Source organism: Canis aureus, chromosome 2 (genome assembly GCF_053574225.1).
Source record: "Canis aureus isolate CA01 chromosome 2, VMU_Caureus_v.1.0, whole genome shotgun sequence".
NCBI lineage: Eukaryota > Metazoa > Chordata > Mammalia > Carnivora > Canidae > Canis > Canis aureus.
In genome coordinates, this window is record NC_135612.1 from 60,996,866 (window position 1) to 61,137,692 (window position 140,827).

The 140,827-nt window shown below is 53.4% G+C and overlaps 2 protein-coding genes, 2 long non-coding RNA genes and 2 pseudogenes across 8 annotated transcripts; 4 read left to right on the top strand and 2 right to left on the bottom strand.

Moving 5' to 3' along the window:
* Window positions 1-7,742: 7,742 nt before the first annotated feature.
* On the bottom strand, window positions 7,743-7,827 carry LOC144304174 (U4 spliceosomal RNA; annotated as a pseudogene).
* Window positions 7,828-25,563: 17,736 nt separating this feature from the next.
* ACOX3 (acyl-CoA oxidase 3, pristanoyl) lies at window positions 25,564-79,829 on the bottom strand. Of its 3 annotated transcripts, none has more exons than XM_077875477.1 (18): window positions 79,590-79,829; window positions 66,096-66,253; window positions 65,551-65,784; window positions 64,595-64,669; window positions 64,147-64,236; window positions 61,168-61,311; window positions 57,252-57,340; window positions 53,710-53,806; window positions 51,801-51,983; window positions 49,819-49,941; window positions 48,147-48,267; window positions 45,745-45,867; window positions 45,497-45,610; window positions 39,898-40,013; window positions 35,482-35,656; window positions 33,653-33,720; window positions 31,609-31,695; window positions 25,564-28,687 (listed from the first exon to the last, which is right to left on the bottom strand). In XM_077875477.1, the coding sequence occupies exons 2-18, from the start codon at window positions 66,237-66,239 to the stop codon at window positions 28,568-28,570; spliced, it is 2,103 nt and encodes a 700-aa protein (XP_077731603.1). In that variant the 5' UTR covers window positions 66,240-66,253; window positions 79,590-79,829; the 3' UTR covers window positions 25,564-28,567. The 3 variants fall into 3 exon arrangements, with proteins under 3 accessions (XP_077731603.1, XP_077731613.1, XP_077731621.1); XM_077875487.1 differs by lacking the exon at window positions 79,590-79,829 and adding an exon at window positions 77,469-77,650; XM_077875495.1 differs by lacking the exon at window positions 79,590-79,829 and adding an exon at window positions 66,487-66,627.
* Window positions 51,421-54,188, top strand: LOC144299811 (uncharacterized). The gene is made up of 2 exons (XR_013366490.1): window positions 51,421-52,003; window positions 52,925-54,188. It is a non-coding gene; the product is annotated as an uncharacterized LOC144299811 (long non-coding RNA).
* LOC144299789 (putative ATP-dependent RNA helicase DDX6 pseudogene) lies at window positions 67,956-70,767 on the top strand (annotated as a pseudogene).
* On the top strand, window positions 78,137-80,219 carry LOC144299808 (uncharacterized). Its single transcript, XR_013366489.1, has 2 exons — window positions 78,137-78,260; window positions 78,961-80,219. It is a non-coding gene; the product is annotated as an uncharacterized LOC144299808 (long non-coding RNA).
* Window positions 80,220-85,787: 5,568 nt separating this feature from the next.
* On the top strand, window positions 85,788-110,335 carry TRMT44 (tRNA methyltransferase 44 homolog). 3 transcript variants are annotated; one of them, XM_077875523.1, is made up of 11 exons: window positions 85,788-86,465; window positions 88,040-88,154; window positions 90,700-90,919; window positions 92,639-92,707; window positions 93,468-93,575; window positions 94,847-94,918; window positions 97,594-97,700; window positions 98,571-98,754; window positions 100,877-101,288; window positions 103,747-103,863; window positions 109,361-110,335. In XM_077875523.1, exons 1-11 carry the CDS (start codon window positions 85,811-85,813, stop codon window positions 109,591-109,593), a joined length of 2,292 nt encoding a protein of 763 aa, XP_077731649.1. In that variant the 5' UTR covers window positions 85,788-85,810; the 3' UTR covers window positions 109,594-110,335. The 3 variants fall into 3 exon arrangements, with proteins under 3 accessions (XP_077731649.1, XP_077731660.1, XP_077731668.1); XM_077875534.1 differs by having other exon boundaries at window positions 103,765-103,863; XM_077875542.1 differs by having other exon boundaries at window positions 85,788-86,408.
* The last annotated feature ends 30,492 nt before the right edge of the window (window positions 110,336-140,827 follow it).

The following is a 140,827-nucleotide window of genomic DNA, read 5'->3' on the forward strand; positions in this document are numbered from 1 at the left end:
TACCCTGGCCATAACGGCCTCTCCCGACTCAAGTGTGTTGCAGTGTCTTGCCCATAGAGCATCCCAGAATAGTCAATGGCTTCCATATGTTTGTTCTTCAGTGTTACATAGAATATGTATCCAACCCCATGCTAGCACCTCATCAAATTTTTCCAGAAAAAGCTGAGCTTGGAGATTTTTAAGAACTTATTTTGGTGGCACAGGCCAGAGGTAGTGGTTCCCAGAGGGAGGCATATGCCGGGCATGGGCCCACCACAGATGGCCAGTTATTATGTTGTCAGTGCTGCTAGCTCAGTGGCACCAGCGTAAGACCTGGAACTGGCTGTGTGGCCTTGGGTGAGGGATATCCTCTGAGCCTGTTTCAAAATACCTATAAAATGGAGATATCTGTCCCTGACTCTCAGAGGCCCATGTGGCGTCCACTCTGGAAGGTGGGCACTTTACCCACCACACTCCGCAAGGTCCAGTGCTCCCAACCCTGCTCCCTGTGCCAGGGCCAGCACTGAGCTGTGTGCTCTGCCTCTCTGCAAGCAAGCCAAGTGGGTCTGTCCAGCCTCTTACCTGGCTTGTGGGCTGCACACACCCCTCCCCTTGAGGGTAGAGACTTCAGGTCTGGCCAGCCTCTCCTGAGCAACCACCCTCCACTCTCCATCATATTCACCTGAAGCAGGGGATGGCTAAGGTCGGTATATCTAGCACCCTGAAGCACCCCTTCAGAGAGGGTCGGGCTCCTTATTTAGAAGAGGTGGGACTGTAGCACCCTTTGCTCTTAGATGCACGTTCTGGGCAGGAAGAGCCCCATCTAGGTGCCCATTACCACAGTGACATTGTATCGACCACTCACCATGAGGAAGGCACCTGAGGGCCTGAGGTATAAGATGTCATCTCGAGACATTGTAAACGAGTTGTTTCCTACTTTTTACAGACAAGGAGACATGCTCAGAGAAGATAAGGGGGTGCCCTGGCCACATAGCACAAAGGTGGCAGGGCTGAATGTGGACCGGAATCTATTCGATTCTTAAGTCAAACCATGGGCTCCGTGCACACTGCTCACAAAGCTGCCACCCAATCCCACCGTCGCCTGGTTTATAGGGACTGAGGGTCCTGCTTTGGAGTCTGGGTCTCTGAGCCACTGCCAGCTTCTGTGACAGGCTCAGGTTCAGGGCTAGGCAGACATAGGGCTGACAAATATTTGTGGAATGAATGGTTTGTGGCCTTAGAGGACCAGGTCAGAACTGGCACGGACCCTCCTCGCTCTGTTTCCTTCATCAGACCTCCCCGCGTGCTTGCTCTAGGCCCAGGGCAAGAGAGGCTCAGGGAAGAGGCAGGCCCCATCCCGGGGTCCCTGGCACATGCAGCTCACCAGATACCCTTCTGGGTAGGACTTGGGGTGCAGCCTCAGAGGTCCTGGTGACCATACTCACAAGTTGGCCGGCTCACCTACAGACCATCCCGTCTCTCCAGCCGAGGTCTGCCTCTGGTGATCTCAGGTCAAAGGACCAGCCTGGGAGTGTGCAAGCCACGTGCCAGAGAAGCAACACTCAGGAGCAACCCCAGCCAGAAGCGGACAGCTGTGTGGATAACCAGCTTCCTCGTGCCTCAGTGGGACCACTCCAGATGTGCCTCCTCCCTTCCCTGCTTCTCTGCCAGGGCTGGCTGGGGTTGTCCGGGCTCCCGCACAAGGGTGAAAGAGCTTGGAGACCCAGGACAGGGTAGGTGAAGCGTGTGAGGACTGCAGGTGAGAGAGTGAGCGCTGTAGGAAATTGGGCCCTTTCCACAGCGGGCTCTGAGGATGGGACTTGACCGTGAAGAGCTGCCCCCATCATCTCTTTTAAAGGCCTTTTCCAAGAAAGGACTGCAGCTGGAGAAATCATCCACTCTCGGCCCATCCAGACGTAGAAAACGGGCTGCTTCCCAGGCGTCCCCCGCTGCCCATGTCAGCGGCGGAGGGGCCCATACCCCAGGCCAGGCCGAGTCAAATTTCACTGTGGGCCTATCTCCCGTCAGGCCCGCGGGCCGGGGCTGCCAGACGCCGGCCGGAGACGTGTGACAGCTGGCCCCAGTGACACTGCTGGGCCCCGTCCAGCCCGCTCCAAAAGCTCTGCTGCTAAACTCATCTGCATGGGCCCCTGTCTGCTGGTTCCTTCTCTCCGCGTCTCTTCCTTCAAAAAAATTAATAAGCTGACTGCCCTTTCCTCACGGTAAAGGGAACACGGTTCAGAGCAGAAAATCTGAAAAACACGATGAAAACGTTCCTAACGGCAGCCCGCAGGCCCGGTGCAAGCACTTCCACCGCAGACCGTGCTGGCCTGGACGGGGCTGCCCTGAACCCGCAGGGCAAGCTGGGGAACCCGCATCTTGACAATACTGAGGCTCCCGGCTCCACTTTCTTCCTCGGGTGGCCTGCCTGCCTCCCTCCGCCAGGCTCACCCCCTGAGGCTGTGCCCCGAAGACCCGCAGGCGCCGTCCCGCGATCCCTGGGCCTGCAGACCCTCCGGCCGCCCCCAACTGCTGCTTCAGGCTCGCTGTTCACTCCAGCAGCCTTAGCTTTTGTTCTGGAAAGTGTAGGAGCCATTCAGCAAAGGACCAGTGACACCTGCTCCTGGCGCACATTCCCTTGGCTGCCCTTGTCACTGTGCCAGCTGCGGCCACTCAGGGGCGTCCCTGAGACCCACCGTGTGAGGGAGTGGAGGGGGGTGGGAGGACTCAGAGCACAGGGATCGCCCCCCCAGTGTGAGGCCGGGACAGGAGCCCTCGCCAGCCTGAGTGCCTGGGGCTGACCTTGATGTACATCCTCGCGGCCAAAGCAGCCTCGGGGCGGTTCCTTCAGGGGATCCCTGAGGCTCTATCTCACTCTGACCCCTCAGAGCCTGCTCTTGACCAAGACCCTGAAGTCCTGAGGCACAAGCTCTGTCCTGCTTTCCCGGGATTCCTTTCTCATTAGAGACAGAGAGACAGAGAGACAGAGAGAGAGGCAGAAGGATAAGCAGGCTCCGCACAAGGAACCCAACGTGGGACTCAATCCGGGGTCTCCAGGATCATGCCCTGGGCCGAAGGTGGCGCTAAACCACTGAGCCACCCAGGCTGCCCAGGATTCCTTTCTCTCAATGGGCTCCGTGCTGCCCGTGATGTAGCTCGGCACAGGGCTCCGATGACAGGGGGCAGCTTGCTGAACCCCCACAGCATGAGCATGCCACATGGAAAATACCAGCTCCTCAGGGTGCTGCTGGCCCCAGGTGGGAGCCTCCTCCCATGCACAGGATGCCCCTCACTACACCATTCTCCCGCCCCGAATGTCCATGTCAGAAGTTGGGGTCCCTACTCTAGTCTGTGCTGACTTGTTAATGGCATCGACTGCTCCGCCTGTCATTTAGGCCAACAACCGAACCCGGCTGCACTTGGTCTTTCTAGGCTCATTTTACCCCCCACCCCAAAACCCCTCTTTGTCCTCCCTGATCAGTGAGCCTGATTCTCATCCCAACCCACCCGACTTAGGGTCAAGCCTGGACTCATGATGCATGAGCGATGCCACCCCCTGTTCAAAGCCTGTCACACCAGGGTGACGCTCCCTGGCTGATGGGGCAGGTCACCAGCGCCTGATGTTTGTACGGGGCCTGGGGCCTCTTGGGAAACAGGGGAAGGTTTTCTGCTAGTGGTGCCATGCCGGCCCCCAAGTTGGGGTTGTAGAGGAGAAGGAAGACAAAGTGTCCCAGCCTTCTGGGACAGAATAGTGACGACCCCAAGAAAGGAGCATGGAAGTGCATCCCAGGCAGTAGCTCTAGGCCTAGGGGACCCCAGATGGACCCGGGTTGCCTCTGCCCTCTCAGGAGCCCCTGCACTGAGACTGACTAGAAAACAAGACAGCTATAAGACGTTGGGGCTGACATGTGTGGCCAGGGGCTGGGGGGCAGCAGGTGGACAGAGAGACAGGCAGAGGGTCAGCCTGGGTGGAAGCCAGCAGAACTGGGGAGGCCAGGAGGAATTGGGAGGGGGCATGTCCCATGCCTGAGCACTCCGGGTGTGACTTCTCAGAAAAGCAGGAGGTTGGACCTCACCTTGGGAGGAGGAGATGCATGAAGCCTTGGCAGGTGGGTGAATGGAACAGGGGCCCCAGCAACCACATGGCGTCTGGGTGAGGGGAAAAATCCTGGAAGCTGCCCCGAGTCCAGGTGCCCACGGCTGGGTGTCCCCACTGGCCGGTGAACACCACACACACTCATGGCAGACTGGAGGCCGGGCAGAGGAATCAGACCACGAGGACGCCCAGCCACCCAGGCCAGGTGGCTCTGCCCTCTCTGGGCCCTGCATCCCCTGGGGCGCGCAGCTGCTGAGACAGTCTCTGGGGGATGGGCATCGGACTGCACCTGTGACACCCAGTCAGTGTCTGCTTGGAAACCAGAAGGGAGCAGGTGGCCTGCCAACCAGGGGTGGAGGTGGGGAGAGGGTGTGGGTTTCTAATCCACCAGGGGTCTTAGAACAGAACACCAGGGGCTGGGGGCAATGGACATCCATTCCTCAGGGTTCGAAGGCTGGAAGGCCGAGATCGAGCTGCCAGCGGATGGGTTCCTCTCTACTCCTGGTGTGCAGACGGCCACCTGCTTGCTCTGTCCTCTCGTGGCCTAGAGACATCACCTCTCTCCGTCTCTTCCTGTAAAGACACTAATCTCATCACGGAGTCCCACTCTCATGACCTGATCACCTCTCGAGGGTGACCCCTCACCTCCTAACACCCCCACGTGGGGGGATGGGGCTTCGACATATATATTTTAGGAGATGCAAACCTTCAGTCAGTAGCACTCCCACCAAAACAAACAAAAGGACTACATTGGATTCTGCAACTCTGAACCTTGGGATCTTGGAATGTCAAAGCGCAGAATAGTAGAAGGGCACCCCCTCGCCCTGCGGCCTCATACACACCTGTGCACCACTGGGGACATCGAGGTACACCTACTGGTGCACCCAGGCTTCCAGGGATCCACTGTGTCTAAGAAGAATATGCTACTTTTACAATGGGAAGAAATAAATTGTATTTAACTACAAATAACAATGTGTCAACAGTGCGGCCTGCTAGGGAGAACCACTCCTAGAACCACAGGTCCAGGCTCTTGCGCTCTGAGCAGGCCCTTATTTCCCCAATCTTGTCCCCTGCCACTCCCCCCAGCTCCCTGACTCCTGCCCCCACTGCTGACAATAGGGGCTGATCAGGGCCAGGACAGGGACACAGCATTTAGGGAAGCACCTGTTTGCAGGGTCGCGCAAGCGCAGCCACTGCTGAGAAGGAACACCACCCCCCCGCCACCCCATGCCATGCTCTGTACCTCCTTTCCCTGCCAGCCCTGTCCTGAGTGCAAGCCTCACCTTGGGCTTCTGGACCCCAGGAGACAGCCGGCCCTAGGGTCACTTCTGAACCTCCTCACCACACGAGGCTCTGCTAGGCTCGTGGGTGGTATTTCAGGAGACCATCAGGTCTCCCAGGCCTTAGAAAGTCCATGTGATGTGGGGACATTGCTTTGGAGCCCCATGAGCGTGGCCTGGCAGCCTGGCCCCCTGGAGCTGTGAGACCCCGAGTCAGGCAGCTCACCTCTGGGGCCTCGTCTGTCAAGTGGGTCCCTGAGTCTCCACATCACAGAGTCGGTGTGGAGATCTCCGAGGGGGCCTGGGTCAAGCGGCCAAGTGCTGTGCCCAGTGCCCACCTCTCAGCAGGAGCCCCGCCCCCTCTCTGCCCAGAGGCAGCTAGCCCTTCTAGAAGGTCTGAGCTGGGAAGGGCATGCACTCACCCATCCCATGGCCGGCTTGAGGCAGACTTAGGATCTCCTGTCCCCTCTCCTGGACCGGCCGGCCGGCCATGGCCATGGTCCCACGGCTGGCAGACCCGGGTGAGTGAGGTAGTGTCTGTGTCCGGCCCTGGTCTGGTGCCTGGGCAGTGAGGGCACAGGAGTGGGGAGCCAGGAGGTGCCGAGCTCAGGCCTGTGGGGAGACGCTCTGCACAGCCAGCAGGGTGGAGGGCACGGGCAGCCCTGCCCAGCCCCATTCCCCCGCCCAGGCCCACAGCCCCCGCCTGTGTACTGGGAGAGAACCCCAGGCCAGCCTCCTGACCCGGGCCTGAAGGAAGCGGGTGGAAGGTCCTCAGGCCCCGATGGTGCTCCCAGGGCCCTGCCAGTAGGACAGTTTGGGGGGAGCCAAGGAAAGACAAGGTCATGGGGACAGAGGGCGTCACTTGTTTACAAACACCTACAGCCAGAGACACCACATGGAGGGTGACACGTAGCCCGTGGAGACAGAGAGGGCCACCCAGCAGCCCCAGGAGGCCCTAAGGCCCAGGCAGGTCAGAAGACTATGGCAAGGAGTCCTCGGCCTCAAGCTGGCAAGTCTGCAGAAGGCTCTAGAGAGCAAGGACGTGACACTGTCACATGTGGGCAGCTGAGCACTGTCGAGGGCTTGAGCCATGTGGCCCCAAGCAAGCTGGGTGCAGGAGTCACTGGGGCTGTGGCCCACAGGCAGGGGTGGGGGGTGCAGAGGGAGGTGACTTGCATAGGGATGGACAGAAGCAAAGGCCAGCCAGAGCTGCCTCCACCCACAGACGGGGAGACCCCGAAGACAAGAGGGTGGGCCCAGGGCCTCAGTTTCCCAGTGGGGAGCAAGGAGACCAGGTCACAGAGGCATCAGCCCCTCCTGTTTTAAAGGTGCCACTAACTCACATCCAGAGGGAGAAAGGAGTGGCTGGCAATGTGATTCCCACAGCCTGGGCTCACCTGCAGCCCCAGGAGGAGGGTTGGGGGGAAAGGGCAGACAGGAGTTCATCTGTGCATGTGACCGCATACACACACACACATCAGACCAAACTCACACTTGCACACTCATCAGCCCAAGCCCGCAGAAGATGTGGGCAGCTGAACACAAGTGGTTCCCTGTCGGCTCAGCAAGGAGGCTTCTCCTGCTGCCACCTTGCACCACGTCCCACACGGGCACATCCAAGCTTCTGACACCCAGAGGAACACCATGTCCATTTGACTAGGACACCAGAACCTGTCTTGGTGGCCTAAGACATTCAAAGCCACCTCCCACCTGGAAACTTGTCAGAGCTCAGGAGGCTGCGCTGGGAAGGCCCCCAAGGCTCCCCTGGGGTTGACACGACACAGAGAGGAGAGAAGCAGGCTGACTGGCTCTCAGTGAGACCAACGTGTGGCACCCCAGGAGCACTGCTGCAGTGCCACTTATGCACAAGGTACAGGGCTGTGACCATGAGGTCATTGGGGACAGAGGCTCTGGCTTGCTGCTAACCCACCAGGAGCTCCTGGGGGCCATGGAGGGACGTTCTTTACCACTGAGGCAGCTGAGCGGGCACCAGGGGGCTGCAGAGAGAGGAGAGAGCCTGTCTCAGAGCCCAGGGGGGCAGGGGGTCCTGGGCCCTGACATCACCGTCTGGAATGATACAGGACCACACTTAGCCTTACCAACCACTGAGTCCGTCACCCGCTGTCTGGATGAAGCTGGTATGAGTCGGGTCTTGATATCTTGTCACAAGAGGGTCCAAATGAACCCAGTAAGGGTCTATGGCATCTGAAAGTCCTAACCTGAAGGCCGGCATCCTGAGGACACACGGAGAGCCACAGCATCATTACCAGGAAAATAGCCGAGTCCCACTTGGCCCGATGCCTATTTTGCCTGTGTGACCCAAGGCCGGAGGTGACTTCCGTGGGCTCACGGTGTGGTGTTTCATGGACCACTCCTCTGTTTAAAACAGATTTCGGGGGAAAAGTTTTCAATTAGTAATAATCGCACCTTGGATAAACCTCACTGGCAACAATACGGCCACCGTACAAGGCTTAAAACAAAACTTTTAAATTATATTTTACAGCTGTGTTGGTACAAACGTGAACGTGCTCCAGGCTGGACTCATCGTAGATTCTTTATTCTCTTCCCTTTTCCATCTGGTTTTTAAAGAACTTAAAGCCAAACATTCGTAGGGCCCTCAAGGCCTGTGTGTGCCCTTGCCTACTGGAGGTGCCAGCCCCCAGCAGCCAGCTAGAGCCCCGGGCACGGCCCCCACCTACAGTGCGCCCCAAATGCTGGGCCAACCGGTCACTTGGAAAAGCGTGTTCAGGGAGAGGGCAGAAGTTGCTGGAAACCTACTCGAATTTCCCACAAAGGTGTGACCAAGCTCTGGTCTAGGACAGGGACCAGTTGACAGCCCAGGACAGGGACCCGTTGACAGCCCAGGACAGGGACCACAGGGGTGATGATCCAAGACCTGTGACCCAGGAAAGAATGACTGGAGCACCTCAGAGAGCCCTCTCCCCAGCACCTGGCCAGGTGCCTAGTGACCTCCTGGATACCCCCACCCATCAGCCCCACCTGCCCCACCCTATTCCCCCAGAAGTCCTAGTACCACAGGCTCCTTCAATACCCTTTGGTGTCCCCTAGAGCCTCAGGTTAGGACAGGTTCCTGATTTAGCATCCCAGTCTCTACCTCTGTCTCGGGGTCAGCCTGGCCCAGCCATGCTCAGCTGCCTGCCAGGAAGAACCCTGACCCCATCCTCACTCAGGTCGAAGGCCTGCAGCCCCCTGGTCCAGCATCCACCGCCCACCTGGGCCTGGCTCACGGGCCTGCAGCCTGCAGTCTGGCTTTGTTCTTCCTCCTTTCTGGAAGGTTCACGTCTCCGGGCTTGGCCCTGGCAAGCTTATGGGACTTGGGCCGTGAGGGTCCCAAGGGGACTGTGAGGAGGGTTGCTGCCCAGCAGGGGAGGGGGAGGCGAGAAGTCCTAACAAGAACCAGAGGGGGCTGGCAGCCCAGCCCTTCCTGGCGGGAGTCCCTCAAATCCCAGAATGCTGCAGTTCCGGGGCCGCGGCCAAGGGGGCTGCAGTTTGCATCAGAAAAGCCTGGGTCCTCTCCAGGCAGAGCCTCTGGGGGTCTGTCTGTCACGAGCATTTGGGCCAAACAAGGACCCCCAGCTTCCTGGCAGACAGTTCTACAGCAAATATGAGCACCTACTGCATGCTCGGTTTTTGTCAAACCACATGTTGTCATTGTTTTAATTTTCAAAGCAGCCCTCTCCTCCCCATTTTACAGATGAGGAAACTGAGCCCCAGAGGACCAGCCCCCAACCTCGGTTTACCCAACTGTGAAGGCAGCCCTGTGATGTTATCCTTCTAACCTGTGCTTATAGCCGAGATAATCCCACTTCAACCCAAGGTAGGTGGGAGGAGGGGGTGGCCTGCTCCCCCCAAAGGATCACCCACAGCATGAGGGGCCTCTGGGGCCTGAGTGTCCCCACTCCACCCCAAGTTGGGAAGAAGCGTACAGTCAGCTCTCACCAGCAGGGAAGGCCACGGAGACCAGGGAGGGGCTGATGCCTACAGCCAGGGCAGGTGTGTGCTAGGAAGAGCCCCAGCCCCAATGGGAAGCTGCAGGTGCCCTGTGTGGGGATGATGGTGCTGGAAGCTCCCCATCCCAGGCCCCACTGGTGTCAGACACACTCCCCGCTGTTCCACAGCCAGTTCCCACAGCACACAGACACAATAGGCAAGATTCGTGACAACAACGAGCTGATGGTATTTTTCATCATGTTCTCATGACTCCACACTTGATGAGTTTGAAGAGAAAACAAAGCCATGATTTACTCCTTAGATTATTTTGGGATTTGCAGCCCAGCTTCCGTGACCATAAGAAAAACGAAGATGGGCTTTTTTTTTTTTTTCCGATTTGAAAGACACAGGAATGAGGGCCAAATGAAACTGTTCAACAATTAACTTTATTTTTATTCTTCAATAAAAATAAAGAATTAGAAATTAGGATAGCTTTGGACTTGACAATGGTTATACTGACAACAAGAAGATAGAGCAATTCTTGCACAGTTGGCTTCTGCCCACCTTTTTCTGTAGGAAAATGATTTCCAAATGAGAATTCTACCCACTGCTAGAGTGCATGTTTGTGCCTCCACACTCAGACTTGCATGTTGAAACCCTAACCCCCAATGTGACAGCATTAGGAGGTGGGGTCTCTGGGAGGTGCTTAGGTCATGAGGGTGGAGCCCCATGAATGGGATTAGTGCCCGTATGAAAGAGACCCCAGAGAGCTCCCTCACTCCCTCTACCTTATGAGAAACAGGGAGAAGACACCATCTATGAACCAGGAAGCAGGTCCTCACTAGACATCGAATCTGCCAGCACCTTGATCTGGATTTCCAGCCTTCAGAACCATGAGAAATCACTTTCTATTGTCTCTAAGCCCCCCATTCTGTGGGAATGAGATAGTCAGCCAAACTATTAATCAAGGGTGAGGATAGGATGGGGCATTTTCAGACAGTTGAGATCACAATATGTTCGCTTCCCCTGCACCCTTATTAGAAAGCCAACAGAGTGTGAGCTCCACCAAACAGGGCAGTCAATTCAGACCAAGCAAGATAAGCAAAACTAGTGTGTTCGAAGGCCTAGAGATTTAGACAAGAGGCAGAGTCTAGTGTTGAATTAGAAATAAGCACATTAAAAAAAAAAGAAATAAGCACATTAATTTTTTAAAAAATAACATAGCGAATGATAACTATAGGGGAAAAAAGGTAAGGCAGGTAAAGTTGATCATAGTATATGATCTGGCTTTGCTGTGAGTTATATTTACATGATCGTGTGACTCTAACTCAAACTACATTTTCTGTGATGGGGTGGGGAGAATGATGGGAAGGAGACATGTGGGGTGGGGGCAAGGATGAGAGAAAGCTAGCACCTCTTCCATAAAGAAGTCAGTGGTATTAACTCAGCTGAAAAAGCTAGAATCAGCAACACAAGAAGACTATTTAGGAATACAGCATAAATACCAAAAGAATTAGTTTTAAAAAAAAGAAAGGAAGCAGTTGCCTCTGGGGAAGAACAAATGGAGTGGGTGGGTGGAGGGCAGGGGACTGCTGGTTTTTATAACAAGCTTGGGAATGATTTAATTCCTTAGATCACAAGCGCATACAACTTTGATTTAAAATGAGGCTGAAAAAAATAAAAAATAAATAAAATGAGGCTGAAAGAAAGTTTTCCTGTGAGCCATGGAAAAAGGATAGCTCGGACAGCGGCCCAAGGGGAGTGTGCATGAGGGGAGGGGCATGGAGACCCGTCCCAGCCAGAGAGGAAGGGAGGAGGGGGAGGCAAGAGATCTCAGGATCACAGGGTCCTGGCAGAGGGCACAGACCAGAGTCCAGCAGGTGAGTCTGGGGGTCCCCAATGTGTGGGCCTGTGTCGACCTTTCCATTGTTGCACGTTGCACAGGAGGAAGGCGCTTGGCCTCATGTCCTGAGGTGCATGGGAAAGTCACAGCAGCAGAGGCCATGTGGATGTGGAGCATCTTCTAGCACCTTAACTCTTGCCTCCTCTTAGATCTTAACTGAATCCCTTGAGGGCAGAGGCCATGGACCCAGGCCTGGGGACTAGCTAGTGCTCGATGCTGTGAGTCCACGTGGTCAGCCTTCTTGCCATACTAGAGTTTGTCCTCCTGCTTCTGCCACCAGATGGAGAGCCAAGATGAATTTGTTTCCCATTTGAGGGATGAGGAGTGAGGCCAAGGCTCATTTACATTCTAGGAAAAATACAATGTCTGGTCCCTCTGCCCCCAGTGTGGGAACAAGCAACTCCTCGCTCAAGGGAGAGGAGATACAGATCCATGCTCACAGGCCTCATCTGCCCTTTGCACTTTGGGCCAGTTCTCTACAAATCACTGGAAAATTCTGCAGTTCTGACAGCAGCCATGCACACTTTGCTTCCTCCCTGTGAGCCCTACACAAAGGGCTCAGTTTGCTCATCTCTAAATCTTCCCTGAGCTGTGGTGCCCATGTGCCCAGGCAGTGACATGGGTGGGCGGCTGGCTCAGGTGGCCCCGTGGACTCTGTCCTGTGCTGGTCCTTGCTGCTCAGAGCGTGGGCCGCAGGTGGGCAGCTGCGGTGTCACCATAGACCTGCTGGAATGGTGAGTCTCACTGGGATCACCGGGGTCTACATCCAGCTGCTACTCTATGGGGCACTAAAGGACTGAATTTCCACCCCAATCACACAAGGTTAGGATGTCAACTGCCAGTGAGGAAGGTGGGGTTCAGCGAGGTTGAGACTGGCCCAGGGCAGGTGAGCCCAGGCGGGAATAAACGCTCTGGCCTCAAACCCGGGGCTGGGCCAGCTGGGGCTCAGGAAGGCTGACAGCTCCAGTCTGGATGCAGCCTCTAAGGACACACAAGGGACACGCTAATCGTCGGCTTCAGTTTCCTCACCTGGGAAGTGGAAAGAATCATATCTAATTTTGCACAGTGTGAGGAGCCCCCACTCTGTTGTGGGCAGACTGAACTGGAGCCTCTGGGGAGTCAGACAGAGGGGAAGACAGGTGGTGGGCAGGTGAGGGCAAAAGGCAGTGCAGATGCCAGAGCCTGGCACCCGGCTGAATCCTAACTCCATCCCTGCTGACTGTGTGACCTTGGGCAAGCCACCTGCCTTCTCCATGCTTCGGGTTTCCTCTTCCGGGACTGAGAGAGTAGCTGGGGATGACGTTCGTCACTCTCTGCTGGAGGTCTACAATGGAACCTGCTACAGTGGGAGCTCTCTAGATTTGTCTGTTGAACAGACATCAGAGAAAAGAGAATGCCAGGCCGGGTTCAGCTGGAGGGAGAAGGAGCAGGGGTGGGGCAGGGGGCCATGGGGAGGCTTCCTGGAGGACACCCCAGGCCGAGACTACCGGGGAAAGGAGGAGCCGGGCTGAGGTTCTGGCGGGGAGAAAGGAGACCGGGGAACCCTCAGGTTGGGAACACAGCACATGGCTGGTCCCCAGTGGGTAGGTGAGGGGATGAGGAAGGCAGGGCCTGCTGATTACCCCACCCCTGCCTGCTCCACCTGCTGGACGAGATGCCAGCTCCTCAAAGTCTGAAATGATGCCAGAACCTTTAGATGTTTCCAACCAGCTTATTTTGTCTTCTAGAAAGATCCACAGGAAGAACGTTACAGAGAAAGGAAGCCAGGCTTTTTGGCCACTGAAGGCTGCATCCTCAGGCTCAGCTCATGGGTAGGGTCCCAGGCCGCCACGGGCATAGAACACTCCTTCCAGCCTGCCCTCTGTGTAGGGAGCACCCCTCCTTACAGAGCAGCTCCTTCTCCAGGGTACCCCATCCTCAGGGGTCAGCCCCTCTCAGGCCCACCCTTACAGACATCTATGTGGACATGTCCCCAGATTTGAGGACAAAGGGCTGGGGCTGCTGCCTGTGAAGCCACAGGTGGAGAGGATGCACGGGAGCAGGTGCAGCTGATGGTGCCTGAGCTGTGACCCCAAATGACCCGCAGGGGCTCTGGGAAGCAGGTGCCCAGGAGCAGAGATGGACATGCTTGCCACACTGGACCCATTGGCGGAAGGCTTCCTCCGTGCAGCCCAGGCTGCCCTCCCACGGCTGCCCAGTGGGGCTGTGTCTGCCTTCCACAGCTAGGAAGCAGGACTCAGGGACCTGTCACTTGTCCCAGGTCATGATGTTTACATAGGACAGAGTGAGACTCCGGGTGAGGCCCAGCTAGGCCGTGCCTCCCACCATCTTCAAAGTCAAATCTGCCCCAGGGGTCTCCATCCTGGGGACTGTCCCCCACCCATCCACTTGACTGGGCCACAGCTGGTACTCTTTCCTCCGACATGTGGTGCAACCCACCAGCAAGTCCTAAAGATGCCACCACATCTGGAACGTTCTCACCATCAGTGCTTACTGCAGTCTGGCATTTCCTGTATGAACTCATTAATTGTTTCTCATTGTTGCCTATTGTTTGAACCTTCCTCTCCCCACCGGGATGTCAGTGCCGTGCAGCACCATAGGCACGCAGCCACATCCCAGAACAGCCAACAGAGAGAGGACAGACACGGGGCAAGGGGGCCAGCCCTAGGGGTGCTCTGATGGAGGGAAGCGTGGAGCAGGGGTGCTGACATAGGGCCTCCAGAGGGCTCTCTCGAAAAGGTGTGACTGGGTTGGGTCGATATGGCGGTGCACATTCATTAACCATATGTTGCAATGACTCGCATCTGCATGGGCTCCATAAGGACGTCTTACCTCCCTGCTAATTGGGATGAAGCAGAGGGCAGGGCCCTGGCGACCCACTGCTGTGCCCCAGGAACCAGCAGGTCCCCAGAACATTAAGGCTGTCATGTAGCAGGTAATAACTGGATACCTGTCATGTGCATGCAAGGCTTTGGAGACCCAGAGGGGAACCACAGAGCCGTGGCCCAGCCCACGTCACAGGAGAGCACGTCCGTGGAACAGAAGCAGGTGAACCGCATCGATGGGTGAGAAGCAGGCAGTGAGGGTTGTTTGGGAACAGCCCCACAAGGGGAGCTGCAGGGAGGACAATGAGGGAACAGTGTTGGAGGTAGGGGGAACAGCAGGTGCAAAGCCTCTGAGCAGGAGGCTCCAGCTGCCCCTCTGATTCTCTGAGGGGCCTAATGGGATCGTGGGCAGATAGCACCCAACCCTTCACACAACGACTCCAGCCAGATGGGCCAGGGCTCCTTTAAGCTGAAATCGGCCAGCACAGCTGCCCGTGTTGTTCACATACCCGACAGCAGCCTGGCAAAAGCGTGCCACTGAAATCCCACCTCGTTGTTTTGGTTTTGATTTGTTTTTCTTTTTAAGGAAAAACAGCTGTGAGGCCAAGAGAGAATGGGTATTTTGGAGAAACTTCTAATACCACAAGCTCAGCTTAGAAACTTGGGACCAGGTCCCAAAACAACCCCTTCTGGCAGGGCTGGCTACAGAGATCCCACGCACAGGCTGAACTGAGCTGACCCACTCAGGGGTCACAACCAGGATGGCAACCCTGCCCTAGGGGCCCCAGATTCAGGCCAGCTCAGCATCTACCCTCCTCCATCCTCCTGACAGGAGCACTCCCTGCACATGGAGTACTCAGACTGCCTCGCTCAGTGTCCCCACACACTCTGGGACCCTGCTCAAGGGCCGGCCTGAGCCTGGGGCCTGCAGGGCACAGCCCACAGCTGTCCCACCTGAGCGTGTGCCAGGCATGGGGCTGTCCTCGGTGCTCCCAGGCCCCTGGACAGCACTGTCGTCCTCCTGTGAGCTCCAACAAGAGCAGCAGCCGTGACAGTTAGCATCCACTGATTATCCAACACCAGCAGGTTGCTATCTCCTCGGATCCTGAAGGAGTCCCGCCACGTAGATGATGCTGATCCACTTCACAGATGAGAGAACTGAGGTGCCTCAAGCTTGCATCACTGGCCTGAGCCCCAGAGCAGGGGACCAGGAGCTCTGGACCCCAGCACATGGGTTCTTTTCATGCCCGGTACCTATGTCTCGCTTAGCAAAAAGCCAAGGGACTAGAGGCTTGAGGATAGAATTCCAGGCCGGGCTCTGAGTCAGGGCAGCCTGGGGAGGCCTGTGATGGACAGGCCAGTCCCCTGCTCCTCACCTGGGCTCCCCGGGCAGGGTCTAGGATCCCCACGTGCTTCTGACTAAGGTGTAGCAGAGGCGAGGCAAATCCTAGAGAGAGGGCTCCTCCTGAGGCCGGCCGCAGGCAGTGGGCCGTGGGGGGACAGTGGGGTGCCTGGTACTAGACCCGGGAGGGAACACAGGGAGTTTCCTGGAGATCGGCAGGTGACAAGCTCTGAAGGCCAGTCTGAGGAGCTGCCACTAGCCCCCAGAGCAGTGGGGAGCACAGGTCCTGAAGCAGGTGCCACTGGCCTGGATGCTAGCGTGGAGGGGAACAACGGGGGCACAGAGAGGAGGGCTCCAGGTGGAGGGAGTATCCGAGCCTCGACAGGACCAGGCATCGGGGGGCCGAGAGTCCCCCTGGGAGTCCGGCTGGGGATCACAAGGATGTGCCCTTCCCTGGGGAGGTGGGGCCAGGATGAGCTACAGTTTTCGGGACCTGGTCTGGGTGAGACGGAAACCCAGGGCCTGGCACCTGCCCAGTGCTCTTGTGCAGCGGACGGCCCTTCCCTCTGAGGGTCAGACGTGAGGAGCGGAGAATAAACCCGCCTTTGAGCGGGGCTCCTCTGAGAGGAGAGCTGTCCCCGCTGCCAGGAAACACACACGTGCACACGCATAAGCATCTGAACCCGCGGGGGGTGGGGTCTCTTTCCAGCCATGAAATTAAAACAGAGCCTGGCGTGGGGGGGAGTTGGCAGCAGTGTGCCTGATCCTTGCTGTGGGCTTGATGAACTGGGATAATGAGTTTGAAAAGAAAACTTCTATTAGCCATTAAACAACATCAAAAAAATGTTCATGGACCGGAACCCAGAAATTCTGTTTCTGGGAGCATATCCTAAAGAAATAATCCCTACTTCGTGGAGGGAGGGCCACGCACACAGTCGCTCGTGCACCCTTGCTGTGCTGTTGGCCAGGAGTCGGGGAGCTGGCTCTGCGTGGGGCCGCAGGGGAGAGCAAGCGACGGGAGAGTCCGCAGCCCTCCCAGGGTCGCCAGGAACACCAAAGCTGAATGGAAACTGAAGAAACAAGAGAATATCCTCTAAGCCCTGGAGCGCAGCTCTGTCTGGAGGACCTGCCGAGGAAGGGGGTCCGCAGCAGGACACCCCCGGCCCAGGCACTTGTCTGGGCCGTGTGGGTGGGGCTGTGCCGATTCCTACCTCTGATTTTAGAATTGGGTAGAATCTGTTTCTATTATTTTTATGGTTTTCACCAAGGGAAATGCTCTCAGCTGGAAAGCGTATGACGGAGCTTTGTGCTCAAACCGCTTGTTTGGGGAGGAGGGGAAACTGAGGCTCAACTGGGATGGGAGCCGGAGGCTCCATGGCACAAGGGAAGGCTGAGGCCTCCTAACGCACGGGGCACAGTCTGACTGGGGCCCCGAAGCTGGGGGGTGGGCAGTTCCCAGAAGGACACAACACTACCCCAGGCGGGACCCCACAGCAGGGACGGGAGTACTCATGCGCCCCAGGGGTGCGCTCAGTGGTGGGGGGTGCTCAACCCAGTGTGATTCTCCAGGAACTGGATTCCTGATGGCTCAGTGCTGCCCAGGCCCTCCATGGCCCCCACCCGGGGCTGCAAGCTTGGAAATCGCTAGGTAAGGGGAATACTGATGGGTGCAGAGGTGTCGTCAGCTGTGGGAGGAAAAGGCGCCGTGGGGTGGGGTGATGGGTCCGCGGGGTCACCTCCCGGGAGTAACCATGAAAGCTGCCACCAGGGAACACAGCCCCAAACCTTGGGGAGACATTTCTCTGTCCATCAGAGGGGATGAAGTGTCAGGAGGAGGCCAAGGTGCAGGTGCGTGTGGTCATGGGGGTGCAGTTGGTGCAGCCGCTCTGAGACCCCCGGGGCAGGTTCCACTCAGCACCCGCAGCCACTGCAACCCCGTCAACCACTCCATGTGAGGACCTCACACACGCTCCGGGTTCACCCAGAGACCTGGGGTGGCTTCAGAGCAGCTGTGCCAGCAGCGCCCATGTACACATGGCTGGACACCCCTCATGGGGCACAGGGGATGAGACAAGGCTTGAAACCAGCTTGAGGGGATCCCTGGGTGGTTTAGCGCCTGCCTTTGGCCCAGGGCATGATCTGGTCCCGGAAACGAGTCCTGTGTTAGGCTCCCTGCGTGGAGCCTGCTTCTCCCTCTGCCTGTGTCTCTGCCTCTCTCTCTCTCTGTGTCTCTCATGAGCAAATAAAATCTTTAAAAAAAAAATCAATTTACATTAACATAATGTTAAAAAAAGGAAGCCAGCTTGAGATTAAACAGTTAACCTGGAATGATTCTCAACACCTGAAAGCCAAGGTCATGAATGCACCCCTGGTGCTCATCTTGGTCACAGGAGGCTCTCCAAGGCCTATGACAGTAGGGACACATCAACCTTCCGCCCCTGGACCCACTGCGACCACTCACTCCCACCCTGGGTGTCTATGTGAAACGGGCCTTGGAAAACCTCCTGGATCTCCTGCCATTTGCAGACGGGGGACACTGAGGCAGGACCTTGTGTTGGACTACACAGCAAGGAGCTGGGCCCAATGTCCTTCTGCTAATACAGAGGTTCCAATAGCAAGCGTTCGAGGCCATGTGTCCCCCAGCCAAGAATGGGGTGGGCAGGGACCGGGCAGCATGAACGTCACAGCCCAGACACCTGGTCAGGTTGGCTTGGCCAGGAGCGACTGCTGACAACCTGCAAGAAGTAAGAGAGTCCTCTGGATTTGGCTGCTGTGGTGCCCTTGGGTCTGCAGGGCTGTGCCACGAATGGAGGGACGCTCGAGTGTGGGCCTGGAGAAGGAGCGACCCCTTACAAGGGAGGCCGGAGAGGCAGGAGAGGCCGGGGTCGGTGCTGGCCAGCGTGGAATGCTGCCAGGACAGAAAACCCGCCACGTAGTGGCTCCACCTGGGGGTCTGCCCCGGCACTCCCAGTCCGGGACTCAGAGCCACTCCAGGCCCCTCGCTGTTGCTGGTCCTCTCATCACCCTCCCCGGCATCCACACGGTCTCCCAGGCAGGCAGGGAGGGGCCAGCACAGGGCCCCCCAGAATCTATCACTTCCTTAAAGCCTTCCCGGAAAGCCCACCCCCACCTCTCACACCCACTGCCCAGACCTAGGAGGCGTAGGCATACGCGTTTCCTGGCACCGCACGGTGTGAGATCCAGGTGTGCGCAGGGCCAGTTCTGGGGCCTCCCTCCTTGGGAGGTAGCTGTCCTCTCCCTGTGTCCCCACATGGTCACCCCCTGCACCTGTCTGTGTCCTCATCTCCCCTTTTATAGGGACGCTGGTGGGACCGGATCAGGTGGGACTTGTTTTATCTTAGTCACCTCTTTAAAGACCCCACCTCCATATACCCCTGGGGGCTGGGGGGACACAACTCAGCCATCGTGCATGACCACCCGCAGCCAGTTCGGTGCCCACTGCGTGGTGCAGACACACACGAGTGTGTGCGCCAGCCAGAGGCTGTTCAAACGGCACCTGCAGGAGCCCACTGTTCCCGATGCTTCTTACTTACTGTTTAGCCTCAGAGGTCAGGTGTCTACTGCAGTGTGGTGACCTCATCTGGAAAATACACTGGTCTGCTTCTGCCCTGGTGGAGAGTCTGTGCAAAGGTCCTGAAATTCCCTGTCTCCCCTCACTAGGGAGGGGGCCTGAGCCAGCTGGGCATCTGAACTCCACCAGGCTTACTGAGCACCCACCGCGTGCCCAGCAGGGCGACAGGTACTTGGCTCACGGAGCAAGGGTCAGTGGCTTTCCAGGGGATCCTGGATGATGAGTGGACATCATGCACTCTGGGAGGACGGCCGGAAGGGTGTTCCAGGTGAGGGAGCAGCTGTGCCAAGGCCTGGCCGTCTGCAGGGGGGCTGCAGGCTGCGGACCGCAGTCGCAGGGAAGCAGGAAGTTCAGGCTCTTGCCCTAGGGCAGGGGGCACCCAGGGAAGACTCTAGGGTGGGGCTGGGCTTAGGTTGTGTGGACCAGAGCCCAGGGAAACAGAGGAGGGGTGAGCTCCGAACAGAGGGACAGTGGGGAGTTGAGGTGGGGAGCTGGGACAGAGAGGGCTCCATAGGAATTGAGAGCAGCTGAGACAGCAGGGAGGCAGGAAGGACTCCCCCTCCCCCTACATCTGGCATCAGGGGAGACAGTCATCCTTGCTGGGTGGATGTGGGGGTGCTGGGTACATACATGGGATGAGAGGGTGCAGGGTGGGTGTGGGAGGGGCTGAATGAAGGTGGGGGAGGGGTGGGGTGGAGTTGGGGAGGCCCTGGTGTGTGTGTGAGGGGCTGGTGTATGGAGGGAGCTGATGGCTGTGGGAGGGGCTGGCGGATGTGGGGGGGCTGGCGGATGCGGGAGGGGCGGTGGGTGTGGGCACTGATGGGTGTCGGCTGCCCCAGCCCCTGGCCTCCTGGAGCGCACATCCACCGGGTAGTTTTCACAGCGGTCTCAAGAAGCCTGGTACCTGGTGGGAGACTGGCATCTGTGGAAACCACTGTGGTCCTGGAGCACAGGAGGGAAAGGAAATAATCCCTCCCTGGCAGCCGGTGAAGGGGGCACTTCTCCAGCCTGGCTGCGGGAAGACTGGGAGCAAACACAGACCAGACGCCTGTCTGATGCCAGCAGGTGGGCAGGATGCCCGCCCTGCTTCCCTCCTGTCCCCACAAAGGGCTATGTGTCCCCCTGGCTGGGTTGGTGTCACAGCTTTCTGAGCAAAGTGATGTCTCAGCTGCCCTGGCCTCATGGGCCAGCCAGGCAGGGGTGGGGACCGGGCACCATCCACAGAGCTGTCATCCCCATCATCACCGTCACTGTGGCTGCAGACAGGAAGTAGGAGGGGATGCAGAGGTGAGGGCTCTGTGGCCTCCTGTCCCCAAGTGCCCTGTCCCAGGACTGCCTGCCCTCTCTGGGAGGACGGTTTGCCTGGCTGTAAACTGAGTTCCTCCTGCCCCCAGCAGCTCACCTGACTGCAGGTGAGCACACCTGGGGGCTGCCAACTGGACGCCCACGCTCTTCCTGGGTCCTATGAGGACCAAATATCCCAAACACTCATGCTTTCTATTCTGTAACAGAGTCTTCTATAAATCTTTACCACCTCTTGTCCACCCCCAAACACTCCAGAAAGAACCACCAACTCATGTTCTGTGGCCTCTGGTATGTCCCAGTGTCTCCACGGACTTCAGAAATGTGGCTGGAAGGGCCGGAGGAGAGGGCTGAGGGAAGTTTCTAGAAGGAAGAGCTTCCTTCCAAACACCCAGACAAACAGAAGGCAGCAAGGCTCCTTTTGCTCTTTTTGGCACACGGGGGTCCCGGCGCCACCTCTGGACTAGCAGAGCGTCTGCCCTGAGGGGCTCCTGGCCCATAGGAGCCCTCCCAAGGTGGCCGTGGGGGCACCTGGGGCTGCAGGCTGGTCACCTGGAGAATAGGGACAATCCACTGCGTTGGGTGACGTGTGGATGGTAAGCAGCCGGTAGCCAGTGCACTCTAGAGCAGGGGCCCCGAGTTTGCTTCCTGCTCCTGGCCGAGGACTGTTGCGGGTCCGCAGGGCCCACTCCCTCGCCCTGAAGCCCGCTGCACGGGCTGATTCTCCAACAGCCCCTTCCGCGTGGACATCCCCACTGTCCCGTGTCCACAGGCTGCGTGGTTTCCCCGCACACACATCCCCCTTTATTTCCCTAGCCTTTTCCCTTGGGGCAGCCAAACCAGAAGCTAGAATCCCCCTACCTGCATGTGCCCCAAGGTCAGAGGGACACTGGGCCAGCCACCAAGCCACTCACTGCCTCAGTTTCCTTATCTGAAATGGGCGGAATCGTCTGGCCCTTGGCTGGGCCCACAGAGATCACACAAGGAATGAATCCTCGTGCCCTGGATTGCTCGGGCTGCCATACCCCCAGAACAGAACCCGAACAGCAGAAACTTCTTTCCTCATGCTTCTGGAAGCTGTTAGTCCGAGCTCCAGGCGTGGGCAGGTTGGTTTCCCCCGAGGCCTCTCTGCCTGGCGTGTGGACGGCCGCCTTCTCCTGGTGTCCTCTCCCGTGGTCGTCCCTCGGCATGTCTGTCCCAACCACCTCTTCTTACAGGGACACCTGTTACTCTGGATCAGGACCCCCTCTGCCCCACGCCCCACCCCCAGCTGGCAAGGACCTCATTTTATTGTCATCGCCTCTATAAAGGCCCCACCTCCAAATACCTTCTGAGGTGCTGAGATGAGGGCTTCGCATGTGGATTTGGGGGTTCGTGGTGCAACCATAACATCTTACGTGGCTGCTACTTCAGGAAGGACATAAACGCAGAGATTAGAAGCACTGTAGCCACAAGGGAAGACCTGGGCCTTTTTGGGGTGCTTCTTGCTGAGCTCCCCTCCTCCACCCCTTCCTGGGGCCGCTCTCCCCACAGACATCTCTCTTCTGGATGAGCCAGGAGGAGCGACCTGCACTTCCACCGGTCCCTTGCTGCTCGTGTCACCACGGAAGGCCAGCACCCTGCGCGCCCAGGGACAAAGGCCGAGCATGAGCCACTGCAGCTTCCCAGGCAATTTTGGAGTTTGTGCTCACGAAGCCTTTATCCTGTGTTTGGTCATATTGTACGTGATATTCTATACGGGAGCAGACACATGCCTTCAAACAACCTCAGTCACTGTAACTGGCAAGGGAGCCTCTCTGGAAACATTTGTTCACGTAACGGGGCTGCAGGGGAACAGCAGCTCATGCTTTTTTTTTCCTTGTGATGATTTTTAAAGAATTTCAACCTCAACGATATTGCAAGATGAAAAATGGATTTCCCACTGGCTCTCGAGCTTGGTCTAGTCTTACTGCTCTGCATTAATTTTGAGGCTGTCCACATGGTGTGCCTGCTGGAGACGGGACTCCATCCATCTCCAGGAAAAGGAGGCGTCTGCCCCTCTGCTCACCGCTCCCTCCACCCAGCACTGCACAGGCAGGGGGCTCAACATGACTCCCGCCGCCCCAGGGTGGGGGCTAGCCAGGAGCTGCAGCCGGCACTGGAGCTAGAGAGGTGACAGGGGTGGAGAGGGGCCCAGTGTGGGGGCTGAGGCAATAGCACAAGCCCAGGGTGGTGACAGGAAAGATAATGTCTCATATGGTGAGCAGCCCCACTTAATGGAGTGATGAGACCACAGCTCTCAATGCTGTCACTAAGAAGCTTGGGGCCAAAGTGGTTCTTCTTCCCTCTGCAATAATCAGACCCACCCAAACCTTTTCTTTACTCATTCATCAATTCATTTCTTCACATTTATTTGCTCATTTATCTTTTTCATTTAAATCATTCATCTGTCCATGCATCCATGCATCCATCCATCCATCCACCCACCCACTCACTCACCCATCCATCCATCCATCCATCCATCTATAAATCCACCCACCCATCCATCCATACCTCCCTCCAGTGCTTGCCAAGCACTTCCCATGAATGGCGTTGTGCTGAGTGCTGAAGACAACAGAGGATTCAGACCCAATCCTTGACTTCAATGAGGTTCCAGACTGGTGGGAAGACTGACCACAAACCAGTCAGTGCTGTCCAGGGAATGTGGGCTATGACGTGATGAAGGAGGAATGTCATGAAATTCCTTCTGGCAAAAGAGTGATAGTTGGGCAGGGAAAGTGATGGGCCACTGTAGCTGTGACGCCAAGTGGGAAGCGTGTCTCCTGCCAACACTACACCCACGTCCACACAAAAGCACCAAGGAATGACACAGAGAGATCCAGACTTGGGTGTGGTTCCCAGTGGCTATCCTGGGGTTGGAAAGCTATGTGGGCAGCCAGCAACGGGCAGCACCCAGGGATACAGTGAACTGTCCAGCAGGCCCCTGGCCCTTGATGGCAGGGTGTTGAGGGGCACCCACACAGAGACAAAGACCATGTAACCAGGGCTCCCCCAAGGGGTGGCCCTCTGTGCAGGCCGGATTCACAGAGGGCCAGGCTAGAGCCACATGAAGCTCTTGCTGTGGCCTCCCTGGTCCCTGGAAAAGACTCTCTATTGAGGTAGGAAGCCTGGTGGGCCCACACACGGTCATTCCCTGCCTTGGCATCCTTTCAAGGGCTCTGGGATGGCTCCTCCCTTGTCCTCAGGGCCACTGATCCACCTCCGTTCTCCTCGTGGGTCCGAATGGACCTACCTCCATTCAGGCCCATTAACAGGGGTGCTGGTCCTCAGACTCTGCACATCACAACTGCCCATGGTGCTGGAAGGAGTGCAGACTCCCAGGCCCAGCCACACGAGTCAGGGTCAGTGAGCCGTGGGCCCTTCCACACACTTGGAACTCCAGGATATATTACCTCAGTCAGCCCCTGCAGCTCTGCAAACAGGTATCTCGGCTTATGAAGGAGCAGACACCTTTGGGGAAGCTAAGAAATGTGCTCAAGGCTTCAGACAGTAACCAACCCCATACAACTTGAACCTGGACCTAACTCCAAAGCTGGTCCTTTTCAGATGCTGCCACCAACCCCTCCAGGCCACCAGAAGGAACATCTGGTCAGGGTTTTTAAGTATGATGACCTAAGAAAACATTCCTAAAAACGTATTTTGTTTTTACAAGCCTTGATCTGAGTGACGACGAAGAATTTCAAGAGATGTCAGAAATGTTTGCAAACCACATTTGTGCACCTGGAACAGACACCCAGGAGCTTTTTTCATATCTGGTCTTTGCACCCCAAGCCTCTGGCCTTTGTAAGACCAAAGTCGAGTTTTCTCTTGCGGGCCTCCTTGCTCAAGAGACTGGCAGGCCTACCTCTGAGCAAGCGTGTAAAGGGAGTAACCATGCTCACATGCCATTGCACGCGACCAGCACTTCCTTCCTCTGGGCATCACAAAGCTGAGCCACCTCCCTGGGTCACTGGACAGTCTGGCGGGACAGGAACCAGCTGAGGTCAGTCCTTGTGCTGGAAAGGAAACGGGGCGGGGGAGCTCTCCTGGCAGCTGCCAGGAGCCCTGGGTCCTCCAGAGCCTTAGTGACCTGGACTCAGGACCAATGCCCCCAGCCCATGAAAGTCTCTGGATAGAATTTTCAGTGACACCAAGTGGCTGTGAGGAAAGGATGAAAGCAAACCTGGGACTGAGTGGCATCGCCGTGTCCCCAGTCTGGAGGCGGAGGGTATCTTTCTGTTCCCCGTGGAGAGTGGACCTCCCACATGCACGTGTGGCCGAGCCACCCAGCTGAGCTGTTCTGCAGGTGCCTGGGGGGCCGGCCTGGCACTGGGGCTCCCTGTGGAGCGTCTATCGGCCCCACTCGTCTGTCATGAGCAGTTAGGCAGCCAGTGGCTCATGCACCCGGAGGCCATTGTCTGAAGCTGTGTGGCCACCCATCATCTTCTGACAGGCCCGCCATCTGGTGTGTAGGACATGCTCCATGTAGAGTCTGGAGTATGCCCAAACAGCCACATGAGCCATGTCCCATAGAGGGGAATCTTGTAAATAGGATGCACACCCTTGCATGGTGCCAGGTGTGGCTGGGTGCTGGGCAAACGCTGACCTTGTGGGAGGAGTGGTTCCAGGGACAAGACCACCTTCAAGAGTCAAACACTTAATGGACTGAGCCCCCCAGGGTTAGTCTCATAACTAAGATTTTCAAAAAGTGACTAAGTTACAAAGCAAATATACTAAAGTGAGATAGCTTTTTATTAAAAACAATATGAATAAATGGTCTTAGATGGGAAGACTACTCACCATAAAGATATAAATCCTCCTAAGAGTAATCTGTCGATTGAACAAAACCCCCAAATTCCAAAGAATCTTTCATTAATTTGGGGAAGGGAGAGCACTAAATTTGACAAAATAATACCAAAGTTTGCACGCCTAAGACATTTTTCTCAAAAGATGAGAGAGGCCTTGACTGCTCCAAAGGATACTGAAAAGTATGAAAGCCACAATAATGGAAACCATAGGAGCTGATGTAAGAAAAGACAGTAAGATAGAAAAGGGCAGAAATAGGCCTGGAAACGTCCATGATTCTGGCATTTGACGCAAGTGGCAGTGCTGAGGGGCCAGCCATCCGGGATCCCTATCTCACACCATATCTCAAGGCAAATTCCTGGTCAACCAAGAACTGTGATGCATGCTGAGAAAAACAGATGAAAGTAGAAACAATCTCAGAAAATGTTCCAAACATGACCTCAAAGGCTGAAGCAGAAAAGAGTCTTAGTTTTATATATGTAAGATTCCAAATTTTATTTTAAACTTCATGTTAAATAAAAATGAAGAAAATACAATCAAAAAGCAAATGATAAATGAGGAAAGGTAATAGGTAATACATGTGTCCCAGGTTTATTGTTCTTAATATGTAAAAGATATTTTTAAAGTCAACAAAATACGGTAAAAACTGAAAGCTCCATTAGACAAAAAGCAAGAAGGGGCAATCATCAGAGAGCATGTAAAGATAACCTACAAATAGCTGGGAAGACACGCCCAGCCTCCGTAGGGAGCATCTGCCCAGGAGGCACCAGTATTCCTTACCTCCCAGACTGGAACCAGGAGGACACCGCTGGTAGGGGCGACAGAGCAGGAAAGGCAGGTGCCTTCCCGGGAATGGCGTGATAATGGGGAGAGCTCTCAAGAGCCAGATGTGGTTTCTTACATGTTAGCCCACTTCAATGCTGACAAGCAAGGGACGAGGCTGATTCTGTCATTCATGCTGTTTGAGTGGGGGTGCCCCGGGGATCTGCCCAGGCCATCTGGCCCTGCCAGGCTCTCACCCTGTGCTTGTCCTCCCTGGCTCTCCAACCTCTGACTCGGCGGCAGTAGTATTACCAGTACTCGCTGGTCCCAGAGAGCCGGCTTCCAGGAGCTGACCCAGGCACAGAGCTGCTCCGAGCAGACACTCTCTACATTCCGCAGGAGCCTTGTTAATCTTGAACATTTGTGCTGCTTGACAGGAGAAATGCCTGAGAAATGCCCTTCAGCAGGAAAAAGAGTCCAGCCAGAGGATGGCCCCATGTCTGTTAGGGAGATCACAAGCACACACACGAGTGATGAGCACACAGAAGGGCCTCAGGAAAGGGGTGCACCACGATGCTACCAGAAGGCGGACGGACTGTCCACTGGGCCCCAGGCAGAGCGGACAAGACAGTCAATGTTCAGGCCTCAGGCCTCAGAGTGGCATGAGGCAGACCCGCACGAATCCAGGACAACACTGAACCCAATGCTGTGCCCTCTGGCCCCAAAGGAAATGATGTATGAGCAGTGGTTCTTACTGAGAGTGGAGTTGTGAGTCAGATCTTCCTTGACACTTTCTACATCCTGAAATCGTGCCTGAGGTTGGTTTCACCGCTGGCTTCTGTAGGCTCTAGGGCATGCCAGCTGCCGGCTGTTGTTCTTGCAGGATGGATGAGACCCCGTAAACCAAAACGTGGGTTCAGTCAAGTGAGCTGCATCCTTGGACGCTAGACCCTGGACTGCTTCTTGGAGCTGCTGGTAGAAGCCACCCACTCAGAGGTGGGCTACATTCAGGTGGACTGCTCCCCAGTTAAACTATGACATGGATACTAGCAACTGCTCACTCCGTGCTGCACTGAGCATGTCAGGATGGTTGCACAGGTGCTCTGGGCTGGACCACTTCCTGGCCGTTTGGCCCACGGCGGTGACTGAGGCTTTCAGGGTCAGTTTTCTCACCTGTAAGATGGATGTGCTCATAACTCCCCTCACATGGCTGTCTGATGGTCCAGGAGATGGAGATGACAAAGCCCTGCATGCAGTAAGTGTTCATTAAAAGCAGCTCCTCTCACCCACTCATTGCTGCTGGCCGTCCTGCGGTGTCCAGGGTGGGGTCGGGCTCTCCCTTTCTAGTCAACCACTATGGTAATTCCCAAAGCTGGAAATTCAGTCTTGAGAAACAGGTCCTGCCCTGGCCTTCACATGCTCAGAGGCACTTGGGGCTATTGGGAAACAGAACGCCATCCTCGTTCACCTGGCAACACCTGTGCTCTGTGGGTGCCCGGGTCACGTCTGCCCACTGTGCTGCTGAGTGGTTGTGCTGAGTGGGGGACACACGAGCAACCGTGTGTCCCTCCGACCTGGCCTCCACCGGAAGGCAGGCGTGCTCGCTGGTGCACAGGGCGGGGAGCTGCCGAGCAGCACGGGGCATGCTGCTGACAGCAGAACAGCCGGATCCGAGCTGCAAACTGGAATGAAGGAATCTGTGGACACAGCCGGCAGGTCAAGACTGTGAACTGACCAGACCAACGTTAATGCATTTATTTTCTTTGGAAACATTTCCTTGATGGAAACTTCTATTTCCATATAAAATGGGTTTTCTTCTCCTTAAAAATCTTAAACTACATCATTCAGGTAAGCTTAAAATAGGATTTAATTATATGATAAAGTCACACTAGTTGACAAAGAACCAGATTGGCATCATTAAGCACTTAGTGAAGCAGAGCTTTGTAAAAAAATAATAATAAAATCCCAGAATGCAAAAGATCATCTGACCAGAAAACCTCCGATTATGAGCAGCTGGCCTCCTCTTTGGCACACACAGCACATGCAAAGTCCTAATTATCCAAAACAAAAAGCAAAATCAAAACAAAAAAAACCCAGTCCATCAGGAAGAAGTGATCCCAGCAAATCTGGTTGGAAAGGCTGGCGCAGGACGAGCAGAAGTGCGTTCAGAAAGCAGCAGCAATATCCAGCATTGTCTTAACCAGAGGTCAACATCTTCATTAGCTTGATCAGTTTACTTAGACTGAGCTGTCATGGTGCTGTGATTACAAGCTTTGATTTCTTTTTTTTTGTTTTTCCAAGTCCCACTTGTTTATTTTTTGTTTTTATTTTTTTATTGGAGTTCAATTTGCCAACATATAGCATAACACCCAGTTCTCATCCCATCAAGTGCCCCCCTCAGTGCCCGTCACCCAGTCACCCCCTGCCCACCTCCCCTTCCACCACCCCTTGTTCATTTCCCAGAGTTAGAGGTCTCTCATGTTTTGTCTCCCTCTCTGATATTTCCCACTCATTTTCCCTCCTTTCCCCTTTATTCCCTTTCACTATTTCTTATATTCCCCGAATGAATGAGACCATATGTTTGTCCTTCTCTGACTGACTTACTTCCTTCAGCATAATACCCTCCAGTTCCATCCTCATCAAAGCAAATGGTGGGTATTCGTTACTTCTAATGGCTGAGTAACATCCCGTTGTATATATAGACCACATCTTTACAGCTTTGATTTCAAACTTCCTACACGGGGCTTATTTACAGTAAACTCCAACCACCACGATGGCCTCTTCAGCACTTCGCTCTCCTGAAGGACAGCGGTCCAGAGGTTCTTATAGAGCTACAAAAAACAAGCACATACATCAATAATAAACAAGATTCCTTAGACAGCCAAGGAGACAGACGCAGATGCCCTCATAAGCTTTTGTTGAAAACACAGTGAATTCTATGTCGCTTTTTAGAAAAGTTTAAAATGGTTTCATTTATATAATCTTTTTTTCTAATAGAAAACAACTGGGAAAGTGTAATACTTTAAAACATGTTTATGGTGACAGCTTCACATGCGTCCTCTTCTCTGGGAACTCCCGTAGGGGGCGGCCCGCACGGCTCCCGCAGGTGGGTGCCAGCTGTCTGCTCTGACACTTGCCTTCTCCCCTGGTGGCTGCCGGCTGGGTGGGTACCCGCACACGGACCCTCTCCACCTGCCCCTTCTGGGCCAGCGGGCCGCCTCCTCCAGCACACTCACACTGAACCCCTCCCGCCAGGCTGCCCCCTGGGAAAAGCAGAACAGCTTTTATTCCGGAGGAAAGCTGTGAACCTTGTAGAAGCAGGTGACTGGTGCTTCATCTGCCCCAGACACAGTGCCCAGGAGGACAGGTCTCCAGTCCACGGAGACACGGACGGAGCCTCTTGTGTACCTGGCTGGCTTCAACAAATTTTACTTCTTAATTTTACTTCTTCTTCTTCTTTTCTTTTTCTTTCTTCTTCTTCCTTCTTCTTCCTTCTTCTTTCTTTTCTTCTTCTTCTTCTTCTTCTTCTTCTTCTTCTTCTTCTTCTTCTTCTTCTTCTTCCTTCTTCTTCTTCTTCTTCTTCTTCTTTTTTTTTTTTTTAAGTATAAGGCTCCACACCCAATGTAGGGCTTGAACTCACAACCTGAGATCAAGGGTCGTGTGCTCCACCACTGAGCCAGCCGGGTGCCCCTTACTTTGAAGAATCCACTGTCCCTGCACCTGCTGAGTGCACTTGCTGGTCCCCTTCAGCCCTCTGCTCTGCTTGCTCTCACAGAGACACGGACTCAGGCTTGCTTTCTCTGCACAGGTGACATATCACAGTTTGGAGCACGATACTCCATTTAATGATCATTTTAAATAACCTCTGGCAGCCATATTTGTTCACTTAAAATGATCTTCCCGCCTAGCAGTACCTGTTTTAAACGTGTGCCATATAAACCTTCCTGTCAGGTGAGGTTTGGGGATTCCACCGTGGAATCCAGAGCCACAAAGAGCCTGCACCACAGGGATGCCCTCCTGCCCGTGAGCCAGGCTGCGCCTCTGCAGGGCAGGCACACAGGCAAAGGGCTCCAGTCCGCCAGCCGCTCTGGCTCCTTCCACACCAGCTAACACTCCCATGTGCTCGGGGCCTCCTATGATGCCATGTCCGGGTGCTCCGTGACGGGCACCACTCACATGTCTCTTCCTCAAGTGCCAGCCAGCCTGGTGCCTCATAAGCGCCCCCACAGGCATAGGCTAGCCCCTCTCCTGTGGCCTTATTGGCACATCCTCCTGCCTGTGCCCATTCGGGCCCTGGCCACACCAAGGGCTGAGGCCTGATCTCCTGTCTTCTCTCCAGGCAGTAGATCTCTACCCACATCCTGGCTCTGCTGCTTCCTGGCTGGGCAGCTGTGGGCAGGCCACCTGGCTTCTCTGCATGTTGGGTTTCTCCCTGGCAAAGTGGTTTTTTCATAGGCCGTGTGGGAGAGAGCCAGATGCTCAGGCCTGCAGTCAGGGGACCGCAGGCCTCCATGGATGTTACTGTCTCCATGCCGGCCCGGGGACTTCTATCCTGCCCACCCCAGGGCCCAGTACCATCCCAACCCCAGGTGTGGCCTGGGCCGAGGTCAGGGTGCCTGCCTCCCTGCCGGGATAAGTCTGTTCCCCTGAGCACACATGGAGGGCTTCTGTTCCCTTACATTTAATCTCCACTGAGACACAGCAGAGTGGCAGCAGGTGTCTCGGCATGAAGGACATGGCCGTGGGGGTGGGGGGTCAGGTGGGTCAATCCTGTTGCACTGCTCATAGTTGTAAGACCCCAGGCAAGTGGTAACACAGGGACAACACTCTAGCAGATGCTGAGCAGACCTCAGTGTTCATCACACTGAACATCACATAGCTCACAGGGATATGAGCTGGCTCAGTACTGAGCACCATAAGGGTCACACAGCAGGACAAAGTAGGGGCACCTGCCTGGAGTGCCAGAAAAGAGCTGAGAGGCAGTGTTCTGCTTAGACGTAATGAATGGAAGTGCTCCAGGCAGCAGCGAGAGCAGGTGCAAAGGCCCTGAGGCAGGAAAGCCTAGCATCATAGAAATGAATGGGGATGGTGAGGGTGGAGTCCTGAGGGCAGGAGGGGCATAGCATAAAATGACCTTGGAGAACCAGACAGCCAGAGGGCAGGCTGCCTGGGCTTGGGGTGCAGGAATGGGTGTGATGTGCATGTGGTTACGGGTATGAGGGCTGTTGCTGGAGGCCTCAGCAGAGGAGCAGCCTGACAGGATCACTCTAAGAGATCCTTCTGGAGCATGGCGGGGCAGGAGAGATCGGGGAGCTGAGCCGGGGCTGCTGGGAAGCGAAACTACCAGGGGTGAGTGGTCATTGATGGAAAGCCAGCATTGTGAGACATCAGGAGGACCCAGCTCTGGAAAGGGCTCCCGGGGGTGTGAGAACAGGGAACAGCCTTAGGGCCTGGCACTGGGCAGGGCTTGGGCTGACCCTGGTACCCCGGCCCAGTTAGGGTGTTGCTGCCACCGCACATCTCGGAGGCAGGCAGGCAGGCTGGGGTATGGCTAACTTGCCCCAGGCCACCCCGACCTCTCCTGGCCACCCCTCCAGTGCTGCCCAAACGTGACAACTTCCTGGGAGGCGCCAGGGCCCTCCTGGCCCATGCCACCATCTCAGACGCCGGAATGACCACCAGCAGCCCCCAGAGCAGCCCCCACACATGCTCGGATGCCTGGCATTTCCCACCCGGCCACCGGGGGACTCACCTCGCCGTCGGCTCTGCCAATCGGTGAGTCCAGGACAAAGTCGGGAGGGGCGATCACGTCCACCAGGGCAACCGCATCGTCTTTCAGCTGTTGGAAAACAAAGTCCATTCGCTTGGCAACCCCCAGAAATCTCCATGGTGACCACTGAGAAACAGAGCACTGGCCGTTTGTTGCTACAGCCCGCTAGCAACGGTAACCCTAGCAGGCGCGTGCGTGGCTTGATTACTAACGCATTATCTTTTCGTTGGCCTGCAACACAGATTCCCTCGGTGTGTGTCTGAATATTTTCACCATGTTGCTAATCACTCAAGACTTCCAATGCGTTAACCGTTTTTCAATAAGGTAGGAGCTGCTCGTAAAAGTGGCTCTGCAGCCCACTCACCGGCAAGCGTCCTCAGATTTGTGTCTGAATCCTCCCTGATCTGGGCAGCTGCTGCTGTAGCAGGGGAAAATGTGTCCGGAAAAAATGTGCCGGAGAAGGTGTTTATAGGCACCTGGGAAAGTCGACCTGTGAAGGCTGTCTGGTGCGCAGTGGTTTTAGGACTCCCCATCCCCTCCTGCAAGTGATTCTTCAACATGACACATGGAATTTATATGAGACTCCCAAGAACATTCTTGAAATGCAGAAACATTTTTTTCTTGAAATAATTGTGAAGTGTCCTGGTGGCACCAACCAGAGCTCTGGCGTGGGACAGTTTCGGCGACGCAGAGAGCAACGGGCCATCCCGGAATAACAAAGTCCACACGACAGAGGTGAGCAGGACACCTTCATGGTTCAGATGCTGCTCGTTAGTGCACCTGCTCCCTCACTCCACGGCCATGTGCCCTCTGCCCGCGCGTCACAGATGAATGAGCCCGCCCACTTCAGATGGAACCGTTGGCAGAGCCAGGCCCCTTGTCTACATGGGGGTCAGCACACATGCCACGTAACAGCCCAAAATGGTCGGCTCAGTGGCCACCTCTGCCGAGGCCGCAGCAACACACCCACAGATGATGCATAAGTGAACTGCCGGACGGGGCTGGCACCCCCTCCACCTGTCTGACCCATGACCCAGGCCTCCCTGGTAGCAGATAGGGACAAGGCGTCAGCTGCCTGCCTGTCTGCCTGGGCCACAGCCGCCAGACGCGGGTTCCGGGGGACATGGCTATTTGGGAGCAAGGTGAACATCTGCTGCATTTTTTGTAAACAGCAAACCCCCCCCCCACCCCGGAACACACAAAGGAAACCCTTCTAGTCACTGGCTTTACTGGAAAGAACCTACACGTGGCCACACCCCGGTACAGTGCAGTCACAGTCACACACTGATCCAGAACCCCAGAGATTGGGGGCTGGCTGCTGGTGAACTGAGTCAGGGAGGGGCTGAAAACCAGTGGCAGAGGTGTCACCTGGAACCGCACTGACTCTGAGTGCCAAGGAGAAATGAAGTGTCAGGTCGCCAGTCCTTTGAGACTTCTAATAAAATTATATCCCATCAAGAGGAGAGAGGACTCTGCCAGCTACCGTCACCCAATCTGGCAGCACCAGCACGCGCGGCCCTTTCACTGTAAGTTAGTCAAAATCAAAGATAAACAGCCTCGGTCACACAGGCTTGTGTCCACGGCCAACAGCCGTGGGGCTGCAGTGAGCGATGGGACGGCACCGCTCCAGGCCATGTCCGCCCCTGCAGAAAGGCCCCCTGGACCGAGTGCCACTACAAAATAAAGTGGGGGCTCAGTCCATGTGACTCTTCTGGGTGACAAAGGTCAAAGAATACAATACACAAGAAAACTACCCTGAAATGAAGTTAGTCGGCGGCTGAGTCCCTTGGAATGCTTGAGAGAATTGCCAAGGCGGCTGTACGAGGTGCGTTCCAGACTACGGATTCTAAGACGTTCCCTAAAAGCTACTCTTTCCTAACATTTCTGACAGAGCCATATTTTCTTAAATCTTCCTGCTCTTGTTTGATGTTTTACACGCTCGAATGTGTGGGAAGCAAAGGCGGGTGTGTGTCAGTGGTTACACGTAACATGGGAATTGTGATGACCAAGAGTGACTGCAGCTCACCTGTGAACACAGGGTCAGGATGGCGTTCTGGATCATTTTTCCTGCTTCCTCACCAGAAAAGTAGCCACCTGTAAGCACAGGACTGGTTACACCAGGGTCTGGTACCCGAAGCCCACGTTACCCCACCAGGTGCCCCCTTTGTGTGAGAAGGTCTCCCCTCTGCAGGAATACGCTGGCTGGGGCCAGGGTTCCCATGTCCCCTTCCCATCACCGTGCAAGTGCCAGGAGGTCACAGCCAGGCTAGGAGACCTCCTCGACCATTATCACTATCACTCTCACCTCCACCTCTACCACTACCATCACCTCTATTACCATCACCTCCACCACCATCACCCCAACTCCACCATCATCACCTCCACCTCTACCACCATCACCCCCACCTCCATCACCATCATCCCCACTACCTCTACCATCACCTCCACCACCATCACCCCCACCTCCATCACCCCATCCCCCACTACCTCTACCATCACCTCCACCACCATCACCCCCACCTCCATCACCATCATCCCCACTAACTCTACCATCACCTCCACCACCATCACCCCCACCTCCACCACCATCACCCCTACCTCCATTACCCCATCCCCCACTACCTGTACCATCACCTCTACCACCATCACCCCCACCTCTATCACCCATACCCCCACCACCGTTACCCCCACTTCCACCACCACCCCACCACCACTACCATCACCTCTACCACCATCACCCCCACCTCTAGCACCACCATCACCTCTACAGCCACCATCATCATTACCCTACCTCCATCACCCTCACCTCCACCACCACCATCACCTCCATCACCACCATCATCATCATCCCCAGTGCCATTAACTGCACCACCTCCACCTCTACAACCACCACAGTGGGCTTGCGGTGGCATCCATTGGGCTCAAGGCCACAGCCTGTGCATTTGAGTGCACAATCTTCTCTTTGATTTTTGTGAAGAAAACTGTCCATACATCAGAGTTGTCAAGTCTTAGTGCATGGTCTCCTGCCCTACACCCTGCCACTCCCTGGGTTCAAAGCCCACTCTCCCCTTTGTAAACCTAGCCACATGCTCTCACCGCCTCCTCAGAGCAACACCAGCCCTGAGCAGGAAGACCTTGTTCTTGGTGAGGGGAGTAGGACAAAGAGTCTTACTCTTCAGGAAGTCCACATATATGCACAAGACATGAACAGATATATAGTCTGACTGTAGCATTAACATGTCCCAGGAGATATTAGGGAAAAATGGTCTGAAAATGTTCCTTAGAAGGATAATAATGGAGAAAGATGGAGGAATTCAGGCTTACACCATTTTCACCAATCTCCAATTTCACTCCACGGCCATGTGCCCTCTGCCCACGCGTCACAGTGGAATGAGCCCGCACATTGGTATGTGGAATCAGTCCACATACCACCTCCTCCAGGAAGCCCCCCTGGATCCACAGGCTGGCATTCCTGAGGAGGTCTCCCAGCAGCCTGGGCTTGTGTCTATCTGGGCCTCATGGTCCTGAAGGTGTGGGTTTCAGCTCTCTATAGACCAGCTCCCTGCCTGGCTAGTACGGGTCTTCTGGGAATATTCTCTGAACTGAACTGGAAACAGACTTCAAACTCTGAATGAAAGGGAAACGTTGTCCTGTCCTGATGTTGCTTTTTTTAACATGGAATCCAGGCTCACCTGCCCTCGGTCTCCCCCAGCCTGTGATGAATGCTTAGTACACACACATGGAAGGTAACATCTCACGGGGGAGGCAAAGTTCCTGGACAGGACGTGGCTGGATTCCAGGTAGGACAGGGCGGGGATAGGGCGGATGGACAGGTGTCCACTGCCCAGGTCTTACCTTGGTAGAGCAGGGCCATGTGCTGGCTCAGGGTCCACAGGGCGTAGAGGGCACTGAGCCGCCCCAGTATGGCCCGCAGCGGGGGCGGCACGCTGGGCTGGTGTGTGTACTCGTGGAACCTCCGCACCACCGTGAGCTCCAGGAACGCCAGAGCCAAGGGACGGCAGTAGTACACCTTAAAATAAAACACAACAGAGCCGTCGACCCCTGTGAGCAGGCGGCTGGGGCCCCAGTTACAGTGTGCTGGGGGCGGAAGAAGGAAGCCTTAGGAACACAGACCCAGACCAGAGTGCCAGTGCATGCCCTGGAGGGACACTGACACCAAGTGACGCTGCGCCTGGAAGGGGGCACAGCATGAGAATCACCCACATGCGAACAGCACGGGAAGGCCAGCGCCCAGAGGCAGCCTGGGCTGAGGCCGGCGCTCATGTGCTCCTCGACCTGGGGAAGCCCAGTGACCGCTCTCTGCTTGGCCCCACCTGGAACGCACAGGGACAACCGTGCCTGGCCCTGCAGCACAGGGGCACCCCCGGGAGGTGTGAGGGCACACAATGGGTCCTCCCTGGCACAGAAGGCACTCAGCAGGCCACCCCAGCTGCTCTGGCCCCACAGAGGAAACTGTCTCCCGTCCCGCTCATGAATCCGTCCAGAAGCAAGCAGTGCTAACTGCAGCTGAGACGCGGGACCGCTCCCAGCTGGGTTGCATTTGCAGAAGGAGCTCTGATGCCCGCTGTGTCTGTGAGCAGAGGCCACTGCAGATCCTCTGGTCCCAGTGTTTGTCTTCACCTATCAGCCCCAGAGCCCGCTGATCATCAGCTTCATTAGCTTTTCTTTTCCCCTCTTCACTGTGTCATCATACCAGATTTGTTCTATTTAGAACAATAACACTGGTCATGATGAGCACATGTTGCCTTCATGTGGCAGGCACAGGAGCCGTGTCTACACAGGACCCTGGCTGGTTGGGCCGAAGGGCTGCATGACGGCTCTGCCAACCAGGTGTCAGCCCACCCTGCATGTCATCTGAGAATCTGAAATGACACCTGTGGAGCCCAGGGTTTGAGAGCTGCGTGTGCTGGGTCCAGAAGGCTACGTGGGCCCCAGAGTGACAGCCACGCTGGGCCGGGGACGCAGGAGGCCTGAGAGAGACGTGGCACTGCAGCAAAGGCCAGTGGCCCTGAGACGCCATGAGCCTGAGAGCAGGTCCGCTTCTGCTGGCTCTAGCTCCAGACCCCACAAGGCCTGCGACACTTGACGCCAGGGGCTCTTTGCTCAGGTAAGTTTGTCCCCAGGGACATCTACCACCATCAGATGCATCCTCGGTTGTCAAAACTCAGGGGTGCTGTTGACATCATTGTGGGGGGAGGTGAGGTGCTGCTGAGCATCGCACAGTGCACAGGACAGGCCTCCCAAGAACTGTCCGTGGATGGGACTGGATGGAGCCTCTGCTCCCCAGGCTCCACTAGGCGGGGACGTGTGGTAAGGCCACAGTTCTGCCTTGGCTCCTGCACCATCCATTGACCCTCCAGTGCTGGGCTGTTTAAGTGTCCCCTCTGGGAGTCTGATGAGACTCTTCCTGGACTCCAGGAGGCGGGGGGTCAGCTGTCGCTCTGCAGCCCCGAACCTGGGGCTAGTGCTCGCAGAGAGGAGCACTCAAGGGCAGGGCCGGTCACCCGTGAAGACTCTGGAGGGGCAGCCCTGCCCCCAGCCCTGTCACGAGGGCAGCCCCTCCCACAAGCCCCTGTCCCCATGAAGCCATAAACCAGCCAGATCAAGCTATCTGTTTCTGCTGTGCTCCAATTCCTGAGGATATTTGCACATTAGCAAATAATGAACGATTCAGGCAAAAAATGAATTCCTAATTGTCCAGGTTCAGACATCAGTTCAGGGCAAAGACCCAGGCCCTGGGTTTGGCGCTGGGTTCCCTGCCGGCCCCTCGCACAGCTGAGCTGGATGACCTAGGGCATCTCTCTTGGCCTCGACTGCTTCATCCATGAGAGAAGACAGCAGGAAATGACATGTGTCAGGAGCCCCATGTGCAGCTGGGGATGGGTGGGCGAGGGAGGGGGCGTGCTCAGCTGCCTTCTGAGGCAGACAGCTCTGGACAGGGGCTGGCTCCAGGAACTGGGGAAACCCGTGACCCACTTTTTTTACATTTTCTCACTTTGAACATGGGAGGGTATTACTCGGCCAAAAAAGGCAATAAATGCATCTTTTTCACTGCCAGTCTGCGTAGGTGCACAGCAAGGGGCAGCTGTTTCTGAGGGGAGGCGAGAGAGGAATGCGCTCCCCCACTCCGAATCTGAGTCAGCACACTCTGGATTTTTTTCTTTAAAGATTTTAAATATTTACTCGTGAGATGCACAGAGAAGCAGAGACACAGGCAGAGGGAGAAGGAGGCTCCCTGTGGGGAGCCCGATGTGGGACTTGATCCCAGGACCCTGGAATCAGGCCCTGAGCTGAAGGCAGACACTCAACCACTGAGCCACCCAGTGTCCTAGCACATTCTGGATTTTAAGGGAAGCAGGGAGTAGCTGCCCCAGAGAACACAGCAGCCCACCTCGCCATGCCCATGGGACACCGTCCTTCACCTGCACAGCCCCAGTTCGTGCTCTGGAACCCCTGTGCCTGCTACCTTGTACCAGCAGCCGGTTCCCCGCCAGGAACCCTTCCCCACCAGGACATTCTGCGGTCATGCCACATGAGCTTCCCTGGCCTGCAGTCTGTCTCCTGACTTTATTTACAGAAATGGTGAGCATTTATATAGTCAGATCTGAATACTTTCTCTCTTTTACGGTTTCTAGTTTCCTGTCTTAAGAAGGCGCGTCCCATACCAAGGCCATGTAAACGTTCTCCGCAATTTTCCTCTCACACCCTGTGGCTGCTCAGGTCACTGTATGGGAAGGGGCTACATCCCCCTTGGAACCCATGAATGTCCAGCCCAAGCTGTGAGAGCTGACCCAGTGCTCTTAGCACGCTCTGTGATCCAGACCAGCGGTGGAAAATGCAAGACTGCACTTGGGTCATTACCTCCCTCCAGGCCTCATGCTGCTCCATGCACCTGCACTCCAGCCAATGAGTGCCGATCAGCCCAGCAGTCCTCCCTGGGGACCCAGAGCCCAGGCTGGCCTCGCCCTCTCCTGTTCTCTTCTCTGCGAGACTCACTGAAACGCTGCTACGAAGTCCCTTAATGAAGGTCTAAAGGTGAATTGTTTCTAAAATGGCTGAGCCCCTGCTTGGGTTCCATTGTCAGGGAGCCAGACATGGGGTGGCTGGTAGGGGTGCAGAGGGACAGGCACCTCTAGGCAGTGTTCCAGGATTCAGGTGGCATGGGAATGAGGGCCTCTTGCGCCCGCCATATCTTTGAGGCCTTGGCTTGTGAGTCAGGGGGAGGACCTCCACTTTCACTCCAATAGTGACAGCCTGACAGGCGGGGAAAGGGGTGATGTGGGACAAGCTAATGCACTCCTGTCAGTGTCCAAAAGACTAAGCTTGCTGGGGCCCCAGCCATTCCAGAAGGATCATTTCCATGCCCCCTATTTTTGTGGCACTGAAGTCAAGTTTACTGACTGGGGCCACCCACGAAACTTATTTACTGTACAACCTACGTTCGAGCTGCTTTTATCAATCCAGGCCTTTGCAAGAAAGATGCCATCCTGTTCCCTCACCTCCGCACCTGGTGCAGGTGCTCCTGGCTGCATCTGACCAAGCGCTCAAGCTGCCCATCATGATGTAACAGAAGGGGTCAGGAGCCTTTGGAGGAGATGGCCAGATGTGGACACGGAGTTCCCAAAGGACATGAAAAGAGCCTCATGAAACAAGACCAAGGAGAAGGAATGGCCCCAGTTCTAGAAACTTCTCATGTTTCCTTTATCTGTGGCCTCCCAAATGACACCGATCACTCCAGATATACTGGCTGTATGGGTCACAACAGGCCAGATCCAGATGCAAGCAGGCGTTTTAGAGAGGGCTGCTTTGACGCTATAGATTGCGGAATGTGGGAGCCAGCCCCGTCCAAGTACAAAATCCAAAGCCACCCTGGACCATTCCCACCAAGGCTCCCTGAGAAGGGTAGCAATGACCTGAGAGAAACCCGGTGTGACCTCACATGAGTCACCAAGCTGTTGCTGGCCAGCCAGGAGGGACCAGGACTGGTGTCTGGCCCCACATCCCAGCGTCCCCGCTGTGACAGTGACAGTTCTGGGTGCTGCCAGATGCTGCCAGGCACCTTGAATACAACACCCACAGTCCAGGGAGTTCTCTGTAGCAAACCAAGGTGCAGAGACCTGCCCATGCGCCCGAGGTCCCAGGGGCCGAAGGGCTTGGCTTGCCACCCCCAGGACATTCAGTTTCCCAAGGCCACGGCAGCACAGGAACTTAGGGCAAAATAAAAAAGCAAATTTTAAAACAAATATGTACCTGACTGTTGTTTCTTGCTTCAAAGTCATTCCTTCCTGATCTTTTCTCTTCATTTAATTTTTGGTAACTCTCAAGGAGAAGGTAACAAACCAACCACTCGTATGCCGCCAGAGGGACTTCAAAACAAGAAACAGAAAAAAAAAAAAGTGACAATAAAGTATCTACTGTCTGCAGAGCACTTACCAGGGAAAGGTGCTGCCGAGAGCAGCTCGGGCAGATGGAGTGATCTTCAGGACGAGTGCGAGAGCCGGGCTAGCTCCCAGACAGGGACACTGAGGCACAGGGAGGGCCCAGCTCTAGGTTGGGACAGGCCCAGGGGAGGGCATCCCCTGGCTCTAAGGCCACCCCGGTTTCTACACTAGTCCAGCAACCAGAGGCCAGGGAGCCCCAGAGCCACCTTTGGGGTGAGCATTGTTTTGGGACGGCTGCAAATTCTGGCTGGTGCTCACGTGCTTAGTCTGACGGGACAGAACACATCCCCCGTGTCACTAGGGATTTGCATGGACACCAAGGACAACTTTGTGGCAGATGGCGGGTGAGCAGCAGGAGGAAGGGGTGCCCGTTCACTGGCCAGCCTGGCCATCAGCCTCTGTGGGGCTGGTGGGCAACTGAGCTGGGAGTTCCTATTGGTCCTCCTGGGGCCCCAGCCCAGGCATGTCCCTCCCAAGGAGCACTAAGGGAGGAGAAGTGCCCTAGACTGTAGACAGGCACGCACTGGATGGGGTGGAAGAAAGACCCATGGGAAAAACCTCAGGGCATCCCTGCCCTGCCCTCTCCCTGCCCCCAGTGCTGTGCCACATCTGTGGACGCCTCGCCTCCTCGTCACATCTCAGCCAGAGATGACGCAGACGCTGACACAGCACATCCTATGTACCAGGCAGGTTCCAATCTCCTCGGAACACCCAGCCAAACAGAGCTGCTACCTGCCCGATAAGGACACAGGGCAGGAGGAGGTGCCCAGGGTACAGAGGGGGAGGGTATGAGTCATCTGACCTAGTCATGTGGCCCCGATCCACACCGTCACCAGCCCCTACCCTCCAGCCCTGGCACAGGGAAGCCCTTTTGCTCCGCAGCTGTTCTGGACTCAGACCCCCAGGAGGGGCCATGGGGACCAGGCCACACTGGATTTGGGCCCAAAACCTGGGCAAGTGGTCCTCGGGATTCCTCCTGCATCACACAGCCCGGTCCCAGGAAGAAGACAGGCAACCCTCAACGGGGACCCGTTGCAAACAAGCTGGTGCCTCTGAGGCCTCCTCTGCACAGCTATCTTCAGGCCGTGCCAGAGTCCTGCCAGGTATGGTCACTCCAACAGAAGCCTCCAAAGGACATGCCCACATCCTGATCCCAAACCTACAAACATCTTTCTTGGGAAAAGATAGACAGAATCAGTTAAGGATCTCAAGAGAAGATTCCCCAGGAGTGGTGGGCCCCAAACCCAACAATAGTGTTCTATTGGGATCAGAGGGGAGATACACGCATGGGGTAGGCCATCGGGGTAGAGGAGCGATGGAGCCATGTGGGCATGAGCCCAGGAGCAGCCGGGGTCCTGGAAGCTGGAAGAGGCAGGAAGGACCCCACCCCCCCCAGCCCTGAGCCTCTGGAGGGAGCGCAGCCCTGCCCACGCCTTTTGTCCAGAGCTGCCAGAGAGAAAAATGTCTGTTGTTTCCGGGTCCTCCCGCACTCCCCACGCTGGTCACTGCTACTGCATTCCAGCTGTCCCTTCTCCTAGCCCCAGGGCTCCTACACATGTCTGCTGGGCACTCAACTCCTCGAGTGACACCTGAGCTAACAGCAGCATCACACCTCTTCTCCCCAACTCCCGGGCCTTCATTCTCACCCAGCCATCTATCCAGTGAGCCCCTCAAGACCAGCCAGACACCTGCCAACCACCTCCCTGCCCTCCCACCCTGCTTCCATCCCTCCCCCATGTTGCCCTTGTCTGGGTCCCCACTTCTTAGCCATGTCCCCTTCTGAAGCAGGGCTCTGACCGCCACGTGCCCACAAGGCAAGGCGTAGATGACTGGCCCCAGCTCACTGGCTGGCACAGGCCCGGTCTGGGTGTTGCCTGCCATCTGACCATGTTCCCATACCCTGAGCTCCTGTATGGCTGTCCGTTCCCACACAACCTCCTCTCAAGGTGCAAGACCCGCCACAGAGCTGGCTGCCAGGGCAACAGTGCTCTCCCTACATCTGGTGTGCCCAAGGGGGTTTTCAGATGGTGGCCCCCAGCATGTGGCAGCCAGCCCCAGCAAGAGTGAACCACATAGCCCCGGCCCTACCAGGCTCAGCATGGGGATGACCACATCCCCCCAGTGTACCACAGGGGACACTGGGGCTCGGAGAGGTTAAGTATCCAGCCCTAGGTCATGCTGACGTCAGAGCCTGAGGTCCCATGACTGCACCATGGAACCCCAGTGAACAGATACAATGTGAGCCCACTGCCCTGTATGTACACATGGCTGTCAGAAGCACACATGCTGAAACACAATTACTTAATATTTTTGCAAATTAGCCAATTTGACCAGAACAAACGGGCCTCATACTGTCAGGGGACAGCGCAAATCCTCAGATGCACAGGATGGTCCTCAGCACACATGCCTGTGTGTGAATCGAAGGAAGCAGAGACAACAGGCCATGCCCACCCCTCCCTCTCCAAATAAACAACTCATCCCCCGAAGGGAAATCTCTCCGACCTTCCTGACAGGCAACGCTCGGTACAGAGGGGTCTGACGTCTCCAGTCCTACAGAGCACGAGGCTCATAAAGATTTCACGTAATCTTCACCACAGATCCCGCCAGCACATGCCAGGGCCGACACGCGGGATGGGCTGACCATGGGTCCCAGAGATGAGGGGCCGGCCACGTGCCACATGCTCCCTCCTCTGCGTGGACAGTGACGGCAGCACTCAGTGTCACTTTCACCAAATGAATTTTAGTTCCGTTTTTTTCCTCTAGAAAATGTTTTTACTTTGTTGGATCTTGCAAAAACCAGGGCACTCACAGGAAAAACAGATGACGCGGCCTGGCACATTTCCTGCTGTAGATACGCAGGAGGGGCCCCTGGTTGCACGGTGTCTGTGAGGGAGGGACTGGACTGAGTGCTGGGCACGTCCAGAAGCTGGCAGACCACTTGTTTACTATTGGGTTTTACAACGGGTGATGGTTTTAGAGGAAATAATGCTGGTTGGGTTGATGTTATAAGAAGCATAAGCTCATTTTCTAGTGTTCTCTGTAGCAACACTTGGCTGAGGAGCTCTGTAACCATCTGAAATAGATCTTTAAGTGCGTCCTGCTTCCTACGGTTACTTTACAAAGGCAGGTGAAGACCTGTTAGGTTGGTTATCATCAGGAAAACCATGACAACATGTGGCAACCAATAAGAAAGAAAACACTTATGAGCAGGAGCTTTCTAGAGGATGGTGATGATGATGATGGTGGAGGAAGTGGCTGGGACATCAGCCCAGCCTGGATTACACTCTTGCTCCGGCCGCTGACTTGGATTGGGGCGGCCCAGTCTCCTCTCGGGAAGACGGGCGCAGTGCGTGCAGCCCTGCGGGGCCGAGTGGAGAGTGAGGTGGGTGTCCTCGGTGCCCACAGCTGCTGATGCTGTGAAGCCACAGGCTCTCGGCCTCTGATAAGCAGGCGGGTGGTGGCCCCCAGGCCCGGGGGATGCTCACTCTGAGGTCTCCTGATACAGGGCCAGGTGCCCTCCTCCCATGACAAAGGTGCTCTGCTAACAGTGCTCGGTGGAACAAAGGGCGTCTTCGTGATGACTTCTGTGATGGAGAGTAGAGTCCGCGTGGTTGTATTTACAACAGTGACCGGTGGTTCCTGAGCATGTACATGGTACCAAGCACGGTGCTGAGCGCTGCAATCAGCTCCCGCGACCCAAGAGCCTGACGGAGCAATTACAGCTCTTCCCAGGGTGCGGCCAGCAGGCCTGAGGCGGGAAGGGGTCGCCCCCTTGCTCTTCTGGCAGTGGGGCTGCGCTTCCAGGTCCCCGGGGGGCTCAGCAGAAGGGCAGCTCCCGCCTGGCCAGGACACAAGCCCCACAGTTCATCACCATCCCACAGGAGCAGTCTCCAAGGGGCGTGTAAACCAGTGTTTCGGGTAGCAGCATGAGGCACTTGCCCTTGGTGCTCATAGGTCAGATGAAGGTGAGGTTCATGACGTTTCTGCTGTGGCTTCAAGTGTTGTGTTTGGCAGGGGATGTGACAGAAAAAGGAGTGGGACCCCGTGGGAGGCATTCCCTTCCTTTAGTGACATTCCCGTTTGGGGGAAGCGGGGGCGCAGGCTCAGGGCAGGAGTTCCACCACCGTTCCTTCTGCAGGTCTCATCCCACACTCATTAGGAGGCTTCCAGGAGCTGCTGGGGGGACGCTGAGCTTCGGAGCACAGCAGGCTCGGCTGGACCCGGGCTCCTCGCTTGCACTGTGGATGTGCTGCTGGACCTCCCAGAGCCCGGGGGCCGGAGCAGGAGCAGAAGGAGGTGACCCCAGGATGGGACCAGAGCCTTAGCAAACTCCCTCCAGCAGAGAAGCTCCCCCTGAGCCCTGGCACTCTGGTTCACACCCACTGCTGCCATGGTCACTGCCCTGTCCAGGACACCCTCCTATCTCATGTCCCTCTGTTCCTACAGTGGCCAGAACGGACTTTTCTCCAGAGTAACATTTTAGAGTGAATCATTACAACGAACACCCAGACCCAAGTCAGTGAGCAGCTCTCTTGCTCAGAATTGAGTGTTTCCCACAGCCCTAGTGCACTCCACCGAGCACATCCTTCCCACGGTGCCCCTGTGGCCACCACGTCCCTGTCACTGAGACCTCAGGCTGCCCTGGCCAGCCAAGCCCCAGTGCACGGGCCACCGCCACACAGAGCGCCTGTTCCTGTGACCAGGCCTGTCCCCCATGGACTGCAAAGCCGCGCAGAAGGCACCTGCGTCTCAGCCAGCTCTGTCTTCCAGCCAAGCAGTACGCAAATGCTTGGAGATTGAAGGAACGACCAGCGTAAGAGCACATGCCGTCTGTAGGTTGCATATGTTCTGTGTTGAAATATGAGTGTGCTTGCTATGCTGCTGCCTACAGCACAGCGTTCATTCCTCTCTCTGAGGATAGAGCCTGGGGTAGGGGGAGAAGCGGGGCCTCCACCGCTCCCCACTGCGCACAGCAGCGTACAGTATCCCAGGTTAGGGTCAGGCACTCAACAATCACAGCCAAGTGCGAAGAGCAGGGAGCCCAGTGCCGAAGGCAGCTGAGCCTATTCGGGGCTGAGAAGAGTGAGTGTACTGCAGGATGGGGGCCACAGAAGTGAGGCCAGCAAGGGTGGCATGTGCAAAGGCCCTGAGCTAGGGAGACTCCGGCTTCCTGTGAAGATGGCTCAGTCACAGGGGCAGCCAGTGAGCAGGAGCCCAGCCACCCAGCAAGGCAGGAACAAGACCCAGGGCCTCTCCCTCTTCACCCTTAGGGAGAGAGCACCTGACTCAGAGTCAGGCCCACAGAGGGGCTGGATGAATCCAGGAACCACAGCCTACCCCTACTGAACACATGCCCCCAGGGATCACGACATGCCCCAGGGAGGGAAACAGGGAGATGGTGTGCTCACCTGAGGAGTCCAAGCAGCTGTTGATGCTGGGGCATGAAAACCTCTGACCAAGGATCTCAGGATAGGCTTCCAGAAAGTCCACAGTCTTCAGAGGGCTCTCTAGGCGCACACCACCTGCAAGCACACCCAGGATCTGGAGTGACCACCCCACCCCACCTCGCTGAGCACCTTGGAAACTGGAGGGTCATGGTGAGCAACACGTTTCCTTCCTAGGGATGCAGGGTGTGCCTTGGTGGGACGTCTCTTACGTTTAATGCGGGATGCCAACAGGCTGAGGAGGTAGCTGCTGGTCTGCTGCAGGAGGATGTTGTTGTCACCTTCATACGTGCAGTTTGGGTCATTGTCATTCCTCAGGTCACCCAGGCGGTTCACTGCAATGAAGCCACGCACTTCGTCACTTAAAGTGCTCACGAGAGGCAGGAACCCGACTGTCCTGGCTGGCCCGACCAAGACAGCACTCCCAGGCTGCCCAGGCCCCCACCACGCCTCCTCCTGGGCTGTGTCCTCCCAACCTCCCAACCAGATGCTCGTTTTTAAGGAGACATGAGTAGCCACAGTTAGTGTGACTACTGACTTTGATGCCCCAGTGCAGTGCAGATGAGCAGGAGTGCTCGAGAAATGCCCAGCATCGCCGGCTTCTCCCTCTGTCCAGCTGACACTGAGCCTCAAGTGGTCAGCTGGCAGGGCCCCAGCGTGCGGGTCACGACAGACACAGGCTGCTGCAGGGGAGCTGCCTACCTCGTGGGGGGCAGGCATCATTTTACACAAGAAATTTCAAATGTCCCAGGGCGCCGTCAGTTAAGCGTCAGACCCTTGATTTCAGCTTAGGTCAAGATCTCAGGGTTATGAGATCAAGTTCTGCCTCAGGCTCCACACTCAGCACAGAGTCTGCTTGGGATCCTCTCTCCTTCTCCCTCTGCCTCTCCCAATTGTGCATACACTTGCTCTCTCATTCTTTCTCTCTCTCTCTCAAAGTAAATAAATCAATCTTGAAAAAGAAAAAAGAAATTTTGGATATTCCAAGACATCTCTGTTTTCTTTTGCTGTCTCTCCTGTCTGTTAAGGGACCAGATTCCTTCACATATTTTATAAGGTACGCTTTCTAGACGCCGTTGTCTGGGTCTCCATCCTCACCACATGCGAGGCTGGTGGGACAGGATGAGTGGAGGGAAGAGGAGTGGGACTCCCATGCTCACATGCTGCTGGGAACAGAGCCTGAGAGGGTGTAAGATGTTCTGCAGCAGACATGGGGCTTGTGGTCCCCTGGAACACCTGATCGTTTCCCCCCCAACTCCCTACAGACCACTCTACAGAAACAGCTGGGCATGACCACAAAGAAACAATTTGAAACAATTCACAATTGATATTAAACCTAGGCAGAGCCCCATTACACGTACCCCACTGAGCTGGGTTTTGCTAGTTTCAGCCCAGCATTTGTACCCTGACACCTGACTCAGTTGTTTATGTTGTCTGAGGGGCTACAGATTCCCTTTCATTATTCTATTTCAAGCCCAACAAAGCAAACTATTTATGGTGTCTCTAGGAGCTGTGACAACAAACAGAAACTATAGAGCACTGCCCAGAGGACAAGATGTGTAAGTGACGTGGGCGCCACCGCAGTCACCCGTTCGTCAACGGGTAACGGGGAGGCAGAGTGTGGTGGGAGCCCAGCAACCACTGCTGGCCGCCTGCGTGACAAGTAACTGGAGCAGATCCTCACTGAAAGCACGTAATGAGCCACAGACCATCACTGTAATGATTTAGGCAAGAGCCTAAAATGCTTTTGCAGAGGTTATCAGCTTGAAAACAAGGTTGTTGCCGATTCTGTTGTTCGGAATGCGTGTGGAGCCTTCTCTGGATAACTACGTTTTACCAATCACTTACTGAACACCAGCACACGGGACGTGTCCTGAACACTGAACACTCTGACAATTACCACAAATGAGAGGCCACTGGCCACGTGCCACATGCCCTACACGGTGCTGGCCGAGGCAGGACCCTGTGTTGTGGTATACTGCCATCGTCCTCGTTTTACAGGTAAGGAAACCGAGGCACAGCGAGGTTAGCTGGCCCAGGTGCAGCTAGTGAGTGGCAGAGCAGGAGTTGGTCCCCGGCTGTTGGCGGCCCACTCTCTTCACCACAAACCAGCTGCCCAAATAAGAGCCAATGCCAATAAAAACTAACTCTTTTTCTAAGTTTTTTTTTCACCCAAATAAGACCTGGTGCCAGTTTACTGCCAAGTTGTTCACCAAACGGTTACAATTCAAATGAACAGAGTATCTACTGTCTGCTCTGGTTTCTGGGGGGCTCCTTCACATAGTCTCCCCACTGTTCCTTATCCCCAGACGGAGGCCAAGGAACGTGAGCCAGACGCGGGGGCATCTGTCTAGGGCAGTGGGCTGGCAAACCTGCTTTGGGAAAAGCCCAGACAGTGAACATTTTAGGCTTGATGGAGATGACTCGACCCTGGTTGTCATGCAAACATGGCCACAGAAGATTCATGAACGAGCGGGTGCAGCCACATTCTAATAAAACTTTATTCGCAAAAACCAGTGGTGGCTGACTTTGGCCTACAGGCAGTCGCCTACTGACCCCTTGAGTCAAAAGTAGAGCTATAGACAGAAAACCCAAGAAATGCTTCAAAACCTACCAGCCAGATAGCCATGTCCTCCACACGCCTCCCGGCATTCCTGAATTCCCTTCTGGGCAGTCCATGAGGCCAGGGGCTTGCTGGCCGACACCAAGGCATGGATCTCACGTCCGAGCTCTGCCTTAAGAGAGGAAGTCCAACAAAAACAGGTGAAAAGAGGCTCTGACACCAGAGGTCAAAGGTCAATTCACCCCTAGGGTCAAAGGCTCGTGTCCCCTCTAGTCTTATCCAGGACACCTGACAACTGCAGGAGAAAAAAAAAAAAACAATTTTAGCTTAAAAAGCAAGGATTCATCTCAGAGTGGAGACATTGTGCCATAAGCAGTTTCACAGCCACAAAAACGGATGGACCAGAGAGTTCTGTGCAGCAAACAAACGCCAGGGCGTAAGGACGATCGCAAACGCAGAGCATAGAAGCAGAGAGTACACGTTATACGGTTTATGCGAAGCTCATGAAACTGAAACCAAGCAGTGGGAGAAAGAAAAGCAAGAAACCAGACAGGAGGTGGAGGTAGGGCTCCCCTCCGAGGAGAGGTGAGGGTGGGGACCATGTCCCAAGAGACTGCGCAGGTGATGCGATTTCTAGTTGACGCTGCAAGGCTATCCCTGGCCAGCGGCCCCGGGCCTCACATGTCTCATGATATCCTTTTGCTTCTACTTAACATTTAACAGGTACAATAAAGAAAAAGAGACGTGCACACCTGCTGAATAAGATGATCCCTGTTACTGGTGTTTTTGGTGTGAAATAAGGACCATGTCTAGGTCCCACTGTGCCTCAGTTAAGCACTGAGTTTCAGAAAGAATATAGCATGCTTACTACACTTTATTACATTATTAATAGGAGAACGATTCCAATGTCAGCTGGCAAAAGTCTCAGTGACTCACGCTGGGGAAAAACATGTTTAATCCCCGTGTTCCCGTGGACCTGTGTGCTGCTGAGCAGTGCACCCTGCTGGCGGCCTCCACACCACCCACCACCCACCCACCCCCACCCCCGGATGTTTGCGCTGAGTATTCCAAAACGTGCTAATTCAATACAGGCCTTTTAGGGTGTTGTACATAACACCGATCTGCAGTATTTCTGATTTGTTTTCAGACACATTCCTTGTGATTCATTTTACTCATGCCCAGGAGGCAACATGCAGGGCCATGGAAAGGCGGTTGTAAGCCGTTTACACAGGGATCAGCCAAGGATGAGTCTACATAGCTGCCGAGCTCAGTGCACACTCATTTCTGGCATAAATCCTTGACTGTCAATTCAAATCCAGTCAGCTGGATTCAGACCTTTAGAGGGTTGTTTACGAAAGGATCAGAACCGTGAAATCTACTGAGGAGCCGGTAATGTGCAATCTGCCAAATCATCATGTTCTCAAAAGGAGGAGGACAGCTGAGCTCACAGCCTGGAGTCGGAGTCACGTCAGCACATCCCTGAGAGCTGGGAACATGGACACATGCCCGCGCTGTCCAGATCAGTGAGGGTTCCACGAGGCCCGGGTGGGCAGACACAGCTCAGGAAGTGGCCCGGCAACCCCACAAAGCCACCACGGACGACGGGCGTTATTTTGAAAGACAGGCTGAGTCTGTGCCGATCAACATCAGTGAGAGTCAATGATGATGAACACTGCGGGAGGGCGGGGGGGGGGGGCGGAGGGCAATAAGGGCGTCATCTCACCTGCCTGGCACTCTGGTCTTTCCCCATGAGGCCCTGCTGAAGGTCCACCAAGTCCAGGAAGAGTGATTTAGAAAAGTGGTCTAAGGCATAGACGGCCGCCAGATAGGGGAGCAAGCGCCATTGCTACAATCAAGAAGACCCTCACATTACCACACCACACATCCTCGTGGGGAGCCCACCCCCTCCCCCGCGGGGAGCCCACCCTGCCTTGCAGAGAACATGCTCCCCCTCCCCGCAGAGAACCAGCCCCTCCGGATGGCCGACGGCAATGATGACCAGGGCAGAGTCCAGGGGCAACAGGTCAGCAACAGCAGGATCTTGCTGCCACAGCCAGGAGGCCCTCTGCCCTGATGCGCTTCCAACCCAGCCGGTCCCTCCCATCACCCCACAGTCTTGCCCACAGGTGCTGCTTCCTGTATACCATGTTATTGGAACAGTGATGATCAGCCACCTACAACTGAGGAAGCCAGCCGACTGCACTGGCACGCAGGGCTAGACACTTTATAGCTTGTGCTCTGTGTGCCTACCAAGGATCAAGCAACCACCCCTCTGCCACATGGGGAAACTGAGGCTCACAGGGAACTAGAAGTCCCCCCAAGGCAGGGACGAGGTCTCTTGCACATCCACTGCTACATGGATGGAAGGGGGGGGTGTTGAGGAAAAAGCAGGAAAGGAAGTTGTCACCACCACCATCAACACCACCGCCATCCATCGCTTACTGAGTGCCGGGTGCCAGATGCCCTGCCGACTGGTTTCCATGGATTGGTGTATTTAATCCTCACAACCGCCCCACAAAGAGGTATTATCATCAGCTCTAATTTATTAACGAGCTAGTCAGAACGCAGAGAGGTTAAGTGCCTTGCCCAAGGGCACACAGACAGCACAGTGGAGCTGGGGCAGGAGCCTAAGCGCTGCGTCCAGGCAGTCAGGTGCACTGACCTCACGAAGGATGTGGGATTCATGGTGGAGGGGACAATATGCGCCACAGTCACGAACCAGATATTCTGCTTCTTCTCATTTATTTGTTATTAAAACAGGCTCCCAGCCATGATAAAAAATGTTAAAAGAAACTGGGATTCTGTTATGGTTCCTTCCAGCTCTCACTCGGACACGCCTGTGCTTACACAGAGCTTGGGCCAAGACCAGGTCAGACTTGCTATTGAACTCAGAAGGAGCCCCCTGTTTGACCCGTGATGCCCCCCGCTGTGACCTGGGAACTGCAACCCTAGCCCACCAGGTGAAAGACAAGTGTGTGAGGAAGGGGTGAGGCCAGGTGTGTGAGGAAGTCCCGAAGCTTCCATGTGTGAGGAAGACCCAGGTGAGGCCAGGTGTGTGAAGAAGTCAGGAAGGCGAAGGGAATGAGGAAGTGGGAAGGCCAAGCATGTGAAGAAGGAGTGTCAGGAAGTCATAAAGTCCAGGCGTGTGAGGAAGGGCTGATAGCATACAAGCACCATGAGTATTCTCCAGGATAAAATTTATCTCCCTTTGCCAGGAACTAAGGAGCTTATTATTGGTGTTGCCACCTGGGATCCCCTTTTGCCATCCCAGGGTACCTCTCTCCCGAGGAACAGCAGGACGAGTGTCCCTCCTGATGGGGGGTTTTCTCACAATGAACAGCTTGAATGCCCAGCTGCTGTGGCTGATTATTCCCATAGGGGGTCATGTCTGAGGGACGTTGTGAACCATCAGAGCATGCATGGCCCTGGACATGCGGAGCCTGCAGTGCCCTCAGATACAAATGGAGTGAGCCCCTCACCAGAACGTGCTTCCTCCAAGGCCCTTATTTTGGCTCCTGTACACACTCCTTTTCAGGAGGACCCACTGACAAGAAGTCTGCTGCCCAGCTGCTAAGCTCCCCTTTCAGCTGGTCCATGAGCAGCCTGAGGTCTGACCTGCCCCCGGGAAGCAAAAGGCAGCACCCAGCAGAGCATGTGCACATCCTCACAGGCGGGACTGGTGGCTGGACTTGGCCAAACCAGTACCTGCATCTGATACTCCAGCACCGGGACTTCCTCCTCATCTGATGGCCCAAACTGACACCGAGTGGCCGAGAAACGAAGTGCTATAGAGACAGCCAGCTTTAAGTTCACGGTGGACATGCCCACAATGGCGACCCGGCCCATGGACAAGGTGCCCAGGGATGCTCCGAAGCGCTGCCGGTCATCCTATGGAAGAAAAGCACATGGTGAGCATGAGCAGGGCAGCTGGGCCACCTCGGGGACACTCCTGCAATGACCACAGGGCCCGGCTGCCAGGCCCACCCCTAAGGGCGCCCCCGACCCAGACTTCCAGGCCAGGGCTACAGTGTCTGAGTTGTAGATGGCAATAGCAGGGGACATTCAGGGGATGCTCTGCTATGGAGGCAGCAGGCAGGAGGGATAGGGCCACACGAATCCACACCCTGTGTGGGAACCACAGGCTCCTGGCCTCTCAAGTAGGACAGAGTCTGGCTGTGCTAGTGCCAACATTCTGTTCCCATGACCCCCATTCCTCTGGAATTCCTCCTTCCGCACAGAAGACAACCTTCCTGAGGGCTGTGACGGTCACTGGCTGTGTTCTTTTATGATAGATGGTAGCCTCACATGCATTTGTGTTAATCTCCTGTCGCCAACCTCAGGGCCTTGGGCACGATTTTCTACAGCAGTGGTGCCCTGGGAGCACCCAGCTTCCAGCCTTAACTGATCTTGCCATCCCGGCCTCCCTCACCTCCCACTGCCTCTCCTGCCTTCATTTCTTTTACTATTTGGACTTCTCTTCCAAAGTCCTATCCCCTGTGGTATTTGTGTGGCAACCCTGCAAACCCCAGTGAGCCGGAGAACGTTTACAACACCCTGACACAAAAATGACAGTTGGATGGATCATCGCTGGGGAAATCTGAAGGCTCAGAGAGTTCTACTCTGTGGGAGTCAAGCCCGCACCCTCTTTCTGGAGGATCTCATCTGTTTTTCTGTGAAATGTTTTCATTTCTCTACAGTGTGTTTGCAGCGAGCACTCACCCGACTTCTCCCCAGGGCTTCACGGGCCGTCCATTGGGTCTTCTTCCCTTCCTTCACGTGGACATTCCTCTTCCTTACCGCTCCCTTCCCCTCCTCTCACTCTGCTGCAGCCTCTCCTATGTGCTGAGGACCCCTCTCTCGGGCCTTCCAGCCTCCAGCCTCCAGCCCGTCCCCCGTGACGCTCATCCCCTCTGTTGTATGCCTTCTGCTCCTTCATTTTCCTACTGGCTTCTGATGAATGGCTGACACTACTATTCCCATTGGTAAGAGACTCTGGCTCCATGTTGCCGACTTTTCTCCTCGTCCCTAGCATCTCTATCATGCTTGCTTCCAACTGAGCTGTTCCAACTCTGATCAGGTGGGTGTATGTTGTGGGACAGAGTCCTCTGAGGCTCATGTGCTCCTGGGGATGCAGCCACCTCAGCTGTGAGCTCAGGACCTAGGAGGTGACCAGCTGCTCCAACATGGGCCATTGCCATCGTGCGTCTAACCCTCCAAAGAATTTAGGGATGTGATGAGCCCCGGACACCAGACAACATTGTCGCCCCATTTGGATATTTCATCACACAACCGATGCCCTCAAGCTCTTTAGGGGAAACAGCAGCAATAGGGCCAGCCTCCCTAACTAACCCGGGAGAGCTGGGTGGGGGGGTGAGGTGGGCAGAGGAGTGGACATCCATGGGCAGCTGTTGGCCAGCATCTGTCATCATGCCCAGGCACCAGAGGGTGCAGCTGACCTAAGTGACACCTTCCTTGTTGGGGGTACTGGAACATGAACTAGAAGAAATTTGCTGCCAGCCAGCCCAGCAAGGGTGGTGGGACTCCTTGGAGGCCTGGGGAGTGTCCTATGCAGCACTTTCCACCTGTAAACTTCTCCACCTGGAGATACCTGTACCTTAAAGGGGGTGACGTAGGTACCCTCGAGGGTGACCTCTCCATTCCGGTTCAGAAGGTCTTGGCGAGGAATTCTAACCTTGTGGAACATGGCAAATCTGTGCAGAGACACAGCAGGACTTCTGGTTAAACTGGGCTCTGGCCCTGGGGCTTATCTACTCTCCCTGCAGAAACCTGACAGATAAAAAGCAAAGGAAAGCTAAAAGGGTGACAATCTCCCTTCCCAAAAGAGAAAACAAGAAAAGTCACTAAGGGCAGGAAATTTCAACACATTTTTCTATTTAAAAAGTAGATTCAGAGGGTGACTGGGTGGCTCAGAGGGCTAAGTGTCTGCCTTCTGCTCAGGACATGGTCTCAGGGTCCTGAGATCGAGTCCCCGTGTCGGGCTCCCTGCTCAGTGGGGAGTTTGCTTCTCCCTCTCCCTCTGCCCTCCCTTACTTGTGCTCTCTCAATCTTGCTATCTCAAATAAATAAATAAAATATTTTTTTTTAAAAGTAGTAAAAAAAAAAAAATAAAACAAAAAAAACCCGTGATCTGTATGCGGTGGGGCTCTGTGCGGAAGCAAATGGCCATCTACTGGTAATCACGAGGCCAGGTGCCCTCATGCTGCTGGGACAAAGCTGGTTAGTCAGAAAAGGAGGGAAATGACTTTTTAAAAGATTAGAATCTCTGGTTCTTACCCTTCAGTCTTATACCAGGATCCACAATATGATATGAAAAACCAGCAAACTAAGATTTTAAAACTCTCATGTTAAGCAACAGAACCGTGTTATTGTACCCATGCTCAGAAAGCATGTGAATTCATTTCTTTTAGAAAGCTAAGAAGAATAGAGGCCCACACATGTCATTATAGATCACTTACGCATTAGCAATAGAAGGTATCCTTTAGAGCTGTCAGGTTGAGAAAACCTACTTCATAATAGTCTAAGGGACCAGGTTATACAAAGGTATGGATGTTACATACACTGAGCAAAAACCCCAAACCGCCTTAGAAATCTCAACAGATCACACAGCAACTTATCTGATTACCAAGCGCATTTTCAGTGTCATCCAGAAAGCTCTTTTGACCCATAAGAGGCCATGGTGGGGAGCACAGCGTCACCAAGCCTGAGTGGGGAGCCATCCCTCTTTACTTACCCTAACTCCAGCCAGAACTGTGGGCACCCCCAAGATGGGGCCAGGCACCCCATCAAAGCCGGGCACCAGCTCTGCCCAAACGGGGTCCTGACCCCCACCCTGCTCCACCTGTGTTCACTCAGCCGCCACTCCCTCTGGTCCAGTTCACTGCAATAATCGTCCCCGGGCTCTGTGCAGACCACATCCCTTGCAGAGAAGCACAGGCCTTTCCAACTGCTGATCAGAATGATGAGAACCTGAGCACATCCCTTCGACCCATCCGCCCTCCAGCCCCAGAATGATGTGGGAAGCTCTCAGATGGGGCCTGGCCTACTGTTCCAGCAGCCCCACCTGCCTCTCAGCCTCCAACCAGGTAGCACCTGCCAGGACCCTCCAATGGGCCAGGCTGTCCCATGATCTGAGGCATGTCTCTCAGAGTGCCACTACATCCTCCAGAGGCCTGTCACAATTCTCCTCTCACTCTGCCCTGCAGCAGGTAACTGGTGGTCCCCTGGCACCACTACCATGTGAACCCATTCTGTGGTGACTGCTCACTGTCCACAATCTCACTGAGCCACCTCCTTCTGGTTGGCAGTTTCTATGGGCCTTACTGACCCTTTGTTATAGAGCCATTGGGCCTGACACTTGAAAGATGCTTGCTAAGAGCCGTGTAGTGGGTTGCAGCAGGCAAGACATCGTGCCCTGGGTACCACGGGTCTCTCCACCACCCCTGCATGCAGGCCAGCCTTGGGGGAAAGACGCAGCACACTGTCCAGGTCTCCCAGGGAAGAGCAGAGACCCAGGGCTGGGTGCAGGGCCGCTGGCAACAGCCCCGTCCCACATTCCTTGGGGAACATCTAGGGGATCTGCCGGGCAAGAAGGCACAGCCGGCCACCAGGCCCCCGCCAGCATCCAGGCGAGAGGCCAACCTCTGCAGGTCGCCCTCCCAAGTATGAAACCAGGGTCGGCTGCAGACCAGCTCCTCCACAGGTCTGGCTGGGAGCAGCTGAGGCACTGCCCAGGAGCGGCTGCAGCACCTTAACCTCCATGGGGCCGCTCTGACTGGCCGCAGTGGAGGCCCCCCAGGCCGTGAGCCCACACAGCCACTTTCAAGAATACACTGGATGCCAGTACCCCCAGAGTGTTCGAGACTATTACTTGGAAGCTGAGGAATGCTTCTCCAAGCACAACTCAGCAAACTCAAAGTGCCTTTTTTAAGGAATGGAAAATCTTCCCTCGTTCTTGCGGCATGGAGACAGAACAGGTCTCAAGGGGTTTATACCCATGAAAGGATTCACCAAGCTTAACTGAGAGCAAACCCCCACATATTCTCTTTTGAGCACATGCAAACTACAAATGCCGTCCTAGAAACAGTCAGATGGCAGCGAGGCCAGTGTGTGTGTGTGTGTGTGTGTGTGTGTGTGTGTGTGTGAGAGAGAGAGACATGGAGGCATAACATGGGGTGTGTGTGACAAGATGTGTATGCATGACATGTATGTGTGAAACAATGTATGTGAAACACAGTGTGTATAACACATGTATGTGTGATGTGGGGTGTGTGTGACACACGGGTGTGACACGGTGTGTGACAGTGTGACACAGGGTATGTGTGTGACACACGGGTGTGTGGGGTGTGGAGTATGTGACATGGGTGTGTGACAAGGTATATGTGATGCAGGGTGTGACACAGGATAGGGTGTATGTGGTGTGAGGTGTGTGGGGTGTGTGTGGTGTGGGGTATGTGTGGTGCAGGGGTGTGATACAGGTGTGTGTTATGAGGGTGTGTGACACACGGTATGTGTGATGCAGGGTATGACACAGATGTGTGACACAGGGTAGGGTGTATGTGGTGGTGTGTGTGGCACGGGGTGTGTGTGTGGTGTGGGGTGTATGACACAGGTATGTGTTATAAGAGTGTGTGATGATGCAGGGTATGTGTGATGCGGGGTGTGTATGTACAGGGTATGACATGGAGTGTATATGACATCGGTATGTGTGACATGGGGTATGTATGACAATGGTGTGTGTGTGACACAGGGTGTGTGTATGACAAGGGGTTTGTGAGATGGGGGATGTGAGACAGGGTGTGTGTGACATAGGGTGTATGTGCACAGGGTGTGACATGGAACATATGAGACACAGGGTGTGTGTGTGACATGGGGTGTGTGACAGGTGTGTGTGCACAGGGAGTGACATGGAGTGTGTGTGACAGGGGGTGTGCATGTGACGCGGCTCTCAAGTGGCAGATGAGGCGTGTGTCCCTGTCACGTGTTCCCTGCCCCACAGGCGTCTAGGAGGGGACAGCACTAAGGGACTCGGAGGGCTCATGGGCTGGCATCAGCAGGGCCCCAGGACCTGAGTGAGTGGCCCCGAGTGGCAACCCCGCAGAGAACACGGGACCCGTTGAGGTCAGGGCACACACTCACCCGTTGTCTATACCATTCAGTCCCACCTTCTTCCCCATGTCGCCAATCATCACCCCCGGCATAGGAAGAAGGGTCTTGGGGTTCCGAATCTGTACAAAACATGGAAGACAACGAGTGGCAGCCATTAGCACCTCACAGAAATGAAAAAGAACACAATAAAAAACCCCCATGACTGAGCCCCAGGCTCCCTTCCTGTATCTGTGAGGGGAAAGAGGGTAAACTGTGTCCCTCGAAAACGGGACCTTAAAGAGCCAGGGTTTTTGCAACTATAATTAAGCCAAGGATCTGCAGACAAGGTCCTCCCAGATCACCACAGTGGGCTCCAAATCCAATGACAAGTGTCCTCTAAGAGACAGGATGTAGCCCCAGCCCAGGGACCCGGCAGCCACCAGGGCTGGACAAGTGGACTGTCCCCTGGAGCCTGGGGGCGGGGAGCTGGCCACACTGATGTCAGAGATCCAACCTCCCACTCTGTGGTGCTGTCTCACTGTGGCAGTGCCCGGTGACCAGCATGAGAGCCGAGGAGTCCTGCAGCCTCGAGGCCAGCAGGAAGGTCACCTTCAGGTTGTCGCTGGACCAGGGCCATGACCACACACCCGTGCACATGCATGCTGGAGGAGACATGGCCTGACATTAGCCCCACAGATCTCTGCTCCCAAAGTGGGGAAGGAGCACTTACTCAGGCACTAGACGTAGCTAGCAAATGGTTCCTCACCATGGGAGCTCCACGCCAGGGATACAGGGCTGCACCCGAGAACACCAGTAGAGTCGTGACTCCCAACCGGGTGTGAGCCTGCACCGTCCCCTCCCGCTGGGGACAGGTGTCATGTCTGAGAGCATCCGGCTGTTCTGGCTGGAGGGCACCCTGGGCATGAGTGGGTGGAGCGCATCCCACTACATGGGGCTTGGCCCCATCACAAGAGGCTGACCCAGCCCAAACGTCCACTGCCCTGGCAAGAAACTCTGCTTTAAGGAAATATACTGAGTTCATGCTATTCGGAGTTTAGCTAACTGTGGAATCGCTTGCTTTTGTTGATTTTGGTGGAACAACCATCTGATTGGATTGAATGCCATGATAACAGTATTTCAGATAAAACAAAGGCTGAAAGTCCACATGTAAATGCTCTTTCCCCTTCCTTGTCTATTTCGGAAAGGCCTGGTGAAGATTCAGATGCTAACTATTCATAATGGTTTGAAATTGAAAAAAGTCGGAAAGAAAGTACACACGGAGAGAAGACGCACTAAAAGAAAACTAGTTGGGGACGCCGGGGTGGCTCAGCCGTTAAGCGTCTACCTTTGGCTCAGGTTGTGATCCCAGGGTCTGGGATCAAGTCCCACATCAGGCGCCCTGCATGGAGCCTGCTTCTCCTTCTGCCCACGTCTCTGCCTCTCTCTGTGTGTCTCTCATGAATAAAAAAATAAAATCTTTAAAAAATATAAAAGAAAAGAAAAGAAAAAGAAAAGAAGTTGGTGCTTTTTGAGGAGCTGCACAGAAAAACAGCGCAGGGGCAAGGCCCAGTTCACATGGGAATCAATGGCCACACAGTCACCACAAATTCCACACTAACCTCCCCATCAAGGAAAGGGAGCAGACTAATGCCCAGAATGGAATTAGTTAAGGTCATATGATCTCAAATTTGACCGTGTACATTTACAGTTTGTGAGGCCTGCCGACTGGACATGAGAAAACAAACTTGAGAAAAATCACACCCCTCCACCAGATGGCTACACCCTGTTGCATGCATCATAACTCTGAGTAGCTTAGTGATTCCCTGTTTCAGGCCCTCTTCCTTGATGGTGACAGGGAAGCACGGCACCCACAAGACCTCGCTAGGTGCACACGAGGCACACAGAAATGCTCCGCTGGATGGAGGGGTGACATGGTCCCGCCAGAGAGTCAGCAACAGCACGGCTCTCTGAAGTGAGGGCCGGGAAGCCTGAATGAAGCTGAATCCTAGCCCAATCCCCACAAGAGGCCCATCCAGGTACAAGTCTGTACTCAGAGCAGCATCACATGGAAGCCTGACATAATGACAAGTGATTTCTGGTCTGCATGCGGGGACTCGAATGTGAATCGAAAATAAGCACATGAGCAATGAGGAGAAAGGGACCCACTGGTCATCACTGAAATTAAAACCCTTTGTGTCTCAAAGGACACAAATGAGAAAATGCAAAGAAGACCTCTGGGACGAGAGAAAAATCATCTCTCGGATGAGGGGTGAGTCTCCAGGATGCACAAAGAGCTCTCAGAACTCAACAACCAGAAGACGAGCCACCCAATGCAGAGAGGCACTGGACCAGCCACATGACGGGAGAACTGTGACTGTGACCGTGCCCTGCAATGCAAGAAGCCAAGCAAGAACCGGGGCCACAGGCCAGGGCTTGATCTATAACTGCCGGCTTCCCTCGCATGTGTCCTGCTGCCAGCCCAGGACCAACCTCTCAGAGCCAGCCCGCTCCCCTGAACAGGCTCGGTGACTGCCCCAGCCTCCCCAGGGACTGCGGCCAGCTCTGAGCAAACAACTTTGCCTTTCCCTTAGAAGGGGGGGAGCGGGACTATTTCCACAGGGCAAGGGACTTGAACAGGTGTTTCTCCAAAGAAAATACATACATGGCCAACTGGCACACGAAGAGCTCAACACCATTTGGGTTCTACGAAAATGCAAATCAAGACAGAACAAATACTAACACTGCCCATGTGGGTGCTTGTTTAAAGAAAAAAAAAAAAAAAGGAAAATATATATTGGTGAGGGTCCAGAAGAACCCAGAGAATACAGAGTGGCGGGAACTGTGGGAAGTGGTACGGTGGTTCCTCAAAAAGTTAAACACAGCATGACCAGAGGACTCCACAAGTCCAGGCCTGGGCCGATGCCCCAAAGACCGAAACAGTGTTTTAGCAGACACCTGCTCGTGAGCGTTCAGAGCACTGTTCACCACAGCCCAGAGATGAAAACAACCCGAACGTCCACCGACAGGCAAGTGGATATGCACATCGGGGTCCATCCATGCAATGGATTGATTATTCAGCCTCGGAAAGCAAGGAAGTTCTGGCAGCTGCTCTAGTACGAGTGGACCTCAAACCCACACTACAGAAAGAAGCCAGATGGGAGAGGTCATGCTGTTGGATCCCTTCCACATGAAATGTCAACAGGCAAACCTGTAGCCAGGGGCTGGGGAGGGGAACAGGGAGCCAATGGGGGCATGCGGTGTTCTCCTCAACAGGAAAATGTTCTGGAACTCAGGACAGCCCTGGGGACACACCAGATGCCACTGAATTGTTCACTTCAAAGTGGTTAATTGTATGTTATATGGATATCACCTCAATCAGGGAAAAAAAAAAAAAAAAAAAAGACGTGGCTGACTTCCTTCTCTCCTGAGAGCCTCTCACCAAAAAGGTCTTAACAGAAATGCCAGAATAGGGTCTGGGTATGGGGAAGCGGGGCTCCCATTCAGTATCCAGTCGCCAAGACAGAAAGGCCTTAGACAAACTTCCGGAAGCTCGGCTTCAGGGACACCGCAGCCGCCCTGGGCAGGCGGGACACGGGCCCCAGCAGGAAGGCAGGAAGCCCTGGCCCAGCCATTGGTACCAGGTGTCCTCTTGGTGGTAGCTTCCTGCTCATGACCGGGGAACAGGCTACCTCAAGGCCCCCAAGATGGACTTCATGTCTTAGACCTGCCAGCTCAGAACCATAGGAGGGTGTGGCTGGGAAGCCCAGGATTGTGACAAGTGTCTGAAAACTTGGCGCCATGGTCACCAGAGGGATGGAAAGACTATCCCTCAAGTGATGGTGGGTCTAGACCAGGGTTGATTGACCCCAGCATCCCTGACTCCTGGGGCTGGATGATGCCCTCTTGGGGGCAGGCGGGTGGGGTGTCCTGCGCTCAGAGGATGCTGCCCAGCCGAGAGCCACCTCACCTGTACCACAAAGGGGTGCAGGCCATGGCACTGGCCCTCCGGTGTGTACAGCTGAGCGAACACCACAGCGTGGGTAGCAGTCTTGCCCATATTGCCCACCCAGAATTTGGCAGCTTCAAAATCAGGGGAGTGTAAGATGAATTCCTGCACAAGAGAGAAAAAAATTAAAGTTATAATCAAAGTTATAATTAACAACTGAAACACATGCATAATTCCTTTCCCTTTTGGATCTATCCAACATTTTCTGTTGAAAATTCCCGTGGAAGACTAAGTGGATGAACGGCTGGCTCCTGTCTGTTGCAGGGAGCCCTGGTTTTAAACACAGCATACCCTTGTGTCCCATGACTTAACAAAGACACATCCATGGAAAACTAGGACTCATGTCAGACAATAAAATATACACCCTGGGGTGCCTGGGTGGCTCAGTCGACGCAGCATCTGCCTTCAGCTCAGATCGTGATCTCGGGGTCCTGGGATCAAGCCCTGCTCAATGGGGAGCCTGCTTCTCTCCCTCTCCCTCTGCCCCTGCTCATGCTTGCATGTGCTTGCTCTCTCTCTCTGAAATAAATAAAATCTAAAAAAAAAAAAAAATCACCAACTATTCTAGCAGCTGGCCAGTGCCCAGGTACTGCTTACTGTGATGCCTCACCTCCTTGGGGTGCCATCCCTGGCCACAGCCCTTGAGTGGAGCCCCTCCTCTGTGCTCCTACTGTTTCTCTTTCCATGGCCTCCCCCCAACTACAAACTCCATAAGGGCCACATGCCCAGGAGCACAATGTAGACACTTGACACGTTGAGGTGAACGAACGTGGGTTAAGGGATGGGCCAGGAGGCTGGTTCAGTGAGGCAGGAGATGAGCAGAAGAGCAATGAGGGGGTGGGCCAGGGGCCTTGGAGGGCCTAGGGATAAGGTGGAGTGGTGGTGGGGCGCTTGGTAACCAGACAGAGCCACCGTCTGACCATGAGTCACCTGCTGCGTACACTGCAGGCCAGTGCGGGCAAATGCTGTGCAGGTTTCCTTCTCCCTGAAGGAGGTAATGTCCTCACGCAGCCTGGGGGTGTGTACAGGGTTACCAGCTCCAGGTGCCCCGGTGACTACCTAACAGATGCTGAGACCCCACAAAAGAAAAGTAGGGGCAGGGGTAGGCCTACCGGTCTACCTGTGGCACCGATGCCTACCGCAGCCCTCACCCAGCTGCCGCACAGGGCAGCGACTCCTCCACCAGACACCTGTTCTCGGCAGGAGTCGCTGAGCAGCAGGCTGCCTCACAGCCATGGCACTGCCACTCTCTGTGCCCATGTCTGCCCACAGCCTTCACGCGGTCTCAGCCTGTCACACCTGCAGATGTCCTCCCTGCGTGTGGCACACTGAGCCCACTCCCTTGACGTCTCCACAGTCCCCGGTGCACCTGACTTCTCCTTGCTAGTGTCCGTTCATGTCTTCCCCAAGCACATGTGAGTCCCTAGAGCAGAGATCTCTCTGTTGCACTCACTGCTAGGTGCCCGGTCTCCAACAGCAGGGCCAGGCACATACGAGGTGCTCAACAATAGCTGTCGTCTACACGGATGCCTAACCTGTGGCCCACAAAGGGCTCTGGGCTGCCAATCCCTCCAGCTCTGACGTTACGCTCTGATCTTCACTGAGGTGCAGATGCCAACAAGCAGCGGATCAGAACCAGGCTGCTCCATGGATGCCACACTTCACCCTGCCTCCCCACTTAGCACTGGGAGCCCACAGTGCCAGCGTGCAGAGCACAGAGACAAGGCCAGGCCAGGCCAGAAAAACCAGGGTTCAGATAAAGGCATCTGGTTGCTGGAAAGCCAAATAAAACCCCAAGAGGGCCATGGGCGATCTCTCCACTCTATTCTGGTGTGGAGAGCTATTGGCACTGTGCCATGACCACCGCTCCCTTGGCCCTGCCCTGCCCTGCTGGGGGCTCCCCTTAGGTCTATGGCTCTGTGCACCTGCAGGCAGCACCGACGTACGCGGTGCACACTCAGCCCACATTGCTGAAGAATGAATGAGTTATGAGTGAATACACAGCACAGGGCTTATACTTTCTGTTACAGACTCTTCCAAACACGCTACCAACAAGAGGAAGGCAGAGGGTTCCTAAGACACCAGACCAGGTGTAGAAAGAGCAGTGGAGGGTGTGGTCTTCAGAGAAGTGGAGTGGCCCGGCACAGGCACAGAGGGCATGGAGAGAGGAGGCTGCCCTGACCTGTGCACCTCATCCTCTCCCAGCCCTGCCTTCCCCTGCAGCATTGACCACCCAATAAATCATGACTCCACTAGCTGACATCTGTGTACCCCTACTGGAGCCTAGAATGTCTTCTCCCCAAGAGCAAGGACACAGCCCTGAGTGCCCATGGCTAAGACCATCACCCTCATGGGGCAGCACTCCACAGATGTGCTGGCGCAATGCACAAGGCACAAGGCAGCAGCCATCAGTGCACACCAGTGTGTGCCATGGGGTGCAGCAAGGCGGTGCACTCTGAGGGGCCAGATGTCAGGGCAGGAGAAGACAGAGCAGGCCCCTGGCTGGCAGAGCCTGGCCTCAGATGGGGACCAGGCAGCTAGAAGGGACCAGGGTCAAGGGTCAATCTTCGACAGAGCAAGAGTGCATGTGTGTGAGCACAGGCAGGGGGAGGGGCCTAGGGAAAGGGGAAGCAGACTCCCCAACACGGGGCTCAATCCCAGGACCCTGAGATCATGACCTGAGCCAAAAGCAGATGCTTAACTCACTGAGCCACCCAGGTGCCCCGCACTGAGCAGCTTGAACCGTTTACAAACCCAACACCAACAGGCTGCCTGGTGAACCAAGAAATAAACCCTTTATGTCCCAAGCTGCCACTTTGCAGGGTGATGATCTCAGTGTGCATGTGAAAAGCACACGTGCACAAGGACGGGTTTCTGAGCATTGGGACAGCAACTTACACATCCTTGAAGCCCAGAGGACAATGGGAACATAACAAGTACCTGGGTAGTGGGGTCATAGTGGGCCGTTGTTCGGATGGCCTTGGCATTACTCCCATGGCTGAGTTCGGTCACAGCAAAACATCCAAAAATCTAATATGGAAGCACAAAATGGGGTAAGGCAAGAAAGCTCTTTCTGCGCACCCCTGGAGGGGCCCCACCACCATCCTTCTGGAAGGACTAAACTATAGGCCAAAGCATCAACTCCCCCCACACACAACCAGCTGGGGTCTTACGGGGTCATGGGGCCATGCTGGACGCCACGGCCCTGGCCTCTGGGAACAGTGAAAACTGAAGGCTTCGCTTTGAGAGCCACAAGCTAAACCCACCAAGTGCTGAGGATTCGGGACAGCATGCTGGGGAATACACGGCCCCCAGGAGCCCCCTTCTGCTCCCCGAGGTGCATGGGGAGAGAGCGCAGGCACACAGGTCACTGTAGCTCTCGTCTCACCTCCATGTTGAAGATCTTTGGAAGGTACTTTAAATGTCTTTCAGAACCCAAGTTGTATATTGCTAATCCAAAAGTCTGAAAATACAAAATCAGCATGCAAACAGGTGAAGTTAAAAGAGTCCTGCTCTTCTGCACTCTGGGAGTGGGAGTGGCAAGTACTGTAACGTCCACAGGGGGCTGAGACCCGGGTCCCTGGGCTCAAGCAGCTCGTGTAAGTCAAGGGCAAGCACCTCCCGCTAAAGATGCCCCAGGGAAGTCCCAACCAGCCAGATGGGCAGAGACGGGAGCAGAGGGGGAGCAGAGGGAACGAGGGTGCAGGACAGGGGGCAAGCTCTGCTTTCCATCAGAGCCCCATGGTGGGCCACAGGTGTGCCAAGGCCACAGACACGTCCTCACCTCTGCCCGTGTACCAGCAATGGGAGCCCTGGCATCTCCTCTGACCTGCTTTCCCTTCCCTGCTAGTTTTTGCTTTTTTTGCCAGGTTTTTTGGGGGCATTGGGGGGATGGGGGTTGGTATAAAGAAGTCCTAAGCTCCTCTTCTTATAGGGCTTTAACTTGCACTGTATTCTCATCAAGGCCTCATGTGCACAAACTTGCATGTACAGCTGAGAAAGGCAGGACCTCTCCCTAAAGCATCATGGGATCTGCCCACACATTCTAATCTCCATTCTGGCTTCCCACACAATTTTTTAGAAATCTCTTAAGATATGTGCTGCCAAAGTGAGCGCTAGAAATCTCTTAAAAGAAACATTTCCCCAAATGCTCGCGTCCCCACGAACCTCCACAAGCCAGCAAACACTGGCGCGCCAGCAACCACCACACCCCGTGGGCACCGTCTACATCTCATGAGGACCTGCTCTCTCAGTGCTCTTCCTCCTGCTTGGGCCTGGGGCGGCTTTGCATGAGGCAGAAAAGGCATGCTCTCCACCCCCCACCCCTCCTCGCCACCCACTTACCATCATATTCAGCAAGAGCCTGATAGCCAGGGACCAGTCATACATGCCCAGGCAGTCGGTGAACACCTGAAACCACAGAGGGTTCGCTACCATGTCCTCCAAGGGGAGGAGGTTGTACTCCATGATTCGCTTGCAGCGGAGGAAGCTCAGCTCCCGGTACCTATCCAAGGAGATATCTTCCTCGTGGGAACGAGCGAAGAGCGGGTCATTCTCCAAAGTCGAGAAGATGGTTTTCTGGAAATGCAGGAGACAGGGAGTGGGCCACTCAGAGGCCAGTGACAGATGCTCACTAGGCTCTTACTATGGTTTTCTCAAGGCTGCTGGCTGTGTGGGACACGGTCTGACCCAGAACCCAGGGGCAGATGAAAGTCCTCCTATGCTCCTTCTTGGAGCTGCAATGAGGCTCGCTTGGCGGGCTCATGGGACACAGGCCATGCCGGGGACTAGCTGGGGTCTTCAGAGGCCAGATGGCCCACCTGTGCCCGTGAGCTGGATGCCCAGCACACCCTCGGGGGTCAGCCTGGCCCACTGCCCACACGTCTCACCTTCAGGCGGAGCACGTCTTCGCCTTCCAAGAACAGCACCAGCTCCTTCCAGCAGAAGGAGGCTCGGGCGCGGTAGGCCTGTAGGGGCCCCCTGGGGAGATCCAGCAGCAAGGCATCTGCACCGCCTTCCAATGGGGACGCCATCACTGGGTGTCAGCCTGCAGGACACAGATGACCTGAGCCAGTGAGCGAGTGCACCGTGTGACAAGTAGGAGAAAAGCAGACTCCCAAAGTGCCGGCCAAAGAGAATTGTCATACAAGACCTCACGTCTACCTTCCCTAAAGACAAGGTAAGGAGACATCTGAGAGCAGAGGCTCCATGCTTCCATCTGGCCCAACAACACCTCACCCTCTCCGGACCACCAGACCACTCCCCAAGGCCCAGCCAAACCTTATGGCCCAGGAAGCCTCCCTCTGGAGTCCAGTCAATGCTGGCTGGTCCACTCTGACAACACAGGACAGGACCAAAAGTCCCCTTCCAGCCTGCCTGGGCATCAGACAGGAGCCTCTGAACATGGACTTTTGTCCTGAACTCTCTTGACAAACAGACATCTGGCTTCCCACCAATAAGCCAGGCCTCCTGAGGCCCAGCCTTCTTGACCAAAGAATGATTCTGGAAATTTCTGAAAGGAATGGTTCCTGTCCACACTGCCCTGGCTCTCAAGGCACAGGATAGGAGGGGCCTGTGAACCTAGACCTAGGGGAGTGGCAAGAAGGAGAGTAGGGTCCCAGGCGTGGACCTCCAGCTGAGTCTTCAAGGCCTCTGGGCACCTGAGTATGGTTGCTCAATACTGCTAATAAGTAATAGGGACTTGATCTCTTGACAAAAAAACTTCTATGCTTCTGGGGGTGGGGGGAGGTGCAGAGGCACCTGTGTGAGCACCCACATGGTTATGGCAGGGACTGTGCCCTCTGACCCCATCTCTTCTAGAACCAAAGGCATCCTGAGAAAGTGAGGCTACAGACCTACATCCCATATGAACACAGGTGCACAAGTCCTCAATGAGTCCTGCAGACCAAATCCAGTCACCCCCCATGACAAGGGACGTGGGCCCCAGGAAACTATGGGCAGCTCAACATGTAAAAGTCAGTTAGGGGCACCTACATGGTGCCGTCAGTTGAGCGACTCTTGATTTCAGCTCAGGTCATGATCTCAGGGTCGTGGGACTAAGCCCCACGTTGGGCTCCAGGCTGGGCACAGATTCTGCTTGGGATTCTCTCCCTCTACTCCTCCCTACCTTTCTCTCTCTCTCTCCCCCTCTCTCTCTCCCCATCCCAGAAAAATAGAAAGAAAGAAAGAAGAAAGAAAGAAAGAAAGAAAGAAAGAAAGAAAGAAAGGTCAATGTAATATGCCATGCCAACAGAATGAAAGACAAAAATACATGATTGTGTCAATGGATGCAGAAAAAGCACCCAAAACAAAATCCCATGCCCTTTCATGAAAGAAATTCTGAACAAACTGGGAGCAGGAGGGAACACCCTGCACCTGATAAAGGGTGTTCCCCTATGAGATGTCCACAGCTATCTTCGTCCATTAATATGGAAGACTCAATGCCTTCCCCTGAACATCAGGAATAAGACAAGTGTGTCTACTCGGCCTCTTCTCATCAACATGCTCCTGGATGCTCCAGCCAATGCAGTTATGCGAGAATATGAATCAATGCATCCTGATTAGAAACCTATCCCTTATCTGCTGGTGATGTGATTAAGTATATAGAAAATCCTAAGGAATTCACTAAAAATATAAGTTCACTAAATTTACTAAAAGAATAAGTTAGTTTGGCCAGTTCTTTGGGTACAAAATCAATATGCAAAACTCTACCGAATTTCGTTTTTTTAAAAAAAGGATTTTAGGAGTCAACAGTAAAGGACCGAGGGTGCCGAGCAGGAGTGGCCTCGGCGATTGAAGTGAGTGAATTCAGCTATATAATTCAACCTTGTTAGAGGGCTTTTTAAAAAATAAAAAGTTGATTCGGTGCATGAGAGCAAGTTACTGCTGCATACCGTTCAGAGACTTACAGGTGCTTGCCTGCATTGCAATAAAGGACTCATATATTGAGCAAGACTTATATTTATCTCTTCGTTTTGGAGAGCCTAATAAACTGTTATTACAGTTTCTCTACTGACTTTCAAAAGTTTTGAAGTTTGAAAGAGACATCTTTACAATTAATACAGCATGAGCACGGCCAGAACAGAGAACCCTGTTATAATGGGTCTTTCCAGTCAAAATGGTCAGCTGAGGGGCCCTGTGAAGCCCAGTGGTGGCCCCGGAGGACGGGGGCACACAGACACAGCAACAGATGAACCAGCTGAAAAATACCAACACAATCAATAATGGCACTCAGCAGCAAGCACAGAGTATGACCACCACTATTAAACCTGGTGATGACTGGAAAAAGACTTTAAAACTCCCTCCAAAGGATCTAAGAATCAAAACTTCGGATGTGACCTCCACAAAAGGAAATGAGTTTGAAGATTACTGTTTGAAATGGGAGTTACTGATGGGAATTTTTGAAATGGGCTGGGAAAAGCCATCTCCTATTCAGGAGGAGAGCATTCCCATTGCTTTATCTGGTAGGGATATCTTAGCTAGAGCAAAAAATGGAACAGGCAAGAGCGGTGCCTACCTCATTCCCTTACTTGAACGGCTAGACCTGAAGAAGGACAATATACAAGCAATGGTGATTGTTCCCACTAGAGAACTTGCTCTACAGGTCAGTCAAATTTGCATCCAGGTCAGCAAGCACATGGGAGGGGCCAAAGTGATGGCAACCACAGGAGGAACCAATTTACGGGATGACATAATGAGGCTTGATGACACAGTGCACGTGGTGATAGCTACCCCTGGAAGAATCCTGGATGTTATCAAGAAAGGAGCAGCAAAAGTTGATCATGTCCAGATGATAGTATTGGATGAGGCAGATAAGTTGCTGTCACAGGATTTTGTGCAGATAATGGAGGATATTATTCTCACGCTACCTAAAAACAGACAGATTTTATTATATTCTGCTACTTTCCCTCTTAGTGTACAGAAGTTCATGAATTCCCATTTGCGGAAACCCTGTGAGATTAACCTGATGGAGGAACTAACTTTGAAGGGAGTAACCCAGTACTACGCCTATGTAACTGAGCGCCAAAAAGTACTCCGCCTCAACACACTTTTTTCCAGGCTTCAGATAAACCAGTCGATCATTTTCTGTAACTCCTCTCAGCGAGTTGAATTGCTAGCCAAGATTTCTCTACTGGGTTATTCTTGCTTCTATATCCATGCTAAAATGAGGCAGGAACATCGAAATCGTGTATTTCATGATTTCCGAAATGGCTTATGCCGCAATCTTGTTTGCACTGATTTGTTTCCCCGAGGTATTGATATACAAGCTGTGAATGTGGTAATAAACTTTGACTTCCCAAAGCTGGCAGAGACCTATCTCTATCGTATTGGAAGATCAGGTCGCTTTGGTCATCTTGGCTTAGCCATCAACTTGATCACATATGATGATCGCTTCAACCTGAAAAATATTGAGGAGCAGCTGGGAACAGAAATTAAACCGATCCCAAGCAACATCGACAAGAGCCTGTATGAGGCAGAATACCACAGCGAGCCCGTGGAGGACGAGAAGCCCTAACAAGCATGCTTTCACAAACTACAGAGGGCTCGTTTGGATCTGTGACACATCGTTTGGGGGGGATGCTCTTCTCTTTGTGGCTTTTTCATCTTCTTTTATTTTGGAACTATGAAGACTTAAAAGAGCTCAGACATTTTTTTCTTTTTTTTAACTGGTGAAGAGAAAAAGCTGAAAAGAAGGAATTTACCTTTTTTGTTCCACTTGTTTGCACTGTGTGCTGACTGAACATTAGTTGCACTAACTGCTGGTTTTAAAAAAATGTTTTCTGGGGAAGGGGGACAAGGAAGGAGGAGAAAGAAGAGAAGGGGAGAAACCCTAAAAAGAGAAGAATCTTGATGAACACACAAGCTTGTCTACAATTTCAGAATTCTCCAACAGCTGACTCTTGAGTGCATTTCAACTTCTCCCTAATTACTCATCCGTTTTTTAAGCCTGAAGAGCTTATTACTTATTTGTGCGAAGTGCCTTATGCTATGAGACCATTCAGAATATCATCTTTTAGACGCAGCCCAAGAAATCAACAATAGTTCTTTCCTTTTTTAATTTTTTTCCTTCCTATCTTTTTTAAAATTTTTGTCTTTTCATTTTGATTTCAAGTTGGAGTCTCTCTCTTCCCTTTATACCCGATACTCAAGCCCAGGGCTGGAAGATGACACGTATTAGTAATGTTAAACACCATTCTCTTTTTCTTTATGTGGAGGAGTTGATATGCAACTGCAGTTCATCCGCACTGTAAATACATGTATTTAAAAAAACAAAACAAAACAAAACAAAACAAAACACAATCCCAAGTAAAAATATCTTCCGGGCTGAGTAGATTACAACATCATCGCTCCCAAAGGAAAGAGCAGTCTATCATTGCAGGAGCCATATGACAAGCCTTTGTGCTCTATAGCAGAACACTAAAGACTGGTTTACATACGCTTCCATTAGCAGTTATGGCACTTGATGTGTAGACATGTCAGAGCCTTGACCCTCTTTCCTCTGTGGCAAAGCGTGTCCCATAGAAAATTGGGTGTGTATACTTGTATAAACTTTGTAAATAAGTTTTTTTCTGGGTTTTATATATATATATATATATATATATATATATATATATATATATATATCTTTTTTTTGGATGAAGGTTGCTGGGATTAAGGGGATTAGAATGATTATGGGAGCAGCTAAAGATGAGAGGGGCTCAGTTTTCCGCAACACTAAATTCTAAAAAGTACTTTGGCCTCTTTAGTAGAGAGAGCAGACCTCTGTGGTGACCCTGTGTTGGAAGAGGGACCTGGAAGTCTGGGATTTATTGTTTGCTGCCACACTGTATCATCTAATACCTTTGGAGAACACCTGCCAGAGAGAGCAAAGAAACTTCAGAAACCTATAACTCAAGATGTTATTTTTGAGAAGCTCTCTCTGATTTTGCTTCTCCCTCCCCTTTTAAAGAAAGTTTGAGGAACTTTTCAAGCTCAGCAAAAGGGGACAAAGATTAATCTCCCTTGCAGTGTGGAAATTCAGTTGTGTGGCAGTGTCTGAGCAGTATATGTACGAAGCATGGATTTTGCATTTCAGAACATTAGCCAGTACCAGCTTTGGTAATGTTAGCAGTTCTGGAGCTTACTTTCTGTGGATCACTTCCTGTACTGTGTAAGTGTGTTGCCCTCTGCCCACCTTGATACATAAACTTGCAGGAATGGGCAACTCCTGAGAGCTGTTAACTTTCATGCTAAAGAAAGCTGCTTGCCATCCTCTTGCTTTGTGACAAGAATTATCTGTCATTTTGCATTGTAAATTGCTGGCAAATGCTTTACAGTCAATAGTGTTGCTTTAAATTGTGCCCCTCCCAACATGCTTGATGTTTGGCCTGATCTCCAGGCAAAAGGAGTGAGATGAATCAAAACCAGTGAACTTTTTTTTTTTTTAATGTTTTTAATTCCCTTTTAACCCAGTGTACTAGGTCAATCAGGAGGCATCTAGGGTTTAAAAAAAAAAAAAGCAAAAAATAAAATGAAAAAAATTTGTTTCCTATATTCCATTTTTTCGAAACCCTAAAATATTACAAGTCCTGCATATGCTTTCGTGCTTAATTCGTGGCTAAAAAAATCAATTATTCAAAGTTGCTTTTTTTTTTTGACTCTTGCATAGTTCTAAGCAAAACTATTTTGTGACTCACCCAAAACTCCTTAGGATCAAAATCCTACAGATGCCTCCTGATCAGACATAGCCCTAACTCCTTAAAAAATCTGTAGCAAGAGCTGCACAGTACAAACCCAAAAAGAATAAGCTCATTTATTTAGTATCCAAGCTATGTTCTATCCAGCCAATGTTGGTTACTAAATACAAGCCCTAATTAAGAAAATAACTCTTTTCCAGGGAGGGGTGGGGGGGAGGGAATTTAGAAGGCATCAACTTTTGACCAAAAATATCTTGCCCTTGTACTGATGCAGCTCTTTCTTCCCCACCTCTGGCGAGATAAGAGGGATCATTCATTATAGAAGAAAAGCAAGAAAGGCTTGTAAATGCAATTTGATATCTCGCTAGAGAGTGTAGGTGACAAAAACAGCGCAGTCTCGTTTGCTATCCTCAGACTGTGCCCGGTGCCACATGCCTGTGGGTCCCTCTTAAAGCACAGACTTAATTGAAAGTATTACTGAAGTATAGCCTCTGGTGAGGAGTGGCACTTAAACTATCTGGGACACCACTATTGGACACAGTTCTGTAGAGGCAGCTGTCCAGTTTTGGTGCTGGACTCTTGAATAGGAATTATTAAATGGAAAGATGCTCTAAGGACTAGGTCAAGGCCTAGTCTTTTTTTTTTTTTCTTTTTTTTAAGTCCCCCCTCACTACAAGAAGCATTGTTATTAGAAATTGTTTTTGTCTTCTTTCCACTATTGGGTGTCTGTTTTCAGTAATGGTAATATTTTTTCCGGTGATTCATTTGGATGAAACTGTTCCCTATTTTTAATATTTAAATTATGTCCAACTCACAGGTTTTGCCTGTGGTTGTAGTTGTGTAATGGGTTATGGACTGTTACACACCTTGCTGCCTCTGGGCCTGTGTTTTGTTTTTCTCTTCCCATACATTCCAACGGAGAAACTTCTTGTCTTTCCCTTGGGAACAGAATAATCTAAGGGAGAAGCAAATCTAAATATATTTCTCAATTATTTTCACGTTGGCCCCACCATCATAATATGGGTGGGCCCCAATGGCTAGGGGGCGGGGGGAGGAATTGGTTATCAGTATTTGTTTTCAGAATGAGATGGAAGCATCTTTCCTTTGCTGTGTGCTTTGTGTTTGATACCATCATGCTTGAGTTAGAACCAGACAACTCAACACAAAGCCTTGAGTGTAAATTTGTTGGAATCAAAACATCTCATTCGGATCACTTGGTTTCATTTGGTTTTTTTTTCTTTTCTTTTTTAATAGGGGTGGGAGGGAGGTTACTATGCCCCAAAAGGGAGGGTGTCTGCACTAAGGATTTAGAAACACTTTGGAAACTCATAACCTCATCAGAAATGGCCTTTAGCCACACTCCTGACCTTCTAGATGAGTACAAAAAGATGAAATGATTTTTGGGAATTAAGCCATTTATTTTAATTTGCTACTTTTTTCAGTGTTCTGTGTATCTTAAAAATTGTTACTGTGGAATCATTTTCTGACAAAATACTTTTGTCAAGCAAAATTTTTGGCTTCATGGGAGCTGAAGTCCGTCAATGTTTTGGTGAAATTAAGTGGACTTTGGTGAGCTTATAGTTCTACTTTATATCCTTAAAGATATGTTTTTTAAAACTCCTCCCAAAAATCTCTGGTCTAAAAACTCATCTTTGGGGTAAAGAGTTAAGTGTCCAAAGGTTACAACAGTTCATGAGGTTAGAGGGAGCTAGCCCGGCACCTGGACTCTGCCCCTCCACAGCTGACAGATTCCAGCATAAGTGTGTTTAAATTCTCCAGTAGACAGTACTGGGCAGGGCAAGGGAGGGGGTAGGGCTGGGTTATTAAGATACAGGCTTCTGTATTTTAACCAATGGTTGTGGGGGAGGGGTGCCTGGAGAAAACAAAGTCACTTCCCTTTTTTGAAACAAAACTAAAACTTGAAAAAAATTATTTTTGTTTAGTAAAAATGGGGTAGAATTCCAATGTCCCTAGCCACAAGGGACCAGTTCCACTGAGAAATGAACAGTGGGGACTCAAAATTTTGAAAACATTTGGGGAAAGGGAAAATTGGCTTTCTGTTAATTGGCAAATGTTCCAGTGGGACTCTGTTTTTGTTGGGATGTGTTATGTTGTATGTACACATATATATGGACCAGAGTCTGCTGAGTTTATAAGGTTCAGGAAAAAATGGTTGATAAAATCTTGGTTTTTGTTAATTTATCTCAATAAAAGCCCACTGGAACTCCAAAAAAATAAAAAATAAAAAAATAAAAAAAGGATTTATTTATTTATTCATGAGAGACACAGAGAGAGAGGCAGAGACATAGGCAGAGGGAGAAGCAGGCTCCCTGCAGGGAGTCCAATGTAGGACTCGATCCCAGGACCCTGGGATCACACCCTGAGCCGAAGGCAGACACTCAACCACTGAGCCACCCAGGTCCCCTATACTGAATATCTATACACTAGCAATAAACAACTCAAAAATGAAATGAAGAAAAAAAATAAATTTACAACAGCATCAAAAATAACAAAATACTGAGAAATAAATTCAGAAGAAGTGTAGAACTTATACTCTGAAAACTACAAAGTGTTTTTGAAAGAAACCTGAGACCTCAATAAATGGAGAAATATCCCTCGTTCCTGAGTCAGAAGGACCCAGTATTGTGAAAATATCAATATTCGCCAACTCATCTACAGAGCCAATGTGGTTTCATCAAAAGCTCAGCCGCCCCCCCCCCTTTTTTTTTTTGGACAGGAATTAAAAAGCTGATCCTAAAATTCATATGCAAATTTAAGGAACCCAGAAGAGACAAAACCAGCTTGAAAAAGAACAAAGCTGGAGAATCCATTCTGCTTGATTTCAAAACTTGCCACAAAGGGACGGTAATGAAGACATATGGTGCCACATGAAGACAGGTGTGTAGATTGACAGCAGAGGGCCGAGAGTCCAGCAGTAAACCCTAATATGGAAGGTCAACTGCCTTTGGACAGGCTGTCCAGACAAGGTCACGGGGAAGAAACTGTCTTCCCAAGTGGGGCTGGGCACCCGGATGTCCGTGTGCAAAGTAATGAGGGTCCACTCTTCCCACACACACATGACACTTACCAGATATAAGTGTTAACACTAAAGCTTCACAAAGAAAAGGTAGAAGTGACCTTCACAACCTTAGGTGAGGCCAATCCTTCCTGGACACGGCATCACAAACACATGCAATAAAAGTAAATCAAACATCATCGAAATAAAAAACTTTTGCTCCAAAGAATGCCAATGGGTGAGTGAAAAGGCAAACCAGAGAATGGAAGATATTTGCAAATCACATATTGATAAAGGACTTGGACCTGGACTATATGAAGAATCTCAATAATAAAGCCAAATAACCTGATCTAAAGGCCTCAAATAGGTACTTCTGCAAAGATATGCAGGTGGCCAACGAGCATGCGAAGAGATGTGCCACATCAACAGCCATCAGGGAGTGCGAATCCAAACCACATGAGATACCACCCCATGGTGCACATCAAATCGGCCGGCAATAACACGTATTGATGAGAATGTGCAGAGTGGAGTCCTCATGCCTTGTTGGTGGGAATGCACAATAGCAGTCATTCGGGGAAAGTCTGACGGATCTTCAGAAGTTTAAGTAAATAGTCACCACGGGACCTGACAATTCCACTCCCAGGTACACACCCAAGAGAAATGGAAATAAATATGTATGCAAAAATTTGTGCATGGATATTCACAGTGGCATTATTTTTAACACCCCAAAATGGAAACAATCCACATATCCATCAACTGATGAATGCGTAAACAAGATGTAGGCTATCCATACAATGAAATAGTATTGGATGAACCTCTAAAGTGTTGCATTAAGTGAGAGAAGTCAGACACAAAAGATTACATATTGTATGATCTTACCTACATGAAATGTTCAGCATGGGCAAATATGTAGAGGTTAAAGTGGACTAGTGGCTGCCAGCAGCTGGAGAATGATTCCTAACAGGGCCAAGATTCCTTCTGGAGTGATGAAAACATTCTAGGAATAAACAGCGCTGCCGATTGCCCCACTCTGGACCATGCACTTCATTTTTTTAAAAATAATTTATTTATATATTTGACGGGAGAGAGAGAGAGAGAGAGGGCAAGCGTACGAGCAGGGGGAGGGGCAGAGGGAGAGAGAACCAGACTCCCCACTGTGTAGGGAGCCCAATTCGAGGCCTCCATCCAGGACCCCCGGATCGTGGCCTGAGCCATCCAGATGCCCTGAGTGGTGCACTTCAGATGGATGAATCGTATGGTGAGTTACATCTCAATAAAACAAGAATTTTTTTTTTTTTAAGGTAAGCCACAGCTCTTGGCAGAGTCCAAGTGCTTCAAAGTGCAAGCTATAGGGCAGCTCTTGGCTTTCTGGATTTCCATGCCCTGACTGCAGTCCTGTCACTCCTCACACCGCCTCCCTGCAGTCCAGGGCACCACCCTGTGAGTCCCTTCCTGCTCCCCTCCAGCTGCTTGCAGACTCTCAGCCCCAGCCACTCTCACTCTTCATCACCTGCTGAAACTGTCCTGATGGATGGAGGGCTCCCAGACCTGACTCTGAAGAGCCGCATGCTCATCCGGCAGTTTTCTTGACACTCCTCCGTTTTCATGATCTAGAGGTCCTCAAGCTCTGAATGTTCAAACCCCGGGCTCCTTGGCCCAGCCTTTCCTCCTGCAGACCCAGGTCCATACTGCCAGTCCCCATGGTTCCCGTGTGCCAAGCTGGAATTCCCTTCTCTGACTCCAAACCTGGATGGTCACCAACCACCCCCACCCCCCGCACTGCACCTCGTTAACACCTATGGAATCCTTTCTTAACTCTGCAACTATTAAATCAATCACAATACTGTGCAACCATCGAGCAACCGCTGAGGGTAGGTGGCCGCTAAGCAGCTACACCATGTCAATGGTGCTTGCAACCCCAGGTGTTATCAGCACTCTTATGTTCCAGGTGAGCAAACTGGAAGCTTGTTAGAGTGAAGTAAGTTGCCGGAGATCTACAGCCGTCAGCTCACCAACCTCAAACCCCATGATCCTAAGCAGCCAGGAGGATCCCCAGGGCCCCATGCTGCCTGGCGGCACCCACATTACTGCAGATGGTGCAGCTGCTGCCACCAAGGGGCCTGACGTGAGCACTGACGAGCTGGGTGAACTTGGCCTGTCTCTTCACCTCTTCGGGTGTCATGTGGTCACAGGTAATGCTAGCCTAGTGCCTGGTGTCTAGGCTGCTGCAACTCACGGCGGGCCTTGGAGCTGCCCCCGCAGGACATCGTTACAGTAGCAACAGCCCTGACTCTAAATGCAGACTGATCGTTCTCCCTTTAGGTGACAGCTGAGTGGGCGACCTCTTGGGACAATGTCTGAAATCCTCCAACGGTCTCTCCTGTTGACCTACCTGTCCTTGGCACCCGCACTCTTGCCCCGGGCAACTATTAAATCAACCACAATACGCGCAACCATTGAGCAATCACCGAGGGCAGGTGTGCCCCCGGGCCTTTGCACAACCGCTCCCTCCACCCCGGCCAGGCACTTCGTCCCCGCGCCGCCCGCGCTCCCAGCCCCACGGCCCCGACCTTGGATCCCGCCAGGCCTTCCCGGTCGCCGGGTCCCCACACCGCCCGGCGCATACAGGTGGCGCCCAGCAAATGTCCTTCGGGGCTCGGCAGACGTCCCAAGGCGAGCGCCGCGCCTCCGGAAAGCTTAGAGCCGGGCTGGCAGCCGCGCACCACCTCCCGGCCTCCGTCCGCCCTGACGTCATCACCCCGCGCCGCCGCCAGTCGCCGGGGAGACGGCCGGGGGCGCTCCGAGGGGTGGGGCGCGCGCGCGTGCGTGTCGGCATCCGGGAGGTGGAGAACACGCGGCCCCCGCCGCTCCGCCCTGCGCCCCAGAGCAGCTGCGCCCGGGCGCGCCCCCCACCGCGCCCCGGGAGGCACGCCCCGGCCAGACCCCCGGCCAGACCCCCAGACCCCGGCAGCCACTCACGCCCCGTCCAGACCCCGCCCCCCCAGACCCCCCTCCAGACCCCGGTCCAGACCCCCAGACCCCGGCAGCCACCCACGCCCCGTCCAGACCCCGCCCCCCCAGACCCCCCTCCAGACCCCCGGCCCCAGACCCCCGTCCAGACCCCCAGACCCCGGCAGTCACCCACCCCCCCTCCAGACCCCCGCCCCCCCCTCCAGACCCCGCCCCCCCAGACCCCCCTCCAGACCCCCGGCCAGACCCCCAGACCCCGGCAGCCACCCGCCTCCTCGGGCCGCTCTCCCTTCCCGTGAGTTAAGCTTGGTCAGTTGCGAATTCCAGGGTCCATAACAAACGGGCGTCTCCTTGAGCAGAAAGGACCATCTGTTAGAGCAGCAAAGGGGTAAGTTTGTTTAGAGCCCCAGAAAACTCACAAAGCACACGGCTACATAAGGATTACAGATTATTGTAAGACTTAGAATTTGAGTATTTATTTAACCAACAGGGCAATGAGAGACTTCACAGGCTAATATATTGTATTACACGGTTGGTAGCAGACTTAGCTTCTCTGATGTTGAGGAGTTTTAGTTAAGTAACCAAAGACCTGATAAAGACAAAACACAAACCTTGGCTTTCTGGGCAGACAGAAGAGAATAAAAAAAACAACTTCGTTTACATGTTCTAATCGGAGCCGACCAACAATCCAAGAAAACTTTGTCTTTTTAACAGAGAAAAGTAGAGTTTCAGTCTGAACACCAGTGTACTTCTAAAATCCATTCGTTTTGACCTTAGTTGACCACACATAAAATTCCATTGCCAAAATTTCCCTTCATAAGCCTTCTGCAACTCTTTTATTTATTCAGATTTTGAGCTACGGTCTTTTTTTTAAAACTCAGTCTTAATTACATTTATCAGAATTTTGACTCTCAGACGCCTTATTCCCCCGTGAAAACTAAGTAGTAAGCAATTGTGAACTGTTACACCATAATTTTTAGATCAGAATGTATGAATATAAATATATTTTGTAATTTAAAAACATGTTTTTTCATAATACAATTTTTAAAATGTTTTTTTTTAATTATTTATGATAGTCACACACACAAAGAGAGAGAGAGAGAGAGGCAGAGACACAGGCGGAGGGAGAAGCAGGCTCCATGCACGGGGAGCCCGACGTGGGATTCGGTCCCGGGTCTCCAGGATCGCGCCCTGGGCCAAAGGCAGGCCCTAAACCGCTGCACCACCCAGGGATCCCATAATACAATCTTTAAAGCACAAAGCATATTTACTAACAGACTCAAGTACCCTCAGCTTCTCTGCAATAAGAAGCCAAAGGCACAAACCTACATCCAGTAATTAATGCTCCGTCCTATTTGGAAAAGACCTAGATGTCCAACAAATTCAATCTCATTTATCATCCAAGCAAAACTTTAAAGTCTCCAGTTAACAAAGACTTTGAAAGCTATCTTGGCAATTACCCATGAAACTTTTGCGACAGACAAAATTAACCATCATTTTTAGTCCTCTTTTTGCTAACAAATTGCAACGGAGATCACATGAGTTTATTTGACCTTTAGTAAATTTTGGTAGGATAAAAGTTTCCTATTTAAAGCTGATAACTCTGAAGATATGCCTATCCTAATTAAACCAGCAAACTTAAATCAGTTTAAATACTGAATCATGTTCCACCTGGGACCACTTAAAGGCCAATCAATTTTTCCCCCATTGTCAGTTTTTACCTGAGGCACCAATGAAGAAATCTGAAGCAGACAGTGTTAAATCCAAGGTGTTACTCTTCACTCCTTGCTCCTGAGGGAACGAGGAGGAGCCAGTGGTGCTGGAGGTACTCACTTGGTATAGGAATCAGTTATGCAGGCCACACCCAAGGTGGTGGAGCAACAGGAGGAGTATGGAGGGGGGCAGTGCAGAAGAGGTAAGACAGAGGATCCTCATTCTAAACGTCCTGAGCTCGGACAGAGGAGCAGACGCCGTGGTTTTTTTCCACCAAAGTAGAAATATGCGGTTAATCATTCTCTGAGTTTTGTCCTAGGTCCCCAAATACCTGATAACATTTAAGAGCTGGATCCCAAACATGTTGCAGGATGTTAGCTTCAAGCAAATGTCTACTGATGCTGGCATCAATACTCCAACCTTTGATAATTTACAGAATAACATCTGTTGTTCACCTGACACCTTTGACTGGACTCTTCCCTGGATTCTGGAGGAACAAGTACCCTAGACCCTTTGCCAAATAAGCCCCTAACTCAAAGCGAGGAAGAGACTCATTTTCATTTCCCCTCTGAGTCTCCCAGACACTCTGTCTGCTATTCATTGTCACCCACATTATTCAATAAACTGTTTTCACTTTCTCTGGCTTGTATTTTATTTCTGTCCTGCGTGAAGCCAAGGACCCTCTTGGCTGGTTCTGTAGGACCTTCCCCTGTGTTCTCGGACTCAGTCTGCCCACATCAGGAGAACCTTCCCGTTGCAAAAGCAGAAGGAAGAATCTGAATGCTGAGCCATGCAAATTAATTCTCCATCCAGGCAATGTTTCCAGCCATGGGTCTGTGACATCATTACAAGGGGCCCCAAGAGTGCCTGCAAATCTAATCATGGTCTAATAAAGGGGCGCCTGGGTGGTGCAGTTGGTTGAGCAACTGACTCTTGGATTTGGCTCAGGTTGTCATCTCAGGGTCATGAGATTGAGCCCCACATCTGGCTTTAAGCTCAGTGCAGAGTCTGCTTGAGATTTTTCTCTCTCTCTATCCTCATGCTGATGCTCTATCTTCCTCTCTCAATAAATGCATCTTTATAAAAACTAATGGTCTGGGACGCCTGGGTGGCTCAGCGAGTAAGCATCTGCCTTTGGCCCAGGGCGTGATCCCAGAGTCCGGGGATCCTGTCCCACATCGGGCTCCCTGCATGGAGCCTGCTTCTCCCTCTGCCTATGTCTCTGCTCTCTCTCTCTCTCTCTCTCTCTCTCTCTCTCTCTCTCTCTGTGTGTGCCTTTCATGAATAAATAAACGAATAAATACAATCTTCAAGGAAAAGAAAACTAAACTAATGGTCTAATCAAAACAGATGCCACCGTTTTTCTAATGGATATACTTTTGAGAGTAAGAAAAAAAATCTAGAACAATAACTTACACCTTTAGATCAGTTCCTTCCAAAATTAACTACTACAAAGTAAGTTAGGTTCACATGTTTCATTGATATCAGATAAACATCTTTCCACTTGGGAATCATTTGAGCCTAGTGCCAAGTGACAGAGAGGGAGCAAGAACTGGCAGGCAGGCTTGCAGTGAAGCTGGAGGAACAGGCGGACTGGTACAGGGGAGAGGCGGGAAGGGCAGGGCAGCTGGCGAAAGGGTGGGGGGATGACTTTGAACTATTGATTCTCTATCTCATGGGGTGGCGAGAGCACACAAAGCAGAGACTCCCAGGCTTATCTCCCTCCTTTCCCTCCCTCCCTCTCTCTTCCTATGCTTTCTCAAATCACTGCACCTGTACCCCGCCCCAGCCCCCGGCCGCCACCAGCTGCTCAGGGCTGACTCATAGCCAGCTTTGGTCTCATTACTTCATCTCTCCACTTAGATTCCTGCAGGGGTTGCTGGGTTTAGGAGTACCATTCCCAACTCTGACCCTGGCTTTTCTTTATACCCCATCTTCTGGTCTCTGCTTGCCAGCCCTCCAGTACCCCATACTGGATCTGCACCCCAGCCTTAGGACACTGCTTGACCTGTGTCTGACAGGGAGTGTGCTTTGAACATCCCTGGACCAGGTGGACCCTGAAACATCTTGGATGGTGGTGAGGTAGGGAGAGAGGAAGGGATCGCACTCAAGTCTGGTTGTCCTGCCAGGACAGGACCTGGGTGGATGGAGACACCTTTGAGGCCAGTCTAGGGGGAAGAGCCTTCAGGAAAAGAAAGGAATCCTGGTTTCGAATAGGTTTTGTTAGCTACTTGCCGTAAAACTGCCAGGAGTGGCCATGGAGCTGGTACAAACAGTAGGGGAGCAAAGACCTCTTGCAGTGACGCAGCTGATGATGAGCTGGGCGTCCTCTGTCGGGTCCCCACCTGCCCACTCTTGATCATTTTGACATCTTCCCACTCCACCCCATTTGGCCCACCCATTCCTTTCTCATCTTCAGCCATTTGCTTTACTGGGCATCATTGGTAAGTGCAATCATTTGAACATGTCATGAATACTAAAGTTTCCTCCCAGACTCTGGCCCTTTGTCTCTATCTACATCCTCCTTTCTCACCTGCCACCATCTGCGTCACTTCTTCAGGACCTACAGAAGAGCAGGGCCAGCTACAAAGTACCTCCACCCCATTCCCTTCTCTCACAGACCTTTACCCTCAGTAATGAATAACTGGGTAGCTCCTGTGTGCCAAAAACTAAGCCAGGACTCTGGTGATAAATAAGTCAGAGAGATTTCCTGACCTAAGGACACTTGTGTCCTCAAGGGAGGAGACAACACACAACAGTTGGCAATGAGACACAAATTTGTGGGGGCCATTTGGTTGGGAGGTCAGGGAAGTTCTAAGGAGAGGACATATAATCTCATTCTTTTCTTTCCTTTTTTTAAAGACTTAATTTATTTATTTATATGAGAGAGAAAGAGCATGAGCAGGGATGGGACAGAGGAAGATGGAGAAGCAGGCTCCTCACTGAGCAGGGAGCCCAACGTGGGGCGTGATTCCAGGACCCCAAGGTCATGTCCCGAGCTGATGGCAGACGCTTCACCGACATAGCCACCCAGGTGCCCCTAACCTCATTTCTTAATTGGGAGAAGAGGCAAAGGCTCTCTTGGCAGAGGGAACACCCAGAGAAAAGGCTAGCCTGGGAATGAGGAGAATGAGCAGACCCCTTGGCAGGAGCTTAGTGGGAGGAGTGGAGTGTGTGTGTGTGGGGTTACAGCCTGGAAGAAGCAGCAAGTGGGCTTATGTGGAACTCTGCAGGTAGGAGCCAAGAGGCTGGTAAACCTTGTTCTTCGTTCCAGCAAAGAGCTGGCATGGTCTTATACAGGGATTCCTGCCCACTAAATATGGGCTTCTGGATTTATGACCTTTCTCTGCTGCACTCCTGTGACACCCAGCAGGGCAGCAGGGACAGGTCAGTCAGTGCCAGGACATGGTAAAGCCTCAGAGACCAAGAAGGGTCTGGACACATAGGAACACAGAGCCTGAAAGGCAAGAGAGGTTGAGGAATTGGGCTGCATTTAAATGAAATAACACGCTAGATGTACTTACAAAACCTAAGTGGACACCTTGCCTCGCTTTTGCCTGAAGGACTTCACATACCAAGCTGAACAAAGAGCCAACAGCACTTTGAATCCTGAGATCAACTTGAATCAACAAGCACACCCCTCTATTACCAGTCCCTGAGTTAGCAAAGCCTTTCCTAGGACCCCCAAGCTCCCCGGTAAGAAAATTGCCCTTGGCTGTGCTAATATCTACCACTGTACACATGTGAGATGAGCTTCTTGGAAGAAAAATTTTTTTGTTTTTGTTTTTCCTACAGTGAACAAAGGATTATACCCTTGGGAACTGCTCTGTTTTGCTCTGTGCCCTTTATTTGGACAGCCAAGTCTTTTGAAGTGAGAGCTCCCTTGTAGAATTTTTCTTTTTTCTTTCTTTCTTTTATTTTTTTTTTCCAGTGGAGCCTTCCTTTCACAGAATCCTCCCCCCAAGACAGGAGGAGCCTTGGAGCAGAGAAAACTTTCTTCTTTCTTTTCTTTTTCTTTCTTTTTTTTTTTTTAAAGTAGATTCCATGCCCAACATGGGGCTTGAACTTAAAACCCTGAGACCAAGAGTCATATGCTCTTCTGACCGAGCCAGCCAGGTGGCCCCAAAACTCCCCTCTCTCCATAGCCTTTGAACCCTGTGCCTGTGTTAAATGCTGTACTTTCATGTTTCATAACCATCATTATGGCCTGAAGCTTGCTCAAGTGCAGGATCGTATTTAGCTCTTCATTGTACATGCTTGGCCCAGCCCCACCCCCATGTTAGCAATTGGTGAGATTTGTAATGACTCATCTTTTGGCTGTTCCAACTAGACTATGCCCCTGAGGACAGAGCTGGGGGTTGAATTCTGTTCCCCCCCTCCTCAGAAAGCAGGTCAAAACCCTAACCCACTGTACCTGTGGCCTTATTTGGAAATAGGGTCTTTGGAGAAGAGACATGGAGAAAGTGGAGGAGCAGGCTGTGTGACCACGGAGGCAGAGTTACATGGCTGCAGTCCAGGAATGCTAGCAATTGCTGGCAACCAGCAGAAATTGCGGGAGAGGCAAGAAGTGTTCTCTTTCAGAGCCTCCAGAAGTGTGAGAGAATGAATTTCTGTTGTTTTAAGCCTCCCAGTTTGTGGTGATTTGTTATAGCAGCCCCCAGGAAAGAAAGGAAGAAAGCAAGCCTCAGGGGGAGGAGCAGAGCGCCTGGGCGGCTCAGTCCATGAAGCATACGACTTGATTTCAGCTCAGGTTGTGAGATTGATCCCCGGAACCAGTTCCCTGGGATTGTCTCCCTCTGCCCCTCCATCTCTGTCTGTCAAATACATAAATAAGAGTTGGGGGCAGCCCGGGTGGCTCAGCGGTTTAGCGCCGCCTTCAGCCCAGGGCGTGATCCTGGAGACCCGGGACTGAGTCCCAGGTCGGGCTCCCTGGATGGAGCCTGCTTCTCCCTCTGCCTATGTCTCTGCCTCTGCCTCTGCATCTCTGTGTGTCTGTCATGGATAAATAAATTAAAAAAAAAAAAAAAAGCACAGGCTTCCCTTGGGAAGCCCTGAAGGGAGAGAGTACTTAAATCACCAGCAGAAAGAATTATTTGGGACAAGAGAGGACGTTTTTTCACATAGTAATTCCATCTCTTACTCTTTTTTATCATTTTTTTTTTTTTAATTTACGATAGTCACACACAGAGAGAGAGAGAGGGGCAGAGACACAGGCAGAGGGAGAAGCAGGCTCCATGCCGGGAGCCCAACGCGGGACTCGATCCCGGGTCTCCAGGATCGCACCCTGGGCCAAAGGCAGGCAGCGGCTTTTAAGAAACAGAAGGACGATCCCTCTCTCCCCGCCCCAGCAACAGTGCCCTAAGGGGGCTTGCAGCCAATGAGAGACTGGCTAACCTCAAACTTCTATTCTTCTCCCCCGAACTTCTGTTTAAGTTAAAACACCCCTCTCCAATTTCCTCCTAAAAACCTGATATAAGCTGACCTTTCCTTCATCTCTCCAACTTGCCTTACACTGTAGCTTGCACCTCCGAACTGCTATTTCTCGGTCATCCCCGAATAAACTCAATTTGCTAGTAAAATCACTGGCTATTTACTGTTTGTGTTTGACAGCGCAGACCCATAAACCCACGAGGTCCAAGGCCGAGGGAGGGCGTGAACATCACTCGGTGGGGTCTCCCCGGAGACCGGCGCGTGCCCTTCTCTCCAGCAGATCGCTCGCTTCGCGCTAGGGCTTGCCTCCTCCGGACTCCGCAGAGACCCTCCGGCGAGCGATTAAAGCCCCCCACGGAGCGACCCGGGCACCTAGAGGAGGAGTCCCCGGGGTTTTGGGCCTAGCACAGACTCTGCGGACTGTGCTGGAGGCGGGGCCCCCACCTGGAGGGGACGCGCAGGCGGCCCGGAGGGCTCAGACGGCAGGCGCACGGGCAGCGGGGAGGAGCCAGACCTCCGCCGGCCACCCGCACCCGCGCCCGCCACAGGACCCCGGGGCCGGGGGAGCCCAACGCAGCGTGCACAGGCCACCGCCAGCGCTGTCCTCCGAGCGCAGCGGGAACTCGCCCCGGCGGGCAGCACCGCCGCGGGACGCCCCGGAGAGCAAGCGAGCTCCCCGTCTGCCCCGCCCCCGCCCCTTCGCCCCGCCCCTTCGCCCCGCCCCCTTACGTCACGAGCCGCGCCGCCCCGTGCGTCATCACAGCGCGCGTAGCCGCGGAGCGCCGGGAGCCGGCCGGCCATGGCGGAGGTGGGCCGCGCGGCCGTGCGGGACCCGGGTGCGCTGCTCCCCGGGGGCTTCTGGGCGGCGGTGGCCGTGTGGCTGGAGAGGCCGCAGGTGGCCAACAAGCGGCTGTGTGGCGTCCGCCTGGAGGCCCGGCGGAGTGTTGCTGAGCCCCGGGCGGAGGACTGCGGCCAGCGGCCCAACGCCGGCCGGGAGCAGGAGGAGCGGGCCGCGGCCGCCCCGGGTCTGCGCCCCCCGGATGGGGCCCTGGGTCCCCGGCCGAGCTCGGGCCCCGACCTGGGCACGGCGGGGCGCGGCCCCGAGGGGGCCCGGCGCCGGCGAGGGGAGGAGCGCGGGGACGGGGGCCCCGGGCAGCCCCGCGAGCCGGGGGTCGGGGACGCCGGTTTCCCGGCCTCGGATCTGGAGTCCGCCTGGGACGCTTGCTCTCGAAGCCAAGCCGGCGGCGGCCCGGAGGTGCTGGCCTTCCTCGCCGGGCCCCCGGTGGGACCGCAGCCAGGGGCGCCCCGCCAGCTGGACCTCGTTCTCAGAACCGTCATCCCGAAGACGGGCCCGCGCTGCCCGCTTGCCGTTCCGAGGAGGGAAATGGTCGTGCGAGGTAGGAGCGATCTCACGGCCCCGGGCGTCGGGGACGGCCGCGAGGACAGAGTTTTAAGTACGAATACGTTATTGCGATAGGGAGAAGAGTCTCCGCTTGGATTTGTGCAGAGGAGACGGCGCGGCCGAAAGGCAGAGGGAGGGGGAGAGAAGTGGGGCGGGCTCGGTAGAGCGGGGGAGGCCAGAATCAACCAAACGGGGGTGTGCGGCCCTGGTGACCCCCTGCGGCTTCCTGCTCGCGCTCCTGGAAGTCGGGCTGCCCCCCACCCCCCACAGGGGCCCACCCTAGGGTTAGGGCAGGGCTGGGACTGCCCCCGCAGCCTTGAGGGGCCCGGTCATTCTAGGGATGCAGCCTGAGCTCTTAGAGACTGTCAGTGTTTGAGTCTTTGCTCAAACACCAGCCAAGTTTGCGACAGGGCCCAGAGAGCCTGGCCGGAGTTTGGTTAGGGAGAGAATCTTGTGCACAAGATGCAGTTTGATTAAAAACTGTCCTTTGAACCTCAGAGCAGTGAAAAGGCACTAACCATACTCACTATGTCAATACCTTTGTAAAGTCCTAGGGAGGTTTAGTTGTTTTTTAGTTGTTTTTTTTTGCTGGTTTTTGAGGGGCCATGTAGAAATGTGCATTTCTAGTACAGAGAATGGGGTCATCGTTGGGGGGGAGTGTCTGGAATGCCTGAGGGAGGAGGTGAAGAAGCACCAGATGTCGAATGATGGATAAGAGTTTAGCAGGTGAAGAGACTAGTGGAAGGCCCGCTCCTGGAGGACCTGGTGGAAGGCTCCCTCGGGCTCTTGAGTCCCAGAGCCAGCTGTGATGTCCAGTCCTTCTCACACCTACAGCTTCCTCTGCTGCCTCCAGCTGGAGCAAGTTGTCAGCTGTTCAGGGCCCCTGTGCCTGGCCTGAGCCCACCTGCCTAATCCAGAGCACCCCCTTTCCTGAGGCCTGTGGCCCCCTCACATCTGCAAAGTCCATTTTTGCCTTGTCACACAGCATACTCTTGGGTTGTGGGTATTAGGGCATGAACACCTTGGGGAGGCTGCTGCAGCACATGAGGCAATGTCAAGTCACTGGTAGGTGTGTTCCCTCCCATCCCCACTTCCCAGTACTGTCTGCCTCTGTGTCCCCTGCAAGACTCTTCCCAGGTGTCCCCTCTGCCGGGAGGCCCTCCCTGATCCCGTCGTCGTCCAGACTACTTTAGGAGCTCCTCCAGCTTTTGTCTGGGTTTGGTCACCTTTTACATCTCCCCTCTGCCAGACAGAGGTTGGTGAGTCAGGTTCCCCGAGGCCTTCAGATGTAGACATCTGCATTCCCAGATTGGCTTCTCTGGCGAGGAGAGACAGTGCTCCTCCCTCTATAAGGAGTGCTGGTTTTAGGACTGCTTTCTCCCCTCGGCTCCTGCTGGCTCCTGCTGAACGTGTCTGCCGCGTGCCTGGCACCCCGTGAGCTCGGTTCGCAGCAGTGGATAGGATGTAAAAGCATATCTATCTTCCTGGATGCCGTGGTAAAGAGAACGGGGAAAGCCTTGGGAGAGCAAAGTCAGGCTGAGTCTTTACTATCTTTAACATTGGGTCTGATAAAATGCTGAACTAAGTAAGCAGTTTTCATTGATTATCCCTGTCTTTGTTCCCCAGATGTCCTCAATGGAACAGTAACATTTTTACCTTTGGAAGAAGACGACAGAGGGAATTTAAAGGTTGAGACAAGCAACGTGTATCAAATCCGGCTCAGTCAGAGCAGAGAAGAATGGTAAGAGCTAAAGACTGGACTCCTCCTCCAGTGCTGTGTGGTATCAGTCGCTCATCTAGGTAGCTGCAAGAATCAGGGTCGTTGAAGAACAAAGGCGCCCTTCGGCAGCTGAGGTGTGTGAGAATGTGTTTCCTGTTTCTAGTTGATGTCTCCATGACGTGTCTTTGTTCCTGTGGGCACCCGGCCTGTGTGTGGGTGATCCCAGGCTGGCCGGAGTCTGTATTCTTTACATTCCACGCAGCTATGATGAATAGCACCTAGATGTAGCTGAATTTAAGTAATTGCAAATCTTTTTATTATATTCTTTCTTACAGCTTGGGAATGGGGAGCAGGAATAGCTTCCTTTTTTATTTCCTGTTGAGGCTCATGTGGTTTCGGATATTGTGGGTATTCAGTGGTGCTTATCATGAAAGTGGCAGATCAGTAGGCCCCTTAGTTCATGTGGCTTTTGGGCCTGTACAGCAAGTGTGAAATTTGGTTTACTTCCATTTGGTATTTTTTAAATGGAAAAGTCAGAGGAAGGGTAAAATCACTTATCACTTTGCTGCTGATGTTTTTCTGAGAGCCATATCTGGTCTGTACTTTCCAGAACAGGCTTGGGGATTGTGTCTGTGTAAGCAGGCTGGGCTTGTTGGCACATGGGTTTGTATAAAGCAGAGGAGTACAGTGGAAAGAGCCTGATTTGCCCACTAACACTGTGACCTTGGGTATGTCATCTTTGTGACCCTCAGTCTCCCCATCCCTGCAATGGGTTTAATAATTCTTGAACCTCTGAGGAGGAGCCTAGGCTTTGTAGGGACCTGTTGCAGGCATAGAAGCTTGATGGGAATACTTAGGGCCTGGGTGAATCCTCTTAGAATTGTCAAGAGACTGCCCAAGAGATCCGGCCCAAGGCTCTTTCCTTGGTGTGTTGTTGGAAACTGGGGACTGGGAGCAGGCACCTTGGGGAAAGTGTGTCTCCTGTGGTGGTCACCTGGGGGCGCTGATCATAGAACTGGTAAGTGGGCACTGAAGGCATCTGTTGGGTTCGCTGTGAGAGCTCCCAGTGTGGCACGGCCGTAGCAGTGTGCAGTACATTCCACGCGTGGTGGTCACATTCTTTGCTGATTTCCTGAGGGCTTGAACTCCGGTGCCTGCTCCTCATCTTTCCAGGTTGGTGTTTCCTGTCTTTGCCTACCAGGCAGTCGTCCCTTTGGGCACTCGGGCCAGATGCTAAGCACAAGTTTAATGGGGTTGGCCAGGCCACTGCTGTAGCGCATAGTGCTCCTGGTCGGCTCCTGTCGTCCGCGGCAGTGGTGGTGTGCGCCCACCCTACCATGTTCTTGGCACTGGGCAGAGTGGCGTGATACATAAGTATACACTCTACCACCAGGTGGTACAAAGTACAACAGGTAAGACGTGTCTCTGTTCCCACGTCTCCTTGTTAGCTAAGGCAGTGTTGTGTCAGGTACATGCAGAGTGCTGGGAAATGCCTCTGAGGAGGGGGCATCCTGGATGAGCCCAGAGTGGATGAGGAAGGAGGCTGTGGGGACTCTGGGAACACCTGGGAGAAGGGCACAAGGCCCGGGGAGAGCACAGGAAGGGCCTGACAGGGGTGCCAGCCCTGGCTGGAGAGCTTCCCAGGTGAAGGGACTGGGAAGGGGAGCAGTCCGAGTCCTTCCTGGACTCTTCCCACATCATGACCCGCCTGGGTGCGCCTCTCAGTGGAGAGTCAGTGCCTGTTACTCAGGGGGAGCTATGTGCCTCTGATGTACAGGGCAACAAAAAGCCTGACTGTCCTAGCTCTTGCCAGAGTGCATGACCCCTTACCCTGCCCCCTCACCCAGCTGCTGTGCTTCCACTTGCTCTTAGGGCCGATGATGAATGCCACCTTTTTGTAGCCTCTTTTCTCCACCTGACAGTCTGGATCCTCTCCGCTTATTGGGCCACCTGAATTGTGTCCTCAGATAGTGTGTTGTGATCTGGGCCTGTGGGGTGAGCTTTTATTTGCGTGTTCATCACACAGACTGTGAGGGCCTGCTGTGCATCTGGTGCTGAGCAGGTGACAGCGGACAGGAGCTGTGGGGGCAGGAGATACACACAGAACTGAACCTGTGAGCTGCACAGGGATTTTGTGTGTCCTTAGCTTTGAGGCCAAGTGCTCCACTTTCTGCCTGGGGAGTATTTGGTGAGCCGGTATAGTCACATTTGAGTTGCACGTGTGAAAATATATGAAAACAGAATTTAGAGAAATCCTTAGATGTTCAGAAGCTGGCTAGTCAGTGCGTGAAGCAGACAGTAAGAGCAGCTTTGTTATTTGTCCATCCTCCTAATGGGCTTCATAGGATGGGTAAGTGTGTTTTTAACAGTGTTTGTAAGAGAATTCTTTCTGCTTTTAAAAAATGTGTTTTTCTTTATTTGATGAAAGTTCTAAAGCTAGTTGTTGGGCTTCAGGTCAAATATTTTGTAATTATAGCTGTCTTAACACGTGCTCTCTTCTCTTGGTAAATGTTAAAATAAGAATTGAAACTAGCTCTGCTTATTCATATTTCTCTTATTTTTAAAGGTTTATATCTATTTTAATTTTCTGTCCAGAAAGATGGCATTCAGATGGCATTGTTTATCCCAGACCCAGCTGGCTGGGAGAAGAGCTGCTGGCCAGGCTGGCCAGGTGGTCTGTGGACAGCAAGAAGAGCGAATTTAAAAGCACCCTGTCCCTCATTTCCATCATCAAATACAGCAAGACTTACCAGATGCTCAAGGAGAAGTATAAAGACATGGTCAAGGTAACCCTGGGGAAGACATTTGTAATTCCCCTCATTTAGATGAGGTGACATTGGCCAAACTATACCAGGTGAAGTCATTTTTCCAGTAAACATCCTGGTTTCTGCAGACGCAGACACCAAGTTGACGTATAGCTACTGAGGGCCTGTGTTGTAGGTTGTATTTCAACATAGGGATACAGACAGCAAAAATGTCAACAGATGTGTTACAGAAAAGGAATTTTTTTTTTTTTTTTGCACATTGCTAATTTTTTTCCAAGCAAATAAAGGGAAATATTTAATTGAAAGTAGTTGGATATTAGTTACAAAATTGTCACATTTCCTTATATAAACTTAAGGACGCTTAAAGAAAATATATGAAAAATTAAATACAAAAGCGTGTACTTCCAGAAAGAAGATAAATTTCATATGTCCTTAACTATGTTTAGGATGTAGAGACAGTAACAGCAAACCTCTATGCTCACAACCAGAGTAAGAAATAAAGCTTTCCTAATGTGACTGAACTTCATTTGTACTCTTCCAAGTGTATAGCCCTCTTTCTAGAGGGAACTATGATTTGTCATTTCTTCGTGTATGTGTGTGTGTGTGTGTGTGTGTGTGTGTGTGTGTGTGTGTGTTTGTTTGTTTTTGGAGGGAGGGAGAGAATCTTAAGCAGGCTCTGTGCTCCGCATGGAGCCCAATGCAGGGCTTGATCCTAGGATCCTGAGATCATGACCCGAGCTGAAATCAAGAGTCAGATGCTCAATTGACTGAGATCCCAAGGTACCCATATGTGTTTTTTTGTTTGTTTGTTTTTTAAGTCACTTACCTATCATTCTGTAACAGAGCACCTCAAAGTTCATAGTCTGGAGACAGTGGCCTTTCACTCTTGCTGAAGTGTGTGGCTCCTAGCCCTGGCTGACCTAAGCTGGGGGCCCCTTCCCTTCCAGATCCTGGCCTGAGAGGCCTTCATTATCTTATTAACTATTCAGTTCCTTCAGGAAGGGACTTCATCTATTATTTCAGCCTTTGAAATTGGCCTAGTGAGACCATCTGACCTGTCTAATCCCTTGTGACTAGAAATGGGAATCTGAACGTGTCACCTTGTCATGGATTTGTCCTCTGTTGCCAGATTCCGTCGTGCATGTCAGTGATGTAGATAGTGAGCTGTCACACTTGGCAGCCCATGTTGTGCAGCTTTCAGGGTACCTGCTGTTGTCCTGTGTGGCAGCTAAGGCTTTCTCCCTTTACACATAGGGAGATGGGGACCACCTGCTGAGTGCTGCTCCTGACAGGTGACAGCCAGGCACCAACAGACCAGAGGGCTGGTGCACTGGCCTTGTGACCCTTTTGGTCTCCTCGTCCAGGTTTTCTTGTTCATTTCCCTCATCTGGATAAGTGATGGGGACAGGAGAGCTGAGCATTTTCCTATGATGGTACAGTTGTTTCATCTAAATATCTTACATGTCATTTTTGTTGCAAAATCTTGCTTTGGACAGCATTGTTTTTGATGTGTCCTATGCCATCTATAGGCATAGATGGTAAAAGTTTTGTGTGTCTTTATGCCACTTATCTATTGTATGAAAGTGATCATAAATGTCTGCCTTTGGAATGAGCTTATTTTTAAAATTTTCCCGCCTGAGAAGTCTCATGTGCTGTATGGCTACTGGGGATACTCTAAGTGTAGTGACATTAGGCAGAGTGATGGAGTTATAATTACATGCACTCTGGAACACTTTCTAGGTATGGCCTGAAGTAACTGATCCGGAAAAGTTTGTGTACGAAGATGTGGCTCTTGCTGCCTACCTGCTGGTAAGAGTATGTCCGGTCATCTAAGCTCCTCTGCAGTGGGGGAAGGTTGCTACCCTCAGCTGCTACCAGTGGGGAACAACATTTATCAAATCCATCACTTAGCATGTTTCTGGTTCTGTTGCTAGTTTGGTAACACGTATAGTAGTTGGGCTTGGTGTGAGTGAGGAATAAACCTGTGTCATGAAGCTCCAGCTTAGCTGGGGCTTCCCTGCCTCATCATAACCACGGAGGCGCTGGGTGGCTCACGCTGCTGACGGGACCCCTCCAGTCCTGGTTCCTTCCTTAGCTAGTTTGCCAGCCTCGAAATTTGGGTGTGCCTTGACTTAATAGTCTTGACTTTCTTATCTAAAAAAATGTTTAGACCAGATAATTTCTAATTTCTTTTCATCTGTGATTCTCATAGCCTTTTTAGAAATAGCATACTTTGCTTTGGTTATTAAAGTATATGTCCTTGAAGAACAGAGAGAAGCCATGAGGAAACCAGCAGTCATCTGTAGAGCTCTTGCCCAGAGAGGATCACTTTCATGTAGACTGTCAATGGGAGGAGGAAGCTTCGATGCCCCTGCAGCAGCAGGCAAGGGCAGCTCCCTCTGCTCACCTATAGGTCGGCTCTGCAGACCCAGGGCCACAGATGAAGCCTGTCCTACCTTTTCTGGAAATGTTATTTGTAACCCGTGTAGAATTTGTATCTGAATTATTCTTGGAAGGAGTGAATCAGGACTGATTTTATTTTATTTTATTTTATTTTTTTTTAACCTAGGTTTTGTGGGAAGAGGAGCGAGAGGAGCGGGGCTTGACAGCCAAGCAGTCCTTTGTTGACTTAGGATGTGGTAACGGTCTCCTGGTCCACATCCTGAGCACTGAGGGGGTAAATGTACATCTGTGGCCATTTCTAATTCCTTTTCCAGAGTGTCTTCCAGTCCAGCACAAGGGCCCTTGAGGTGGTTTTCTGATATGAGCTGGATCCAGAGTCTGCCTGGGTGTTGGACTGGTGACCAAGGAGCACAGGCAGCCCATGTGGCTGGGAGAGAGGAGATAGAACAGGGCTCTTGGGCTTGCAGGGGCTGCGCCTGTGGATGACAGACTTTACCCAGTACAGCCGTGGTTGCTGTAAGGTGCTTCTCTGGGGAATGCGGCATGTCAGGGCACGGGAAGGGGAATAAGAGGCAGTAGGTTCTGCCCTCCAGAAGCTGGATGCCCAGCTCAGAGGATACTTACACTATGATATAAGCTTATGACACTGGTTTGTGCACCATTTTCAGATCCGTGAAGTCAAGGCAGGATGTGCTGAAAATAGCCACTGCTGCTCAGGGCAGTTTAGTGTAAGCAGGAGCTCCGAGCTCCCTGGGCCGATGCTTTGGGCCCGTGTCCAGCCTTCCTGCGGAGGATGCCATCATTGTCACCTGGCTGAGCTAGCTGGAGCTTAGTAGCTTCGTGCTCCATCATGGTGACCCCGGCTGATTTCTTCCTGTAGCATTCTGCCCTGTGGGAGAGATGTCCCGTCCACAGCTATAGGAACTTGAAATGGGATCATCAGAATGTACTTTTTAATTGCTTTATTAAAAAATGAGTTTATGACAGTAATACCTGTAAATAAGTTGTCTCTGGGGCATCAGCACATCAGGTGGTGGCCTGTAGGCTGGTAGGTAAGGAGGACCGGGTACCTTGTCCACCCCTCCTCTCCTCCCAACTTGGAAATGAGCCTGGCTGCCCTGTGAGAGCCCACGGATACGGGCACAGCGTACTGGCTGAGACGCAGCCACAGCGGATGGGCCTTGTCTGTTTCAAGTTGGAGGGGCAGATGTGCTGGGGTCTGGACTGGACTCCGGGCCGTGAGACAGGCTCTGTTTCCATGTGCATCTCCTGGGCCACTGTCCTCGGACATGTTCTCATACCTTGACTCCATTTTCCCATCGTGAAGGCTCCTGGTGGGTGACCTTTGCGGACTGCAGGTTCTTACCCATGCCTTGCAGGGGCATGAATGTCTGTTTCCAGCCCTGAGATACCATGAGTGCCATCCGTGAGTGTAAAAGGTCTCTTGCACTTCACACTGGTGGCAATCTCTGCAGAGTTTAATTTGTTCTTGCTAATTTATTATACTGTACCAGCGTTAACCTTCAGTTTCTGAAATTATTTTAGCATCCAGGCAGAGGGATTGATGTACGAAGAAGAAAAATCTGGGACATGTATGGACCACAGACTTGCTTAGAGGTACTGGCCTTGTTTTTTTGTTTGATCTCAGCATGGTTGTCTCATAGTGGCAGTTCTAACGAGTGTGCCAGGTGCCTCGTGTATTCACTGGTCCTGACACAGTGCCAGGTTGGTATCCTGTCACGCCCATGGCCCCTAAGAGGGCAGGGCACACACATACAGCACACGATGACAGTGAGGTTATCCTCTTGGCTCGCCTCATGTTCCTGACTGTGTTCAGATGACAAGTTCATTACATAAATCTTTGTGTGTCAGTCTTAGTCCACTTAAAAAAAATCTGTCATAGGCCAAACTTTAGAAGTTTTTGATGATATTGTCATAATGGTTTTCAGAAAGGTTTTACTTCAAATACACTTTCAGGAAGAGTTTTGAATGCTTTAAGAGATGCATCCAAAATACAGGAGAAAAAGTAGAGATTTACATATTTACCAAATTTTTGAGTGCCTTCAACTTGCCAGGTGTTTTCAGGTGCTGGCAGTTCAACAGTAATGAAAGGCTCCTGCCTTCATGGGGGTGGGGGACACCCCCAGAAAGAGTGGATGCGGGGTGTCAGGTGTGGTACTTGCTGAGAGGGATGAACACCTGAGCAGGGCAGGGGAGGGTGAGGGGGCTGCTGGGGCACCAGGTCTTGCTATGTATGTTGAGTAGCCAGGAGGGCCTCCTAGCAAGAAGGCAGGTGCTACAGAGTCCAGGGAAGGAAGGTAAAATGCACCTGGGCTGGGGCTGGGTCTCAGGTGTGCCGATGCCCTGTGGAGCTAGACTGCACATTTGTCTCTGGAGCCTATGACTGTGGAGCCACAGTGAACCCAGGTCCCTACAGTCTTGCTCAGAAGGAGCTCACTTGTCCTGGTCCCAGTCAGAGAGGAGTGTCTCCCTAAGGGAGAAGGTGACCGGCCACCTGAGCAGCATTCCCCATCAGGTCTGGTGTCCATTGTTGCTGTGTCGGTGTCTGGTCGGGGCCTCTGAGCTGGCCAGCAGAGGGCTCCATAGGAGGGTCTCCACACTAGGTCCCTCCCACTGCCCAGCTGTGCTCCACCGCCCTGGTTACCTCAAGACCTTGGTCCTGGAGTTAAATGCAGGATGTGACTGGGACACAGATTCTCATCCCCAGTGGCCAGAGAGCTGATGAGACTTCTCACGCATTCACTCGTCACTGTGGAGGGTGCACAGAAATCAGAAGAGCGTGATGTGCCCAGAAGCTTGCAGCTGTCCACACTTGCTCTTTTGCCCCGCGCTTGGCCTGCCGCTCCTGTGAAATAATGCTCAGCTGTGCCATTTCATCTTTAAATAGAACTTTGAGACCATTTGCATATTTTCTGCCTCATTTTTTTTGAAGGTAGAGAATGACATTGTAAAAAATAAAAAAGATTAGTGGAAGGGAGTGGCAAACTCTTTGGGCTCGTTTTCTTTATCCACACGGTCAAAAGCCGAGGACAAGTTTACAGCTTCTTTCAAATCGTCATTTGATTATAAGACTGCTAAATCACAGCAGCTGTAAATTACATTTCTATTCATGCAGGCCATGTAAAGGAAAATAGGCAACTTTAAATCTAGACTGGGTGGAGATAGAGAACAATAAGGTCTGTTTTTTCCTGCTGTTAAATTCTATCCATACCAGTTGAACAGTACTGTTTTCACTGTTTTAATGTGCATAAGTAGAAGCCCAGATGCTTATTTAAGAACCGGAAAGATTAAAAAAAAAAAAAAAAAAAACGGAAAGATGGTAGAGTTCAAATTCCACTTTGTATATATCATGCCTGTGAAAGACTCAGTTTTGTTCTAAGGAAGGGCCTTGAAAGTGAGTGTTGTCAGACTGTCTTCCTGGTGTGTTTTGAGCTAGGAAAGCAGCTGTGCTCGCTTCCCTTGGGTGTTGGCTCTTCAGCTTTAAAGTTTGGAGGGTCTTGAGCGGCTGTATAGTATCTTTTCTCTGTCTTCCCAGTTCTCACTGACAGTGTTGGGGTCCGACTGCAATCGTGTGATGGTCTGCTGCTTAGCAGGAAGAGTAGGGTGTCATGTAGGAGTAGGGTCGATGTAAAGTTCTAAATTACCAAATTTTTGTAAGTTCTAAATTACCAGTTATCTGCGGCTTAATTACAGAAATTATCAGAATGGCTAACCTGCCTGTGGAGTGGGTTTTTACTTGGTGTCTGTTTACAAAAGATTGTGCAATAGCAAAGATTTCTTCTATATGTAAACTGCTCCTGCCTCAGCCTACCTCATCCCTTCACAGGTGTGCTTCATCACATAGGTTGACAGACGTGAGGTTATGTGATGCATTACATGACACACTTAACCTCAGACCCACTTGTGTTCCACTCACTTGCTCCTGAGGCCCTGTCTGGCTCCGATGTCCTGCCAGTGTGGAAACTGTTGCTCTGTCCTTCTCCTGTAGCTTCTTTGTGTGTTTGTGTAGAGAAGCATGTTTGTAAGGATCAACAAGAGATTAGCACTCAGAGCATTGTTAGTGTCTTTAGTGATGACACTAAAAGCTGCTGTATTTCACACCCTCTGGGGCAGACGCAGGCCATACATTCAGGGGCCTGCCCAGAACCCACGACGACCCGAGGGGCTGAGACGACCACCCCAGCAAGCCGGGATTCTGCAGGGCCTAGCCTCATAGCTGTGTGCTGCTTTACCGCACCAACATGTGGTCTCGTTGTGTGCTTTTCTTTTAGGAAGATGCAATCACACCAAATGATAAGACCTTGTTCCCTGACGTTGATTGGTTAATTGGTAACCATTCCGATGAATTGACACCATGGATACCTGTCATTGCAGCCAGGTGAGCAGATAGCCCAGCCGGCAGGGCGGCTGGTAGGGGGGAGCAGAATGTTTTGGTGCCTAAATCTCACTGTCCAAAACTAGCCGCTGTGGCTGTTGAACACTGGAGACATAGCTAGTTCAGATTGCTGAAATGATAATCTGCAGAGTATATTGGGTCAGGGTTAAATTCTGCCTGTTTTATATAAAACGTGGCTGAAAAAATCACAAATGTGATTCACGTTTTTCTTCTATTGAATGTGCTGATGAAAACTGATCACTTCTGCAATATATTTATATCCAGTATTGAGAGACCTGTCATATTTTGAAAGCTTTTTTCTGGCAACAGGAGGGTTGGTCTTCAAAGGAAAAATCTCTCAACATGGAGATACTTGCAGCAGTATTTATTTCTCATCCCAGGGGCTAGACATGTGGCAGCGCTTCTAGGTCAGGAGGAGATGTCACAGAGATGCAGGTTACGTTGCTGCCCCAAATATTTCGTGGCTATGGCTCTTCATCCATGGTCTTTTGAGCTGTCTTAGCTCTTGGAGAATGATGTGGGTCAGGGAGCAGGTGTTCATCCTGGCTGGGCCCGCCTCCCAGGTGCCTCACTCACAGCCGAAATCTCAGGCATTTCAGGAAGTGTGGGTTTCAGTTGACAAGAGCAACTGCAGTGGACCGAGTGTTTTATAGAAGTAATTCACTTCGTATTTCATGGGGAAGGTATGCCATGCTGCACTGTTTCTAGAAATTGAATTAGGGAGAGCTCTGACTATTTTGTCACCTAGAAGACATTGTCAGCCAGCAACACACATGTATTTTACCCAGATACATGTTAGCCGTACAGCTTTCTGCTAAATTTCCTTTTGGTTTTTGTGGATTGCTTTTGAAGGTCTTCCTACGGCTGCCGCTTCTTTGTCCTCCCCTGCTGCTTCTTTGACTTCATTGGAAAATACTCCCGGAGGCAGAGCAGGAAGACTCAGTACCGGGAGTACCTTGATTTCATCACAGAAGTGGGGCTGGCCTGCGGGTTTCACGTTGAGGAGGACTGCCTTCGCATTCCCTCCACCAAAAGGGTGCGTCCTCATGAGTTGCTGGCTCAGGGCCAGTGTCTCAGAACCACAGGTGATGCTGTGCTGTTGGAAAGTGTGTGGGATCCAGAAGGAGCCTGTGTGGATCTCGGCATTCCGGCCCCTGGTGGGGTGCAGAGGGCTCGTTCAGCCTCCACAGCCCCTGGCACTGCCTTCTCCACACCCATAGCAACTTTGCAGGACCCTCAGGGAGTCTTCATTTCCTTCCCAGAAAATACACATGGCCCTCGAGGACCTGCCCAAAGCAGGTGTCAGCCTAACTTGTGTAGCGGTGGCCTGAGGGTTGTCTGTGGCTCTGCCTGCCCTCAGTTCTGACTTCTTGGGTTCCTCAGTGATTGGCTGGAATTGAAGTTTGGTTTAGAATGATTCCTGTTTTCTCGTCACATGCTTCATTAATTCAGATTGACCTAAAATGTACCTGGCCCAGGCAGATTTTGGCCCTTACACAGTCTGTGAAAACAGCAGGAGTACCTTGTGTGACCCTGCCAGCTGGTCAGGGCAGGCTCGGTGGCATTCCCACTCACCCTCTGAGCCATGAGAAGTACTGCCATCGATTTATGATAGTTTCTGATAGCTTCCTCTTCTCAGACTCAGTGGCTGTCAGTGAGCCACTGCTCTGAACAGCAAAACAAAAAAAAACCATCGTATCCAAATTATTAACTTCATTGCTTGACAGGCAAAAAGGGTCTAAGGTGTGAGGTGAACTCTCGGCTCTGCCACCTGCTGGCAGTGAATTCTTGGGCACATTGTGAGCCATACCTGTGTCCTTGTCTGTCCAGCGAGGAAAAGATTAAAAAAAATGGCACCTTCATTGTAGGTGCTTAGTGGTGGTGAGTGGGGTCCACGTGGCCTCCAGTATGTCATTGCTGCCCGTGTGGTCACTGCTCAAGTCACTTTGAAAGCTTCCTTTAGGACTCTGCTTCAGAGCCATGATGTCATTCTCCTAAGTGCGCTCACGTTGGCAAGTCACTCTACTAAAGTTGGAATTGAATCTGGGAACTGCTAGGCTTTGGGTCATGTCAGTAGGTTCAAGGATCTCGCAGTTTGGGTTTTTTGCACTTGTCTTTCTGTTGTCTTGTTAGAGAGCATGTATCAGTCCTTAATCACTCTGAGCCTCAGCTTTCTTGTAACTCGGTGGTTTGGAGTACAAATGTAAGAGCAGATGTGCACATATAGCAGCTATCCAGTGAGGGTGATGACACCTGGCATGCTTGTTCGCACACAGAGAGGTTGAGTTACCTGCCCAGGATCATGCATGCATCAGGTGGCAGGGCTGGAGACTAGTAAGAGTGGCTCTGATATAATTGGAGTTGCTTTCTTTCCTTGTCTCTAACCTGGCTTTGTAGCTCCTCCTCTTGTAGGAAGTCCAGAGATGCTGTGCCTAGGGCAGTGTTGCTGGACTGGCCTCACTTGCCCTGGGGACTCCTGTGCGGCAGCCTTCAGCTGGATGTACAAAGAAGAAAAGAGCATGGAATGAGCATCCATGCTGTACTGAGTGCTTTGCTAGATACTCCTCCCTCCCTCGCTCTGGCAAGGTTGATAGGAGGACATCTCATTTTGAGAGCTGACAGTGTTACTGTCCGTTTCTGCACGTGAGGGCCAAATGGAGGCTCTCACATGTAGAACGTTCAGAACAGGCATGGCCATAAGCTCAGTAACTATGGACTTGTGATTTGTACATGTGTGTTAGGGCTCTGAAAGTCTGAGCCAGGAGTTTCTTTGTGGGCTTTTGCTCTTGGTTTATTTTGGATGTTTTTATTGGTTTTTAAAATAGGCTTTTCTTTTGTGATAAATGCCTAAAACTTTATTTATTTATTTATTTTAAAAGATTTTATTTATTCATGAGAGAGAGAGAGAGAGAGAGAGAGAGAGGCAGAGACACAGGCAGAGGGAGAAGCAGGCTCCATGCAGGGAGCCCAACGGGACTCGATCCCGGGTCTCCAGGATCACACCCTGGGCCGGAGGCAGATGCACAACCACTGAGCCACCCAGGCGTCCCATAAATGCCTAAAACTTTAATGTGTGCTGCAGAAGAAGATAATTAAATGGCAAATATTGAAATGCTATAGGAACCTGGTAAAATACTCTGCTTTTTTTTCACAAGCAGGTTTGTCTCATTGGGAAATCCAGAACATACTCACCTGCTAGAGAAGTTTCCATGGATAAGCAGAGAACCCGGTATATTAACAGCAGGCGGGGCCACCTTGCCAGCCCACCCGGCGAGACGCCTGCCTCTCTTCCACCCCGGGCTGCTGTGGGACATGAGGGTCACCCCAACGGGCACCAGGCCCTGGACGTTGGGGCTGCCGAGGGAGGGGCAGAGGCCCCGGCTGATGAACTCTGGCTGTCTGGATTTCAACCTAGAGAAAAAGTTGAGCGCCTGAGGAACTGTGCCACCCTCCCTCGAGATTTTATTGACCAAGTGGTCTTGCAAGTGGCACATTTGCTGTTGGACAGAGAGGAGCAGATAAGCATAGGAGATGCTTCCAGCAGCAGCTCGAAGGCCTGGAACCGAGGAGGTAGGCCCCCGACCCCAGCTGCGGCCGCCTGCATGCCTGCTGGCTTTCAGGCAGTGGCTCGGTGCTCCCTTAGGACTGACTTAAAATTGTGTGGTGGTTCTAATTATGTATATTTTAAAGCGACGTCAGTGATGAATAAGCCACTTATATGCTAATTGTTTAAAATTTTCCTTGTGGTTCCCATTAGTATGCAGGACTCCATTTCTCTTAGAGGAAGGCACTGAGGGCAGAGGGGTAGTGTTCACACATTTAATTAGCCTTTACAGAAACGTTCAGGCTGCAGGGTGTGGAGACACTTCTTTTCTTTTTTTTTTTTTGAAATTTTTAAAATTTATTTATGATAGTCACATAGAGAGAGAGAGAGAGAGAGAGGCAGAGACACAGGCAGAGGGAGAAGCAGGCTCCATGCACCGGGAGCCCGACGTGGGATTCGATCCCGGGTCTCCAGGATCGCGCCCTGGGCCAAAGGCAGGTGTTAAACCACTGTGCCACCCAGGGATCCCCGACACTTGTTTTCAATTCATAGTAGGATTGAATTATTCAAACTGGAAACAGGGTCCTGAAAGTCAGAAAGGTGCTCTGTCCCCTTGAATGTAAGAGATGTGGTCTGATCCTGTGGAATCACCAAAGCGCAAAACTCAGCCATGATAAACAGAAGAACATTATATCTGATTGTTCTCATAGAATGAGTAATGTGCTGAAATCGGTGTTCAAATCAGTGGTGTTCAAGAGAGATGGGGGCCAAAGTGTAGACTGTTCCTGCTTCGGTAAAGTGTCCAGTCTCAGGCGGCTTGCTGGGCCCCAGCTGGTTTCTTCCCCGCCTCCACTCCCGGCTGAGGTGTTGACTGGCGACACCAGAGGGCGCTGTGGAGCTGGCTGTGCTGGGCAGTGTCAGAGACTCCCCTGAGGTTTTGGGGTCATTGGGGGGTCTAGGGGAGCCCTCTCTCAGCCTGTCAAAGGCTGCTGCCTGGCTGGCCCTGTGAGTGGGGGGCCAAGGAGGAGGCGGCAAGCCTGCCCTCCCCCACCCATGATACTGTCCTGCCCTGAGCCTCCATAGCCCTCATGCACTTGCCACGCGGGAGTGCTGTGGAGCATCTCCCCTTCTCTGCGAATTACCCGATGCTGGTGGTGTCTGATGGAGGTGGGGGCTCTCCAGGGATATAGGGGCAACCCTGGCCAGAGCCCCCAACTCCAGGTGCCTGACCATCCGTGTAATTGGGCACCAACCCTGAGGCACCATGGGCTGCCCTATGGGTTGGCACCCCACTTCCTGCTGAGGTGGGGCCCAAGTGGAGAGGAAGGCAAGCTGAGGGGGATTTCCAATGGGGCCTCGAGTGCCAAGGAGCCCGCAGCAGGTGAGCAGGCGCCTCAGAGTCGTTTGAAGGCATCTGAGAATGTGGAGTTTGACCTTCAGACCACAGGAGTGACTGAGCTCAGGAGGGGCTTGCCTGTGCCTGGGACAGAACTTTCTTTCAGTGGGGTAGACCAGGTCTTCTAGGCTCAGACGTAGATGTGAGTGGCTCTGATCATTAGGTCTCAGGTGTCAGGCCTGCTCACCCATGAGAAACATCTGCAGAGCGGGGGGTGCCATCCTCCCCACATGGGTCTTGTTGCCCCGGAGCTGGCCGGAGGTGCTCTCGTGCTGTGGACATGTGCCCACAGGCTCCTGCCCTCAGGTGGTCTTCCCACCTTTTGGTTGCTGGAATTTAGTGACCCGTCTGAAACCTGCCCTTATATAATGTATGGGTGGGTCTGTCCCCAGGACCTCAGTGATCTCAGTCCAGGGGTCTTCCCTCTGCAAGGCATGGGTGAGGGAGCACAGGGCAGGAGGAGGTGGTCCCTGCCCTCATGACTGAGTCAACACACACACGACAGAGGATGAGCACCTGAGAGGTCGCAGTGCAGAGCTGTGTGTGTGAGCACCAGCGTCCAGGGACTTGTGTGGGGCCAGACTAGGAGGGGCAAGGACGGCTGTCTGGGCCGGTTTTAGCCTTTTCCTTAGATGTGCTGCTTGCTCTTGGAACGTGGTGGAGGCAGCTGAGAGGTGCATCCTGAAGGTCAGCTAGGCTTGGTAGATGGAATCCCAGCCACAGGGTGGCTGCTCCCTGGGAGTCTGGGGCTGGGCCTCTAGAGTCTGTGTCTGGGAGGCAGGGGCGTCTCAGCTGGCCTACAGAGTCGCTGGGTGGGCATAGGTGAGCCCCCAGGCATGGGGCCTGGCAGATGCAAAGTCCCTGGCATCTCAGATGGTGCTGGCTTGGCCCCTGCAGTTCCAGCTAGGTGCTATGTGGTATGGGCTCGCTCAGAGTGCAGGTAAATCTCACGGCCTGCCCTGCTGACGTGCGTGAGAGACTGGGGTTGGCTGGACGAGAACTGGTCCCTGGGCCAAGCAGTGGGCGGGCTTGTTGGACAGTCTCTAACAGCCTTTACATTGTTGTTGTTGGGGAAACCCGGGTTTCAGGAAGCCTCTCCTTGACAGAAGTGGCCAGTGAGCTGGACCCAGAGACACTGCAGAGGTTGAAGCGGGAGTGTGGAGGCCTACAGACACTGCTCAGAAACAACCATCAGGTGTTTGAAGGTAAGGGGATCGGGCCTTGAAATGTGCTCCTCTTTCAGAGCTGGGTGACACGTTCCACCTTCTCATGTCAGAATGTTCTTCCCCACAGATTCTGGAATCACTGCTCCCTGCTTTTTCTGTCAAGTGAAGTTTGCTTTATTTTTAAATTTGTTTAAAATTTATTTATTTTAGAGCGAGAACATGAGCAAGAGAGCAGGGGTGAGGGCAGAGGGAAGAGGGAGACTCTCCAGCAGGCTTCCTGCCGAGCACAGAGCCTGACTCTGGGCTCGATCCCAGGATCCTGAGATCCTAACCTGAGCTGAAACCACAAGTCACTTAACCAACTGACCACCCAGGTGTCCCTAACTGAAGTTTGCTTTCAAGGAGATTTACACTTTTAAAAAAGTGGGGGGGGAGAGGATAGAGTGCCCCCGATCCCGCTTCAGCCTTGTGAGCATCTTCTGCCAGGAGGGAACATTGCCCACACCTCTTCTCCGGTCCTTTCTAGCCCCATCAGGCCTGGTACCCCTGGGCCTGGCCTTACCCCTGTCCTGGATATGCTTATGCCTCACGTGGAAGGAAGAGCAAGTCTGAAAGCCTGCTTGCTGGGTGTTGCTGGAGGACTTTCTCGGTGGGGGTTTGTTATTTGCTTGGGCTCTTGGCTGTCTGCAGACTGGAAGCATCGTGAGCTCACATCTGGGCCCTGGGCAGTTAGAGGAGGGAGCCCCGATGCCTGTCCACTCCCCTCCCCTGCATGCGTGCACTGGGCCCTTGGGAACGCAGCTCTCATGCCCTTCCTGCACTGACGCTCGGGCTTCCAGGACTGCCAGGAGGTAGAGCGGCCCAGGAACCTGTGCTCATTCCCTTCGTCTGTCCCTGCCCTCCTGGGGCTTATGGGGAGGGAGACACAGAACCAGTGTTTACAGGGGTACCTGGAGTTAAAAGAAGTTCCTTTATTTAGAGTTTTTAAGCACACACCTGTCGTCCAGATGGTTGGTAATTTGTCATATTTGCTTCAAGATGAAGCTTTTTCCTCCTTTTCTTTGTGGAAGTGTTTTAGAGCACATCCCAGCCCACCAGCTTTTTCACCCCTAAGACTTCAGCAAATGGCTTTAAAGATGGTGGCATCTGGCATCACCGTAGTGCCATAGGCATGTTCCCACCCAAGTCATGATGTGCAGGGAGATCTGCCCTCATCCCAGGAAGGGGTTGGGACGGCCAGACTTGGGAAATGACATCTGAGCTGGGACTTGGTAAAGAGGAAGAGGAACAGCATTTGTGATGGGTCTGAGTTGGGGAGGAGTGGGATTAGGGCATGAGGAGTGAGGGGAGGGGGAGGCAGGCGGCTGGCTTGCAGTCCCCCTGTGGCTGTGAGGAGGTTTGGGTCTGTGTGATGGCAGGGGAGTGGTGGCACCCATGTGACTGACTTCCAGTCCAGCTGCAGGGTCACTGTATGCCTGTTCTCTGCTGTATCGGGGCCTCCAGGGTCAAGTGCAGGGCCCTGTCAAATCCCCCCACAGCGCAGCATCTGACTCCTTAGGACTTAATATGTGGGAACACATTTTATTCTATTTCCACTGGGAGGTGTCCGATGAAGGCCAGCTGTGGACCAGTGCCGAGCACCTCTTCTTTCTGGGAGGTAGGGGCAGGGCAAGTGTAAGGGTGCAGATGGTATTTCAGTGTGCACCATGGTGGTTCTGGCTGGTGGTGCGTAAAGATGTGCTAAGAATGTGGGGTCTAGAGGAGACCAGGCTGGCAGGGGCTGCGGACCTGCCCCTGGACCCACCCTTCACCTGCTGAGTCGGGCTCCTGTGAGGTCGTGCTGCTCGCTGGCTTGCCTCAGGAGCCACACTTGGAGCCCATTGCCTGCTGTCTGTCTGCCTTGCACCCCCCGCCCAGCCCCCCAGCTCCCCCACATGGCCCTTTGGCTTATGTTCCACTCCTGATGCTCTTTCCTGTCCTGCAAGGCTACCTGCTGGCTCCTGCCCCCATCCCAGTGCCCCAGCCCTGCTGGTAGTGTAGCCATAGTGCTAGACCACAGCCTGCACACCTTTCATAAACAGCATTCCATCTGCCTCTCTGGGTCCCCAGGGTCTGCATGTGCTGCTGTCTCTCGGCCGCCTGCATTTGGTCACATCGCTGCCTCCACGAGACCCTGAGCTCCCTGCGGGTGGGGCCAGGCTTTGTTTGGCAGCCCAGAGCCCACTGCTTTGTCGCTTAGCCTGTGTCACAGGATAAGACAGAGGAGCAGCCCAGTGAGGAGGGCGCACTTCCCAGACCCCTCCTCACAGGGAGACCATTGCATCCCAGAGTCCCCAACCCCTGAGATGCCACCTGTGAGCAAAACCCAACACAGGAGGACGGGGAGCCCACAGGCCTTGTCTAGGGATGCTGGCAGTTATCTGAGCCCCAGGACTTGGGCCCATCCCCCCACCCCTACCGTTGTGCAGTTCCTGAGGAGAGTGGTTGGACAGTGCCTCAGGGCAGGTGGCCACAGTGGCTGGAAGTGTATCTGTCCACTCCCAGCCTATAAAGCAAAGAGAGTTGGGTGCTGTCACTTCTTCCCTGACCCTGTGTGCATGTGAGACAGGAGAGCTTGGGTGTGCACAGCCCTGCATGTACATGGGAGAGCTTGAATATGCACCCTGGCAGTGCCTTTGGGCGGCCCAGTGGCCCTTGTGGAGTTAGACTTTGTTTTCATTTAAACCCGGTTTTGCTGGGTAAGTGCCTGGAATGGCCCTGAGCCCTGTGACCAGAACTGGCATCTCCAGGTTTGGGGCGGTTGCAGGAGCTGGGGCCTAGGCAGGCAGGCCCTCCACTGGGGTGTGGAGAAGCTGGGAGGTGGGCAGCCTTCCTGAATTGGCAGTTCCTGCTCCCCTTGAGCTCCAGCAGGGCTGCCTGGGATCTGCTTTCCGGTTCACAAGGCCTCGGTCAGTTCAAATACTCATTGCAGTCCAGAAGGGCTGCTCTTTTTTCCCCCAGCATGTTTTTTTGGTTGACTTCACAAAATTGTATCTTTTTTTTTTTTCCATTATAAATATGCATGTATGTGATTGCTTTTCTGTGCAGTTCACATGGGGGGGGGGGGCACATTTATTTTTGGAAACTTCTGAGTAGGCGGCTTGGGGCCTGAGCTCTGAGTAAACATTCTGCTGTAGTCATGCAAAAACTATGCTCTGAGGCTGCTCCTACCTCTGAGTGTGTTTTACACTAGAGCAGCTAGTCTCTGCTCATGTTTATAGGGTGGAGGAGGGAAAATCGATTTTGGATACCCTCAGTTCCGCCAGCACTGAGTCCCTTCCCCGGGCCAGTGCAAGGTCCTGTGCAAGCTGTGGTCAGGGGCTGGGAGGTTCCGGTGGGGGTGCCTGGCCCAGGGTCTGTACCCGCAGTGCCTTCATCGCCTGTGCCAGCCATGGGGAACATGTGGCCACAGCTGAGGGATGGGGACTTGCCCGGAGTCTCTAGATAGAGAGGCTGGACTGGCAGCCCAGGTCACATCTGACCAGAACTTGAGCACGGGGCACTGTTCTGGTGAATTATCCCTCATGATTTCCTGGAACAGTTTACAGGCTGTTCCTCAGAGTGCTTTGGTCAAGGTTTCATATGCTGTCAGAATTGGGAGGGGAACGGACCAGCAGGTTTTGTGTGCTATGTTGAGCAAGTCTGCGGGAGTGCATACTTTGGGAGGAAGCAGAAATACCACCAGATAAGTGAACTTTGGTAGAATATATTTGGTTCCTGTGATTCCATTTTAGAATCAGGAGCATATTCCCACTGGGGAGAGTCCACTGGGTGGCCTGACCCACTCGGGCTGGAGTGTGTAGAGCTGGAGTGTTGTGCCCTCAGGTCCCAGCACGGGCCTACCCAGGATGGGAGCTGCCCTGGAACCTGGAGGTGTGTGGGAGCATGTCACCGCCCCCTGCCACAGCCAATCCTGTGTCATTGGTGCCCAGGCCCCCTTTCCCTTGACCCTGTAGTTAACCGCTCCAGACATGTGGTGAGGTGCCCTCTTAACTCTTGAGACCACTGTGGAGGGCCTGCTGCCAGCCAGCCTGTCCTCTAGGAGGGGGCCCTCCTTGGAGGCTTTTGTGGGAGGCTCCCTCTCCCCTGGGTTTCTCTTGAACGTGTCCAGGCCTTTGGGCGGGGCAGGGGCAAGGGTTCCCTGCCTTTTTGGAGAGCACACTCTGGTCACCTGATGGGAGTCTCTCCTCGGGACTCTTCCGAGACACACTTCAAGGCCGTGTCATCCTGCCACAGGAACGTCCAGTGGAGCCCAGTGACATTTCCCTGACCTGAGCTATCAGACTGAGGAAGCTTGGCGTCAGCCTTGTGGGGAGCAGTGCAGGAGGCCGGCTCCGAGGAGGGTGACAGTTGTGCCAGGCCGTTAGTAGGTGCCTCCTGACCTCCCGTGATGATGAATCCCTCCATTGTGGCCCTCCGTGCATCAGGCGCCTCTCTGCAGCTCCTCTGATTGAAAGGGAAATGTTGACTAGGCGGCAGTCTCCAGAGACAAACAATCTCGTTATTGCCATGACACGAGGCCATTTGAAAGCAAATCCAAGCTTTAATTCATTGCTTTCAAGTTCTCGTCAGAAGTTAGAGAGCCAGATTTCTTCAATAAGCTTCCTTTATTTCTCCCCGAGCCGGTCTGTCTCCGGGTGGTTTTACAGCTTCCAGGGAAAACCAGGATGGATTTGGCTGCTTTGGCCACATATCCGAGGAGTTGCTGGCTTCTGGGGATCAAATGGCCGGGTGAAAGCCTGGGAGGCGTCTCAGCCCCCGTGGGGGCTACCGTCTCAGGAGGCAGCTTGGTGGAGGGCCCAGTCTGCTGCTGGGGCCCTACTCCCTAGTCCCCATGTCCTGCAGCATCCCCAGGGCTGACGGGGCTGCTGTACTCCCTGCCCACTGCTTGTGTTTGGGGGCTCTGGCTGGGGGTCGAGGGACAGTAAACCCTCCTCTTGGCCTGCCCAGAAAGGACCTGTGCTTGTTTCTCTTCGATGCAAAGGTGAGGTTCCCCAGGACAGGCGCCGCTGCAGCTTCTACAGCTGTACCCAAGTCCATGCAGGTCTTATGCCGGGGTTTCCCAGGCTTTCAGCGTTGTTTCCCACAGGCCCATCATGGTGCGGCTGCAGCCACTTGTCCACGGTCTTGTCAGCAAGACCTTTGGTTCTTCACCTCCGTCCTGGGGTCCAACGTGTGCCTCCTTACGGCCCCTGACGCTGGCCCTTCAGGGCTCCTGGCCCTGGCACACCTCCACCCTGCTCCCTGCCTGCCCTGCCGGCCTCCCTCCCACCAGGCTGAGGCTCCGACTCTGCCTCCCCCAGAGCCCACCCTTCTGGCATGAAGGGACTGAGGTGTCAGGGGTTGTCAGAGCAGTGCAGCCATGATTGAGGTCTCTGCCCTTGTCTCCGTCCTGCTGGGTGCTGCTGCCCCAGAGTCGGGGCGTCCCCAGCTCTATGAGTGGGTGGACTTGGAGAATAACGCCTGAGCCATGTCTTCTCTTTGTTCCGAACCACAGTTCTGAATGGGCGAGTTCACATTCGTGACTGGAGAGAAGAGCAGCTACAGAGGCAGCAGCACCCGGAAGCAAAGCGGAGACTGTTCTCAGAAGCTTTCAAAACCCGCATCTGCTGGTTTTTCAGTCACCACCCTGACGGTTGTGTTCTGCCTTCAGACAGCTGCCCGTTTGCCCATGGGCCTGCGGAGCTTCGGCCTCCCCGGACCCCCAAGAAGAAGAAGCAGATTCTGTGAGCTGCTCCCACCCTGTAAGCAGAGCCTGGTGTGGGGGCCCAGCGCTCAGCTCCTCTGACAACTGCAGACTCCGCTGGTTGGGGTAACTTCCTCCAGATTGCCCCCATGATGTGACTCGTTCATTATATGAACACCAGATGGGACAGAAGCTGAAATTCCTCCCACCCCCAGCCCCGTCAGGGTGTAGGGTCTGTGTTGTAAATGAAGTCACACTTGCGTTTGGGATCTTTATTCCAGAAAGAGCACAGGAGTTCTTGGTAGCATCTCATTGTGATGAAGGTGGCAAAAGTGCCTGGACCACCTGGCCCCTGTAGGGGGCCTGCCTCTGTCCTGCTTGCCTCAGTGTGTGATAGCTGACTTACCCTGCCTGCAGGAGCGCAGCTGGTGCTGCCAAATCCTGGCTGTACTGGAAACCCAGCTGCTTTGGGTGCTAATCACTAGACTGGTATTTTGTAAAAGCTGTCACACTTATGTGTGCAGGTTATTTTTAGTTCAGAGAACAAAACACCCATAATCTCTTTACCTAGGTCACTTTAGGTGACGTGGAAAAGAATCCCAAGTGATACACAACAAAGCCAGAAAATCTAAATGATACAGAAAGCACTCCCCGCCCCCCGCCCCTCCCTACTAGATCATCTCCCCAGAAGTACTGTTAGCAGTTCTTTTGATTCTGGAAAAAATATCCTATGTGTTTCTGTTTAAAATTATTTTTACAGTTTTACTAAAAGGTCCCGTCAATGTACTTTGTCATGCCCTTCATTTGCCGCATACCCTGGTGACCTTTCTGTGGTGCAGTCTTCTCTTGGGGCACCAAGAATGAACTCATTCCTTTCCCTGAGAGGCATTGCAGCTTGGCATAGCACCTGGTTTCTGCACATCCTCCAGGGCCGGCTGAGCTGGTGAAGTGGGGTCTGGGGAGTGTGCCTGCCTGCCTAGCCCCATGTGCTGGACATGGTTTTTCCCACCCTCGAACCTCTCCCTCACAGGAGGCTCTGGGAATGAAGTCCCAGCTGGGGCAAGTGGCTGCAGTGTGTCACTTGGGCCACGATTGGCCTGTACACATGGAGTAGCTCTGGCCAGCAAGGTGTGAGGGGCCTGCTGCGGAGCCCCTGCTGCCACTTTTGCGGGGGATGCCTGGTGTAGGAATCTGTGGCTGGCCGAGCAGAAAGAGAGAGGCCTGGGTCCGGTGGTGGCCCTGAGCTGGGTTAGCCCGTGCTGGGCCTGTAGTCTCCTCGCCTCTGACCTCAGCTACAGAGATCAGGTGTCTTCATCAGTACGACACCAGTGAGCTGAGGTTTCCGTGGCATGGCTGGGATGATACCCATCAAGACAAGCCCCCTGGCCTCTCTGCCTTGGGATCAGACTCCCTTCCCCTTGTCTTGAAGGAGAAGTTCCTCCTAAGGGGTGAGGTGTGAGCCCCGGGACTGCCCTTCCAGGGCACGCAGCTCCAGGTGGACAGCCTAGCATCTGCTTTAGCTTTCAAAGAGAGAGCGAGAGAGAGAGAGAGAGACTGTGGCAGCCGTGTTAGCCTGGATCTGCTGTCTGTGCACCTGGACCCTGTCCTGGGCTCTGGTGGACTGGCCCTCAGGGAAATGAGCTGTGCTGCTAAGTCTTGAGACTGACGGTTTGCCCTGAAAAGCCCCAAGGACCCATCCTCAGTCACGGGTCTTGTTTGGGGTCAGGAGGGGTGTTGGGTGACATCGGCTCTCCTCGGGTGCCTTGGTGCCACCTTTCCTCAGGTGAGTGAATGTGGGTCCTACCAGGCTGGGCGCTATACTGAGAGGAGACTTGACACACTGTTGACTCCCCACACACCACTCAAGATAGCAGAAATGGCCTGAGTGGGCCATGTCACCCGGATCCAACCTCTTGCTTCCAGGTGGTACTTTTTTTTTCTTCCAGTACTTCTTAACGGCCACCAGTACCACTGCGTAGAGTCCACGGTCACGTGCAGCCTTACCCTTGCTGCGGCATCACAGTGTGCATGTGTCCACGGGAGGGTGTGGCCAGAGGACTGCTAACCGTGGCAGCCTGGCTGAGGCCAGAGTATGTGGGGCTGGGGGGGTAAGACTCCTAGAGTAGGGGGCTTGGAGGTTGGGCAGGGGAGTGGCCACTCAGGTGGCACATCTTCCACGAGCCCTCCAGCCTCTCTTCCTCCACCTGCTCTGTGTCCCTGGCCAGCAGGGGTCCACTCCTACCTCTGAGGTGACCCCCATCCACTTCTCCTCATAAAGAGCTGTCACCCCCCCCCCCCAGGGGATTAGAAGGTGACACTCCTGTCCCTTCCCTCTCAGCTCTGCTCCTGGGTGACTGCCCACTGAGAGTCGCCTCACAGGGGCACAGCTGCCACAGCAAACCCAGGGCCCCTGCAGGAGAACCCTATGTTGGGGGGCCAGCCCAGCATGGGGAGGCTGAGAGCGTGTCTTGCCTCCAGCTCAGGTCTGGCCGGCACCTCCCTGGGGAGAATTTCCAGTAGGTGCTGTTGTCAGGAAGAGGCAGCTCATAGGGAAGCACATTAGAACCGTGTGAATGGTGGGCTGACCTAGCTCCTGGCTGACTTCTTGTCGGTGGGGCTCTAACTCAAGAAGCAGGTTCCATGGCACTTTGGAAGACCTGGCGCACCCTTCCCGCAGCCCTGGGTCCAGTGGGGGAAACAACTTTGGCAAGGCACAGGTCGGGAGAGGCTGGGCTGGCTACAGAGGCTGCCCCCTTGGTCTCTCAAGTCCTCTTGTGCTTGACGACGGCATATCCGTTGTACTGAAGCCCCACCACCCTGTGGCGAGTCAGTGACTGGTGCCACAGGGAGCAAGCTCTCCCTCAGACAGGCTGGTGACTTGCCCAAAGTCACAGTTTGCAGCTGCCAGAGTTGGGGTTCAAACCTGGCTCTGCCTCTTCCAGGAGGCTCTTCCCTGGCAAGGTCCTTGACTGGAGGGGACACCTGGGCCTAACTGGCTAGGCATTGGCTTCTCACCTGCCATTTAGGGCACATGGTACCAGACTCTCCGTGTCGATGCTGAAGCATCCTTTCAAAATCCATTTCTGTCAAGAGCAAGTCCGTGTAATACAGAATATTAAGTAGGCGATGGTTTGGTGCCTGGATGGGGCCAATGGCACAGAGGTGATCCTTGAGTGGTCCCAGTTAGGAGATCTCTGCCCGGTAACTCTCTCCAGAATTGTAGCCAGGCAGCATCACTGTTTCGCACACAGAAAACACTGACCTCCTTGTTCTCATCCTGCCCTGAGCCATGGTGGTGGTTGTCTCGGCATCCTTGTCTGCAAGACCTCAAGGATGCAGCAGAAGAAACAGGAGCAGGTGTTCAGGGCTCAGCCAGCTGGGCCCTGGGCAGGAGCTTGGCTGTGCAGCTCCCATGGTGTCAATCATGGCAGCGCTTCAAACCCCAGACCTAGGGGCAGTTCATCCTGGCGGCTCCTCTAATGAGGAGCGGAGGTGAATCACTCAGGACCACAGAGCTGGGAGGTTAGTTGAAACCGCACAGTAATCTATCTGGCCTTTGTTGCTCCCAGGGGCTGTGGCCTCCAGGGCTCCTTGGGTAATTAGCAGTCTAGGGACTTTTAATCCAAAGAGGCCGCAGCGGCCTTTGTGGCTGGGCTCCAGCTCCGTTGTGTCTGATGATTTATCCAGGTGAGGGGCGGTGAAGCATTTGCCCGCTTGCACTTTTCTGCCATCTGACCCCAAAGCCATCTGTACAGTGCAGGGAATGGGAGGTTTGCAGGCCAGGATGGCGGGGAGTGGGGCTGGGGCTGACTGCTGGTGGGGAGACAGAACTGCACCCCTGCCTGGAGCTGAGAACATGGCCTGGTCCATGCATTCAGCAAATGCTTACAAAGCACCTCTAGTGGGCTGGCACTGGCAATGTGGATGCAGGGGTGCAGTAGTGCTGGAGTGGGACCCCACATCCTGGTGGTGCTGGCTGGATTCCTGGGTGGCTGGGCTGTGGGGAGGAAGGGAAGAATGGCATGCTCTGTACTGTTCTTCCTCGTATTGCTTTTCTAGTGCTTGCTCAGGAGTCACAGTGTATGTCCTTCATATGTCAGTATCTACCTTAGGTCCATACTAAAACCACTTCTAGAGAAGGCCGGAGCCTCGCAGTGATGTCATTCCGTTGACACACCTCCCGTTGGTTGTCATGCGGTATATTTCTAATGGTATGAACCCAAGAGCACACAGTGTCGCTGTTGCCTGGAATGGTCCATTGACTTTTAAACGTTAAAAGAAAAAAAATCATGTTTACCTGCATACTTTTGTTCCCTGTACTTTCCATTCCTTCTTGTCCGTATGATTTCAGTCTGGTATCACTTCCTTGCAGCCTGAAGATCCTCCTTCAGCATTTCTTGGAGTACAAGTCTGTGGGTTATATGATCATCTTTTGTTTGCTGAAAATGTGTTTATTTTGTCCTTGTTTTTTGAAAGATATTTTAGTTATACATAATATTCCAGCTTGACAGTAGTTTTCTTTTAGCTCTTTAAAGATGTCATTCCATTTTTTTCTGGCCTGTGTTCCTGATAAGAGGTTAACCATGGTTTTCATTCTTGTACCCTCTATGCCATAGGTGCTGTATCTGTGGCTGATTTTAAGAGTTTTTTTCCATCTGTGGTTTTTAACAGTTCAGTATAATGTGCATAAGGTGCACCTTACATATGGTGTAATTTTCTTTTATTTATCTTGCTAGGGTTTGCTAAACTTTGCAAATCCCTGGATTGCTGTTTTTGATCAAATTTGGGGAAATAATCAGCCAATATTCCATTCAATTTTTCTTGCTCCTTTCTCTGTCTCATACTAAATCTCCAGTGTGTGTGTGTATTTTTAGTCACTTGATCCCTCCTACCCATCACGGAGTCTGTTTATTTTTTAACCTTTTTCTAACATGTGCCTTAGTTTGGATGATTTCTGTCTTAACTAGTCTCTAAGTCATTGGTCCTTTCTTCTGTTGCATCCAATATACTGTTAATCCCATTCAAGGATATTTTTTTCAAAACTTCAGATATTATAGGTTTTTTTGTTTGTTTGTTTGTTTGTTTGTTTTACAAGTAACTTGTGACATTTCCCATGTCTTCAGCCTTTATCTGTCAGGTTTAAAGTCCTTTTTTTGCCAGTCCCAACATTTGGGCCATCTGTGGGTCTGTTTTTATTGACTTTTTTCTCTTGACCATGAGTCACATTTTCCTGTTTCTCCTATGACTAGATTTTTTTTTACTGTTGTTGTATAATGGATACTGCGGATGATATGTTGCAGAGATTCTAAATCCTGTTGTCTTCCTATGAAGAGTACAGAGTTTTGTTTTAGCACCTGTTTATCAGTGAACCACTTTGACTCAGTGGAGGCTTGGCATCAGGTTAAGGCAGGTTTATTTCTGGTTTGCCAGTCTTCCACGTCCCTGCAATCCTGGGACGGGTCTTACTGCTAAGATGGGTCTTTCTGGGGTTTCATGGTAGAACTGGCAGGACTTGAATCCCACACAGTCTCTCCTCTGGCATGCAGTGGCCACGTGCCCTGCTCAGCTGCACTTCCAGCTCCTGTCCAGACCATTTGGCCTCTCAGCCTGCTTCTGTGCAATTTAAGAGGTGGCCAGGGTTTCGGGAGAGCTCATATACAGTGGGGTGCCTTCCTCTGTGGTCCCTCCTCTCCAAGATTGCCCTTCAATTTCTAGTTGTTTTATCAGCCCTAAACCCCATGCATGGACTCCTTGGGGTGGTGAGACCACAGCTTTCTGTCTGACCTCTGCCCCCATGCACTGTGTAGTCCAGGCAGTGCCCTTGATGTACATCATGCCTTGTGGACCCCTTCTACTAGGGATAGACCCTTCCCCCAGATTACACCTGATTCTGATCATTTGTGCCTTCAGATACTTGTTTGCATCTGGGTTCGTAGTTGTTAACAAAAGAGCTGGCCCTGCGTGACTACTGCACCGTCAGTGGAGGTCAGAACCCTGTGCACATCTGTCCTCCCAACCTGATGGCCAGCTTCCACAGGTGGAAACCTAAAAGTCATCCGTGGACCCACAAATGAAGTCCATGCTCCTTCCTCTGTCTGGCCTGTGGAGTGCCCTCCACACCAGGCCAACTCTCAAGCTCACCTCCTCCCTACTAGGTCTCGACCCCCAGGACTCCAGCCATGACCACTCCTTACTCTCCCTGGAGCTCTCTGGACTGTGCTGCCCAGCGGGACCTTCTGCAGCAGCAGGGATACCCCCAATCTGTACTGTCCAGGGTGCTGGCTGCTGGTCACTGGCTACTTGAAATGTGGCCATTAGGTCTGAGGAACAGAACTTCTAGCTTTATGCAATTGTGATTCAAATGTAAATAGCTGCATGTGAGTAGTGGCTAATACACTGGACAGAGAGCACAGACCTGTCTTCGCTGCTCCAAATGTGATCTGACACACAGGATGGGCCTGGCCTTGGAGTTTCTTGGAAATGCAGAATTATGGGGCTGCTGCAGACCTGCCAACAGGACCCCTGCGGCGTACCCAGCGAGCTCAATGGCTGCGATTTACTTGTTCTCTGGATGGTGAGTGTGCGGGAAACGCTGCACTTCTGTGCCTTTTCACATGCGGTTTGTTCCTTCTGCCTGGAAAAGCTCCTCCCTCTTCTCTGCTCTTCAAATCTCAGATGAAGCCAGCCCTCTGGGAAGCTTCTCCCCTGGGGCTTCCTTGCTGACAGTTCATGGTAGCTCTGGGAGGCCCTCTGAAGGCTGGGGAGGGGCTGGGGAGACAGCCTTGCTGGGAGGGGTGGCTGGGGCTGAGTGGAAGAGCTCCACTAGGGGAGAAGAGGCAGTCCTAGAGGCTTCAGGTGGAGGACAAAACAGCTGGTTCTGTGCCACCCTCCATGGTGAGATGATAGGAAATGCAGGAAACAGACTAGGGGCAGATTTCTGCTCAGTTCACAAAACACCTTCAGGCCAGCACAGCTGACAAGACTTAGAACATGCCACCTTTCAGTAGTGAGCACCCCATCACCAGGGGTGTGTAAGTGGAAGCTGAAGGGTTATCTGGCAGGGATGCTGGGTGGTGGTTTTCCTTGCTGATACGTTTTTGGGGCACGGACTCCCATCGTTTCCAGGGTGCCTCCTACTTTAGGTAGTCTGTGTCTGAGAATGGAAGTGTCTTGGAACCACAGGCCTTGTGGAGCCTGGCTGTGGAGACCTGGAATCTCCTCTCTGTCATACTTCCAATGTGCTGTGTGATCTCAGGCAGACCCCTCACCCGTCTTGGGCTCCAGAAGCCCTCACGGGTGGCTCCTGCAGGCACTGGTGCTGGGCGCCAAGTGGGACAGCCCCCATGCTGGATGGCCAGGAGTCCTGCCTCTTCCATCCAGCATCCTGGGCAAGGCAGCTCCCTCTTCCTGGAGGGAAATACCCCTGGGTCTTTGCACGACAGCTGAATGTGCCAACAGAAGGGCTATTGACATTTTCTTCAGAGAGAGGATCACTTTGCTCTGATGAGTCTTGATGTGACGTTCTCCAAATGGTTCGCTGGCAAGGAAGGCTAATGGGTGTGTTTTTAGAACAGTCCATGAGTCCTGAGCGTGTGCATGGAGCAGGCCTTGTGATGTACAGACCCTGACATAGGGACACCGTCCAACTTCTCTGTGTGGCACTGGTTGACCACACCCGCATGTTTCCCACAGAGCGGAGAGGGCGTGGTGAGGGACCCTTGGTGGATCTGTTATCAGTGGTTGCGTCACACCTAGTGATGAACCAGATGGCCTAGAGCAGCACTTCCATGTCACCTCCTGGTAGCCCTGGGTCAGCAGCAGGGCAGAGTCCTCCACGAGGGGCCACACCAGGCTGCAGCAAGGAGTTGGCCGGGGCTGGGGTCTCTGCTCAGGCTCAGCTGGGGAAGAGCCTACTGGTCTGAGCATGAGGCTGTTGGCAACATCCAGTTCCTCACTGGCTCTCGGCCAGAGGCTGCCCTTGGCTTGCTGCCCTGTGGCCCCTGCCCAGGCCAGTTCCAGATAAGGCCACTTGCTTCTTGAGAGCCAGCCAGGGGGAGAGCCAGCTTGACCGTGCACGATCCCATGCCGTGTTACCGTGGAAGCAGCCGTCCATTGCCCCTGCTGGGTCCTGCTGGAGAGAAGTCAGGAGCAGGTCCTGCCCACACTCAGGGAAGGATGTGGGCCTTGGGGCCGCTGGTCTGTGCACCCCTGTCTGGACTGGCCCAAGCTGTCTTGTGCTCATCCTGGCTGATGCACGCACCCAAGCCTCTATTGGTCAGGATGAGGCAGAGTGGCCCTGACGCCCTTCACCTCCTGCATACGAGGGCCAGGAGCGCTGGCTTTGCTTTAACTGTGACCCTTGGCAGGCCACCCCCTGCTGGGTCTCTGCTTCCTCAACCATCATCCATCCACAGCAATGGAGCTTGACCTGGGATGCTACAGTTGTATCCCCCTGCCCCAGGCTGCAGGCTGTCCCCCACAGACCCCTTTGGTAAGTTGGCATGAGCATTCACTCTACCCACCTCCCAGGGTGACCAATGGAGGTTTTGTTTCCCATACTACTAACCAATTAATTCAATTCTCCATGGACCCTGGGCTGAGTGTCCCCCAAATCTAACTCAGCCCTCACTCTCCTCCTGGAGATGGCATCAGACCCCTCAGGGAAGGGCTCAGTCCCACAAGGCTGCCCCTCCACCCAGACTCCACAGTCCCCTGTGCTTCTGGCCGCAGGTCCTTGGATCCAAGGGTCCCACAGCCCACCTCGGGTTTGACCGTTTGCTAGAGCGACTCATGGAGCCCGGGCAAACATGCTGTGCACTGAACCAAACGATGTCACTCGGAACAGCCAGATGGGGGAGAGGCTCTCTGGCCCGTCACCTTCCCGCATCCCATCTGCACCTCTGCCTAGGGTCACTGACCTGGAAGCTCTCTGATGCCCCCTCTTGGAGTTTTCTGGAGGCTTCACTATACTGGCCGGACCAATCGGATGGCTGGCCTTGCTCAGGGGTCTCAGTCTCCAGCCGCTGGTCCCTCAGAGGCCGAGGTGGGGCTGAACGTTGTACACCCCCCTCCAATCACATGGTTGATTCCCCTGGCAACCAGCCCCCAGCCATGGGGGCTTTCCAAAGGTCACGTCATTCACACAAGACACTTTTGTCACTGTCATCACTTAAGAAATCCCAGGAGTTTTGGGAGCTCTGTGCCAGGATGGACGAAGACCAAATTATATTTCATATTTCATATTATAAATCACAGTATCAGACCTGCCTGCCCACAGCCTCTGGACAGGTGGCCCTCCTGCCCTGACCACGGCAGATGGGACCAGGCCTGAGGATCTGACCCGGGAGCCAGCCCAAAGCACCAGACTCAATCAGGTGGGGATCTGAGCCAAGAGGTGCAGAGCTTGTGGTCAGGTGGATGGTCCCTGAGCAGAAGGGACGTGCAGGGCCACCAGCAAGGAGCAGAGACTGTAGCCCGGAAGTGACCTCTGCTGCCTGCAGTTGTCTGCCCTGTAGATCGTGGGCTGGTCTCCCAGGTGGAGGATTGCGTGGTGCTTCTGCAGCCTCAGCTTTCTCACCTCTAAAACTAGGGGTGAATGGACACCCCCCCACCACCAAGGTTTTCTTTGTGGCCCAGGGGAGGGAGTGGAGGGCAGGACAGAGGGAGGTGGGCTGAGGTCACAGGGTCAGAGATGCAGGGAACTCCTCCCCTCTCCTTGCTCTATCTGTGTTGCCTTTTATCCTTAACTCCCAGAGGAAGGTCCTCATTGTCCTCATTGGCACTCTTTATACTGATGAGGAATTAGAGACACAGGTTGAGATGCTTGCCCAAGGCCACACAGTGGATGGCAGCACCAGAGCTGGAACCCAGGCTGCCTGGCTCAAGCGCACATGGGACAAGGAAGGAGACAAGGCTCCCGCGGCTCTTGTGGGTCCTGGTCAAAGAGATGGGGCCCCAGTGATGTCCTAAGGCTGCCCCGAGACCCGGAGCCCCTCAGCTCCAGATGGGCCGCCCCTGGTGGTGGATCCAGCCACGAGAGCTCAGAGTGAAGAGGTACTTCCGACAGAGGAGTGAAGAGAAAGGAACTTCTAAACCCTCAGGGGCCCAGAGAACGCTGCCTGGAGTGCCTCACTCCTTCAACAGCCTGTTTAATCACCAGACCTTGACGCTCGCGGCAGAGCCTGCAGCCCCGCTGCCCAGGCTGGAAGGGAGTGAGGACAGTTCTTCGCAGCCAGCCGGGGCTAGGCCAGGGCACGGCTCCATACTCCACGCCGACTCACCCGATTTAACCTTGGGATCTGGCTCCACTCCGTACTGGGGTCCCTGCGTGAGCCGGCGGGTCCCTCCCTCGGCCTGGGGGTCCCCGTGGGCCGGGAAGCCAGGATTCTACTCGGGTTCCAGCCAAGTGCTGTGTGTGCACTTCCTCTGTGGATTCTCGCCTCCTTGGCGCCCGCCCCACAGAGGCTCAGCAGAGGCCCAGCGTGGAGGGCTGGGAGCCATTTCTTGGCAGGAATAAAAACCACAACTCAAACTCCCTCTTGCTCCAGATGAAGAATGCTGCTTGGTCAGCCAGGCAGCCTGCCTTCCATCTAGGCTCACTGATGGCCAGGGGCCATCATCCATGGAGCCCCCAAGACAGCGTGGCTGGCCTTCCCATGGGACTGGCCAAGGGAGCTTCACCACCAGAACCCACCTGGCAACTGGCACCTGTGCCCTCCCCAGCTCCCCCAGCCTGGCCTGGGCCTGCAGGTGTGGCCTCGCACAGCACTGATCTCCCCCCTCCCACAGAGCTGTGCTTGGGAACCCCCACCGCCTGCTCTCTGCACCCCATGCCTTGCCCACATGTCCACAGGAGAGTGACCATCTTCATGCACTATGAGCCCCAATCAGGCCATGTGCATTCCTGCTGAGGGCAGACTGGCCAGTAAGAAACCCGGGGTCATGTGGCAGCAATTTATTCTGCCCTGAGATTCTCTCTAGAAAGAACCAGGCCAAACCCTGAGAGGAACATAAGTGATAAACAGAGTCCCATAGCCTCCTAGAGTGCCTGGTTCTAGAAAGTTCCTGAGCTCCCAAGCCATCCATGGCTGTGGGGTCAAGGACACCTCCCTCCCTCCTCTTCTATTTTTTGGCAGAAGGTATAGTTGGTTTCTGTTACTTGCATCCAGAAAGAGTTCACTTGGGGTGTGCAAGGTGCCCACGGCCTGGAGACCTGGGGCCTGGAGCGGGGCTGTATCTCAGTGCACAGAAGCATCCAGGCTCTGAGGGCCTGAGAACAAGCCCAAGTGTCCACAGTTTGCACGGCCCCTCCACCCTGCACCGCTGTCCCCCAGTTAGAGATCTAGCAGGAGGCGAAGCCCCGGCCCTGGAAATGCCTGGCCCCAGGGCTCTCGGAAGTGGGGGCACCTGCTCTGTCTGCGAGGAGCCAGTATCTGGGGCTGTGAGAGGCAGGAAGGGGACAGTCCCAATAGCTATGCCGTTGCTAGCTGGCTGGGGGCCGCTGGCCCTGCCTGTGGCTGTAGGTCCTTGTTGGGGTCAGGGAATGGACAGGAGCCCCTGGACGCCTCCCACCCAACTCCCCAGCTGGAGGGGAGGCCTCTGACCAACGTGGGGGCCTCTCTGAGTCACCTCCATGTGCAGGCCGCTGCTCTGGGAGCCCTGGTGCAAGTGGATGGAGTGGAAGCCTGTCCCTTAAGCGCCCACGGGCATGAGGGCCCAGCCTGCCCTGACTGGCCACGTGATTGCAGCGACATAGACAGCGGCTGACATGCCCACAGGGTCTTGATACCTGTCTGGTGGGCTCGGGAGCAAGTCTCCACTCCCCTTCCCCAAGCCTCAGTGTGTTCACCTGTAAAACGAGGGGAGCCCCTCTGAGTGACTTCTGTGTCCTTACGCTGACCTCTGCTCTGGGCCCCTTGCCCTGGCCAGCCTGTCCCTGGTGCATGTGCCCTCAGGGCTGGCAGGGGTGGGGCCTGGGGACAGCCAGCCAGCCGCTCCTCCCCAGAGCTGATGACAGAGACCCTGAGCGTTTCCATGGAAACTGGAAAACAACGCAGATAAATCTGAGATTTTGTAATCGCCACTCTCGAGTAATCACAGTGGGATCATGAGTCCCGCTGTTGCCGTTGGAGCTGGGTTTTCCCCACTGCGCATGAGACGGCCCCTGCCCTAGGCCTTTCCTGACAGGAAGGACCACTGAGGCTCTGTGCACACCCCCACCTGCTGCTCCCGCCTCACGTGGAGCCTCCATCCGGGCCTCGAGGGCTCCACCGTCCCCGAGTTGGGATGTGGGGCTGCCTGTGCTGGGTGCCTTCCCAGGGCCAGACCCTCCGGGGGTGCTGTCAGGTTCCTCCCACAACAGGCCGGGCTGCGGAGGCTCAGAGTCTCCAGCTGGGTCTGGGTGTCTGCACTGCCCCTTGGCTGCAACTCCTGCCCGGAAGACCGCTGTGGGACCTGGGTGGGGTGTGGGGTCTCACTGCGGGGTCCCCTGGGATCTCAGCCTGGCCACTGGCTGAGCGTGAGTTTGCGTGGTGTGCTTGAGGGCCTGAGGAGAGGTTCTGCACCTGCAGAGTGCCCTGGCCCATCCCCCATGGGATTTCAGAAGACTAGATGCGAGGAGGGTGGGATCCCAGTGCCTGCTTGCTAAATGTGGGCATTCTGGGTGCATTTGGGATGTGCGATGGCACAACTCCCTGATGGGGAGGCAACACTCTCCATGGGGAGGCCGGGACGCGACAGCCCTCCCTCCACATGATCTGGACTCACGAAGGCTTTAACCTGACTTTAATTCAGGGAGTTGCTCAAATTGGAAGAACGGCCCCAGTTGGCCCCAGTTACCCTGAGATGCCGCTGGAAGTCAGTCCCCGGACCCAGATAACCCAGATAATGCGGTCTCTGTATCAGCTGACATGAGCTGTCAGGGAGGGGCACCGAGTCCCTCCACGGGCTGGGTATGGGCTGAGCCCCACTCGAGGGCACTGGCTCTGCCCAGGGGCCCCTGCCTCTCTCAGATGGGTCAGCCGCAGCTCCGGGCACTGGGTGGGTCTTGGCAGGTAAGGCCTTGAGGCCTCGGGAAGGGCTGCCCTGGTAGCCGGACAGAACAGGGGGCCGGGGCAGGCCGGGGCAGGCCTCCTGTTCTGGAAGTCAGGCCCCTGGGGGAGGGAGGCACACAAGCTGGGATGGACTCTGATCTTGTAGAAGGATTGCTGTGGCTCTGGTGGGCACTCCTCCTTTGTCCTGCCTATGTCGAAGCCCTGACGTGCCACCACATCTGGCTGCCACAGCGACCCCTGACGTAGCACCGACACCCCCATCCTGCAGAAGGGACAGAGCCCCGCGCGGAGCACAGGAGCTCAGCGGTACAGCCACCCAGACCTCCAGGGATGTCCATGGTCCTGTGCCGGGTCTGCGGTGGTTGTGTGGACGGGGAGACTCCCAGGCCCCTGCAAGGTTTCCATCTGGAGCCCCACAGAGACCCAGGGGAGCCTGGGAGGGAATGGAGACTCCCCAGGCCGGGTCAAGGCGGGACGCGGGGGGCCCTCACCGGCCATGCAGGTGAGAGCTTCAGAGAGCATCACGTGGGGTGTTCAAAGACCCTCGTGGATGGTAATCAGAATAGGGGAGCAGGACAGGCTGGGCCTGGAAGGATGGAGGGTGTCCCCTTGGAGTGGGGGAGCGCAGAACCCGATCCCCCAGGACCAATGGCCATGGTATATGATGCTGCGTGGACTCCCGCGGTCTCCATAACGAACCACATTCAGGCCCCTGTGGATCCTGGGGTCTGGAGGGACCCACACCAGACACAGGCCCCCCAGGGGCTTTTTCTGTCTGGTGGCCTGCACCCAAGGAGTCCACACTAAATCTACTGTTATTTCCCATCAATTAGTAAATGAAACTGATTTATTTCTTGTGAAGAGGATACGTGCACTCCTGCATTCATCCTCCTGCTCTTGCTTCTCCTTTATCTTACCCACGGTGCGCTCAACCCTACAGCTGGCTGGTTCAGCTGCTACCTGTCCAACCCTCCATCCATTCTTCCCTCCATTCCTGCATCCACCCATCTACCCATGTACCTTGCATCCACCCACCCACCCATCTACCCATGTTCCCTGCATCCACCCACCCATCCATCTACCCATATATACTGCATTCACCCTCCCACCCATCTACCCATGTACCCTACATCTGCCCACTCACCCATCCATGTATTCATCCATCCCTCCATTTATCCATCCGCCCAGCATTTGCTGAACATCCACTCTGACCCTCATGTCATATCGGATGAAGAAGACATACAAAGGAATATGGCAAAATATGGTTCTTTGTTCTTAAGAATCTCACATGTTCGAGGGGGGAGGGACCAATAACGATGATGGAATTCATGTTTGCTGAGGTGATGTACCTGGCACCTGCTAAGTCCATCCGACATTTTCCATGGATGTGGCTAACTCTGTTGGAAAGATGCATTAGTGGAATGCCAAGGTATTCCTGGGGTGGGCAGGGGACAGGGAGCAGCACTTCCTTTTGAAGAGGCCTGGGCAGGTCAGGGTTGACCATCATGTAGAAGAGCAACTAGCAGTTGACTATACAAAAGCACTGGGGTGTGGGCCACAGCTTAGGCTCATGGCATGGAGATCTAGTCTTGGACAAGGGTAAGGAGGACCTTGCCAGGGCAGTGAGAATGGACCCCGCCCTGCTGCCTCTGCTGCATGCGTGTGCATGTGCGTGTGCGCGTGCGCGTGTGTGAGTCCTTCCTGGGATGTGTACTTACGGAAAGCGTGGGCCAGTGAGTGTGCATCCAGGTGGGCGGCCAGTCTCAGGCTGTCTCCTTAGGGTGGGGATGGGTGCAGGTGCAGCCCTGGTACTCGGAGGAGTCTGCTCAGCAGACTGTCTGTCTGCCTCTGGAGGGATCACAATTAACTTGAGTGGACTGAATGCTTTGTGGTCAGGAGTCAACATTGGCGAACACGGAGGAAACTGTCCCTAGAAGCATTTTTGCATCTGGGGATGAGTATGAGTGACTGCCTCACGGGCCCGTCAGGAGGCTCTGAAGCTGAGGCCCCTCTCAGAATGCCTGGAATGCTTGGAGCTGGGCCCAGGTAGGTAGGTACACGCACACGTGAGCACATGTGCAAACACATGTACGGGTACCTGCCTCTACTCCTGCAGGCCTGGGGTGGCCCCTGTAAGGGAGAAGACCAAACCATCAATGATTGGACAGAAGAAGGGACCCTCTTAGTGGGACAGAAGCTCCAGGAAAACAGCCTGGGGCTCAGGGTGGTGAGGAGAGTAGTTAACAGTGACTGTGCCTCAGGCTGGGGGCTTGCTGACATGTGGGTGGGCCACCCAAGAGCCCACGGTTAACTGACCCCTGTGTGTCCTGTGGCCGGGGACCTCCCAACACTCGGAGAGAAGGTCATCTCCAGGCAGAGGTGAAAGTAGATGGGGATTTGGGCTCTTTCAACTCCGAAAGTAGAGCCTTAGAGCTTGAGATGCCCCAAATCCTCAGAGTGCAGAATGCCTCCCCATATGCCTGGAGCGAGCGGGTAGGTGTCCGCATGTCCCCTAGGGCAGAGGGTGGGTCCCCCCAGACCAGATGGGGCCTGACTCCCCTTTCCAGCTCCACAAGCCCTCCCTGAATAAGGCTGCCCTGCACTGGACCCCCGCGGCGAGGTGGGAGTCCCTGCAGGGGCGGCCGGGGCAAGGCTCCCCCATTTCCTCTTGCCTGTCCCCTAAGGGAGTGTTGAACAACTGTGCCCCTAAATGCTACCCCAAGGCTAAACAGTGACAAATGATAATATAGGTTTATTTTGTAATGTTGGCACTTAAACAAAAGCAGGAGCCTCTGCATCCTAGGCTGGTTTGCACGGGATCCTGTGGTGTACGACCCTGTACCGCCTCAGTCTTCAAAGCCACTCTGTCATGAACACGATTATTTAAATTGAAACAGATTAAAAAAGAAAATTTGTGTGATCCTCATTTATATTCCAAGACTTAAGGTTTTCTTCTAGATTTAGTTATTCCTACATTCGTTATTAAAACACAATTGAAAAAAAATAAAGCACAATTGATCAAAATAATGGAAGTACATGGGAAATTAATTCTGATGACAACTATTACACATAAACTTATGTTTTATTGGAAACAATGAGATGAATGAAGCCATTTTTAACTCCATTTTGTGCTATGCATCGCTGGAATTCTAGGGGGCTCTGGAGTCCATTGACTTTCATTTTTTTACTTTATAGATAAAAAATTGAAAAACACTTATTGATACAGTGGCCCATTGTCAGGGTTCAATCAGAGGCAGGATTGCTGTGTCTCCTGCGTGTGTGTATAGACATACATATATGTCCATCTGTAAATTTATAGATTTATATAAAAGCTTGTGTTATATTCCTTTATACACAGTAATGAATATATTTATATTTTAAGTACAATTTATATTATTATAAAATTAAAGATAATTTTATTAAATTAATACATTTACATAAATATATGTATACACATATATACGTTTATACATTTATACACAGGCTTATGTCTAGTATTGCAAATATGTATATATTTCTACATTCCTTTATAGATGAACGTATGTACACACACACACACACTTGAGTGCAGGATTATCTACATTGTCGCACACATGTACCTACGTGTCTGCTTCTACAGGGACAGGTTACTGGGGTCAGCCGTGTGCAGTGGTGCTGGGTTAAGGGTGTGACCGCTGTCGTGCAGCCTGGCTTCCCTACAGGGGAGGTGCTGGCCGTCTGTGCACCTGGGGGTGATGCCCAGGCCTTGAGCTCTCTCCTGGGGGGTGGGGGCCAGCCTGGCGGGGAAGCAAGAGCTTGTACATGGGGGCCCCCCATCTTGCTGCTGGGTGTGAGTTGGCTCCACGGCGTCTGAGCAGCACAACCTGCGGGTGACCCCGTGAAAGCAGGTGTAGGCAGCGTCCTCAAGTGACAGGTGCGACGGAGACCAGGAGAAAAGGGAAGACGGCTACTGGGGACCCCCACCCCCACCCCGTGGTTCTTTCTTGGGGAAAACTGGCAGTCTGGTCTCTGACGCAGGTGGAAACACAACACAGAAAGTAGAGCATCTTGAAACAGCAGAGCTGAGGGCGGGAGAGGCCAGCATCTCAGTCCTGCGTGCCTGCTTTACGTAGAGCTCCAAGTGGGCAAGATCATCCATTGGGTCAAAGGATGGAGGCTTGAACTTTCAGGAGGGCAAGGTGTAGGTGGGGGCCGCATGGACATGTCCACTTCATGAAAATCATGAAAATCCAGCTGTTCGGGTTTGGTGTTTTCCCTCTGTATGTTATACTGAACAGATGTCCCAGAAAACGTCCCCAAGCTCGGGCCTGCACAGTAAGGAAACAAAGAAGACGAAGCAGCCCCAGGGGGCAGGTTTGTGGGGACGGGGGTGTGAGATGAGATAGAAACTCAGCTTGATGCCCCATCCACGAGCACTGGTGACTCTCAGCTCCTTCGTGTCACAGGTACTCACAGAACACCTCGTGTGGGCAGGTCCTGCCCTTGGCCCGGAGGGTGTGATGGAGAACAATGCATGTGGAGACAAGTGGGTGCTGGGAGCTCGCCACCCGTGAAGGGCAGCCGATAACTCACGTCCTGGCTTCTCACTTGGCCTCAGGCCTCTAAAATGGTGGGTGTGATGGGCACACACAGCATTTCCGGTGCCTGCTCCAGGTGGGGGTGCTGCAGACACAGCCTGGACTGCTGGGGTCACAGAGCCGGGGTATGGGAGCCCCAGGGGAGTGCCAGACTCAGCCCCGGAGAGGAGTGAATCAGGGAGGCTTCCAGGGGGAGGTGGCCTTTGGGAAGAGTCTGAAGGCCAGGTAGGAGGCCCGCAGCTCGGGGAGCAGGGTATCACTCTTCCCGTGATATTATTTCCTCAAATTATGCTCCCTGCTCCCTCAGCCTCAAATACCTCTCCCCAGTGTGGGATGACGTGGGCCGTGCTCACTCTTGCTTCTGGGAGCAGAGGCTTGTGTTCTGTCTGACAGGAGGCCTGGAGTCCAGCCCAGAGCCTGGTTCACCCTGGCAGCTCAAGAAATAGTTGTCCTGCGACCTTCGAGCAGCTAGCTGGCACGGCGCCCGGGACCCCCACACCACGAGAGATCAGCTTTTCAGCTACACTCACCCGAGATTTAGCCTGGCCTTCCTCGGTCCCCGTCTCGGCACAGACACCCTGTGACCTTGCTCACAACACGTCTGTCTCGGATCCCCAGCCCCCCTCACGTATCAGGCGAGATAGCCCTGCTGTAACCAGAAAGCGGCATGGAAGAGGTGCTCAGGAGGTGCAGCAAAGGGCGTGGGGTTGTGCAAGGCGTGTGACCCGGGTGTGACCAGGAACCTGCCCCCTTGCTCCACAGGAGGCCACCAGCTGTACCAACATTGTCCCCTATCTGTAAACAGTCTGCTCTTCCTCTGCTGGCAGGAGACCAGAGAGAAACTTTCTTGGTGGTGCTCAGTGCACTCTGCTCCCTGTGGACGGACAGACCCCTCCTCCTGGCCTCTGCTCTGACTGGGTGGGGGGGGGGAGGTTGCCTGCAGGGAGGTTTGCTGGGGGGGCCCAGGCTGGGGGAGCAGTGCTAAGAGGGACTCTTGAATGAGCTTGGTTTTCTTCCCAGTAGGTCCCTTAGCTGGGAGGGGAGGGGAGGGGAAAGGAGGGGAGGGCTGAGTGAAAAGAACCTTGTTTTGTTTGAGAATGAGAGCCCCCGAGCCCCCATGTGGGGGAGACCTGTGATAATGAGACCCTCAGAACTAACGGCCCTCTTCCCTCTTCATCCAGAGCAGCCCGGCTCCAATGATCCAGGGGGAAGGACTCTTTTTTAGAGGTTCCACTCTGCCTCAGGCCCATGCTTTTGTGAAATATGATAAAAATAAGCTGCTAGAAAACCAAATAAAAAGGTAGGTATTCAAAAGACAAGGCTCACTTAAAAATTATTATTGTCATCGGGTTTAGCAACAGACGTAAAATCACTTCATCAAAATGCCCTACAGGTTTCCGTGTGCTCTGCATCCGTTTTTCCTTGAACAGTAACAATGGTTTGCAAATGGCTCTGGGTCATGGCACCCTTGGGGTCACGCTGGCCTGGTGGGGTCAGCCTCAGGAAGGTGGTTTGTCCTTGGCTGAGGAAGGTGATTTCCTGGAGCTCAGAGAGCCTGAGGGTCCCGGGGACCAAGGGTCCAGCTCCAGCCACTCAGATGGTGTGTGCTGCGTGGTCATCAGGGACGCCAGTGTGCCCCCTGAGAGATGATGGGGGTCATGGGCAGACGCTTGCAAGTGGACATGCTGCCTCTGAAGACAAGGAATGTGGTGGGAGTTGGGGGGTGGTTTCTGAGTTAAGGACCCTGAGTTAAGAAGGCCTGTGGGGAAAATCAGACCCAGTTTTAAATTCCTTCCTATTTACACTGTAGCGTCTTTTGTTTCTTAACCTTCCAGGGGAGCTTTTATGATTCTTTCTACTTTGGTAAGAGGGTCAGAGAGAGAAATGGAGGTGGAGAGGAAGGGGAGTGGGGTTTGCTCCTTGCCTCTTTGCAGGCCCAGGACAGCCTGGCACCACCAGCAGGATGAGAGGTGGGTTGGGTGGCCACTGGGGGTGCCTGGAATGAAATGTCTACGGGTTGCCTGGAGAGATGCACAGGGGCGTGGGGGGCCCGGAGACAGACACTTCCAGAGGAGAGCAGAGGTTCAAGGGGAGGACAGAGTCAATGCAAACTTCCTCCGTCTTCAAAATACTCAAGAGGGAGAATAAAGCTGACACCTGAGGCATATTCATAGCCGCTCCCACTCATTCTCTCACTCAACGCTCAGGATAGCACTGCAAACAGGACAATTCTTTCCATTGGACAAATGAAGATACTGAGACCACGGGAGGCAGCTGACCTGCCAGTTACACAGCACGTGATCACAAAACGTTACTTGAATCTGGTCCCTCAGACTCCAGGGCACAGGCTCCCTCTAATGTACCACCTGCTTTTATCACAACGGAGTCCATGGTGCAGATGCTCACATGTTCAGCAGGGTTGGATTGCACCAGCTCATGCAAGTGGGCCAAGTGCCTTCTGCATTCCTGCCATGCAGTGGAGCCTGGGCTTGGTTTCCCTCCCAGCCCCAGGCTGTGAGCTCTGGAAAGATCCCATCCACCCATCCATCATCGACTCACTCATCCTTCCTTCTTCCCTCATTTCTCCCTCCTTCCATCCAACTACCCATCCCTCCACCTGCCCATCTATCCATCCTTTCTTCCTACAAGAGGTTTGTTAAACCATGGACGTCCCCTGTGCGAGGTACCAGGTACCATGTGATCCTGCCTGGGAGTCCCGATGTGACCTTGTAACAATGTAGCCTGCACCACCAGCACCATTTCTTGAAATGCCTGCTTCTCCCCTGGCTGGTTTTAAACACGGAGCTGGGGTTGGTGTGCGATGGAGCCCCTTCGTGATGGTGGTGCTACCTCCACGTCACCACTGTCTGGGAAGAGAACAAAGTTGAAAGGAGAAGCAACTGCACAAAGTGCTGCATCCTCGGCCATGGGTCATGACCGCCAGGCAGCCTTCAGTGAGGTGCCAAAGGGCCTGGGGACCACTGTCGCAGCAGGCACAGCCTTGGTGCCAAATCTTCAGCCACTGAGTTATTTACAAGCTTTCAGAATGGAGATAGCAGGAAGCCCTCTGACAGGTGAGACAGGACAGAAGCTTCCAGCAGACACAGGCAGTTTCAGAGGTTTCCTGGTGCAGTGATTCATCCAGAAATTTCTTTCAAAACTCATTTCTATCCGGTGGTGATCATTAAGTGTTGGAACCAGACCCTGGTGAGGCTCTCTCCCTCCTCCAGCACCAGCCCATGTGGAAGGGAAGTGCAAGGTCTCCTGGGTTTAGGAGGCAGTGGGAGGCATGTGCCAGCCTTGTCACCCACCTGCTGTGCAGAGCTTGGGCCTCCGAGTCTTCCTCCTCTGAGAGCAGTGCACGGGCTGGGTGGCTCTCAGGTCCTTCTGGCTCAGGTGCCCCGAGGCCCCGACACGGACGGTCTGCTGTGGCCGTGCCCCTTGGCTGAACCTGTCTTCAGCTGCAGGAGGCCATGGCCAGGAGGGAGCGGCCCTCATGGGAGCACAGGCTGTGGGGTGAGCCATGTGCTCCTGGGTAACCGGGTCAGACTCTTCCACCCTGACCTGCATAAGGCGGTGTCCGAGGCAACACCTCCGGGCTTTGCAGGGAAGCAAGGAGGGGGTGGCAGTGTTGTTGGGGACCCCTGGGGTGGAGACCCTGCAGGGTCTGAGGGCTGAAGGCCCAATAAGAGAGAGAGAGCCCAGGAAGCCCTTTGGAGGCCGGGAAGGGCTGGGCTCCTCGGAAGAACCCCACGTTCTCCGTGGTGGCCCAGGCTCAAGGCCACGTCAGCAGCAGGCCTGGCCTGGGACGCAGCCCGTGTTCTCTGGGTTTCCACGAGGCACAGGCTTCTGGCAGGATGCGGGGGAGGCCAGGTGCCCGGGGAGCTGCTTTCCTCTCCTCAGACAGAGAAGGAAAAAGTGACTTCCAAGAACTGAGTCGCATTCAGAAACCTTGAATGCCTTGAAAGGACCCTTTCTTTGTGCTGGCTGAAGCTTGCAAAAAGCTTCAGTTGCCCATAAGGGCAGCAGGGTCCAGGGGGCCTGTAGGGTGGGGAGGGCTGACCCAGGAGAAGAAACAAGGATGGGGAGCGGGGGCCCCAGGGCACACAGCCAGGCCCAGGAAAGGGCCCTTGCAGGGCAGGGTTGCTCTGCTCACAGCCGGCGTCATAGCCAGGCCCTGACCCCTGTGGCCACGGCAGCCTGGACAGGCAGTGCTGGGAACCCCAGGCCGCCCACCTGTCAGATGGGCAGGAGGTGGCAGGAGACAGGGCGGCTCTAGATTCATCGAAGACTTTCTTCAGTTCTTTGCAACCCTGACAAGGGGCATGGTTGGGTCCTGCCCATGTGCTTGTGTCATTTGCCCTGAGGCCCCGTTTTCTGTCCTGGTGTCCCCCAGCTGAGGAGGAGATGGGTGGCCCAGCTGCCCTCCCAGGGCCCAGCAGTGCCCTCTCCCTGGGAGATGGGGGGGGGGGGCAGTGCTTTCCAGGAAGACAAAAGGAACCTTCCCTGAAGCCCCAGCTCAGCACCACATCTGGTCTGTGTCGGGGCAGAGGAATGAGTGGGGAGGGAAGGAGAGAGTGTTCGCAATAAGTAGGACACCAGCCACATTTCCAGAGGGCTCGGGGCGCCTGGCACACCGGCCGTGAGGCAGCTCACTGGGTGGCCCTGGATCCATCCATCATCCCCTCCACTGTCATCTTCAGAGAGCCAGACAGAGTGTGCCTGCAAGGAAGGGCTCCGGCCCGCCTGGTCGCCCTGCTGGTCTACTGACTTTATGAGTGCCCCTGGCTGGGCCCCGGTCTTTGTGGGCCTTGGTGTCCCCATCTGTAGAGGGATGGGGAATGAGCCCCAGTTAGGGAAAGAGCCAAGGTGCAGAGGTCAGGTGTGGAGCTGAGCTGGGGAAGGGGTGGGCTTGGTGAGACCCTGGCAGTCAGGCTGAAGGGCAGAGCAGGTGCAGTTGGAGCTGTAGGCACAGGCCAGTGAGGGGTGAGGGGAAATGCCCGAGTGATTCTCCAGGAATGTCCCTTAAAGGGGGGACAGACAGGAGGTGCTCACCTCTTTTAACTCTCACTCTTCCCTTCCTCTGGCTGGAATGCATCTGCTAGTTGGAGCTGCAGCAGCCACATTGTGACTCTGAAGACACCACACATGGAGTCTGTTGAAGTAGAAACAGGAGGATCTGGGGTCTTTGCCAACCTCACACTTCCTGGATGCCCACCTCCTGACATTTTTCACCTGACAGAGTAAACGGCCGATCTGTGTAAACCCCTTTATTCTGTTTCCTGTCGTATGCAGTCACGCCTGACCTCACCTTGCTCTGCCATCCCAAGCACCTGACTAGCAGCAGGCCTGAAGCTGCTGGGATGGGGAAGGAGGTGGGAAATGTCAGGGGATGCCAGGAAGAGTGTGAAGTAGCTACTGGAAGAGCCGAGTCAGCGTGACTGGGCGAGAGCTTGTGACTACACTGTAGGGGATCCTGTCTGGGCAAAGCCTGGCAACGCTGCCAATATTGGGGATCGGGGATGGGAGATACAGAACGAATGAACAACTTCACACCAATAAACTCAACGAGGTAGCTGCAGGCAAGTTCCTTGAAAGACACAAAATGCCAAAGCTTGTTCAAGAAGAAAAAGGTAACATGAATAGCCCCACATTTCCATAAGAAAAATTGAATTAGTAGTTAAAATCTTCCCCCGAAAAGAAAACTCAGCCCCAGTGGTTTCACTGGAAAATTCTACCAAAAATCTAAGGGAGAAATAACCTAAATTCCACCCAAATTCTCCTGGAGACTAGAAGAGGAAGTCGTATTTTCAACTCCTTCCAAGGGGCCAGCATCACCCTGACACCCAGACCAAATATGTCATAAGGAAAAATGGCTATAAGCTAATCTCTGTTATGAATGTAAGTGTAAAGTTTTTAAACAAAAATTCTGTGAATCCAATAATATGTAAACAGGATAATATATCACAGCCGAGGCAGATGTGTACCAGGAATGCAAGGCTGGCTCAATATTTAAAGAGCAGCAGAGTAATTTACCCCATCAACAAGCAAAACGTGAAAAAAATCACAGAATCATCTCAATAGAAGCTAAAAAGCCTTTTACAAAATCCAACACCTATTTTTGGTAAAAACTCTCAGCAGACTAGGAGTGGAAGGGAACTTCCTCGGGATCGAAGACACCTGCAGACACCCAGCATTTGTGTCCTACGTGGCGAGCAGACTGTGCGTCCCGGGAGCAGGGATGGATAAGGTATGGGAAATAGAACAAAGCTGCGGTATTAGCGCACCGCCTGACGTAGGGAGGCGGCACGGCGCACAGTATCTCCTGGCATCCTTTCACCGACCCCATGGGGAAACTGGGGTATAGGAAGCTGCTGGCTCACCCGATACTGGGAGCCCGGGCCCAGAGCCTCAGATGCAGGACGGCGCCCACTCCGCGGACCGCGGCGTCTTCAGCTCCCAGCACCACGCCTGGCATGTCGTGCGTGCACCAGGCTTGAGAAGTTACCAGTGGTGAGAGTGGTGGTAGCCGTAGTCCCTGAGCACTCGATCCATGCCCGGCTCTGTCTACACACTGCATGTGTGTATGAATACTTGTATCAACCCCATTTGGATGGGACAGGGATAGTAGAACACACCTTCTCACACCTAGTGTCCTAAGAAGGGACTTTACCGGAACCCTCCTGGGCTCTGGTCTCCAGCCTCGCTTGGCCCCTAGCTGGAGGAGCATCCTTCCTGCTGCAGCATGCCAGGCATCCACGCACAGCTTCTGCATCCTCTGGCCATTCCAGGAGCACAGTGGGGTGGCTCCTTCCAGCCGCAGTGTTTGGGGGCAGCCCCTTAGAGAGGCTTGCGGGGTCCCCGCTGCTGGTGGCCAGGCGGCAGCCCCACCCCAGAGCCTGCCGTTAGGAAGCAATTGTTGCCGCACATTTGAGCTCTGTTCTTACAGCTAATATTGTATTTCTACTCCTGCCTGCCTGATGGCTTTATTTCCCAGTTGGCTCCAACAAATCTCGGACAGGGCAAAAGCATGTGATTAAGACTTCTTCGCTCCCAGAGATAATCCACATCCCATCCCTGCCAGGTGGGGACTGTTACTGTCCTCATTTCACAGATGAGGAAATTGAGGCCCAGAGAGATGAGTGGACGGAAGGACGATGTGCTGCCAAGATGTGGGCTCCTTGCCACAGACTACCCAGCCCTTGACATGAGGGCCAGGTTGGCAGCAGGAGGTGGGTGGGCCAGCCCCTGGCATGTGGCGTGAGGAGAAAGAACCCTCTCAGGGCTGCCCTGTGCCCCCGTCACTGTGACTGGCTGGACACGGTCCCCAGCATCCATCAGCCCCTCTCTTAGAGATGGGATGGCAGGCAAGACATGGGTGGTGTCCCAGCTGGAGGGCAGGAGCCAGGTCGACAGCCTCTCCGGCCTCTCCTACCTCCCCTCTTATCGAGGGCCGGATACACAGAGGGTCCAGGAAGTCTTGTTAAAACAATTGGTGAGTTTTCAACATTTCAACCTTCTTGTTTTGACTTTCAGGAGAGAAAGTGTACGGCCTGGTTCCCTACCTGGAGCCTGCACTGCTGTGTCCCTGATGTGTGTCACCCTCGGGGGCCAGGGGTCAGGGCGGCCACAGCAGGCTGCAGAGCACACCGGCCGGAACGCAGCTGAGAAGCTCCCGGGCCATCTGGAGGAGTCCTCTCCAGAGCCCGCCAGTATTTCTGCCTCCGCCTGCGGCAGCGGGAGGTTGCCAGGGCTGATTTTCCACTGTGAAAAGAAATGCTCTAGAAGGAATAGAGTGGCCACGTGGACTGGGGCCCCATCTCCCAGCCAAGCTCAGGCTTCTCTTCCTTCCAGTGATCCTCCCCGTCCTGAGGCCGAAGCTGTGTCCCAGCATCCAGCTTCCCGGGGCTGCGGGGCTGCAGTCTGTTCAGCAAATGCAGCACCCACCCCCCGAGATCAGACTTGGTTCCTGCCCCCCGGAGCGCTGGGTCTTGAACAGTGTTGACTGCAGTTTGTTGGATCGTGTTTCCTGCTGCGACAGAGGGGAGCAGAGGGGCTGTGGGAGGCCAGAGCAGACACCAAAGACAGGCCTGGCAGCAGAGAAGTCAGCCTGGGAGCAGTGAGAACACAGCTGGGTATTGAGGGATGAATAGGAGTTGGCCAAGAGGAGGAGGTGAGAGAGGGCAATTCAGGTCTCTAGCCAGATCCCTGCCCCAGGTTTGGGTGGTTGGGTGGTAGTCATGAGGGCTTCTGGGGGGAGGTGTTTCCTCGAGTGACACCTTCAGAATCCATCTCCATAGAGGCCTTGGGACAGACAGAGGTTGAAAACTCACAGCTTTTCATCGAAGGCCCTCCAGGGAACCCAGCTACAAAGCACACAGGCCTCCCTGTGAACCAGAGAGGTTTCTGGGCCGTGGAATTGGCAAAGGGCAGCAGAAAAGCAGGGCAGAAGGAAGATGCATTTCAAAAGAGGGTCAAGAATTTGCTGCTCAGGAAATATTTCTGGAAAAGTTCAATGGGGCGTCTTGTGGAATCTCAAATATTCCAAGTTGAAGAGGAAGGAAGGTTTGTGTTCCCGGGATGGCGGCCTGTCTTAGCTTTCCTTTCCCGGGTGAGGCCAAGGGCTCTGGGGAGGGGGTCAGTGCGTCAGTGCTGGGGAAGGCGTGCTGGGGGGAGTGCACGCCGGGGGCCAGGGCAGCACCATCCTCAGCCCTCAGTGTGGAAAACGTTCAGGGCGGCCTCCACCTGCCTGCCACTCACCCCTGCTCCTGCTCTGCCTGCATTGCTGCCCTAAGGAGTGACTTCATTTCTCGGGGACCCCCAGGGGGCGCAGTGGGAGGCATCCAGGAGGCCCCACAGCCCACTGACTCTTGGCCACGGTCTTCTGCAAGATGCTTCCTCATGTGCTCACTGCTAGGAGAGAATCCACTGCGGGGGGACCAGATGCAACTCTCACGTCCGCCGGAAGCACAGCTTTCTGCAGACACGCACGCTAAGGGGCAGTGACCCGGCTCTGCTGCAAGCGTGTCCAGCTGCCTCTGGGAGCGTGATGGGGTGGGCTGGGGGGGTGGGGACAGGCACAGGCCTGGTGCTCATCCTCTGCGTGCTGCAGTCTGGACACCTCCTCTTTCTGTTCCCAGTTTGGGAGCTGAGGAAACGGGCACCTGGGGAGCCTGTGGCCATGGGGGTCAGGGCTGGCTTCACACGAGAGGGACCGGATGCCACTTCCCTCACTCTCTTGGGATGGGGGGCCTGAGTGCTCCTGTGCAGCACCCCCTCGCCCCCTGTGCCCGGGCAAAGCCCTCAGCAACCAATGTACCACTCGTCCCTGTAAATGAGACCGTGCAGGCAAACGTGAGCTTGGAAGGCAGGAAACCAGGCCTGCGGTGATGGCTACGTGTGAGTGTGTGCGTGTGTGGTCACGGGTCAGGGACTCCGAGCTCTGGGAGCCGATGTGCACCCACCTGACCCAGGGGGTGCAGAGGCCGGGCTTACTGATCCGTGCAGTCCTGTGCATGTGTAAGTGATTTTAACTAGAACAACATATTAACAGGGATAATCCTCCACCTTTTCTTGATCCAGGGTCCCCAGAAAGCCTTTCCTCTGAGTTCAGGTTGTTACAAAAGTTTTGTTTTTAAGTTCATACATTTTATTTTTTAAATTCTCACACAGGCCACTTGCCTTTTGGGGCGTATGGTGTTGTGGGTTTTAACACGTGTGCGAATCTGTATGAGCGCGCCAGCCAGCCCCCCAGGAACCCCTTGGGCCACACAGGGCCCCTGTCCCGGGCCCTAATGCCCGCCACCGGGGGTGCTCTCCTGGACCATGGTTCTGTCCTCTCCAGGGCGCCCCTTGAGCACAATAAGATGTGACAAAGACTTCAGAGCAGTTTGAGTAAAGGTCGCCCAAGAAGAAAGAGGGTGGCTTCCTTCTGCAGCGTGAGGCCTTGGGGACTCTTCCCATTCATCACTGGGTGGTGTGGTCATGGGACGTGGCCTCGTTTGTTTGCCATTCACCCAGTGGAGGACACGTGCTTTGTTTCACGTGGGCGTCCTTTGCCAAATGTGGCCAGTCGTCAGCCACTGTTCCTCCACACAGCCGCCATCCCCTCTCTCAGGACACTGGTGACACAAACCTTAGACCTCCTGCTACTCCCCAGGTCTCCAAAGCTTTGTTCACTTCTTTCTTTGTCTATTTTCTTAAAGATTCGTTTATTTATTTTAGAGAGAAAGAGAGAGTGCAAGCACAGGAGAGTGAGAGAGTGGCGGGCGAAAAGGGAGAGAGAGAATCTTAAGCAGATTCTCCACCTAGTGTGGAGCTGGGTATGGAGGTTGATCTCATGACTCTGAGATCATGACCTGAGCCAAAATCAAGAGTCAGATGCTTAATCCACTGAGCTACCCAGGCGTCCCTGCTTCTTTCTTTTTTTAAGTGTACTTTTAATTTATAACGTAAGTTACCATTTAAACCATTTTAAACTGTGCTGTGTAGTGGTTTTTGGTATATTCCCAATGTTGGGCAGCCTTCACCAGTCTGCTTCCAGAACATTCCTACCACCCCATACCCATGAGCCGTCACCTCTAGCCCCCTTGTCTGCCTTCTGTCTCTGCAGACCCGCCTGGTGTGGACATAGCATATGGACAAAACCGGGGACATGTGGCCGATAGTGGCTGGCTTCTTCTGAGGAGCACCACGTCCTTAAGGCTGTGGTCTGTGTCCTCCCAGTGGCTGAGGAGCATTCCATCATACGGACTCATCATTCTTCAAAACTCCGTTTGTGGGTTGGTGAACACTCATGCTGCTTCCCCTGCCCGGCTACTGTGACCGATGCTGTGATAAGCATCTGTGTGCAAATGCCTGTGCGAACCCTTATTTTCAAGTCTGTTTGAACTAAATCATATATGTAGCCGTGTCATTTGTTGGTCACCTGGGGACTATTTGTGACTTTTTGAGAGACAGCGAACTGTTTCCTGCAGCAGTTGCACCATTTTACATGCCCACCTACAACAGACGGGGCTTCCAATTTCCCCATGTCCTCACCAGCAGTTGCTGCTTTCTGCTTCCAGTGGGAGCCGTGCTGGTGGTTGTCAGGTGGTGGATCACTGCGGTTTGGATCCACGTGTCCCCACTGACAAGGGGTGTGGGACACCCTCTCATGTGCCTACTGGCCATCGTATGTCTTCTTTGGAGAAGCATCCATTCAGATCCTTTGCTTGTGTTAAAATTGGATTATTGGCCTTTTTATTGTCATAATCTAGGCACCAGAACTCTTACTGGATATATGATTTGCAAATAGTTTGTCCCATTCTGTGTGGTTTTTTCCACTTTCTTGGGAATGTCCTTTGGCAGCAGAAGTCTTTAATTTTGATGAAGCCCAATTAATCTATTCTTTCTTTTATTGCTTGTGCTTTTAGTTCCATATCTAAAAAACTTGTCAAATCTGAGGTCACAAACTCTTACACCTGTGTTTCCTCCCAAGGGTTTTATGGTTTTAGCTTTTACATTACAGTCTTTGAAATAACTTTGAGTTAGTTTTTATATATGGAGTGAGGTAGGGGTCCAAGAGTTAGTTTTTATATATGGCGTGAGGTAGGGGTCCAAGTTTGTGATTTTTTTCATGTAGATATCCAATTGTACTGCCACCATTAATTAAAAAGATTGTTCTCCCCCCATTGAGTGGTCTCGCCAGCCCTGTAGAAGATCAATCAGCCATAGCTGTATGGGCATATTTCCAGACTCTCAATGCCAGGGCCACATCTGTGTTTATCCTAATGCTAGCACTACATTGTCCTGAGGACCCCAGCTCCATAGTAGGTTTTGAAATCAGGGGTGTGCATCCTCCAGCTTTGTTCTCTTTTTCCCAAGGTTTTGTTTGGCTATCTGGGCTCCCTTTAAATTCCAGATGAATTTTAGAACCAGAGTATCCATTTCTGCAAGACAGGCCATTGGAATTTTGATAGGAATTGCACAGAAGCTGTAGCTCTGTCTGGGAAGTATTGCCATCCCAACAAAATAGTAAGCTTTCCAGCCCATGCACACACAATGTCTTCCCATTTATTTAGCTCTGCTTTAATTTATTTCTTGGGGTTTTCTCTATATAAATTCATGTCATATGTAAAGTGACACTTTTATTTCTTCCTTTGCAATCTGGAGCCTGTAATTTCCTTTCCTCTCCTGACTGCTCTGGCTAGAGCCCCTGTACAATGTTGAACAGAAGTGGCCTTGCCCCTGATCTTCGGGGAAACACCCAGCCTTGTACCATTGAGCATGTTGGAAGCCATAGGTGTTCTGTGCACATCCTTTATCAGGTGGAAGAATTTCCCTCCTGTTCCCAGTTGGTTGGGTGTTGGAGTTTGTGATCATGTTCTAACCTCATTTGTTCTCTTTTGTTCATGCTAGATAGTTTCTGTTGCTCTATCTTCAAATTCACTGGCCCCTTCTTCTGTCGTGTCTATCTGGCCAAGGAACCCTTACAATGAGTTTTAAATTTTGATTCCTATGTTTTTTCAGCCTTATGTTTTTCATTTGGTTCTTCTTTACATATTGTGTTTCTTTGCTGAAAGGTTTTTTTTTTTTAATATTTTCTTTAATTTCAGTAGTCTGCACACTTTCTTGCTGGGTTACTTTTATGATCCTTGCTTTCAGGTCTTCATCAGACAGGTCTGATGTCTGAATCATCTTGGCATTCCTCTCTGTTGGTGGTCTTTTCCCACGCAAGTTGAAGTTTTCCTGGTTCTTTGTATGCCAAGTACTTCTGGATTGTATCCTGGACATTTAGAATATTATGTTATACGGCTCTGGGTCTTGTTTAAATACCATGGAGAATGTCCATATTTTTGTGGTAACAGGGGTTGGATCCAGCTGGGTCCAGCCCACAGTTTCTGCCAGCCTCCTTGGGTTAAGGTTTAACATCGGCCCCATTTCCAGTCTTGGTGGTGATTTGTCCTGTGTGCACCACCCAGTGGCCAGTCTGGGTCTGGAGAGGTGGTCTCCACGTAGTTGAATTATCAGTCCTAGCGCGCTATTTACATCAGATCCATGCATGTGCAGCTTGGGAGTGAGCCTGGGGGTTCAGGAACAGCCTATGATGTCAGGCTGGTGTCAGATTCCAAGCTGCTTCCTCATTAGGACGTCTCTGGGGGCTTTCTGGTTCTCAGGGGTCCCTTCTTCAGTCTTGGTTAGCCTGACTTGCTGCACATCTCCTGGTGCTATGCTGAGTCCAAGGCCAGGCTGTGGGAGGATAGGACACAAAGCAATTGGCTTTGTCCCTTGCTCTGGGGGACTTAGGCTCCTTCACTGGGGAGGGAAGTTTGGGCACCTGTGGGCTCTCGCTGCCCAGCTGTTAGTGCTGTAGCTGCTGACACCTGGGAGACAGAGGGAAACAGTCCACCAGCCAGCACAGATGGAGGCCCAGCGCTCATCCCTGTGCAGCGCCCCTTCTCTCTTCACCACCCAACCCCAGGAGTTGCTTCCTTACTGAAAACTCCCTGCCTGTCAGCTCCCTCTCCTTCCCCAGACAGCCTGCGGTGGCTTCTGAGACAGGCCAAGCTTCTGGCTGTTTCCAGAGGGAGATAGAAAGTCCCTGCTGTCCCCACCCTTCAAGACTCTTTCTTCCCCTCCTCCCCTCCAGCCTCTCCTCTCCACTTCTC

Coding starts and splice junctions, on each gene's coding strand:
- ACOX3 (XM_077875477.1), bottom strand. CDS start 66,239: ATGGCGTCCCCATTGGAAGGCGGTGCAGATGCCTTGCTGCTGGATCTC. Junction 65,785..66,095: donor AAGACGTGCTCCGCCTGAAG/GTGAGACGTGTG, acceptor CTGCATTTCCAG/AAAACCATCTTCTCGACTTT. Junction 45,611..45,744: donor GTTGGCATCCCGCATTAAAC/GTAAGAGACGTC, acceptor GTGTGCTTGCAG/GTGGTGTGCGCCTAGAGAGC.
- TRMT44 (XM_077875523.1), top strand. CDS start 85,811: ATGGCGGAGGTGGGCCGCGCGGCCGTGCGGGACCCGGGTGCGCTGCTC. Junction 101,289..103,746: donor GAAGGCCTGGAACCGAGGAG/GTAGGCCCCCGA, acceptor CCCGGGTTTCAG/GAAGCCTCTCCTTGACAGAA. Junction 103,864..109,360: donor CAACCATCAGGTGTTTGAAG/GTAAGGGGATCG, acceptor TCCGAACCACAG/TTCTGAATGGGCGAGTTCAC.